Below are 141,016 nucleotides of genomic sequence, written 5' to 3'. Positions count from 1 at the left end.
TTGCCGTTTCCTCCTCCAGGGGATCTTCCTGACCCAGGGATAGAACCTGTAACTCCTGCATTACAGGCGGATTCTTTACCAACTGAACCACTAGGGAAGCCTAATAATACATATGTACATGGATGTAGATGTATGTAGTGTATTGTAAAAGTGATAATATAGCTGATACATGTTTACTGTGTATTTTGTTACTCTAAGTGCTTTGGCTAAGTGCTATGTCACTTCATTGAGTCTCTATGATTACTATTTGAAGTAGGCATGTATATTTTTTAAATTAATTTTTAATCGGAGTATAGTTGATAATATTTCGGGCATACAGCAAAATGATTCAGTAATTCCTCCATCTGTCTATCTCTACATCATATTCTTTTTCAGATTGTTTTCCTTTAAAGATTATTACAAGATATTGAATATAGCTTCCTGTGCTATATAGTAAGACCTTGTTTAGTTTATATATAGTTGCGTGTGTCTGTTAAACTCTGAATTTATCCCTCCCTCTTCCCCTTTGGTGACCGTAAGTTTGTTTTCTATGTCTGTGAGTCTATTTTTGTTTTGTAAATAAGTTCATTTGTATCATTTTTTAGACGCCACATATGATGTATGTCTTTCTCTGTCTGATTTACTTCACTTAGTATGAGAATCTCTAGGCCCATGTATGTTGCTATAAATGACATGATTCCATTCTTTTTCATAGCTGAGTAGTATTCCATCGTATGCACATGCCACATCTTCTTTATGCACTCCTCCATCAATGGATGTTTAGGTTCCTTCCAGAAGCAGACATGTTTTTCAGTAGATGAGAAAACTGAGGATCAAAGAGGGAATCACATTTTAAGGTCACATGCTAAGTGGTTGGAGCTGGAATGTGAGTGTGATGGACCGAAATGTGTTACCATCTCTGAACAAAACACGTTTGTTAAAGTCTTCAAGTCCAGGTCCTCAGAGTGTGACTGTGCTTGCAGATGGCGGTCTTCACAGAGGTGATGAAGTTAAATGAGGTCATCAGGGTGGGCTCTGATCCACGAGGACTGTGTCGTTAGGAGAAGAGGAGGTTAGAACACGGACACCTGAGCAGGGGGAGACCCCTGTGAGGACACAGGGAGAAGACGGTTGTCTACAAGATGAGCAGAGAGGCCACAGAGAGATCCAGCCCTGCTGACATCGTGACTGTGGGCAACCAGCCTCCGACCACGAGAGAACATCTCTCTGTTGCTTAAGCCACCTACGCGCGCGCGCGTGTGTGCGTGTGCGTGTGTGTGTGTGTGTGTGTGTGTGTGTGTGTGTGTGTATTTGTGCACATGCGTGCTCAATTTTGTCTGCTCTTGGTGACTCCATGTAGCCTGCCAGGCTCATCTGTCTATGGGATTCTTCAGGCAAGAACACTGGAGTGGGCTGTCGTTTCCTTCTCCTGGGGATCTTCCCAACCCAGGGATGAAGCCCAGGTCTCTTGCATCTCCTCTTTGGCAGGCAGATTCTTTACCACTAGCACCACCTGTAGTATTTGGTCATGGAAAGTCACAGCAAATGAATTCACTGATACGAGTTCTATCTGCCAGTGTATTCTAAGCTCGTGGACAGAATTATCACTTGTTTGGGCTATCTTGTTCTTTTTTGGCCATGCCGTGTGACATGTGGGATCTAGTTTCTTGATCAGGGACTGAACATTTGCCCCCTGCATTGGAAGCACAGAGTCTTAACCACTGGACCCCCAGGGAAGTCCTCAAGGGCTATCTCCTTCTGATGTTCCTCTCCTTCCAGAATCTTTGACAGTTGCAGAGGCTCAGACCTGGAGGCCCACTTTCTTCTTACACTGTTGGAGAATTGCTTCTTCAAACTCTGACCCCTGATTATCCTGTGTTTGGGGAGCAAATATGAAGACTTCTTATTTTTCTCTCACAGCTCTGTCTGTCCACATCCTCTTCTGTTGATACTTTTGGTTCTGTCCAAACAAGGTCTACTTACAGTTCCTCCAGCTGTGAGATGGAATAATCACTAGAAAACCATTCAGAGAACTAAGTTTCTGCAGATATTTTGCAGAGGGAGAGTAGGTGCGCAGCAATGCCTGCAAATACCAGCAATGCACTCAGAGAGGGATGTTCCATTAGATTACATGAGATTAATGTAGGTTCATGTAACTATGTAGGTTCATGGGTGTAACCATGCTGTAACTGTGGATGAGGCAGGACTTCCAAGGAACATTTCTTATCTGTCCGGGTGCAGTTAGGAAACACAAAATGTATTCGTGTTTGTTGTTTCATTTCAGTTTTAAAGGGAGTGTACATTTAGATTGTTTCTAAGCTTTCTAAGGTCTTTATAGTTGTGTATTTATAGTTGTGAAATAAGATCAGCTATCTACTTTAAAAAATCTTTCTTTAGCTTTGCCTGGCTTAAGTCAGGGCATTGCAAGATCTTTGAACTATGTTGCAGCATTCGGGATCTTTAATTGCAGCATGAGGGATCTAATGACTTGATCAGGGATCAAATCCTCGTACCCTGCATTGAGAGCTCAGAGTCTTAGCCACTGGATCATCAGGAAAGTCCCAAGATTAGCTATCTGTCTTGGGATAGCTTAAATGAAAAAGAGAATGCAATTCACTAGCAATCCTCTAAGCACATGTCTTCTGATCCACTTATATAATATAAAAATAATTTGGTCCCTTTATACATACTATGCAAAATCTAACAATCTTGTCCCTTCATGTGGCATGCACAATAAAATAATTAGAATGCTGGGTACTCTTCATTTTGGAGTTAATCTTAGCAATTTTACCAAGAGAGTGATTTACATACAACAAACTGTTTATTTTCACAGTATAAGATTTGATGCATTTTGACAAACTCTGATGCAATCAAGATAGAGAACATTTTCGTCATTTCTCCTAAATTTTCTTCATTCCTTTGATCATTCTTCCCTCTCTCCACTCCTGGCCCTAGGCAACCCTGGAAGATTGAACCTAATTTCCTCTGGACTTCAACCTGTTCTTCTTGTTTTTTTTTTTTTGCTTGTTTGTTTGTTGTTTTTTAATGTTTTGTTTGTTTGTTTGTTTGCTGCAACACGTGGCATTTGGATCTTAGTTACCCAATCAGGGATCAAACCCAGGCCCCCTGCCTTGGATGCGTGGAGTCTGAACCACCGCACAACATGGGAAGTCCCAGTATTTGCCTCCTGTTGCTTTGTATCTCACTGAGAGGATGGCTATATGCCAAGTTTTAAGAGTCATCCTAGGGAGTCACTGAACTGGTCATGGTTCTGGGGGGTTGTCAATAAATCAGCCCTACTTGGCGGAGTCTGAGGAGCCCAGGATAACTAGGAATCATTCAAAGAAAGCAGGGGCTCTGGTCTTTGTCAACTGTTCCCCTCTCAGAGCTCCTTTTCCTTTAGTCCAGTAGAAAGGCTATTGCTGCTCACCCCCAAATCCGTCAAATCTCTGGCCATCTTTCTGAGGTCAGGGGAGGATCAGGACATTCACTAGTTCCCCTTTTGTCTTCTTCCTCTTTTGTTTCTTCATTTTCTAGTATACAACGTCCCACGGAATCCCTTTCCAGCCCCTGTGATGCTCCCAGTCTTTGAAGGAAGCAGACTCGGTGGGTCAGACAGTGAAGAGTCTGCCTGTAATGCAGGAAACCCGGGTTTTATCCCTGGATTCGGAAGTTATCCTGAAGAAGGAAATGGCAACCCACTCCAGTATTTTTGCCTGGAGAATTCCAGGGACAGAGGAGCCTGGTGGGCTACAGTCCATGGGGTTGCAAAGAGTGAGACACGATGGAGCAACTAACACTTCACTTTTATTCTTAACAATAAGTATAGATCATGCTGAGCATTGGGATTTGGGGACGCACAGAAGTCCCTAATCTTGAAGTGAAGGGCAGGGAGGGTTTCCTGTAAGAGGTGATATTTATATGGGAAAGCTTCTTGGGGGGAGATGATAATTACACTGGGAGGCTCCCTGGTGGAGGTGATAGTTACATGGGAAGTCTCCCTGGAAGACGTGATATTTACACTAGAAAGCTCTTCTGCCCTCCCAAGAGGTGATACTTACATAGGAAATATACATAGGATATGGGACCCATGAGTATCCATGACAGACCTCAGTTCCTAAGACAGCTCAGTTCAGTTCAGTTCAGTTCCTCAGTCGTGACTCTTTACGATCCTATGGACTGCAGCATGCCAGGCGTCCCTGTCCATCACCAACTTCTGGAGCCAACTCAAACTCATGTCATTGAGTTGGTGATGCCATCCAACCATCTCATCCTCTGTTGTCCCCTTCTCCTCCTGCCTTCAATCGTTCCCAACTCTTTTCCAATGAGTCTGTTCTGCACATCAGGTGGCCAAAGTATTGGGGTTTCAGCTTCAGGATTAGTCCTTTCAATGAATATTCAGGACTGATTTCCTTTAGGATTGACTGGTTGGATCTCCTTGTTGTCTAAGGGACTCTGAAGAGTCTTCTCTAGCACCACAGTTCAAAAGCATCAGTTCTTCGGCACTCAGCTTTCTTTATAGTCAAACTTTCACATCCATACATGACTTCTAGAAAAACCATAGCGTTGACCAGATGGACCTTTATTGGCAAAGTAATGTCTCTGCTTTCTAATATGCAATCTAGGTTGGTCATAACTTTCCTTCCAAGGAGTAAGCGTCTTTTAATTTCATGGCCGCAGACACCATCATCAGTGATTTTGGAATCCCCCAAAATAAAGTCTCTCACTGTTTCCACTGTTTCCCCATCTATTTGCCACGAAGTGATGGGACCAGATGCCATGATCTTAGTTTTCTGAATGTTGAGCTTTAAGCCAACTTTTTCACTCTCCTCTTTCAATTTCATCAAGAGGCTTTTTAGTTCCTCTTCACTCTCTGCCATAAGGGTAGTGTCATCTGCATATCTGAGGTTATTGATAATTCTCCTGGCAATCTTGATTCCAGCTTGTGCTTCAACCAGCCCAGCATTTCTCATGATGTACTCTGCATATAAGTTAAATAAGCAGGGTGACAATATACAGCCTTGATGTACTCCTTTCCCAATTTAGAACCAGTTTGTTATTCCATGTCCAGTTGTAACTGTTACTTTTTGACCTGCATACGGATTTTCCAGGAGGCAGGTCAGGTGGTCTGGTATTCCCATCTCTTTAAGAATTTCCCACAGTTTGTTGTGATCCACACAAAGGCTTTGGCATAGTCAATAAAGCAGCTGTAGATGTTTTTCTGGAACTCTCTTGCTTTTTCAATATACTAATGGATGTTGGCAATTTGATCTCTGGTTCCTCTGCCTTTTCTAAATCCAGCTTGAACATCTGGAAGTTCACGGTTCCCATACTGTTGAAGCCTGGCTTGAAGAATTTTGAGCATTATTTTGCTAATGTGTGAACAATTGTGTGGTAGTTGAACATTCTTTGGCATTGCGTTTCTTTGGAATTGAAATGAAAACTGAACTTTTCCAGTCCTGTGGCCACTGATGAGTTTTCCAGATTTGCTGGCATATTGAGTGCAGCACTTTCACAACATCATCTTTTAGGATTTGAAATAGCTCAACTGGAATTTCATCACCTCCACTAGCTTTGTCCATAGTGATGCTTCCTAAGGCCCACTTGACTTCGCATTTTAGGATGTCTGGCTCTAGCTGAGTGATCACACCATTGTGGTTATCTGGGTCATGAAGATGTTTTTTGTATAGTTCTTCTGTGTTTTCTTGCTGTTTCTTCTTAATAGCTTCTGCTTTTTTTAGTTCCATACCATTTCTGTCCTTTTTGTGTCCATCTTTGCATGAAATGTTCCCTTGGTATCTCTAATTGTCTTGAAGAGATCTCTAGTCTCTCCCATTCTATTGTTATCCTTTATTTCTTTGCATTGATCACTGAGGAAGGCTTTCTTGTCTCTCCTTGCTATTCTTTGGAACTCTGCATTCAAATGGGTATATCTTTCCTTTTCTCCTTTGCCTTTAGCTTCTTTTCTTTTCTCAGCTATTTGTAATGCCTTCTCAGACAACCATTTTGCCTTTTTGCATTTCTTTTTCTTGGGGATGGTCTGGATCACTGCCTCCTGTACAGTGTCACGAACCTCTGTCCATAGTTCTTCAGGCACTCTGTCTATCAGATTTAATCCCTTGAATCTATTTGTCACCTCCCCTGTACAACCATAAGGGATTTGATTTAGGTCATACCTTGATGGTATAGTGATTTCCCATACTTTCTTCAATTTAAGTTTGAATTTGGCAATAAGGAGTTCAAGATCTGAGCCACAGTCAGCTCCCGGTCTTGTTTTTGCTGACTGTATAGAGTTTCTCCATCTTTGGCTGAAAAGAATATAATCAATCTGATTTTGGTATTGACCATGTGGTGATATTCATGTGTAGAGTCTTCTCTTGTGTTGTTGGAGACAGCTTAGTGTCTGATGGTGGGAAGGGGTTCTTAGGCTCCCCTGAAAGCTGACTGCCATGAGGATTCTTGCTTTGGGGTTGATTGATGGCGGGGATAGCAGAGGATGAGTGAGGGGAAGAAGGTTTGTGTGCAAACCCTCTAAATTGTGTCCAACTATTTGTGACCCCATGGACTGCAGCACCAGGCTTCTCTGTCCTTCACCATCTCCTGGAGTTTGCTCAAACTCATGTCCTTTGAGTCAGTGAAACCATCTAACCACCTCATCCTCTATTGCCCCCTTCTTTTGCCTTCAATCTTTCCCAGCATCAGGGTCTTTTCCAATGAGTCAACTCTTCTCATCAGGTGGCCAATATATTGGACCTTCAGCTTCAGCATCAGTCCTTCCAATGAATATTCAGGGTTGATTTCCTTTATGATTGACTGGTTTGATCTCCTTGCTGTCCAAGGGACTCTCAAGATTCTTTTTCAGTACTACAGTTTGAAAGCATCAGATCTTTGGTGCTCAGCCTTCTTTATGGTTAAACTCTCACATCAATGCATGATTACTGGAAAAACCATGGCTTTGACTATCTGAACCTTTGCCATCAAAGTGATGTTTTTGCTTTTTAATATGCTTTCTATGTTTGTCATAGTTTTCCTTCCAAGGATTAAGCATCTCTTAAATTCCATGGTTATAGTCATGGTCCTCAGTGATTTTGGAGCCCAAGAAAATAAAGTCTGTCACTGTTTCCACTTTTCCCCCATCTATTTGCCATGGAGTGATGGGACCAGATGCCATGATCTTAGTTTTTTGAATGTTGAGCTTCAAGCCAACTTTTTAACTCTCCTCTTTTATCCTCATGAAGAGGCTCTTTAGTTCTTTGCTTTCTGCCATTAGAGTGGTATCATCTGCATATCTGAGGTTGTTGATATTTCTCCCAGCAATTTTGATTCCAGGTTGTGATTCATCCAGCCCAGCATTTCAGATGATATATCCTGCATAGAAATTCAATAAGCAGGGAAGGAGGGTAAGATGGAAGAAAGAGTTGAGCAAGGAGGTGGTCCTTCCAGGAGCCTAGACTTAGCCTGACCTCATAGGGCTCCCTGGAGCCTGAATAACACCCCTGAGTTGACTTCACCTTGGGGCAAGATTTTTACCTTCACGACCATTGGTTATTGGCCATGGGTCGGGTCTGAGGGTTTGTGCAGGCATTGAACTGAAGAGAAGTTGTCTGGAGAAGGGGAAGCTGTGAGCTGTTAGCAGGGAACACCCATAGAAACCGAAACTGGGGGATGGGCGCGCCAGCAGCTAAAGGAGGCTGGACAAGGCCACCAACAGTGTCCATTACAGGAGACTTGGGTTGGTTTAGGATGACTGGAGCTTTGGAGGGATGAGGGCGCAATGAGGCCAGAGGCGGACCAGTGTAGGGCTAGTCAGGGTCTTTGTGTGTGTGTGTGTGTGTTTGCATTGTTCTTCTTTTAATTTTTAAAAATTTATTTATTTTTAATTGAAGAATAATTGCTTACAAGATTGTGTTGGTTCCTGCCATACATCAACATGAATCAGCCATAGGTAGACCTGTGTCCCCTTCCTCCCTCCCACCTCCCATCCCATCCCACCCCTCTAAGCTGTCACAGAGTCCTGGTTTGAGTTCCCTGAGTCAAACACCAAATCCCCACTGCTGTTTATTTGACATGTGTTAGCATGTGTGTTTCCATGCTCCTCTGTCCGCTCGTCACACCCTCTCCTTCCTGCCCCTGTGTCCCCAAGTCTGTTCTCTCTGTCTGCTTCTCCGCTGCTGTCCTGCAGATAGGTTCATCAGTGCCATCTTTCCAGGTTTCATATATACACACTAATATACAATATTTGTTCTTCTCTTTCTGACTTACTTCACTCTGTGTAAAAGGCTCTAGGTTCATCTATCACATCAGAACTGACTTAAATGTGTTCCTTCATACGGCTGAGTAATATTCCATTGTATATACGTACCACAGCTTCTTTATCCATTCATCTGTTGATCGACATCTACGTTGGTTCCATATTCTAGTTATCATCAATAGTGTTGCAATAAACATTGGGGTACATGTGTCTTTTTCAATTATGGTTTCCTCAAGGTATGTGCCCAGTAGTGGGATTGCTGGGTTATATGGTAGTTATATTCCTAGCTTCTTAAGGAATATGCATACTGTCTTCCATAGCAGCTGTATCCGTTTACATTCCCAGCAATAGTGCAAGAGGGTTCCCTTTTCTCCAAACCCTCTCCAGCATTTATTGTTTGTAGACTTTTTGAGGATGGCCATGCTGACAGGCATGAGATGATATCTCATTGTAGTTTTAATTTGCATTTCTCTAATAATGAGTGATGTTGAGCATCTTTTCATGTGTTTATTAGCCATTTGTGTGTCTTCTTTGTAGAAATGTCTGTTTAGATCTTCTGCCCACTTTTTGATTGGGTTGTTTGTTTTTCTGGTATTGAGTTGCGTGAGCTGCTTGCATATTTTGGAAATTGATCTTTTATCAGTTATTTCATTTGCTATTATTTTCTCCCATTCTGTAGGTTGTCTTTTTTGCCTTGTTTATGGTTTCCTTCGCTGTGCAAAAGCTTTTAAGTTTAATTATATCCCATTTGTTTGTTTTTGTTTTTATTTCTATTACTCTAGGAAAGAGGTCATAGAGGATTTATGTCATAGAGTGTTGTGCTTATGTTTTCCTCTAATAGTTTTATAGTTTCTGGTCTTACATTTAGGTCTGTAATCCATTTTGAGTTTATTTTTGCATATTATTTTTATTTTTTATTATAATTTTTATTGAAGTATTATTGATTTACAAAGTTATGTTAGTTTCTGTTGTACAGCAAAGTGAATCAGTTAAATGTATATATATCCACTCTTCAAAATTCTTTCCCCATTTGGGTCATTACAGAGTATTGAGTAGAATTCCCTGTGCTATACGGTAGGTCCTTATTAGTTATCTGTTTTATATGGAGTCGTGTGTATATGTCACGTCCAATCTTCCAGTTTATCTCCCACCCTACCTTTCTTCCAGTAACTGTAAGTTTGTTTTCTATATCTATGACTCTATTTCTGTTTTGTAAATAAGTTTATTTGTACCATTTCTTTTCAGATTCCACACGTAAGCGATACCGTATGATATTTGTTCTTCTCTGCTCACTCAGTCTGACAATCCCTAGGCCCATCCATGTTGCTGAAAATGGTATGACTTTGTTATTTTTTTATAGTGGAGTAGCGTTTCACTGTATATAAGTACCCTATCTTCTTTACCCAGGCCTCTGTCGATGAACATTCAGGTTGCTTCTACGTCTTGGCTGTTGTGAATAGCGCTGCTGTGAACACTGGGGTGCGTGCATCTTTCTGAATTATGGTTTGCTCTGGGTACATATGGGCTTCCCCGGTGGCTCAGATGGTAAAGAATCTGCCTGCAATGCAGGAGACCTGGGTTCAGTCCCGGGGTTGGGGAAGCCCCTGGAGAAGGGAATGGCTACCCACTCCAGTATTCCTACCTCGAAAATTCCATGGACAGAGGGGCCTGGTGGGCAACACAGTCCTGGGGGTCGCAAACAGTCAGACACAACCGAGTGACTGACACTTTCACTGGGTATATTAGGCAGGGTCTTGAGTGCTGTATTAATGAGCCTGCACTTCATCCTGAGGTTAATAGGGAGCCATGGGAGGATTTAGGGTATAGGAGGAACGTAGTTTAGTTCAGCAGGGCTGTCCTGGAGCCATCCCTCCCCCCACACTCTCATTAAGAGTACAGTTGAGTGACGTCTCTGGGGCCTCTCCAAACTGACTTCTTGAGTCATGAATGTTCCTTCAATTTCCCCTTTGCCAGGAAAGTCACAAAGGTTAGTCTTCCGCAAGTCACTTGAGCAGAGTTGAACATTTCCTTCCCTTTCTTCTCTCCTTACGCCCCCGCTCATCCCTAGAGGATCTCTGCCATCCAGATGTCACAGCCTTGGTCACCTCTTTAGTGTCTGAAGAATGACTGACACCTTCAATCCTCAATCACTCACCAGGACCCCAGACCCTCTCTGTGGTTGGTAGAATTATGAGCCTCCCTTCCGATCCCAACTAGGTTGACCACGTTCTAGTTCCCAGAAATGGTGAATATATGACCTTATACAGCAAAAGGGACTGTGTGGGTGCAAGGAAGTTAAGGATCTTAAGACAGGAGATTATTCTGGATTATCTGAGTAGGTCTAATGTGCTCACAAAGTCCTTTTAAGTGGGAAGGAACGAGGGTCAGAGAGAGAGGATGAAGACAGAGAAATCTATCTACCTATTGTCCATCTATCTATCGTTTATCTATCTATCATCTATTGTCTGTCTATTTATCTATTGTCTGTTAATCTGTCTGTCTATCTATCTATCCATCCAGCCATGGAGTGAATGTGTGTGATAGAGGGAGAGAGAGGCAGATTTAGAAGATACTACACTCCTGGCTTTGAAGGTGGAGGAAGGGGCTTTTTTTCCCCCCAATTATTTTTATTAGTTGGACACTAATTACTTTACAATATTGTAGTGGTTTTTGCCATACATTGACATGAATCAGCCATGGATTTACATGTGTTCCCCATCCTGAACCCCCCTCCCACCTCCCTCCCCATCCCATCCCTCTGGGTCATCCCAGTGCACCAGCCCTGAGCACTTGTCTCATGCATTCAACCTGCACTGGCGATCTGTTTCACACTTGACAATATACATGTTCCGATGCTGTTCTCTCAGTTCATCCCACCCTTGCCTTCTCCCATAGAGTCCAAAAGTCTGTTCTATACATCTGTATCTCTTTTTCTGTCTTGCATATAGGGTTATCATTACCATCTTTCTAAATTCCATGTGTATGCGTTAGTATACTGTATTGGTGTTTATCTTTCTGGCTTACTTCTCTCTGTATAATGGGCTCCAGTTTCATCCATCTCATTAGAACTGATTCAAATGTATTCTTTTTAATGGCTGAGTAATATTCTATTGTATATATGTACCACAGCTTTCTTATCCATTTGTCTGCTGATGGGCATCTAGGTTGCTTCCATGTCCTGGCTATTATAAACAGTGCTGCGATGAACATTGGGGTGCACGTGTCTCAGATCTGGTTTCCTCAGTGTGTATGCCCAGAAGTGGGATTGCTGGGTCATATGGCAGTTCTATATCCAGTTTTTAAAGGAATCTCCACACTGTTCTCCATAGTGGCAGTACTAGTTTGCATTCCCACCAACAGTGTAAGAGGGTTCCCTTTTCTCCACACCCTCTCCAGCATTTATTGCTTGTAGACTTTTGGATAGCAGCCATTCTGACTGGCGTGTAATGGTACCTCATTGAGGTTTTGATTTGCATTTCTCTGATAATGAGTGATGTTGAGCATCTTTTCATGTGTTTGTTAGCCATCTGTATGTCTTCTTTGGAGAAATGTCTGTTTAGATCTTTGACCCATTTTTTGATTGGGTCATTTATTTTTCTGGAATTGAGCTTCAGGAGTTGCTTGTATATTTTTGAGATTAATCCTTTGTCTATTTCTTCATTTGCTATTATTTTCTCCCAGTCTGAAAGCTGTCTTTTCACCTTGCTTATAGTTTCCTTTGTCGTGAAAAAACTTTTAAGTTTCATTAGGTCCCATTTGTTTATTTTTGCTTTTATTTTCAATATTCTGGGAGGTGGATCATAGAGGATCTTGCTGTGATTTATGTTGGAGAGTGTTTTGCCTATGTTCTCCTCTAGGAGTTTTATAGTTTCTGGTCTTACATTTAGATCTTTAATCCATTTTGAGTTTATTTTTGTGTATGGTATTAGAACGTGTTCTAGTTTCAGTCTTATACAAGTGATTGACTTGTTTTCCCAGCACCACTTGTTAAAGAGGTTGTCTTTTTTCCATTGTATATCCTTGCCTCCTTTGTCAAAGATAAGGTGTCCATAGGTTCGTGGATTTATCTCTGGGCTTTCTATTTAGGGGCTTTGAACCAAGGAATATGGACTACCTCCAGTAGCTGGAAAAGACAGAGAATAGATTCTTCCTTCAGTTCAGTTCAGTTCAGTTCAGTCGCTCAGTTGTGTCCGACTCTTTGCAACCCCATGAATTGCAGCACACCAGGCCTCCCTGTCCATCACCAACTCCCAGAGTTTACTCTAACTCATGCCCATCGAGTCGGTGATGCCATCCAGCCATCTCATCCTCTGTCGCCCCCTTCTCCTCCTGCCCCCAATCCCTCCCAGCATCAGGGTCTTTTCCAATGAGTCAACTCTTTGCATGAGGTGGCCAAAGTACTGGAGTTTCAGCTTCAGCATCAGTCCTTCCAATGAACACCCAGGACTGGTCTCCTTTAGGATCAACTGGTTGGATCCCCTTGCAGTCCAAGGGACTCTCAAGAGTCTTCTCCAACACCACAGTTCAAAAGCATCAATTTTTCGGAGCTCAGCTTTCTTCACAGTCCAACTCTCACATCGAACCTCTAAAAGGAACACAGCCCCCCTGACACCTTGATTTCAGGCCCTTATCCACTGGATCATCAAAAAAGCAAGAGACTTCTGGAACAACATCTATCTCTGCTTTGTCAACTACGCCAAAGCCTTTGACTGTGTGGATCACAGCAAACTGTGGAAAATTCTGAAAGAGATGGGAATACCAGACCACCTGACCTGCCTCTTGAGAAACATGTATGCAGGTAAGGAAGCAACAGTTAGAACTGGACATGGAACAACAGACTGGTTCCAAATAGGAAAAGGAGTACGTCAATGCTGTATATTGTCACCCTGCTTATTTAACTTATATGCAAAGTACATCATGAGAAATGCTGGGCTGGAAGAAGCACAAGCTGAAATCAAGATTGCCGAGAGAAATATCAATAACCTCAGATATGCAGATAACACCACCTTTATGGCAGAGAGTGAAGAGGCACTAAAAAGCCTCTTGATGAAATTGAAAGAAGACAGTGAAAAAGTTGGCTTAAAGCTCAACATTCAGAAAACTAAGATCATGGCATCTGGTCCCATCACTTCATGGCAAATAGATGGGGAAACAGTGGAAACAGTGTCAGACTTTATTTTTTTGGGTTCCAAAATCACTGCGGATGGTGACTGCAGGCATGAAATCAAGACGCTTACTCCTTGGAAGGAGAGTTATGACCAACCTAGATAGCATATTAAAAAGCAGAGACATTACTTTGCCAGCAAAGGTCCATCTGGTCAAGGCTATGGTTTTTCCAGTGTCATGTATGGATGTGAGAGTTGGACTGTGAAGAAAGCTGAGCTCTGAAAAATTGATGCTTTTGAACTGTGGTGTTGGAGAAGACTCTTGAGAGTCCCTTGGACTGCAAGGGGATCCAACCAGTTGATCCTAAAGGAGACCAGTCCTGGGTGTTTGTTGGAAGGACTGATGCTGAAGCTGAAACTCCAGTACTATGGCCACCTCATGCAAAGAGTTGACTCATTGGAAAAGACCCTGATGCTGGGAGGGATTGGGGGCAGGAGGAGAAGGGGACAACAGAGGATGAGATGGCTGGATGGCATCACCAACTCGATGGGCATGAGTTAGAGTAAACTCTGGGAGTTGGTGATGGACAGGGAGGCCTGGTGTGCTGCGATTCATGGGGTCTCAAAGAGTCAGACATGACTGAGCGACTGAACTGACTGACTGACTGAAGACTCATTTGGATTCTGACCTCCAGAAATGTAATGTAATAAATTTGTGTTGTCACAAGCCACTAAGTTTGTGGCGATTTGTTTTGGTGTAGCAGGAAACCCATACACCACCTCATCCCTCCCCCATCACCCCTGGGGAATCTAGGCTTGATTGAAAAACCTGATTCTTTAGTGCAATCTCCAAAGGTCAATTCCTCCATTGGTTCCAGACTCCCTGCACACATCCAGACATTCCCCCCATTCTGCTGTTCCTCTCCATCTCCACAGCCCTTGCCCTAGTCCAGGTCATTACCCTTTTCTTCTCCCCATCTCCCCACCCATGACCACATCCTGCCTGACACCCATGCTACACAACGTGAGTGTTGTAAGATACCAGCGTGACCGTTACTGCCTTGCTGAAATGTCTTCTATTGCCCTACAGAGAAGGTCTAAACTAGCTCACACATACTGGAAAGTCCTTCCTGAAGTGAAATTGCTGAAATTGCTGACATTACGGGTACCACACCTTTGATGAGTAACTGCTACCACTTAGAACAGTGGGATAATAATAATGTCAATAGTAACTGACAGTATTGAGCACTTTTTTTTTTGGAATCAGGAAGGATTTAGGGTTTTATCACATTAAACTTTAAACCCTGTGATGTCATGATTATCCTTTTTTTTTTTTTAACTGACAAGGACTATTGCTTCTAAGTGTATCAGTTAGCTTTTGTTATGTAGCAAGTTGCTCTCCAAATGTAACAGCATTAAAACAATACATTTTTATTTTCTTTGCAGTTTCTGAGGGTTGGGAGTCTGATGTTGGCTTAACTGGATAGAGCTGGATCAGGTCTTCTCAGGAGATCATTGTCAAGTTATTGGTTGGAATCTTAGCTCTCCCTCTTGTGGGCATCTCCACAGTGCTACTTGAGTGTCCCCACAACATGATAAACTAGCTTCCCCCCACCCCACCCACTGAATTATCTTGAAAGAAAGAGGGGAAACCACCATGACTCTTACAATCTCAGATGCACTCTTACAATCTCGGACACCACACAATGTCACATCTTTCCTTTCTCTGATCCTTAGAAGCAAGTCACTCTGTTCAGCTCATACCCAAGAAGGGAAGGATTAGGTTCCCCCTCTTGAAGGGAAGAATATAAAAGAATTTGAGTAACAGTCAAGCCTTGGAGCTTTCCCTGTATGCCAGGCTCTCTTCTAAGTATGTCACAAACAGCCACTCCTCTGATGCTCACCTCAACCCCAAGAGATAGAGCCTACTATTATCAAGCCCATTTTATAGATGGCAATGTTGAGGCAGAGAGAAATTAAATGCTGGAGAGGGTGTGGAGAAAAGGGAACCCTCCTACATTGTTGGTGGTAATGTAAATGATATAGCTACTATGGAGAACAGTAGGAGGTTTCCTTAAAAAATGAAAAAATAGAGTTAGCATATGATCCTGCAATGCCACCCCTGGGCATTTATCTGGAGAAAAACACAACTCAAAAGATACATGCACCCCTATCACAGCAGCAATTTACAGTAGCCAAGACATGGAAGTAACCTAAATGTCCATTAGCAGATGAATAAAGAAGATGTGATATGTTTATACATTGGAATATTGTGTGTGTGTGTGCTAAGTCACTTTAGTCGTGTCCAACTCTTTGCAACCCCATGGACTGTAGCCTGCCAGATTCCTCTGTCCATGGGATTCTCCAGGCAAGAATACTGGAGTGGGTTGCTGTGCCTTCCTCCAGTGGATCTTCTTGACCCAGGGACCAAATCCACATCTCCTGCATCTCCTGCATTGGCAGGTAGGTTCTTTACCACTAGCACCACCTGGGAAGCCCACCATGGAATATTACTCAGCCATAAAAAGGATGAAATGCCATGTGCAGTAACATGGATGGACCTTAGATTGTCATACTAAGTGAGATATTAATACAATAAATCAGAGAAAGACAAATGTTATATGATGTCACTCATAGGTAGAATCTAAAAGATCATACAGATGAATATATTTACAAAACAGAAACAGACTCATCAACATAAACAGCAAACTTATGGTCACCAAAGGGGAGGAGGGAAAAGGGATAAATTAGGAGTTTGGGGTCAAAATATACACACTACTATATATAAAATAGGTAACCAACAAGGACCTACTCTATAGCACAGGGAACTATACTCAATATCTTGCAATAACTATAATGGAAGAGAATATTTAAAAAGAGTATATATACATGTATACATATGTATCAGAATCATTTTACTATACACCTGAAATAACACAAATTGTAAATGAACTGTATTTCAATAAAAATAATAAAAAAAGAACTCGCCCAGGATCACACATAACCAGCAAGTGGTGCAGACAGTATCTGAGCCCCCAACAATCTGATGCCAGAGTCTTGTGTTTATCTTCTGCTGCTGCGGCTGCTAAGTCGCTTCAGTTGTGTCCGATTCTGTGCAGTCCCATAGACGGCAGCCCACCAGGCTCCTCCGTCCCTGGGATTCTCCAGGCAAGAACACTGGAGTGGGTTGCCATTTCCTTCTCCAATGCATGCATGTATGCTAAGTCGCTTCAGCCATGTCCGTCTCTTTGCGACCCTATGGCGCTTCTCTTAAACATGACATGGCTCTGCTTACCCTTCTTCTTGGTGGACCTTGCTGGCTTGTAACTGTAGCCTCAACATGTAGGGTCTCTTGATGAATGGTCAGAACCATTGATGAATCTGCTTCAGTCATCGTCACTCCAAGGCGGATATTTTGCCTTGCACAGAGCAAAAACGAGAATATAAAAACAAGCAGCGGGACTTCCTAGGTGGGCCAGCGGTGAAGACTCTGCATTTCCACACACTGTTGTATTTTAAATGGATAACCGATAAGGACTTGCTGAGCACAGGGAACTCTGCTCAATGTCACGTGGCAGCCTAGATGGGAGGGGAGCGTGGGGGCGAATGGGTACAAGGATATGTATGGCTGAGTACCTTTGCAGTTCACCTGAAACTATTACAACATAGTTTGCTAATTGGCTATGTGCTGTGCTTAATTGCTCAGTCGTGTCTGACTCTGTGACCCCATGGACTGTAGCCCGCCAGGCTCCTCTGTCCATGGGATTCTCCAGGCAAGAATACTGGAATGGGTTGCCATGCCCTCCTCCAGGGGATCTTCCCAAATCAGGGATCGAACCCAGCTATCCTGCATTGCCGGCAGATTCTTTACTGTCTGAACCACCACTCCAATACAAAATAAAAAGTTTTTAAAAAATGAGTGAAAGAAAGAAATAAACAAAATAGTAGGACAAAAAAAAAAGACTGCACTTTCAATGCAGGGCGCAGAGGTTTGATTCCTGGTGGGTAAGCTAAGATCCCATATGTCTCATGATGTTGCCAAAAAAATGAAGAAAAAAAAAAAGGCAACAAAGTAACATTTTTTGGAAACCATTGGTTATACAATTAAATCTAGGACTAAAACTGTTAAAAAAAAAAAAAAAAAGTGGAACTCTCATTCCAAAAACACAGGGGTGGTCTTTGCACCTAAGTTTGTTTTTTGGGGAGGGGTTGTTAATAGTGTTTCTTTTTTTTTTTCCATTTATTTTTATTAGTCGGAGGCTAATTACTTTACAATATTGTAGTGGTTTTTGTCATACATTGACATGAATCAGGAGGGGGAATCGGGATGGGGAATCCATGGCTGATTCATGCACCTAAGTTTTAGCGTAGAGCAGATGTTTTGGGAGCCTGCCCACACCTGTGGCCCTCAATCCTTCAAGGCATGCTAGACTAACATCTGCCAGTCACTGCATTTTGTTATCAATCGGGGTGGTATGTTATGAGCCCATTCTATCTGCTTGGAGGCCAGGTCTTGGGTTGTGTGTGTGTGTGTGCGCACATGCGCACGTGTGTGCTCATTTGCTTGGTTGTGTCTGACTCTTCGTGGCCCCATGGACTGTAGCCCACCAGGCTCCTCGCTCCATGGGATTCCCCAGGCAAGAATACTGGAGTGGAGTTGCCATTTCCTCCCCCTGGGGATCTTCCCAATCCAGGGACTGAACCGGAGTCTCCTGCATCTCATGCATTGGCAGGGGGATTCCTAACTACTCAGCCACCTGGGAAGCCCAAGTCTGGAGATGACACAGCCTTAATCAGTGACTTACAGTAGCTGGTGGATAAATACAACTCCTTTGCTCCCTGGTTGGGATAACTCTAAGAGTGTGCTCTAAGCTGCCTTCCAGAAGTCCCCAGCCGCCTTAAGTTTTAGTTTCTACTAGATAACTTGCTTGAGAACATCCACTGTGCGTTCTTTCCCTTCCCTCTCTCACTTCCCCCATCTCCAGCTGGAGTTTTCTGGGGTCACCTCTCTGATGAACTATAGTATTATGGAAAACCCCAAAAGAACCTTTTGGCCAACCCAATGCTTTCATTAGAATCCTTGTCTCAGGGTCTATACCTGGGGGACCCTAACTAAGACATTCCTAGATCACCATATTTATGAGATGGTGTGTGTGTGTGTGTGTGTGTGTGTGTGTGTGTGTGTGTGTGCTGGGTTGGGGATGGTACTAGGAATTGGGTATAAGTATCACTGTCCAGTGATCAGGTATTGTAGGGAAATGAAAACAAGTAAAATGGTGAAAACTCTAGACCTTGGAGTCAGAGGATCCTGGTTTCAAATCTTGGGTTCAGGTAATCTTGGACAAGTCATGTTTCTTCTCCAAGCCTTGGTTTCCATTTTTAAAAAGTAATTTTGTTTATTTATTTTTGGCTGTGCATCTCTGTTGCTGGGCAGGCTTTTCCCTAGTTGTGGAAGGCAGGGGCTAATCTCTAGTTGTGGTGCACAGGCTTCTCATTGTGCTGGCTTCTCTTGTTGTGGAGCAAGGGCTGTAAGGCACTTGGACTACAGTTGTTGCAGCTTCTGGACTCCAGGGCACGGGCTCAATAGTTACGGTGGACGGACTTAGTTGCTTCTCGGCACGTGGGATCTCTGGACTAGAGAAGGAACCCGTGTCTACTGTATTTCCAGGTGGATTCCTTATCACTGAGCCGCCGGGGAAGCCCTTGGTTTCCATTCTAATTGTACTTTTTTTTTTTTTTTTTGGTGAAATAGGCAGAGGTAAGAATCCCTACTATGTGACATTGAATGATGATGAAATTAAATTTTATTGGAAACATGTTTAACAGTGTCTGATGCTCGATGGCTATGATGTTGTTTGTGTGGGGCAGGTTGAGAGGGGACCCTTGAGTTTGGGGCTGGCTTCCTTGAGGTTAGGTAGTGGTAGCTTATTATTGGGTACAATAAAATAAATGGGCTTTCCTTGGTGGCTGAAGAACCTGCCTGCCAATGCAGGAGACACGAGAGATGCAGGTTCAATCCCTGGGTCAGGAAGATCCCCTGGAAGAGGGCACGGCAACCCACTCCAATATTCTTGCCTGGAGAATCCCACAGTGAGAGGAGCCTGCAGGGCTACAGTCCATGGGGTCACAAAGAGTTGGACATGACTGAAGCAACTTAGCATGCATGCAATAAAATAAGGTGATGAGAGATGGGAGATAGATCTTGGTAGGGGTAAGGAAAAAATGAGTGGGAAGAAAAGAGAGAGAGAGGGAGATAGACCCACACAATGACCCACTAACCAGATGAACTTATCTTCATTGTGGAGAAAGGAGAGACTTAGAGGCTTGTCAGAATTTCCTTTCTGAGTAGAGGCAGCTCAGCAGAAAAGGACGTGATGCTCTGGTTGCCTTGAGCAATTCGCGCTCTGCCCTCCCCTTCTCTCCACGCCCTCAGTTGTTGAAAACCCTGGGAACAGAGGAGAAGTACTCCTCTTTGAATGGCGGGACCTGCACGATGTGGAGCTTCAGTTTTCTCCTCTTTTGGGGTGAGTGTGAGGTGGAATAGGAGGCCTGGGGAAAACAGACTGTGAGGAAGAGAGAGGACCTCGACTGTCCAGCCAGGACATCATGATTCTAGGCTGGATGCTGTACAATTTCATTGGGGGAACTTTGACCAAAAAATCAGTCCAGGGAATTCATCCGTCAAGGAAGAGTTTTGTTAGGGAATTCATCCGTCAAGGAAGAGTTTTGTTACAGTCCTTCATTTATGTATTTCCTGAGCACCTACAATGTGCCAGGTGCTGTTTTAGGCACCAGGGATAGAGCCGTGAATGAAGGGACAAGGTTCCTGCCCTTGAGAAGCTGACAGGAAGGATACAGGAAGAAAGGCAACCTCTGACGGTAATAGCAACTTTCTAAGTTCCTCAAACAGACTGCATTCAACTTTCACTAAATTCCTCTGATATCAGGTCGTGAAAAATCCCATTTTACAAAGGAGAAAAATGAGGCAAAGGAGACGCAATCACTTGTCCAAGCCCAGTTAGCTAGTAATGGGTTACAGCGGGATTTAAAAGTGAGCAGCCTGGTGACTCAGATGGTAAAGAATCTGCCTGCAATGTGAGAGATGTGAGTTCGATCCCTGGACTGGGACGATCCCCTGAGAAGGGAATGGCTACCCCCTCCAGTATTCTTGCCTGGAGAATTCCTTGGGCAGAGGAGCCTGGTTGGCTACAGTCTATGGGGTCACAAAGAGTTAGACACAACCCAGCAACTAACACTAACAACCCGGTTGCGGAGTCTGCAATTTTTTTCTAAACTGTGCTGCTCCAAATAACAAGTAAACAGAAGCATTTCAGGGAGTGACAATTGCTAGGGAAGAAATTGCCATAGAGTGTGACTAGGGATTATGTAGAAGGGAGAAGTCAGGGAAGCTATTTCTGAAGAACAGTGAGATGGAGATAACCTTGCTCTTTTTCTTCAGATGTCAGCTTTTTCTAGGTTTGATTTTTTTTTTTTTTTTTACAGAAATATTTATTTATTTACTTGTCTGCGCCATTTCTCAGTTGTGGAATGTAGAATCTTTTTTGGTTTCGGCACATGGGATCTAGTTCCCTGATTGAATCTGAGTCCTCTATATTGGAAGCTTGGAGTCCTAATCACTGGATGACCAGGGTAGTCCTCTTATAACAAAATTTTTAAACCTAAGCATTTTGACCCTAGAGCTGATATGCTTAAACATGATGCTTTGTTGCCTCTAAAATAATTGAAGAGCAAGAGAATTTCAGTTAGTGATAAGGCTTCCTGATAACTCAGTTGGTAAAGAATCCACCTGCAATGCAGAAGACCTGGGTTCAATTCCTGGGTAGGGAAGATCCCCTGGAGAAGGGATAGGCTACCCGCTCCAGTATTCTTGGGCCTCCCTTGTGGTTCAACTGGTAAAGAATCTGCCTGCAGTGCAGGAGACCTGGCTTCAATTACTGGGTTGGGAAGATCCCCTGGAGAAGGGAAAGGCTACCCACTCCAGTTTTCTGGCCTGGAGAATTCCATGGACTGTATAGTCCATGGAGTCGCAAAAACTCGGACACGACTGAGTGATTCTCAAAAAAAAAAAAAAAAGAAAGGTGGGAGTTAGGTTCCTTGGGACTTGCTGACTGGAAGGCTGCATTAGAAGGAGCAGGTCACTTGTGGAACTCAAGTGCTAAGATGTAGACTTCCTTCTTTGAAGTGTCAGCATTAGTGCTGGCCATTAGCGCTCCAATCCTGCCCTTAATATGCAAAGAGTGGTGATGATGATGGTGGTGATAATGATGGTGCTGGTGGTGACAATGGTGATGCTGAAGATAATGATAATGGCAAAGATATGGTGGTAGTAGTGGTGATGATAAAGATGATGGTGATTATGATGGTGTTAGTGATGGTGATAGAGAAGAGCTTAATGCTGCAGTAGCTAAAATGCCTTTTAGACATTAAAAAAAAAAAAAAAAAAAAGAATTGTGGGCTTCCCTGGTGGTCCAGGGGTTAAGACTCTGTGCTTCCACTGCAGAGGGCCCCGGTCTGATTCCTCGTTGGAGAACTATGATTCCCCTGTGCCAAGTGGCATGGCCAAAATAAAATTAAGACTCGTCTTACCCTCTCATCCAATTTAATACTATGGATATACTATGAGTTCCCCTGGTGGCTCAAATCGTGAAGAGTCTGCCTGCATTGCAGGAGAGACCTGGATTTGATCCCTGGGTAGGGAAGATGCCCTGGAGAAGGAAATGGCTACTCATGCCAGTATTCTTCCTTGGAGAATTCCACGGACAGAGGAGCCTAGTGGGCTATAGTCCATGGGGTCACAAAGAGTCAGACATGACTGAGCGACTAACACTTAACACATGGCAACTCTATGGATATGCTATATACTTATTTATATATTATGTGCATATCTGTATGTGTTCTATACATAAAACAGCAAGATTTTTTTTTATCTCTTCCCAAGAGCCAAGGTTTGCCTTTTTAAGGGAGAGGTTATTCCCTTTGAGAATGCTTGTTTAAATGTATGTTTTAGAAAAAAACTTGAACAGATAGAGAAACCCAAGCTAAAAGTTAGTAATTGTATTTTAGTAATTACAACCACCGAAACATATGATTATAGTTTTAAAGCATTGAAATTTCTTTGCATAGAATTTGTCGAGGCTCCTTCTCCAGCATGAAATAAACTGGAAGTGTAAGGATAAATCTCCCTGAGGCAGATACAGGCTGGAACCTGAGAACTTAGAAGGTGCACTTTCATTGTGTTGGTCTGTTTTCTCTTTTGCCTTGTAACTCTGATTTCGTTGGTTCATCAACTTGTGTTTTACAGCCTGTTACTGAAAGGTGGTGAGTCCAGCCGCTCACTGCTCAAAAGCCAGTAAAAAGGCCAGGTTGGTGGAAAGTTTGCTTTATTGCAGCTGAGGAGGGAGGGTGGACATCTGTCCAAAGGCTAACTCCCCTACACTGGCAACCAGTGGGACAAGAGTTTTTATGGACAGAGGAGGAGGCCACACGCAGAAACAGCATGGTCATCTTCGACAGTCATCTTCAGATTGGTCATCAGTGGTCTAACCAGGTTGTTTTAGGTACAGTTAATCTTCAGTTCCAGGATCAGTTTATTTCCATTTCTTTGAGGTCAGTTCTCAGAATTGTGGTAGTTTATGTCGTGGTTACTGTCTGGTTATCATGCAGTTAACTTCTCCACCTGGTGGGGCTTTCAGTATAAGACAGCTCACAGGCTGTGGCTCGGAAAATTATCTGTAGCCCTTGAGAAGGAACTGAAAGTCCTTGACTATGCTTAACGACTACATTAATTATTATTTGGTCTCCTTTGTTTCTCCCTGTTCTCATTTCTCTGATTAAACTTATTCTTTAACTAAAATTTCCCGCAGATAAAAGGCAGGCAGAGGATCTGGAGGTTGGGGGGAGGCACAGGGACTGTAGGGTCTTGCTCCATTTCAAGCCCAGAAAAAAAAATGTATGTTTTTGAAAATCAGCTGGAACTCTTTGTAATTGAAAGGGAAATGAAGGTAATACAAACAAAATGAAACACAGTTTGACGAAGTGCCAAAAGCAGGAATGGTTGCTGTGAAGACTATGTAATAACTCATGCTTGTCACTCAGCTGGGGCTTTCATCTAGGCTCATCAGACCTGTTTCTAGGGACTTCCCTGGTGGTCCAGTGGCTAAGACTTTGAGCTACCAATGCAGGGGACCTAGGTTCAATCCCTGATCAGGGAACTAGAACCTGCATGGCACAACTAGAGTCTGCAAGCCACAGTGAAGATCAAAGAGCCAGTGTACTGCAGCTAAGACCTGGCATAGCCAAATAAATTAATAAATATTAAAAAAAACCTGCTTCTATGAGACCACTCCAATTTTTCAGGTTGAGTCCAAAGAAATTCGTGATGCATCATGGTGTTTTTCTTTTCTTTCTTCACAGGGTGTTGTGGTATATACTCCTGGGGAATGTTCACATCACCCTCACTGGAATCAATGACAAGGCGTAAGTTGGACAAAGAGAATCCATATGCCCAATGTGGTGGGGAGGGGATGCTTCTGTCCCAGGAGGCTGCACCACCTCTGGACACTTGTCCAGTGTCTGGACACTAGTCAGTGGCCAAGAGAGGGATAACATCCCGTCTCCTGGTTCCCACCTAAGCTCTTTCCCTTGTGCCTTAAAATTGCTGTGTGACCTCAGGCAAGTCACACAACCTCTCTGATCTTCAGTTTCCTCAGCTGCAAAATGCAGGTAATAAGGGTTCCTATCACACAGGAATGTTGTGAAGCTTAAATCCAAAGAGGTAACTTTGTCAATCATCTGGCTTCATAAATGGTGGTGCCATGGGAATGGGTATGGAGTTGAATCAAACTACAACTCAATGTGAAAAGAAATGCATTTTTGGATGTTTTGTTAAGTATTCTCATCTTTCACACAAGCTCCTGCTGGATTCAGGCAGAGAAACATTGTCAATTCTTAATGTTCTCAGTGTCTCAGTTTTCTGGTTCAGCATTGTTTGGGAAACTCAGTCTATATTGTAGGAAGAGTTAATCTTTCAAATTTTCTCACCCTACTCTTGTTCCTACCAAGATGATGTGCGGGTGTTGTCACAGGGGGAACCTGTGGGATCTTGCAACTGTGAAGTATGGACTCTGAATGAGGTGTTTTGTCCATTGGTAAAGCATGGTAATGGCACTGGAGTAAACTAATGTATATTTACCCCTGGGAACTGGCTGGAAAACTTGTTGCATTTGTTAGAGTACCCCAAGCTACTGCAACAAATACACCCCAGTCAGTGGCTTAAGAAAAAGAAATTTAATTCTTGTTTGTTTAAGAGTCCAATGAGGATATCTCTTGCTAGTGGGTGGTTTTCTTACAGGAGGTGATTCAGGAACCCAGATGCTTTCTGTTTGTGACTCAGCCACGCTAGTGCCTTGGAGTCTCTGCAGACAGTGGAGAAGGCACCTTATTAAAACTCAGGCTTAGCAGTGACACTTGTCACTTCCACTCAGGGTCACATGACCATACCTGGATACAAGGTGAGCTGGGAAATATAGTCCAGGACAGGGTAGTTGCCTTCCACAGTCAATTTTATACCATAGAAAGGAAAGTGTGGTGTTTTTGTTTGATCTTGGGCTACTGAGCTATCTCTGGCACAGTTAGAGCCCATTTTAATGGAATACTATGCAGCTGTTAGGAAAGCGTACGTTCAGTCATGTGAACTGGCTTGGCACGTTGCCCAAAACATTATTTTCTTAATTTTTTTAAATTATAGAAATAAACATTCAAAGGTGAGGAAAATAATATAACAAATTCTCATGTACGTATCGCCCAGCTTCAACACTTGGCAAATTTTTCTGCTCTTGGCTTGTAAGACTTACTGTAACATGAAAAAAAAAGTTATAAGTAGAACAGAGTGGTTGAAAAAAACTTTCAATGAGCATGTCCTAGATCTACAGTAGTCACTAGTCAGTGGAGCTCCTGAGAACTTGGAGTGTGGCTAGTGTAACTGAAGAATTAATGCTTCATTTTACTTAATTTTAATAGATTTCAGTATAAACAGCCATCTACTGTATTGGATGGTATATTGCATGATACCATTCGCATTAAGAAAATTGTGTTAATTTGTACATTTATTTATATTTAATATATTTACATGAGTGAGTTTGTGAACAGGACCTAACCTAAAGTATTCACTCTTTTTGATGGTGGTGATCTCTTGGTGTAAGAATGGAGCACAGTATATAATTTTATATACTTCTTCATTGCTTGAATTTTTTACAATAAGTAATTATTATCTCCTTAGAAAAAGATGAAAGCAAATGAAACAACAGGTACACAGCACTATATATAAAATAAATAAGCAGCAAGGTCCTACTATATGGCATGGGGAACTATATTCAGTATCTTGAAATAATATATAGTGAAAAAGAATATGTATGTATATATATGAATCATTTTGCTATATCCCAGAAGCTAATACAACATTGTAAATCAACTACAATAAAAAAGGAAGCAAAGTTCAGTTCAGTTGCTCAGTTGTGTCCGACTCTTTGTGACCCCCATGGACTGCAGCACTCCAGGCTTCCCTGTCCGTCACCATCTCCAGGAGCTTGCTCAAACTCACGTCCACTGAGTTGGTGATGCCATCCAACCATCTCATCCTCTGTCGTCCCTTTCAGGACCAGCACCTGCTTTTAGTTAGTTTCCAAAGAAGCAGAGTCAGAGATGAGGATTCTTGAATGTAACTTCCTAAGGGAGGACTCCCAGGAGACACTTGCAGGGGAGGAAGGGGAACAGAGATTGGGCAGGGGGAAGAACAAGTCATTCAGAAGGTGTTTCAGGAAAGTTTTTGTCACAGCCTGATCCTGCTAGGAGCTCTGGAGTATGAATTACACCAGAGGCTGTTACACTCCCACGTCTGTCAAGCAATGCTTCTAGGCCAGCGAGACAGTGTGAGATGGGATGCCAATTAGGTAAAGTGAAAGTGGGCAGTATCAAGAATGGCTGTTATTTCCCCCTACCTATTTTTTTAAACTTTTTTTTTTTTTTTGACTGCACTGCACAGCATGTCTGATCTTAGTTCCCTTACCAGGGATTGAACCTCTGGCTCCTGAGATGGAAGCAGAGTTTTAACCACTGGACCACCAGGAAATTCTCCCACCCCCCTTTTTAAGGGCTTCCCAGGTAGTGCTAGTGGTAAAAAAACCTGCCCGCCAATCCAGAAATGTAAGGAGACGTAAGAGACACAGATTGGATCCCTGGGTGGGGAAGATGCCCTGGAGGAGGGCATGTCAACCCACTCCAGTATTCTTACCTGGAGAACATCATGGACAGATGGACCTGCAGGGCTACAGTCCATAGGGTCGCACAGAGTTGGACATGACTAAAGTGACTTCGCACACATGTACACCTTTTTAAAAACTTTTTTATTTTTTTTCCATTTATTTTTATTAGTTGGAGGCTAATTACTTTACAATATTGTAGTGGTTTTTGCCATATATTGACATGAATCAGCCATGGATTTACATGTGTTCCCCATCCCGATCCCCCCTCCCACCTCCCTCTCCATTCCATCCCTCTGGGTCTTCCCAGTGCACCAGCCCTGAGCACTTGTCTCATATATCCAACCTGGACTGGTGACCTGTTTCACCCTTGATTTTTTTTAAATTGAAGTATAGTGAATTTACAATGTTGTGTTAGTTTCAGATATCCAGCAAAGTGATATATATATGTGTATATATATATATATATATATATATATATATATATTCTTTTTCATATTCTTTTCCATTATAGGTTATTATAAGCCATTGAATATAGTTTCCTGTGCTGTATAATAGGTCTTTGTTGTTTATTTTATATACAATGGTGTGCATATGCTAATCCCAAAGTCCTCGTTTATCCCTCCCCAACACCCTTTCCACTTTGGCAACCAGAGATTTGTTTATGTCTGTGAGTCTATTTCTGTTTTGTAAATAAGTTGTCTGTATCATATTTTTAAAGATTCCATATATAAGCCATGTCATACGATATTTGTCTTTCTCTGATTTACTTCACTTAGTATGATAATCTCTGTTGCTGTAGATGGCATTATTTTATTCTTGTTTATGACTGAGTGATATTGCATGGTATATATATATACCACATATTCATCCTTTCATCTGTGGATGGACAGGGGTTACTTCCATGTTTAGGCTATTATAAATAGTGCTGCCATGAACATTGGTATCCACCCTTTGTTACCTGGCAAGGCGTGAAGAATTCATGAGGAATTCCTTCCTCCTACCTGATGAAGGCAAATCCTCAGGAAGAGGCTGGGTTTTCCTCTTTACATCTCCGCTCACTCTTTCACAACTCACCACCATGATCACTGGTGTCCAGAGAAACAGGCAGCCTGGTTTGAGACAATGGGGCACAGCCAGCTTTCAAAGGATCTACTGACATATCTTTTCTTGCAGGTGAACGGCCACGGCGGTCACCGTCAAATCTTGGTAAGAGACTCCCCCATCTTGAAGGCAGTTAGACCTTGGGCAAGTGCCTCCCTCTCTTGGTTTTGTCACCTGATTACTAGGTATAATGTGATGTGTGTGTGCTAAATTGCTTCAGTTATGTCCGACTCTTTGTGCCCACCAGGCTCTTCTGTCCGTGGGATTCTCCAGGCAAGAATACTGGAGTGGGTTGCCCTCCTCCAGGAGATCTTCCCCACCCAGGGATTCAACCTGCATCTCTTACCTCTCCTGCACTGGCAGATCGGTTCTTTACCACTAGTACCACCAAAGTGAGGATCAACTCCATATGGAGTTGTCATGAGATGGGCTGTGGAATCACCCTTCCTGGGTTTGAATCTTGGTTCTAGGGCTCATGACTCTGACAACTGTCATGGCAGTCCGAGCGCATGTTGGAAAAGAATTTCCAGACACCAGCATTTCAGAAGGGAGTATGCTTATTAAGGGCAAGGAGCAGAGATAATAAAAGTGAAAGTGAAAGTCGCTCAGTCCTGTCTGACTCTTTGCGACCACCTGGACTGTAGCCCACCAGGCTTCTCGGTCCATGGGATTCTCCAGGCAAGGATACTGGAGTGAGTAGCCACGCTCTCCTCCACGGGATCTTCCCAAACCAGAGATTGAACCCAGGCCTCCTGCATTAGCAGGCAGATTCTTTTTCTTTTTTCTTTTTTTCATTTATTTTTATTAGTTAGAGGCTAATTGCTTTACAATATTGTAGTGGTTTTTGTCATACATTGACATGAATCAGCCATGGATTTGCATGTATTCCCCATCCCGATCCCCCCTCCCACCTCCCTCTCCATCCAATCCCTCTGGGCCTTCCCAGTGCACCAGGCCTGAGCACTTGTCTCATGCATCCCACCTGGGCTGGTGATCTGTTTCACTATAGATAATATACATGCTGTTCTCTCGAAACATCCCACCCTCGCCTTCTCCTACAGAGTCCAAAAGTCTGTTCTGTACATCTGTGTCTCTTTTTCTGTCTTGCATATAGGGTTATCATTACCATCTTTCTAAATTCCATATATGTGCATTAGTATACTGTATTGGTGTTTATCTTTCTGGCTTACTTCACTCTGTATAATGGGCTCCAGTTTCATCCATCTCATTAGAACTGATTCAAATGACTTCTTCTTAATGGCTGAGTAATATTCCATGGTGCATATGTACCACAGCTTCCTTATCCATTCATCTGCTGATGGGCGTCTAGGTTGCTTCCACGTCCTGGCTATTATAAATAGTGCTGCGATGAATATTGGAGTGCACGTGTCTCTTTCAGATCTGGTTTCCTCAGTGTGTATGCCCAGAAGTGGGATTGCTGGGTCATTTGGCAGTTCTATTTCCAGTTTTTTAAGAAATCTCCACACTGTTCTCCATAGCGGCTGTACTAGTTTGCATTCCCACCAACAGTGTAAGAGGGTTCCCTTTTCTCCACACCCTCTCCAGCATTTATTGCTTGTAGACTTTTGGATAGCAGCCATCCTCTCTGGCGTGTAATGGTACCTCATTGTGGTTTTGATTTGCATTTCTCTGATAATGAGTGATGTTGAGCATCTTTTCATGTGTTTGTTAGCCATCTGTATGTCTTCTTTGGAGAAATGTCTGTTTAGTTCTTTGGCCCATTTTTTTATTGGGTCATTTATTTTCCTGGAATTGAGCTTCAGGAGTTGCTTGTATATTTTTGAGATTAATCCTTTGTCTGTTGCTTCATTTGCTATTATTTTCTCCCATTCTGAAGGCTGTCTTTTCACCTTGCTTATAGTTTCCTTTGTTGTGCAAAAGCTTTTAAGTTTCATTAGGTCCCATTTGTTTATTTTTGCTTTTATTTTCAATATTCTGGGAGGTGGGTCATAGAGGATCCTGCTGTGATTTGTGTCAGAGAGTGTTTTGCCTATGTTCTCCTCTAGGAGTTTTATAGTTTCTGGTCTTACATTTAGATCTTTAATTCATTTTGAGTTTATTTTTATGTATGGTGTTAGAAAGTGTTCTAGTTTCATTCTTCTACAGGTGGTTGACCAGTTTTCCCAGCACCACTTGTTAAAGAGGTTGTCTTTTTTCCATTGTATATTTTTGCCTCCTTTGTCAAAGATAAGGTGTCCATAGGTTCGTGGATTTATCTCTGGGCTTTCTATTCTGTTCCATCGATCTATTTTTCTGTCTTTGTGCCAGTACCATACTGTCTTGATTGTGGCTTTGTAGTTTAGTCTGAAGTCAGGCAGGTTGATTCCTCAAGCTACATTCTTCTTTCTCAAGATTACTTTGGTTATTCGAGGTTTTTTGTGTTTCCATACAAATTGTGAAATTATTTGTTCTAGTTCTGTGAAAAATACCGTTGGTAGCTTGATAGGGATTGCATTGAATCTATAGATTGCTTTGGGTAGTATAGCCATTTTGACAATGCTGATTCTTCCAATCCATGAACAGAGTATATTTCTCCATCTGTTTGTGTCCTCTTTGATTTCTTTCATCAGTGTTTTATAGTTTTCTATGTATAGGTCTTTTGTTTCTTTAGGTAGATACACTCCTAAGTATTTTATTCTTTTTGTTGCAATGGTGAATGGTATTGTTTCCTTAATTTCTCTTTCTGTTTTCTCATTGTTAGTGTACAGGAATGCAGGGGATTTCTGTGTGTTAATTTTATATCCTGCAACTTTACTATATTCATTGATTAGCTCTAGTAATTTTCTGGTAGAGTCTTTAGGGTTTTCTATGTAGAGGATCATGTCATCTGTGAACAGCAAGAGTTTTACTTCCTCTTTTCCTATCTGGATTCCTTTTACTTCTTTTTCTGCTCTGATTGCTGTGGCCAAAACTTCCAAACTGTGTTGAATAGTAGTGGTGAGAGTGGGCAGCCTTGTCTTGTTCCTGATTTCAGGGGAAATGCTTTCAATTTTTCACCATTGAGGGTAATGCTTGCTGTGAGTTTGTCATATATAGCTTTTATTATGTTGAGGTATGTTCTTTCTATTCCTGCTTTCTGGAGAGTTTTAATCATAAATGGATGTTGAATTTTGTCAAAGGCTTTTTCTGCATCTATTGAGATAATCATATGGTTTTTATCTTTCAATTTATTAATGTGGTGTATTACATTGATTGATTTGTGGATATTAAAGAATCCTTGCATATATATTTAAGGAAGCTGCGGTACATATACACCATGGAATATTACTCAGCCATTAAAAAGAAGTCATTTGAATCAGTTCTAATGAGATGGATGAAACTGGAGCCCATTATACAGAGTGAAGTAAGCCAGAAAGATAAAGAACATTACAGCATACTAACACATATATATGGAATTTAGAAAGATGGTAATGATAACTCTATATGCAAAACAGAAAAAGAGACACAGATATACCGAACAGACTTTTGGACTCTGTGGGAGAAGGTGAAGGTGGGATGTTTCGAGAGAACAGCATGTATGTTATCTACAGTGAAACAGATCACTAGTCCAGGTGGGATGCATGAGACAAGTGCTCGGGGCTGGTGCACTGGGAAGGCCCAGAGGAATCGGGTGGAGAGGGAGGTGGGAGGGGGGATCGGGATGGGGAATACATGTAACTCCATGGCTGATTCATGTCAATGTATGACAAAACCCCCTGCAATTTTGTGAAGTAATTAGCCTCCAACTAATAAAAATAATAAAAAAGAATCCTAGTATTCCTTGAGTAAAGCCCACTTGGTCATGATGTATGATTTTTTTAATATGTTGTTGGATTCTGTTGGCTAGAATTTTGTTAAGGATTTTTGCATCTATGTTCATCAGTGATATTGACCTGTCATTTTCTTTTTTTGTGGCATCTTTGTCTGTTTTTGGAATTAGGGTGATGGTGGCCTCATAGAATGAGTTTGGAAGTTTGCCTTCTTCTGCAATTTTCTGGAAGAGTTTGAGTAAAATAGGTGTTAGCTCTTCTCTAAATTTTTGGTAGAATTCAGCTGTGAAGTCATCTGGTCCTGGGCTTTTGTTTGCTGGAAGATTTCTGATTACAGTTTCGATTTCCTTGCTTGTGATGGGTCTGTTAAGATCTATTTCTTTCTGGTTCAGTTTTGGAAAGTTAAACTTTTCTAAGAATTTGTCCATTTCTTCCAAGTTGTCCATTTTATTGGCATAGAGCTAGCAGGCAGATTCTTTACGTCTGAGCCACTTGGGAAGCCCGCATATAAATATGTGTAAAGATTTATTGTAAGGAATTGGCTCACATGATTCTGACAAGATCTGTAGACCAGAGAAAATTTGGAGAACTGAGCAAAGGTGAACGTGGCTAGTGGGACCAGGTCGAAGATGATCCAGGAAGGCTGACAGGTGCCCGGTCACACAGGACTGACAGTGTTGCTACTCTGGTTTGGGATGGATTTGAGTTATGAGAGGCAGAGCTAGAGGAAAGTAATAGGAAACTCAGAGTTGAGAGATCACAAGTGGTAATACACCGGAAATCTGCAAAAAGAAGTTTTGCCTCTGCAGATTAAAGAGGAAGCTGGAAATGAGAAGAAAGATAGAACCTGAGGCATCATGCAGGGAAGGGAAATAAACAAGGCATGTTGTAGGTGACAAAGAGTCTGGCTCTCAAGACCTTAGTAATGAAGAGCCATAATTTTCATAGTTTTTAAAATGAATTAATTTTAAATTGGCATATAATTGCTTTACAATGGTGGTTTCTGCTGTACAGTGAGGTGAATCAGCCATAAGTACACATGTATCCCCTCCCTCTTGGGGCCCCCTGGCCCCCACCCCACCCATCTAGGACATCACAGAGCATGTGCTGAGTGCCCTGTGCTAGACAGCAGTTTCCCACTGGCTGTCTATTCTACACATGATAGCATATATATGTCAGTGCTGCTGTCTCAGTTTGCGCCCCCCTCTCCTCCCCCTGCTGCGTCCACGAGTCTGTTCTCTACATCTGCGTCTCTATTCCTGCCCTGTGCATAGGTTCATCAGCACCATTTTTCTAGATTCCATACATATGTTTTAATATATGATATTGTTTTTCTCTTTCTGACTTATTCACTCTGTAAAACAGGCTTAGGTTTCATCCACTTTACTACAACAGACTCAAATTTGTTCCTTTTTATGGCTGAATTGTATTCCATCATATAAATGTACCACAACTTCTTTATCCATTCATCTGTCAGTGGGACATCCAGGTTGCTTCCCTGTCCTGGCTATAAAAAATAGTGCTGCAATGAGCATTGATATACATGTGTCTTTTTGAATTATGGTTTTCTCAGGGTATACGCTCAGTAGTGGGATTTCTGGGTCATATGGTAGTTTCATTCCAGGTTTCTTCAGACTATACTACAAAGCTCCAGTCATCAAGACAGTATGGTACTGGTACAAAGACAGCAATATAGATCAGTGGAACAGAATAGAAAGCCCAGAGATAAATCCACAAACCTATGGATATCTTATCTTTGACAAAGGAGGCAAAAATATACAATGGAAAAAAGACAATTTCTTTCACAAGTGGTGCTGGGAAAACTGGTCAACCACCTGTAGAAGAATGAAACTAGAACACTTTCTAACACCATACACAAAAATAAACTCAAAATGGGTTAAAGATCTAAATGTAAGACCAGAAACTATAAAACCCCTAGAGGAAAAGATAGGCAAAACACTCTCTGACATAAATCACAGCAGGATCCTCTTTGACCCACCTCCCAGAGTAATGGAAATAAAAGCAAAAATAAACAAATGGGACCTAATTAAACTTAAGAGCTTTTGCACAGTGAAGGAAACTACAAGCAAGATGAAAAGACAGCCTTCAGAATAGGAGGAAAAAAATAGCAAATGAAGCAACTGACAAAGAATTAATCTAAAAAATATACAAACAGCTTATGCAGCTCAATACCAGAAAAATAAATGACCCAATCAAAAAATGGGCCAAAGAACTAAACAGACATTTCTCCAAAGAAGACATACGGATGGTTAACAAACACATGAAAAGAAGCTCAACATCACTCATTATCAGAGAAACACAAATCAAAACCACAATGAGGTATCATCTCACACTGGTCAGAATGGCTGCTATCAAAAACTCTACAAACAATAAATGCTGGAGAGGGTGTGGAGAAAAGGGAACCCTCTTACACTGTTGGTAGGAATGCAAACTAATACAGCCACTATGGTGAACAGTGTGGAGATTCCTTAAAAAACTGCAAATAGAACTGCCATACAACGCAGCAATCCCACTGCTGGGCTTACACACTGAGGAAACCAGAATTGAAAGAGACTTGTGTACCCCAGTGTTCATCACAGCACTGTTTACAATAGCTGGGACATGGAAGCAATCTAGACGTCCATTGGCAGATGAATGGATAAGGAAGTGGTGGTACACATGCACAATGGAATATTACCTGGCCTTTAAAAAGAATGCATTTGAATCAGTTCTGATGAGGTGGATGAAACTGGAGCCTATTATACAGAGTGAAGTAAGTCAAAAAGAAAAATGCCAATACAGTATATTAACACATACATATGGAATTTAGAAAGATGGTAACGATAAACCTATATGCGAGACAGCAAAAGAGACATAGAGATAAAGAGCAGACTTTTGGACTCTGTGGGAGAAGGCGAGGGTGGGATGGTTTGAAAGAATAGCATTGAAACATGTATATTACCATATGTGAAATAGATCCCCAGTCCAACTTCAATGCATGAAACAGGGCACTCAAAGTTGGTGCCCTGGGATGACCCAGAGCGATGGGATGGGGGGTGGTGGTGTGGGAGCGGGGTTTGGGATGGGGGACACATGTACACCTGTGACTGATTCATATCAGTGTATGGCAAAAACCACCACAATATTGTAAAGTAATTAGCCTCCAATTAAAATAAATACATTAATTAAAAAAAAATCTCCATGCTGTTCTCTGTGTGTATGTTTGTTAGTAACTCAGCTGTGTCTGACTCTTTGTGACCCCGTGAACTGTAGCCTGCCAGGCACCTCTGTCCACGGGATTCTCCAGGCAAGAATACTGGAGTGGGTAGCCATTCCCCTCTCCAGGGGATTTTTCCAAGCCAGGGATCAAACCCAGGTCTCCTGCCTTAAGGGCAGATTCTTTTTTTTTTTTTTAATTTATTTAGAGGGCAGATTCTTTACCATCTGAGCCACCAGAGAAGCCCACTGTTCTCCACAGGGCTTCAGTTTTGACTCATCCTCTTGTTTAGAGCTCCGCTGCTCACCGTACGGTCCAAGGATCAACACTGTCAGCATCATTCAGGGACTTGTTAGAAATACAGAATCTCAGGTCCCTCCTGAGACCTGAATCAGCATCTGATTTCCCCAAGATCTCCTGGGGAATCCCAGGTGTGGCAGATGCTACTGGTTGTGGACCCCACTTGGGAGTAGCGAGTACCCAGGACAGTGGTTCTCATGCTTTTATGGCACACAGGTCACCTGAGGATCTTGCTAAAAGGCAGATTCAGATTTAGTAGCAAGGGGTGGGGCAGGGCCTGAGATTCTGGGCATCTCCATCAGACTCCCAGGCTATAGGGAAGCTGCTGGTCCATGGATCACACTAGGAGCACAAGGGTCTGGGGCTTACCAGGTCCTTCACTGAGCGTGCTTGGTGACTATTAGTTTTCGAAGGCTGCCAAAAGGACCATAAACCAAGTGGCTTAAAGCAACAGAAATTTATCCTTTCATAGTTCTGGAGGCCAGAAATCCAAAATCAAGGTGCTTTCTCTGAGGGATGTAGGCGAGAATCAGGTCCAGTCTCTCCTGGTTTCTGGTGTTGTTGGTCATTGTTGGTGGTCCTTAGCTTGTAGATGCATCCTTCTGATCTCTGCCTCCATCATCATGTGTTGTTCTCCATCTCTGCCTCATCTCTTGTTCTTAGAAGGTTGCCAATCATACCAGATTAAAGGGCCATCCTGCTGCAATATGGGGGCTTCTCAGTTGGCACTGGGAAAGTAGTAAAGAACTCACCTGCCAATTCAGGAGACGTAAAAGTCGGGAAGATCCCCTGGAGAAGGAAATAGCTACCCACTCCAATATTCTTGCCTGGAGACTCCCATGGACAGAGGAACCTTGCGAGCTACAGTCCACGGGGCTGCAAAGAGTCAGACACAACTGAGCAACTGAACACATATGCTGCTCCAGTATAACCCCATCTTAATTTATATCTTACTTACATCTGCAAAGAATCTATTTCCAAATAAGGTCACATTCTCAGAGACCTGGGTTTAGGACCTCATGATACCTTTTTAGGAGACACAATTCTACCCATACCAGTCACCTCCCTCCTCTCCCTCACAGCTCCACTCCGGGCTCTAACCCAGATTTCTTCTCCGTTGCCTAGATGCGAAGGGGTGTACAGATACCACCATGTGTCCAGCGCATGCAACCTGCACCAACACTTCAACAAGTTACTACTGCTCTTGCAAAAGAGGCTTCTTGTCCAGCAACGGATTGAAGACATTCAAGGACCCAGGAGTGGAATGCAAAGGTGAGTTCATGCCCCATCAAACACCGCCGCCCCCCCCCCACCCCCCGCCCACCCCCAGCATTTGGTAGTAAAATCAGATAGAAGCTGGTTGGGCAGCAGATGTAGGTAGGTATCCCCAAGCATTGTTTTCTTTCTTTCTTCCTTCCTTCCTCTGCCTCTCCCTCCTCCTTCCTTCCCCCATCTCTTTCTTAATTTCTTTCTAATATAAGAATAATTCCTGTTCACTAAAAACTCTAATGATTTGAGTCAGAATAAAAAAAGAGGAACTTCCTGGTGGTCCAGCTAAGATGCCATGCTCCCAATGCAGGGGACCTGGAGTTCGATCCCTGGTCAGAGAACTTGATCCCACATGCTGCAACTAAATATCCTGCATGCTTCAACTAAGACCTGGTACAGGCAAAAAAATTCTCATAAAAACAAAAAGCAAAAAACAAAATATCCAGAAATAAACACTGATTTTCTTCCTGTTACCTCTTCATGCAAATAATTTCTAATATGTATTGAGTACCAGGCCCCGTGTGAAGGTCTTTATGTGGATTTACACATAGCATAGGCACTGTGATGATCTCCATTGTACAGATGAGAAGACTGAGGCTTGGGGAGCTAAAGTGACTTGTTTATGGTCATTGAACAATTGAACTGGAATTCAGATCCAGGTTTTTTTGAGTCTAATGGCAGTCTCTCAATCACTTACCTATTTGTCACACTCCAGATGTGAGGCATTGGGGAAATGCATTTAATCTCTCTAAGCTTCAATCTTTCCATCTGTAAAATGGGTATAAAGAGTACCTACCTTAAAGGATATTTGAGAAGATTAAATGCAGTAATGTATGCAGTGTGCTAGGCACATGTACAGTCCTGAGAGCTACTATTAATATAAATAATAGAAACTAAAATAATTTCTAGAATGAGCTAAGTTTTTGGTCTATATTCCATATATTTACACCCAAACTCTTCTCTTGACAGTAAAGGTCTGACTGTGCCTCTGACATAATTTGCAAGGGTCTGCAATCTATTTCTATAAGGGGTCAGATAGTAAATATTTTAGAGACTGCAGTTTGTATGATCTCTGTCTTAAGTACTCAATACTCCAGTTGTAGTGCAAAAGCAGCCAGCAACAATACCTAAATGAATGAGTGGAGCTGTGTTCTAAAAAAACTTTATTTACACAAATAGGTGACAGTCCATATTTGATTCATGGGCTATAGTTTATTGAACTCTAAACAAGATTTCCATTTAATAAGTTATTTCCATTATTATAGTTCCCAGGGAGCTCCAAACATCATTTTCTTAAAAAAATTATTTATTGAAGTATAGTTGATTTCCAATATTATGTTAGTTTCAGGTATTCAGCAGAGTGATATATATATTCTTTTTCACTATGGTTTATTATAGGATATTGAATATCATTCCCTGTGTTATTCAGTAGGATCTTGTTTATCCATCCTATATACAATGCTTTGCTTCTGCTAATCCTAAACTCCCAATCTACCCACCCCCACCCTTGGCAACCACAAGTCTGTTCTGTATATCTGTGAGTCTATTTCTATTTTGTAAATAAATTCATTTGTGTCATATTTTAGATTCCACATATAAGTGATGTCATATGGTATCTGTCTTTTTCTGTCTGACTTACTTCACATGGTATAATAATCTCTAGGTTCATCCATGTTGCTACAAATGGTATTATTTATTCTTTTTTTATGGCTGAGTAATATTCCTTTGTATATATGTACCACACTTTCTTTATCCATTCCTTTGTCAATGAAAATTTAGGTTACTTGCATGTCTTGGCTATTGTAAATACTTCTGCTATGACTATTGGGGTATATGTATCTTTTTAAATTATAGTTTTGTCCTGGTATATGCCCAGGAGTGGAATTGCTGGATCATAAGCAATTCTGTTCTTAGTTTTTTGAGGAACTGCCATACTGTTCTCCATAGTGGTTGCACCGATTTACATTCCCATCAACAGTGTGTAAGTGTCCCCTTTCTCCACACTCTCTCCAGCATTTATTATTTGTAGAATTTTTAGTGATGGGCATTCTGACCAGTGTGAGGTGGTACCTCATTGTAGTTTTGGTTTGCATGTTTCAAATAGTTAGCAATGTTGAGTATTTTTCCATGTGTCTATTGGCCATCTGCACAAACATTTAAAAACAAATCTTTGAGCTACAGTTTATGGGTTATTCAGTAAACATAGTAGCCTTGTTGGGCTCTTGTTTTTAGATTAAGGATGGAAGCAACATTTCCCATCTAGAAAATGGTGGATACTACATAAGAATCTTATCTACTCTATGTCTTTGACCTGTGGTACCTAATACATTGTGACTATTTTATAGTTCCTTGTCAAATGAAGGAATGTGCTACCTTACTCCTTATGTCAGCTCTAGACTTACTCACCCTGCAGTTGATGGACAGTTAGGTGCTTCTAATGTTTCATTACTTAAGGCTTGAATGAACATTACTAATTGTATGACAAGTGCATAGAAAGTGTTTATTTAGGGTGATTTGGCAGAGTATGGCTAAAGGAAATTAGGGGAGGACCAGCCTTCAGATGGTAAAGAATCAGCTTGCAATGCAGGAGACCTGAGTTCAATCCCTGGGTCAGGAAGATCCCCTGGAGAAGAGAACAGCTATCCATCCCAGTAGAAGTGCCTGGAGAATTCCATGGAGAGAAGAGTCTGGCGGTCTCCAGGGGGTTGCAAAGAGTCGAACATGTCTGAATGACTTTTACTTTCCTTTTTTTTTTTCACCCCATGGTACCATGACTACACAATTCTATTGGCACTTCAATGAGTAAATTTGTATAATGGGTTTGCAAAATGTTCTGGTTTATTTCTGGGTAGCAGCAAACTTTGTGCATTAAAACACCAATGATCATTTATTTTGCTCCTTAATGAATCTTCTATTGGGCTGAGTTCGCTGACAGTGGCTTGACTTTGTTCCACACAGTGTCAGTTGAGTTGGCTCAACTGGAAACTAGAGGATTCATTTTGAAGGAGGCTCACCCACAAGGCTGGCAAGCTAGTGATGGCTGTTGGCTGGTTGCTCTGCCAGGGCCGTGGGCTGGAGGTCTTAGCTCTTCTCCATGAAAGCTATTTTTTCAAGGCTTATTGAGCTTCCTCACAGTATGGCAATTGAATCAAGCATGAGCATCTCAAGAGAAGGTGTGGAAGTGTGTGGTATTTTGATGACTTATCGTGGTATTTTAATGACTTAATGTCACCACCAACATAGTCACAAGTATGCTCAGATTTAAGTAGAGGAAATATAGACCCCACTGCTTGATAGAAGAAGTACAAAAAAAGGACATTAAATTAAGGGTATATGAAATAGAAGGCATTGTTTCAAACATCTTTGGAAAATACAAACTGTATTTGAAGAAGATGTGTAACTCTGACTCTTTTTCTCTCCAGATATAGATGAATGCTCTCAGAGGCCCACACCATGTGGCCCTAACTCAATCTGCAGAAACCTGCCTGGGAGATATAGGTGCAGCTGTAGGACTGGATTCTCTTCTCCCACTGGAAATAACTGGACCCCAGGAAAGCGAGGTCGCTTCACCTGTAGAGGTAAGGGCTCAGACTCTCCGGCATGGGTCTTTGGTGGACAGCTCCTATTGTTAGGAACATGTGTTTCTAACTTCAGACAACTAATTCTTTGCCTGCTCACTCTCCACCACTGCTCCTCAGATATTAATGAAAGGCTCTCTCGTGGAGTCTGCCCAGGGGAAAGTCTGGGTATTTGGGAACATGAGGTGGCAAACAGTTGGATGAATCTCCTCTTTTCAGTCTACTGTCCACACTTCCTCCCCTGCCTTCAACGGGGTTTTCATTTCTACTCACCAGATGTGGATGAATGTGCCATTTCCAGAAGTTGCCCAGACCATTCGACTTGCCATAACAGTGTTGGAAGCTACTCTTGTGTCTGCAACCCAGGATATGTATCCAGAAGTGGAAAGAAGAGTTTCCAGGGACCAGGGGAGACGTGTCAAGGTAGGTGCAGGGGTCTTCTGGGAATCATGTCCAATCTGTTTGGAGATCCACTTTAAAGGGGGCTCACTCACACGGAGAATCTGGTGCTGAATGAAGCTGTGGGCTGGAGGTCTTAGTTCTTCTCTACACGGGATGTTTGATCACGGCTCTTTGAGCTTCCTCACACTATGGTGGCTGAGTCCAACATGAGCATCCCAAAAGAACAAGGTGAAAGTGCATGAGATTTTTATGACTTAGAACATTCATTTTATTACCGAGTGTCAGCACTGCCTAGTCAAAAACATGCTCAGATTCCAGAAGAGGGAATATAGACCCTGCTTGATGGAAGAAGTACCCAAGAAAAGACATTGAGTTAAGGGCATATGGAATAGAAGACATTGTTTCAACCATCTCTGTCAGATCCCAGCTATAACTGAGGATCATCTGTAACTCTGACTCTCTTTCTCTCCAGATATAGATGAATGTTTTCAAAAGCCCCCACCTTGTGGTCCTAACTCAGTCTGCAGAAACCTGCCAGGAAAGTATGAGTGCAGCTGTCTGACTGGCTTCTCTTCTCCCACCGGAAATAAGTGGATCCCTGGAAAGCCGGGAAATTTCACCTGTAAAGGTAATGAGCCCAGACTCTCAGGCGTTTGTAGACTACTCGTATTGAGTTGAGTACATGCTGTGCTAAACTTAGACACCTCATCGCTGGTCTGCTCACTCTCCTCCACTGCTCCTCAGACATTAATGAATGCCTCTCCCGTGGGGTCTGCCCTGAGCATTCTGAGTGCACCAACTCTTTGGGAAGCTACCGTTGCAGCTGCAAAGTTGGATTCACCTCTAAAAACTCCATCTGTGAAGGTACAGAGAACCGGATCTCTTTTAGCTACTCAATGAAGTAAGAACTTTATTTGATGATTCTATGAATTAGAGATGTTGATCTTCATTATAGGAATAATGCAAATAAGGCCCAGAAAGGTAAAGTGACTAGCTCAAGGATGCACAGCTAAAAAGTAGAAAAATATGGATTGGAACCCTTGTTGAGGGTGTGCTATGAGTTAAGCTGTGGGTCAAGCAGTATTTGAGAGTACTGGAGGATTCAGTCCCTAGCCTGATTTATGCCCTGCTTGGGGCAGGGGTGATATTTACAATGTCTGGAGACACTTTTGTCCACACTGGTGGTGGTGGTGGGTTGGTTTGTGTAACAGTCCACTGGTGGGTAGAGACCAGAGATCTTGCTAGACATCCTCCAATGCACAGAATAACCTCCCACAAGCAAGAAGGCTCGACCCCAAATGTAAATAGTACAGAGATAGAGACGCTCTTTCCCAGGGAGCTCTCAGACCCAAACATTCAAAATTTGCCCTAAGAGGTATAAGACCTGAGAAGGATTCTTAATCCTTGCCCGCTTTCCACATTAAATGATTCATCATGTCATTGGGCAATCTACCTGGAAATGTGTCTTGAGTCTCTCCACTCTTTTCCACCCTTGTTTTAGGTTTCAACATTATTGCAGCAGTCTTATCACTCTTTCTAATGTTGCTCCCTCAAATCTATCATTTACACTGCAGCCAGTATGTAATACTCTCAACAAGAGTTAAGGGCTCCGTTTTCCTGAGTTTGCACAACACTATTATTTATTTATAGTGAGGATGGCTCCATCAAGGAAGGCATGGAGTGATCCTCTTGGATACATCACCTTGAAGTTAGAGATATTTGAAGTCATCTCTGATATTTCTGATCTATTTGTAGCAATTAGCTATTGCTCAGTAAAAACTCACCCCAAAAGTTAGTGGCTAAAACAACCACAATTGTTTATCTCTTGATTCCATGTGTTGGGACCTTAGGTTCGACCCTGCTGCTCAGTACTTCTGGTCTCCACTGGGCTTGTTCATGTGTCTGTGGTCAGCTGTGTGTCAGCTTTGTCAGTCTTGGCTGGGCTGTCTTTCCTATCTGGGACTCATCTGGGATGATCCATCTCTCCTTCACTTTGTATTTTTCTTATTAGCCTGGGGTTTGTTCAAATGGCAGAGGCAAGGGGCCTAGTGTATGAGCAGAAACAGATAGGTTTCTTGAGGTCTAAGTTTGGAAGTGACACCATATTGCCTCTGCCATTTCAATTGGACATTGCAAGGCATAGAGCCAGCTAGAGTCAAGGGCTGCTGACCCAAAGTCCACATCTTAAAGAAGGAGTGGTAAGGTCACATCGTGTTGCACAAACCTCATCCCAAGGTGCAGACACAGGGAGGAGTAAAGGATGACAACCATTTCTGCAATCTATAATCAGTATAGTTTGAAACGAATGCTAGCCTTTCGCTTGCATACAATCAGCCAGAATTGATTCTCCTGTCATGCCTAACTGCAAGGGAACTTAGAAAGAATGAGAAAGTCTGGATATTGGGCGGGCCTCTGGTGGAGCAAAGTGGGGTGAATCTCTTGTTTGCAGTGTTCTGTTCTCACTGCTTCTTCTATCTTGACCTTGGCTTTTATTTCTACTTCCCAGATGTGGATGAATGTGCCAATTCCAAAAGTTGCCCAGAGCATTCGACTTGCCATAACAGTCTTGGAAGCTACTCTTGCGTCTGCAACCCAGGATATGTATCCAGAAGTGGAAAGAAGAGTTTCCAGGGACCAGAGGAGTCATGTCAAGGTAGGTGCAGGGGTCATCTGGGAATCATGTCCAATCTGTTTGGAGAGACAGCAGTGCTGGAGGATGAGTTCTAACATGAGGTAGGTCTCAGCTGAGTTCAAAGTCTTGTCTGCAGAACTGAAGCCAATAGTCACTCATCCATTCATGCATTCATTCAACAAACACTTCTTGAGCACCTACTATATAGAAAAGCACTATTCGAGGGATGGAGGATACTGCAGTGAGTAACACAGGCAACAATGTTTGTTCTCCTGAAACTTCTCGTTGAGGGTGGGGAGAAACAGATAATAAGCAACATAGGTGATGTTGGTGAGGATGACTTGACTTTGTTCCACAACGTGTCAGTTGAGCTGGCTCACTGGGGGCTAGAAGATCCACTTTAAAGGGGGCTCACTCACACGGAGAATCTGGTGCTGAATGAAGCTGTGGGCTGGAGGTCTTCGTTCTTCTCCACACGGGCTGTTTGATCACGGCTCTTTGAGCTTCCTCACACTATGGTGGCTGAGTCAACATGAGCATCCCAAAAGAACAAGGTGAAACTGTGTGAGGTTTTTATGACTTAGCACAGTCATTCTATTCCCGATTGTCAGCATTGCCTAGTCAAAAACATGCTCAGATTCCAGAGGAGGGAATATAGACCCTGCTTGATGGAAGAAGTACCCAAGAAAAGACATTGAGTTAAGGGCATATGGAATAGAAGACATTGTTTCAACCATCTCTGTCAGATCCCAGCTATAACTGAGGATCATCTGTAACTTTGACCCTCTTTCTCTCCAGATATAGATGAATGTTCTCAAAAGCCCCCACCTTGTGGTCCTAACTCAGTCTGCAGAAACCTGCCAGGAAAGTATGAATGCAGCTGTCTGACTGGTTTCTCTTCTCCCACCGGAAATAAGTGGATCCCTGGAAAGCCGGGAAATTTCACCTGTAAAGGTAATGAGCCCAGACTCTCAGGCGTTTGTAGACTACTCGTATTGAGTTGAGTACATGCTGTGCTAAACTTAGACACCTCATCGCTGGTCTGCTCACTCTCCTCCACTGCTCCTCAGACATTAATGAATGCCTCTCCCGTGGGGTCTGCCCTGAGCATTCTGAGTGCACCAACTCTTTGGGAAGCTACCGTTGCAGCTGCAAAGTTGGATTCACCTCAAAAAACTCCATCTGTGAAGGTACAGAGAACTGGATCTTTTTTAGCTACTCAATAAATTAAGAACTTTATTTGACGATCCTATGAGCTAGAGATGTTGATCTTCATTATAGGGAAGATGCAAATAAGGCCCAGAAAGGTAAAGTGACTAGCTCAAGGATGCACAGCTAAAAAGTAGAAAAATATGGATTGGAACCCTTGTTGAGGGTGTGCTATGAGTTAAGCTGTGGGTCAAGCAGTATTTGAGAGTACTGGAGGATTCAGTCCCTAGCCTGATTTATGCCCTGCTTGGGGCGGGGGTGATATTTACAATGTCTGGAGACACTTTTGTCCAAACTGGTGGTGGTTGTGGGTTGGTTTGTGTAACAGTCCACTGGTGGGTAGAGACCAGAGATCTTGCTAGACATCCTCCAATGCACAGAATAACCTGCCCACAAGCAAGAAGGCTCGACCCCAAATGTAAATAGTACAGAGATAGAGACGCTCTTTCCCAGGGAGCCCTCAGACCCAAACATTTGAACTTTGCCCTAAGAGGTATAAGACCTGAGAGGGATTCTTGATCCTTGCCCGCTTTCCACATTAAATGATTCGTCATGTCATTGGGCAATCTACCTGCAAATGTGTCTTGAGTCTCTCCACTCTTTTCCACCCTTGTTTTAGGTTTCAACATTATTGCAGCAGTCTTATCACTCTTTCTAATGTTGCTCCCTCAAATCTATCATTTACACTGCAGCCAGTATGTAATACTCTCACCAAGAGTTAGGGCTCCATTTTCTTGAGTTTGAACAACACTATTATTTATTTACAGTGAGGATGGCTCCATCAAGGAAGGCATGGAGTGATCCTCTTGGATACATCATCTTGAAGTTAGAGATATTTGAAGTCATCTCTGATATTTCTGATCTATTTGTAGCAATTAGTTATTGCTGAGTAAAAACTCACCCCAAAAGTTAGTGGCTAAAACAACCACAATTGTTTATCTCTTGATTCCATGTGTTGGGACCTTAGGTTCGACCCTGCTGCTCAGTACTTCTGGTCTCCACTGGGCTTGTTCATGTGTCTGTGGTCAGCTGTGTGTCAGCTATGCCAATCTTGGCTGGGCTGTCTTTCCTATCTGGGACTCATCTGGGATGATCCATCTCTCCTTCACTTTGTATTTTTCTTATTAGCCTGGGGTTTGTTCAAATGGCAGAGGCAAGGGGCCTAGTGTACGAGCAGAAACAGATAGGTTTCTTGAGGTCTAAGTTTGGAAGTGACACCATATTGCCTCTGCCATTTCAATTGGACATTGCAAGGCATAGAGCCAGCTAGAGTCAAGGGCTGCTGACCCAAAGTCCACATCTTAAAGAAGGAGTGGTAAGGTCACATCGTGTTGCACAAACCTCATCCCAAGGTGCGGACACAGGGAAGAGTAAAGGATGACAACCATTTCTGCAATCTATAATCAGTATAGTTTGAAACGAATGCTAGCCTTTTGCTTGCATACAATCAGCCAGAATTGATACTCATGTCATGCCTAACTGCAAGGGAACTTAGAAAGAATGAGAATGTCTGGATACTGGGCAGGCATCTGTTGGAGCCAAGTGGGGTGAATCTCTTGTTTGCAGTGTTCTGTTCTCACTGCTTCTTCTATCTTGACCTTGGCTTTTATTTCTACTTCCCAGATGTGGATGAATGTGCCAATTCCAAAAGTTGCCCAGAGCATTCGACTTGCCATAACAGTCTTGGAAGCTACTCTTGCGTCTGCAACCCAGGATATGTATCCAGAAGTGGAAAGAAGAGTTTCCAGGGACCAGGGGAGACGTGTCAAGGTAGGTGCAGGGGTCATCTGGGAATCATGTCCAATTTGTTTGGAGAGACAGCAGTCCTGGAGGAAGAGTTCGAAGTTGAGGTAGGTCTCAGCTGAGTTCAAAGTCTTGTCTGCAGAACTGAAGCCAATAGTCACTCATCCATTCATGCATTCATTCAACAAACACTTCTTGAGCACCTACTATATAGAAAAGCACTATTCGAGGGATGGAGGATACTGCAGTGAGTAACACAGGCAACAATGTTTGTTCTCCTGAAACTTCTCGTTGAGGGTGGGGAGAAACAGATAATAAGCAACATAGGTGATGTTGGTGAGGATGACTTGACTTTGTTCCACAACGTGTCAGTTGAGCTGGCTCACTGGGGGCTAGAAGTTCCACTTTAAAGGGGGCTCACTCACACGGAGAATCTGGTGCTGAATGAAGCTGTGGGCTGAAGGTCTTCGTTCTTCTCCACACGGGCTGTTTGATCATGGCTCTTTGAGCTTCCTCACACTATGGTGGCTGAGTCAACATGAGCATTCCAAAAGAACAAGGTGAAAGTGTGTGAGGTTTTTATGACTTAGCACAGTCATTCTATTCCCGAGTGTCAGCACTGCTTAGTTCAAAAACATGCTCAGATTCCAGAGGAGGGAATATAGACCCTGCTTGATGGAAGAAGCACCCAAGAAAAGACATTGAGTTAAGGGCATATGGAATAGAAGACATTGTTTCAACCATCTCTGTCAGATCCCAGCTGTATCTGAAGAACATCTGTAACTCTGACCCTCTTTCTCTCCAGATATAGATGAATGTTCTCAAAAGCCCCCACCTTGTGGTCCTAACTCAGTCTGCAGAAACCTGCCAGGAAAGTATGAATGCAGCTGTCTGACTGGTTTCTCTTCTCCCACCGGAAATAAGTGGATCCCTGGAAAGCCGGGAAATTTCACCTGTAAAGGTAATGAGCCCAGACTCTCAGGCGTTTGTAGACTACTCGTATTGAGTTGAGTACATGCTGTGCTAAACTTAGACACCTCATCGCTGGTCTGCTCACTCTCCTCCACTGCTCCTCAGACATTAATGAATGCCTCTCCCGTGGGGTCTGCCCTGAGCATTCTGAGTGCACCAACTCTTTGGGAAGCTACCGTTGCAGCTGCAAAGTTGGATTCACCTCTAAAAACTCCATCTGTGAAGGTACAGAGAACCGGATCTTTTTTAGCTATTCAAAGAATTAAGAACTTTATTTGATGATCCTATGAGCTAGAGATGTTGATCTTCATTATAGGAATGATGCAAATAAGTTCCAGAAAGGTAAAGTGACTAGCTCAAGGATGCACAGCTAATAAGTAGGAAAACATGGATTGGAACCCTTGTTGAGGGTGTGCTATGAGTTAAGCTGTGGGTCAAGCAGTATTTGAGAGTACTGGAGGATTCAGTCCCTAGCCTGATTTATGCCCTGCTTGGGGCGGGGGTGATATTTACAATGTCTGGAGACACTTTTGTCCAAACTGGTGGTGGTTGTGGGTTGGTTTGTGTAACAGTCCACTGGTGGGTGGAGACCAGAGATCTTGCTAGACATCCTCCAATGCACAGAATAACCTGCCCACAAGCAAGAAGGCTCGACCCCAAATGTATATAGTACAGAGATAGAGACGCTCTTTCCCAGGGAGCCCTCAGACCCAAACATTTGAACTTTGCCCTAAAAGGTATAAGACCTGAGAGGGATTCTTGATCCTTGCCCCCTTTCCACATTAAATGATTCGTCATGTCGTTGGGCAATCTACCTGCAAATGTGTCTTGAGTCTCTCCACTCTTTTCCATCCTTGTTTGAGGTTTCAACATTATTGCAGCAGTCTTCTCAGTCTTTCTAATGTTGCTCCCTCAAATCTATCATTTACACTGCAGCCAGTATGTAATACTCTCACCAAGAGATAAGGTCTCCGCTTTCCAGAGTCTGCACAACACTATTATTTATTTACAGTGAGGATGGCTCCATCAAGGAAGGCATGGAGTGATCCTCTTGGATACATCATCTTGAAGTTAGAGATATTTGAAGTCATCTCTGACATTTCTGATCTATTTGTAGCAATTAGCTATTGCTCAGTAAAAAATCACCCCAAAAGTTAGTGGCTAAAACAACCACAATTGTTTATCTCTTGATTCCATGTGTTGGCACCTTAGGTTCGACCCTGCTGCTCAGTTCTTCTGGTCTCCCCTGGGCTTGTTCATGTGTTTGTGGTCAGCTGTGTGTCAGCTTTGTCAGTCTTGGCTGGGCTGTCTTTCCTATCTTGGACTCATCTGGGATGATCCATCTCTCCTTCACTTTGTATTTTTCTTATTAACCTGGAGTTTGTTCAAATGGCAGGGGAAAGCGGCCCAGTGTATGAGCAGAAACAAATAGGTTTCTTGAGGTCTAAGTTTCGAAGTGGCAGGACATTGCTTCTGCCATTTTAATTCGACAGTGCAAGTCACCGAGCCAGCTAAAGTCAAGGGCTGCTGACCCAAAGTCCACATCTTAAAGAGAGGAGTGGTAAGGTCACATCATGTAGCACAAACCTCATCCCAAGGTGCGGATACAGAAAGGAGTAAAGGGTGACAAATTTCTGCAATCTATAATCATTACAGTTTGAAAGGAATGCCAGCCTTTTGCTTGCATACAATCAGCCAGAATTGATTCTCATGTCATGCCTAACTGCAAGGGAACTTAGAAAGAATGAGAAAATCTGGATATTGGGCGGGCATCTGGTGGAGAAAGGTGGGGTGAATCTCTTGTTTGCTGTGTTCTGTTCTCACTGCTTCTTCTACCTTGACCCGGGCTTTTATTTCTACTTCCCAGATGTGGATGAATGTGCCAATTCCAAAAGTTGCCCAGAGCATTCGACTTGCCATAACAGTCTTGGAAACTACTCCTGTGTCTGCAAGCCAGGTTATCAATCCAGAAGTGGAAGGAAAAGTTTCCCGGGTCCGGGAGAGACGTGTGAAGGTATTTTCAGGGGTCTTCTGGGGAATCAAGTCGAATATGTTCAAAAGATAGAAGTGATGGGGAGAAGTTGAGGTGGATCTCAGTTGAGTTCAAAGCCCTCATATACAAAGTTGAAGCCATAGCAATTGATTCATTCATGAATTCATTCAACAAACACTTCTTAAGCACCTACTATATGACAAGCCTTATTCTAAGGATGGAGGATACAGAATTAACACAGAAAAAAAAATATTTATTCTACTGGAACTTCTTATCAATGGTGAGAGATTCAGACAACAAACAAAATGCAGTTATTTATTTAGGCTATCAGCTATTTGGGCTAAGTTTCAAGATGGTGGCTTGACATTCTTCCATTTTGTAGCAGTTGTTTTGGCTCAACTTAGGACTAGAATATCCACTTTGAAAGAGACTCACTCACAAGGTGAAGGCAGGGCTGGCTGTTGGCTGGCAGCTCTGCCAGAGTTGTAAGCTGGAGGTCTAAATTCTTCTCCACCACAGCTATTTTTTTCATGGCTAGTTGAGCTTCCTCACAATATGGCAGCCGAGTCCAACTGGGCATCTGAAGAGAACTAGGTGGAAATGTGTGATATTGTGATGACTTAGCATGGCATTTTTATGACCCAGTGTCACCACCACCATTGTCACAAGCATGCTCAGATTCAAGGGAAGAAATACAGACCTCATTGCTTGATGGAAGGAGTATTAAAGAAAGGACGTTGAACTAAGGGCATTAGGAATGCAAGACATTGTTTCAACCATCTTTGGAAAATACAAACTATTTCACAAGATAAAGAATATCTGTAACTCTGACTATCTTTCTCTCCAGATATAGATGAATGTTCTCAAAGGCCCCTACCTTGTGGTCCTAACTCAGTCTGCAGAAACCTGCCAGGAAGGTATGAGTGCAGCTGTCTGACTGGTTTCTCGTCTCCCACTGGAAATAAGTGGATCCCTGGAAAGTCAGGCCATTTTACCTGCACAGGTAATGTGCTCGGCCTCTCAGGCTTAGGTCTTTGGTAGACAACTTCTATTGAGTTGGGTATGTGGTGTTCCAAACTTAGACACCTAATCTTGGTCTGATCACTCTCCTCCACTGCTTCTCAGACATTAATGAATGCCTCTCCCATGGGGTCTGCCCTGAGCATTCTGAGTGCACCAACTCTTTGGGAAGCTACCGCTGCAGCTGCAAAGTTGGATTCACCTCTAAAAACTCCATCTGTGAAGGTATAGAGAACTTGATCTTTTTTAGCTACTCGGTTAATTAAGAACTTTATCTGATGTTCCTATGAGGTAGAGATTATATTCCTAATGATCCACTTGAGGCTCGGAGAGGTAAAGTCATTAACCCAAGGATACACAGCTATGAAGTAGAAGACGCTGAACTTAAACTCCTGTTGAGTGTCTACTATGAGTTAAGCTGTGGCTAAAACAGTCCTTGAGAATACTTCAGGGCTCAAGCTCTAGCCTGGTTTACACCTCATTGGTGGGAGATGTGACAGTATCTGTAGATAGTTTTGCTTTTCTGTTCTGGTGATGTTGGTGGGTAGTTTGTGTTAATCAACTGGTTAATCTCTGGGTAGAGACTAGAGATCCTGCTAAACATCCTCCAATGCACATTACAGCCTACCCACAACCAAGAATAATCTGGTCCCATGTATCAGTAGCACTGAGATAAACTCTGTCCTGTGGAGAGCTCAGATTCAAGATTCAGAATTTTTTCCCGAGAGGTATTTGAATAAAGATCTGAGAGTTATTCTTGATATTCCCTCTCCTTCCATATTAAATCAGTCATTGTGTTTTGGGCAATCTATCTGCTAAATATGTCTTGAATCTCTCCACCCTTTTCCATCCTTGGTTTAAGTTTCATCATTATTACAGTGGCCTCCTCACTAGTCTCTCCATTTTTCTAGTGTTGCTTTCTCAAATCTATTCTGCACACTGCAACCAGAATACTGTCACCAAGAGATGTGGGCTCCAATTCCTGAGTCTGCTGCAGCGTTATTAATTATCTGAAGTGATTCCATAAGTGATTCCATAAGTAAGGCATGGAGTGATCAAGCCCTCAAGTGATATTCCCTTGGCTCGGATTTAGAGATATTTGAAATCATCTCTGACACGTCTGATCTATTTGTAGCTGTTAGCTATTGCCGAGTAACAAATGACCCCAGAAGATAGTGGCTAAAACAACCACCATTTGTTTATTTCTTAACTCCACATGTTGGAAGTTTAGGTTGGGCTCTGCTCTGGCCAGTTTTTAGGTCTCCACTGGGCTGGTTCATGTGTTGGTGGTCAGCTGTGTGTCAGCTTTGCTAATCTTGACTGGGCTGCCTCATATATCTGCAGCTCATCTGGGATGATCTTTGTCTCTTTCACTTTGTCTTTTCCTTACTATCCTGGAGTTCATATGACAAAGGCAAGGGACTCGAAGTATGAGTAGAAATAAGTTTTTTGAGGTCTATGTTTGGAAGTGCCACCGTAATACTTCTGCTGTATTTATTGGCGAGTGCAAGTCATAGAGCCAGCTAGAGTAAAGGGCTGCGGAATAAAACCCCACACATTAGAGAGATGAGTGGCAATGTCACATTGTATAGCACAAGCCTCAAACCAAGGTTGGACACAGGGAGGAGTAAAACATGACAGTCATTTCTACAATCTATGATCATTATGGTTTGAAACTATTTGTCACCTTTTGTGTGCATACAATTGGCCAGAATGTATTCTCATGACCATGCCTAACTTAAAGTGAGGTTAGGGAGAAGGGGAAAGTCTGGATATTGGGGAGGGTCAAAGGGAGTAATGTCCCATCTTCACCACTTCTCCTTCTTTGACCTGGATTTTAATTTCTACTCACCAGATGTGGATGAATGTGCCAATCCCAGAAGCTGCCCAGAGCATTCGACTTGCCACAACAGTCTTGGAAACTACTCTTGTGTCTGCAACACAGGATATAAATCCAGAAGTGGAAAGAAGAATTTCCAGGGACCAGGAGAGACATGTGAAGGTAAGTGAAGGGCAAGTGAAGGCAAGTGAAGAATCAAGTCCAATCTGTTTGCAAAGACAGCAGTGGTGGGGGAGAAGTTGAAGTGGGTCTCAGCTGAGTCCAAAGCCCTTGTCTGTAGAGCTGAAGCCAATAGTCACTCATTCATTCACGCATTCATTCTACAAATACTTCTTGAGCACCTACTATATGCCAAGCATTATTCTAGGGATGAAGGATACAGTAGTGAGTAACACAGGTAAAAATTACTTGTTCTCCTGGAACTTATCATGAAATGTGGGGAGAGGAAGGTAACAACAAAATGCATGCAGGGAAATCTTGTGTGTCAGGGATAGTTCAAGGAAAGGTGAATAGGGTATACATGAGGGTGACATTGTAGTTTTAATAGAATTGTAGGGAGAGGTCATGCTAAGAAGTTGATTTTTGGTATAAGACCTGAGGGAGTGAGATACTGGGTATCTGGGGAAGGGTGTTCCAGGAAGAGGAAACAGTAGGTGCAGTGGTCTGGAGGCAGGATTCCAGTCAAGACACTAAGCTCTTCCAAACATGTGTTCGTTCAGTCCTCCCAACAAACTGATGGTACAATGGTATTTTATACCCATCTTACAGATGAGGAAACAGCCTCCATTGTGATGAAATCACCAAGGTCAAATAGAAAGGAAATAAGAGAGTTTAGATTCACTTCTTCCCTGTGTGACTTCATACCCCAACCACCATGCCCTGCTCCCTCTGAATCAGGTTGCAACTGCTAGCAACTCAGGGTGGGCTTGTGCAGGACAGATATCAATTTAATTCCCAAATTCCCAGTCTCTGAGACTCAAGACAGTTTGGAAAGCTGTCATGTAAAAATACCAGAGCCAGACAGAACCTGGATATAAATAGCAGTTGTGCTTTTCACAAGATATGTGATTTCACACAGTTTTGAAGCCTCAGTTTTCTCCTCTGAAAAAATGGAAATATTAGTTTGCAATTCATAGGGCTGCTGTGAGCTTTCATGAAGTGGGTGCCTATAAAAGATTTTCCTCATTGCCTGCCACAATAAAAGCACAACATGTTTGCAGTGCATTCTTTATGTTAGCTAGTGAATATGTCTATAATATTTGCTCTGTCCTAGATTCCATTCTGTGTATTTAAAGATACTTATTGTTGTTCAGTCACTAAGTCATGTCTGTCTCTTTGTGAATTGCAGCACTCCAGGCTTCCCTATTTTTCACTATGTCCCGTAGTTTGCTCAAGCTCATGTCCATTGAGTTAGTTATGCCATCCAACCATCTCGTCCTCTGTCGCCCCCTTCTTCTGCCCTCAATCTTTCCCAGCATCAGGGTCTTTTCCTAGATGGCCTTTCACATTCCTAGATGGCCTTTCACATCAGATGGCCAAAGTATTGGAGCTTCAGCTTCAGCATCAGCCCTTCCAATGAATATTGAGGGTTGATTTCCTTTAAGATTGACTGGTTTGATCTCATCATCTTATTTGATCCTCTGAACAACTCAATTGGGAGGGTTCTATTATTGCTTTCATTTCAAAGATGAGGAAACAGAGACACAGAGAGATGAATTTTCTTATCCAGTGTATTAGCTCAGACTGCCATAACAAGGTACCCTAGACTGGGGGTGGGGGCTTCACCAACAGAGATTTATTATCTCACAGTTTTGGAGGCTGGAGGTCCAAGATGAAGTATCAGTATGGTAGGGTTCTGGAGAGAGCTCGCTTCCTGCCTTATACACAGCTGCATTCTTGCTGTGTCCCCACATGGCAGAGAGAGAGCCAGCTCTTGTGTTTTGCCTCTTTTTTTCAAAAGTATAACAGGTATTTCTTTTTCACACATGGTTGCATTTATTTACTTGGCTGTGCTGTGCCTTAATTGCGGCACTCATGGTCTTCCTTGTGATTCACGGACCCTTTCGCTGTGGCACACATGCTCTGTAGTTGTGGTGTGGGGGCTTAGCTGCTCCATGGCACGTGGGATATTAACTCCCTGACCAGTCACTGGACCCGCATCCCCTGCATTGCAGGGCAGATTCTTAACCACTGGGCCATCAGGAAAGCCCCTCTTCCTCTTCTTTTTAGGGCATTCATCCCATCATAAGAGTTCCACACCCAAGATCTCCTCTAAACCTAATTGTTTTCCATATCCAAATGCCATCCCACTGGGGGAGAGGAGGGCTTCAACTTAATGAATTTTGGGGAGACATAATTCACTCAATAACATCCAGTAAGACACAGATTATAAGGGTCAGAGTCAGGCTTTGAACTCATGACATCCATGCTCTCTACCCCTCCACTTGGATATAGTGATTCCTTGGAGAGGAATTGAAATTCGTTAACAAAAGAGGGGAGTGACAGATTTGAGGCTGAGGGAACACAGTGAGAGAGAATGAGCCTCACGGACCTACAGGTAATCGATGAATTTGAATCATGAATTATGAAGGCATTAGAAGCAAAATATGAGAGATTTCCCTAGCAGTCCAGTGGCTAAGATTTCTCCTTCCAGTGCAGTGGATACAGGTCTGACCCCTGGCTGGGGAGTTAAGATCCCACTTGCCTCACAGCCAAAATCCTGAAACATGAAACAGAAGCAATATTGTAACAAATTCAGTAAAAACTTTAAAATAATGTTGTTTGGTTGCTAAGTCATGTCTTATTCTTTTGCAACCCCATGGACTGTGGACTTCTCTGTCCCTGGGATTATCCAGGCGAGAATACGGGGTTGGTTTGCCATTTCCTTCTCCAGGGGATCTTCTGGACTGAAGGATCGAACTCTTGTTTCCTGCTTTGGCAAGCAGATTCTTTACCACTGACTCACCAGGGAAGCCTTGGTCCACATAAAAAAATCTTAGAAAAAAAAAGAAAAGGAAAGATGAGCTCAGCTGGCAACAGACTCTCAGGGTCTTACATGTTTTAATGAGGAGTGTGGATTTTGTCCAGAGCTGTGGGGGATCCTCATCAGAAGATTTGCGTGGGTCACACACATGTCTCTAAATGCTTTCTTTTCATAGTGACACAAATATGTTTAAGAAGGTGAGCCTGAAGGAGTCAGGGAAACCGATTGGCTATAGTCAGTGATGGGACTATGAACTGCTACTGTACTCTCATCATTCTTCTGCATTTTGATTTTCCACTTAGATGTGGATGAATGTTCCAGGAACTCAACTCTTTGTGGTCCCAGTTCTATCTGCACCAACATCCCAGGAAAATACAGTTGCTCCTGCTTGCCGGGGTTCTTTTCACCTGGTGTGTGGAGCCCTGAAAAACCTGAGGCCTTCAAGTGTGCAGGTAACTCTTCCAGCCATTCTGGGGACTTCTCAGTTGGTGTCAAGCTACCCTGAAGCATGGTGACTTATCACAACAGTCATTTGTTCTTTTTAAAAAAGTATTTCTTTATTTGGCTGCTTTGGGTCTTGTCGTGGCATATGGGCTCTTTCGTTGGGGTGTGCAGGCTTAGTTGCTCCATGGCGTTTGAAATCTTAGTTCCCCAACCAAGGATTGAACCCCTGTCCCCTGTTTTGGAAGATGAATTCTTAACTACTGGACCACAGGGAAGTCCCCAGTCATTTGTCTTTGCCCATGATTCTGTGGGTTGACCATATGGTTTTCTGGGGACCCTAGCATGGTTGGCAGGTCCAAAATAACCTTGCTTACATGACTGGTAGTTGGCATTGGCCTCTGGCTGGGAGTTCAGCTGGCCCTTCATTTTCCTTATGGACTTTTCCTCATAGCTGCTTGGGCTTCCTCAGAGCATGGCAGCTGGCTCAGAAACCCTCAGAGGGACATTGGTTATACTGCCAGGATTCCTCAACTTTGGTACTATTGACTTTAGGGGCTGGATAGCTCTTTGCTGTATGTTGGGGATGCTGACCTGTGCATTATAGGATATTTGGCAGGGTCTTTGGTATCTACCCATTGGATCCAAGTGAGCACTAAAAATTTCTCCATACATTGCCCAAGGTCCCTCAGTTGAGAACCACTAGCTCAACACAATAGAAATTTCTTACTCTCACACCAGTTCAGTACAGATATACTTGGCTGAGGGGCAAATTTCCTCCATGGAGTGATATAGGGAGCCAGTCTCTTTGTATCTCTTGGTTCGTCTATCCCTTAAGACATTAGAATTCCTGGTTCCAGGGACTTCTCTGGTGTTCCAATGGTTAAGACTCCATGCTCCCAATGCAAGGACTTCAAGTTCCACCCTTTGTTAGGGGACTAAGGTCCTGTAGGCCAAGAGTGTGTGGCCAAAAGATTTAAAAAGAAATTCCTAGTTACAGTCAGTGGTGGGGAAAAAGAAAAAAGGTACAGCGACTTCTTAACCCCTTGGCCCAGAAGTTACATGTCATACTCCTTCATATGTCATAAATGAAAGCTAGTCATATGATCCATCTAGCTGCAGAGGATTCTGGGAAATGTAGTCCCTGGTTGGGCTGTTATGTTTTAGCAAGAACTCTTTGCTTTGAGGGGCTTCCCTGGTGGCTCAGTGGTAAAGAATCTGCCTGCAATGCAGGAGGAGGTGCAAGTGACATGGGTTCCATCCCTGGGTGGGGAAGATCCCTTGGAGGAGAACATGGCAACCCACTCAAGCCTTCTTCCCCAGAGAATCCCGTAGACAGAGGAGCCTGGTGGGCTACAGGTGGGCTCAGGGTTTGCAATCCACAGGGTTGCAAAGAGTCAAACAGGACTGAAGAATTGAGCACATGTGCTCCCTCTGCTTTGGAAGGGGAAGAGTGATTTTTGTTGGCTTGGTGACCCATCCTGCATCATGCCTGGTCTCTACCTCACAGATGTCAATGAGTGCCTTGACAGGTGCCAGTATCTCCTTACTTCTCGGCACTGCTTGATATCTTGGAGTTTTTTGCAGATATTGATGAGTGCCTTCAGGATCCCTCACGATGCGGCCCAAATTCTGTCTGTACCAACACCCCGGGCTCCTACAGCTGTGGCTGCATTGAAGGTTTTCATCCCAATCCAGAAGACTCCTGGAAACACGGCAACTTCAGCTGCCAAAGTAATAATCTCCTTACATATCTTGGCAATGGAATCTGTGTCTTGCTTTGTAGAATTCTCACTTTTTCTCATTCTCTGGATTCTCCTTTTTTTTTTTACTTTATCTACATAGTCTCTTATTTTCTGTTCACTTGTTCATTTATTAATCACTCATTTGATAAATTATTTTTGGAGCATCTGCTAGTTAATAAATTCAACAGTCCCCTGCACTAGGTCCTGAGGATTTAATCCTGGATATGATAGACATGATAGCTACCCTCATGGAGCTTATAGTCTAGGGAAGGGAGCACGTGCATAATTATTTAATAACTGCAATGAGTGTGACAGTTGAAACATTGGAGTGCACTTTGTTGTGCATTGTGTAGTAGGATATTTAATATGCTCTGTGAAGTGCCATTTAAACAGAAACTTAAAGAAAGAGTGTGGATTATGTAGATTAAGAGTAGAGTTCATGTGCTGCAAATGATAGCATGTGTAAAGGCCCTGAGGCTAATGCAAAGTGAGGAGGGCATGGGAAAATGGCATTTACTTCATCTGAGGATGTGGGCAGAGGTCAGCTTCTATAAGACTTGTGTGCTGTGTAAAGAATTTTGTAGTCTTTTTGCTGAGAACCATGGGGAACTTTGAAAGGTTTAAAATTTTTTAAGTTATGGACTATTTGTTGTGTTAAAAGTATAAATAACTTATATGGAGGCAAACGGGTATAATAATAAAATGAGTATATCTTAAGTCCTTAGCAACATGAGAACTAGAACATCATCAATGCCAATACATACCCCTGACTCCTCTGAAGAGAGGCCCACTTGGAACTTTGTTTCTAATTCCTGTACTTAAAATATTCCCCTACTAAACATTCCTTGTTTAGTATGGTTTGCTTTGGAGCTTTGTAAAAATGGTATTGTATTATGTATAGTCTTTTCTGACTTGCTTTCTTCACTTGCTATCATGCTTCTCAGAATCACTGCTGTAGTGTGTAGCTATAGTTTGTTCATTTCCACGGTTGTATTGTATAACATGGCAATGGATGGATTTCAAGCAGGGGATGATGAACGCAGACTTGCTGGGGTTAAGTTTGATTTGGTTGCTTTTGTTTTCTTCTGAGGGATTCCCTTCAAGTGTAAAGATGATGTGGTACCCAACAACAAGCAGGTCCAGTTATGCCATGTGGGAGCAGCAGTAGAGCCTAAATATGTAAGTATTTTTGAAGGTTCCTAGTTTTTGAGGTTTTTCCCAGAAGGCACTTAGGTAGGATGTTGTCCTGCAGCTTTTACAAAGACAAAAATAATTGTGGCCTAGACCAGATAGATGTTTTTTCTCTATTTGCAGCAATCTGAATGTAAGCTGCTGAGATCTGACATGATGGCTCCATAATACTCTTCCATCATCAACACAAGACTCCCTTATTGTGGTCCAATATGCTGCTGCAGCTCCTGCCATCAAATAGTCATTCCAGTTGGTGGGCAGGGGAGAAGGGCAAGTGAAAGGCACAGTCCTTCCCTTTAAGCATATGACCTAGTATCACTTTTGCTTACCTAGCTTCAAGGAAAGTTGGAAAAGAAGGACATTTGTTATCTAAAACTTGGGAATTCATTTATTCAAACAAGTAAGAATGTTGGAGTCTCACTTTTTGTGAGGTGTATTGCTGCATCTGTGTGATGTGGAATGGATGATACACAGCCTCCAAGCCAGGCAAAGAGGAATTTGGATATCTTGATTTTCTAATGAAGTCGTTCTAGTGAGTAAAGACTCCAGAAGCATTTTCAGAAATTGATGTCACTATATTGAATATGAATTTTATAAATTAGCTTTGGAATTCCCATGTACTTAAGACCACAGTTGGCTTTTTTTAATTGTGAAATACACATAAAATGTATCATTTTAAAGTGTACAATTCAGAGGCATTTAGTACACTCACAGTGGTGTGCAAACACCACTTCTATCTCCAAAGCTTTTTCATCACCACCAAAATAAACCCTATATGCCCGTTAGCAGTCTTCCCTCCTGTCCTCAATCCCCCCAAAACAGTGATCTAATTTCTATCTCTGTAGACTTGCTCATTTTGGATATTTCATATAAATGAAATCACACGCTACGTGGTCTTCTGTGTCTGGCTTCTCTCACTGAGCATCATGCTCTCAAGGCCCAACCACCTTGTAGGGAGTATCGGTGCTTCAGTCCTTTTCATAGCTGAAATATATTCCACTTGGACCACTGGTCTTTCCACACATTTTCTGTCTTTCTTTGTTCTTGTTGTTCAATCACTCAGTTGTGTCAGACTCTTTGCAACTCCATGAATTGCAGCACACAGGTTCTACATTTCCCTGTCCTTTCCTATCTCCTGGAGTTTGTTCAAACTCATGTCCACTGAGTCAATGATGACATCCAACCATCTCATCCTCTGTCACCGCCTTCTCCTCCTGCCCTCAATCTTTCCCAGCATCAGGGTCTTTTCCAATGGGTTGGCTGTTTGCATCAGGTGACCAAAATATTGGAACTTCTGTCTTTTTATCCCACTCAATAGTTTTGCTGTTGGTTGATGGTTTCTTTTTCACTCATGGGAGAGAAAGGTGCTGTGATTTCAATTCTGATTGAAGGGTGAGTTTTATTTTCCTGAGAATACTATAGCCTCTTGACACCCCAGGAATTCAAGACCACCCCATGTGGAGGGATCAGTGGCCCAGTTTGTACATTTCATGCTTGATCAATGCTCACAGATGCTCTTCCCGCTCAGATACAGGTTTCCTTTTGTGCGTTGATGAATACCACCCTCGACGTTCTGGACAATGTCTGTAAAAACAAAACCACTGTCGTCTCTGTGAAGGTAACACTGAAGTCTTTATAATCATGTTTTGAGTTTCGAACATCTTGGGGGTGTACCTTGGGTGCAGAACATCCTCTTTAACATAAAAGGGTTGTGAGTTAACGTTTAATCTACTCCAGTTGTAAGGTCTGAAAAATTAACATGCAGAAAAATTGCCTTTTTTCTGTACAGTTTTGTGGGGTTTATAACCTGAGTAGGTTTGTGTAATTACCACCACAATTAGACAATAGAACTGTTCCATCCCTCTCCCCCCACAACTTCCCTGACCTTCCTTTTTTTTTTTAACTTAAAAAATTAAAAGAATATTTTTTTGGCCGCATGGCATGTGGGATCCTAGTTCCCCAACCAAGGATCAAACCTGCAACCCTGGCAGTGGAAGTGCAGAGTCTTAACCACTGGACCACTGAAGAAGTTCCTTGGGTTTCCTCTTTACAGCCATATATTCAATCCCTTCACCGTTAACTCCTGTGAATTCCTTATCTGTTCTCTGTCATTTTAGTTTTATCTTTTCAAGAATGTTTTGTAAACAGAATCACACAATAAGTGGCCTTTAGAGTCTAGCTTCTCTCGGTAAGCACTGTTTTCAAGTTTCATCCACTTTGTAGCATGTCAGTGCTTCACTCCTTTTTGTGGCTGAGTTGTATCCCATTTTCTGGGTGGACCACAGCAGGTTTACCCACTCATCTTTGAAGGATATTTGAATTGTTTCCACTTGACCAAGATCTCTTCATTCCTCCACCCCCACCTCAAATTTTGGTGATTATCAATAGAGCCATGCTAAACATTTCTGTGTGTGTGTGTGTGTGTGTATTTGTGTGAATCTGAATTTTCATTTTTCCAGGGTAAATACATAGAAGTGGAATGACTAGATCATTATAGTTGCAAATTTTATATAGATCTTTTTATTGATATATAGTTGATTTACAATGTTGTGCTAATTTCTGTCATACAGCAAAGTGATTCAGTTACACACACATATACATTAAAAAATATTCTTTTCCATTATGGACTTATCACAGGATACTGAATATAGTTCTCTACAGTTGCAGATATTAAACATTAATTTCTACTAAGTCTTTAGGTTGCAACTAGTGGATGTTATTTCATTGATAAATTCAAATGAAAATAAGAATAACATTTTCATCTGTATTCTGGTGAATTTTAAATTAATTTGTATAACATTTATTCATGAAGTGTATATTCATTCATAGAGTTTTCAGATTAAACTTGTACAAACAATGAGCCCTTTCAACAAACATTTAAATTCCTGCAAACATTTTCCACCATGTTTACATATATTCTCATTTCTCCCCAAATTTAAAGTACTGAATGAAGATTTACAAACCTAAGGCAAGGTTACTATACTCTTACATGCCGTGTGTGCCAAGTCGCCCCAGTCATGTCCAACTCTTTGTGACCCTTTGGAGTATAGCCTGCCAGATTCCTCTGTCCATGGAATTCCCCAGGCAAGAACACTGGAATGGGTTACCATCTCCTCCTCCAGGGGATCTTCCTGATTGAACTCGTATCTCTTATGTCTTCTGCATTGGCAGGCGAGTTCTTTACCGCTTGTGCCACCTGAGAAGCCCTTACTATGTTCTTAAAGGATCTATAAATCCAATGAACCACATGTATGAATATAATAATTCAGATTTTTTAAATGGGCAATGCAGTATGTCAACCATGAAATTGTTCTCTTAAATTGTTCAGATAAAAATCACAAGTCTAATTGCTTTTTGGCGTGAAATCATCTGATTGGTTTGCTTCTCTAATACATCAAATTCTTCCAGCCATTGAGGAACAGATATCCAAATTAAGACAAAGATTAAAAGATGTCCTAAAATTAACACATGTGTTTTACCATTATGGAGTTTTAGCCTGCCTGCTATTTTTTTCTTTCCTGAAGAAATAAACTAAACTTCCTAGCTAAGATGAATAAATTTAATGTCAAAGGGAATTTTGATGAGGTTTCATCTGCTACAGAACTGAGAATCACACTTTTTTAGGATGATTCTAGTTGAGATTCTGCTGCGTCAGTGGAGAGGGACCCCAAATTCATGCCTTTCATTTGGGATATGGTTACAAAACTCAGTATATCTTGTTTTTCTCAGACAAACATCTCTCAAGTTTCAATCTGACTCCGTTTTTACTGACGTTCTTTTCATCTTCTTGTCATCAAATTTGGGTAAATAGAAATTGGTTTCCCTGCTAAGATTTCTGTTAATTTCCTTCACCATTGGACTGGATTCAATTAATTTCTTCCCTTTGTTACTTAGGTTGTGAATTATTTTCTGATTTTTTTTGTTGGGGTCACATTTTATAGTCAATTTATTGACAATAATCAACAATCAAGGAAACAGTATCAGCATTAATATTAACATAATTATTGCTATACTTTCCTTAACTCTGTTCCTTAGAACCAAATGTTAACATTTAGATGTGTATCTTTCCATATCTTTTTTTACTTTGTGAATACACAGATAACAGATCCACACCACACACACACATTGAAGCATTTATTGAGTACCTACTGAGTGGTTTATAGCAGTGATTAAGAATCCAACCTCTGATGCCAGACCCCCAAGGCTCAAATCTTGGTCCTGCTACCTACAAGATATGTACTCATGTTTTCCTATCCAAAGTGGTATTAACAGTAGCCTCTATTTCATAGTTAGCATAAAATTAAATAATGTATATATTATTTAAATAATATATAATAAATTAAATAATATATATAAGATTATATAATAATATATATAATATGTATATGTTATATATGAATAATACATATTATTCATATATAAGACTTATATATTATATATATTAAATATATATATAATATATTATATTATATATTTATTTAATATACATAATATTATATATATTATATTTATTTAATATATTTAATATATTATATATATATATTTAATATATATAAGTTAAACACAATTAATTTAATTATAAATTAAATAATGTATATAAATATATGTTTATATATAAATCTTCATATATATTATATATAATAAAAATATATAATTTATATATATTTAATATATATAATATATTAAATATATATAAATAATATATTTAAATAATATATATATTATTAAATAAATAATATATAATAAATGTGTATTTTTTATAAAATAAAAATAATATATAATATATATAATTAAATAACATATTTAATAACATATATATAACCAATACTTGGTTATTAATAAGTATTAATTATATTTATTTTAAAATCTCAATTAGTGCCAGAAACATAAATACCATAAATATGAAAGTTTAAATTAAAATGTTTGCTGTTTTAGAAACAAAATGAGATAATATAACATGTGGTTCTGTAACAGACTTATAGACTTAGAGAACTAACTTGTGGTTATGGGGGGGATGGGGGGGGAGAGAGATAGATTGGGGGTTTGGAATTGACATGTACATAATGCTATGCTTAAAATAGACAGCCAGAGTTTCTGGTTTTTCCCTGTAGAACACAGGAAACTCTGCTCAATATTCTGTAATAACCTAAATGGGAAAAGAATTTGAAGAAGAATAGATACTTGTCTATGTATCACTGAATCACTTTACTGTACGCCTGAAACCAACAGAATATTATTCATCAATGATACTCTAATATAAAATAAAAAATTTTTTAACAGGACAAATAATTGTTGACTCACAGGAAGTTGCAAAAATAGACATAGAATCCTATGCAACCTTCCAAATTTCCCCGGTGGTGATATCTCATATAATGAAGAAAATGTCAAAACCAGATAAAAAACAACAACAACAAATGTGATTCTGTACTTTGTTTTACTTAAAAATAGCTCATGAACCTTTCTGCTTGTTAATGTATATAGATATACTATATCATTCTTTTATTAGCAACTGCATGTGGGGCTTCCCCTGTATACGGAGGATCCCCTGGAGAAAGGCATGGCTATCCACTCCAGTATTCTTGCCTGGAGAATCCCAAGGAAAGAGAAGCCTGGCGGGCTACAGTCCATGGGGTCACAAAGAATCAGATACGACTGAGTGACTAACACTTTCACACTATCCCATGATTTGATTTTAGCATGTTTTATTTAACCAATTGCTTGGACATTCAGACTTTCCAGATTTTTGCTATCAAAAACCATGCTGAGATGAACATCATTACACAAGATCCTTGCACAATTTTAAAGTATTTCTTGAAGGAGGGAATTCCTGGAAGGGAAATTGCTGAGTCAAAAGGGTACGTGTAATTTACAAGGCAACAAGTGCTGACTTACTGCAAACCAAGTTGCATCCCCAGTAGGGCTTCCTGAATCAGGAAAAAGAGGCTGAGGAAATGTCTTTTTTTTTTTTTTTTCTTTTAGGATTTTTTAAAAAGTCTTTATTGAATGTGTTACAATATTGCTTATTTTGTGTTTTGGGTTTTTTTGGCAAAAAAAAAAAAAAAATGTAGGATGATGTATGGGATCTTAGCTCCCCAACCAGGGATGGAACCCACACCACCTGCATTGTATGGAGGAGTCTTAACCACTGGACCACCAGGGAAGTCCCTAGTGAATGGCCTTTTACATTTTTTATCATCCCAGACTGTCAACCCATTCTCATGGTGAGAGACAGGGGACAGCTGCTGTTTCATTGATGAGAGAGAGAGCAAACACACCTTTCCTTGCAGAGTACGGCTAAGAGATTTGCCTCTGTGATTGAAAACACATCCAAGTGGTCCAACTTCACCAAAGAAGAGACCTCTACACTGGCCACAGTCTTGCTGGAGAGCGTGAAAAGCACCACGTTGGCAGCTTTTCTGAAACCCTCAGCGAATGTCAGTCAGACTATTCAGACGGAACACTTAGGTAAGATATATCTTTGGTGTCAAGGTCACACCTGGGGGCTGACTTAGGCGGGTGACTTTGACTTTGTGATTCCCCATGGCTTTCTCATATACCACATTCAACTTGTGTCTTCTGCGTTGGCAGGTGGATTCTTTACCACTGAACCACCTGGGAAGCCCTAAAGTGAAGTGGAGGACAGTAAAATCTGTAGGAGAAGGGATCAGAAAAGAGAGAGGCAGATTTTGTAGACAAATGCTGGCTTCCCTGATGTCTTAGTGGTAAGGAATCTGTTTGCAATGCAGGAGATGCAGGACACCTAGGTTCAATCCCCGAGTCAGGAAGAACCCCTGGAAGAGGAAATGGCAATCCACTCCAGTATTCTTCCCTGGGAAATCCCATGGATGGAGGAGCCTGGCAGGCTACAGTCCAAGGGGTCCCAAAGAGTTGGAGGTGACTGAACACACAGCAGGGAATCACAATTTGACTTTAGGTAATGGGAGGGAGTGGGATTGAAAAGTTTGAGAATAAACATAGTCTCATCTAGCTCATATTTTAAAAGGACACCTCTGGTTCCATTACCTATCTTGTTTTTATCATAAGTCCTGTAATTATTGCCATGTTACAGGTAAGAAATCTGAGGCTCAGAGAGGTTAAGTCATTGGTCAAGTTTAGACAGCAGGTGAGTGGTAGAGCTGGGCCTCCTAGTTTGTGCAGAACCTGAGCCCTTTTCCACAATGCTGGACTTGCTCCAGACCCTCTCGATTTCCTTTGGTTTTGAAAAACCAGTCTAACTTTGGAATAGTCAGAGGCTCATGACTGTGTCATCTTCCATCCTTGTTCACTTCAAGTTCATTTTTCCCTGAGGCATCTCCTAAGATGTGAACCCTTACTCCTAGAGTTCCAACTGGGTTTCGAATTTGTCTGGTGCCTCTATCTGCCTGTCATTAATCAAGGGCCTCAAGATCTTTCCCATGACCCATTGTTCTTTCTGTTCTTTCCCTCGCTTAAAATTAGAGATGCATTCCTTTCTTTGACAGAAACCAAATTCAGATCCCACTTTCTGGGTGACCTCCTGCCACTTCTCCCTTTCTCCCTTTTAGATATCGAGAGCAAAGTGATCGACAAAGAATGCACTAAGGAGAACGAGACATTTAAGTTGAAAGCAAAAGGGGATGAAATGAAGATTTGGTGTTCCACGATTGAGGAATCTGAATCCACAGGTACAAACCCATTCCTGAGAAAAAAAGGGGAGGGTTATGGTGCATTCAAGTGGCAGATATTCATGGATTGATTGCATTTTTAAAAAATTTAATTTTTAATGTTCTTTGATTGGAGTGTACTTGCTTTACAACGTTGTGTTCATTTCTGCCGTACAACAAAGTTGAATCAGCTATGTGTGTGCGCAGTTGCTTAGTCATGTCTGACTCTCGGCAACCCCCGACTCTTTGCCACCCCACGGACTATAGCCCACCGGCTTCCTTTGTCCATGGGATTTCCCAGGAAAGAATACTGGAGTGGATTGCCATTTCCTTCTCCAGAATCAGCTATATGTATTCATATATCCCCTCCCTCCCACCCTACCCACAGATTGACTGCTTTTTAGACCTTTTTTTAAAATTAAACAAAATTTTTATAGTAAGCCCTTTTTGGTTGGGCTTCCCAGGTAGCACGAGTGGTAAAGACTCTGCCTGCTAGTGCAGGAGATGCAAGAGATGTGGGTTCAATCCCTGGGTCGGGAAGATCCTCTGGGAGAGGAAGTGGTGATCCACTCCAGTATTCTTGCCTGGGAAATCCCATGGACAGAGGAGCCTGGTGGGCTATAGTCCATGGGGTAGCAAAGAGTCGGACTTGACTGAGTACAACAAAAACAATATTTTGTTGGTTATCTGTTTCAAATAGAGCAGTGTGATCCTATCAATCCCAAACTCCCCCTATGTATCCTTTCCCCAGACTCTCCCCACCCCGATCCCCTCAGTTACCATAAATTCATTCTCTATGTCTGCAAGTCTGTTTCAGTTTTGTAAGTAAATTCATTTGGATCATTTTTAAAAATTCTGCATTTAAGTGACCTCCTATGGTTTATTTCCTCTGTCTTACTTACTTCACTTTGTATGATAATCTCCAGCTCCATCCATGTTTATGCAAATGGCATTATTTCATTCTTTTTTATGGCTGAGTAGTATTCCATTGTTGATATGTACCATATCTTATTTATCCATTCACCTGTCCATGGATATTTAGATTGCTTCCATGCCACACACTGAGGAAACCAGAACTGAAAGAGACACATGTACCCAGATGTTCATCGCAGCACTGTTTATAATAGCCAGGACATGGAAGCAACCTAGATGCCCATCAGCAGATGAATGGATAAGAAAGCTGTGGTACATATACAACACAATGGAATATTACTCAGCCATTAAAAAGAATTCATTTGAATCAGTTCTAATGAGGTGGATAAAACTGGAGCCCATTATACAGAGTGAAGTAAGCCAAAAAGAAAAACACCAATACAGTATACTAATGCATATATATGGAATTTAGAAAGATGGTAATGATAATCCTATATGCAAGACAGCAAAAGAGACACAGATGTATAGAACAGTCTTTTGGACTCTGTGGGAGAAGGCGAGGGTGGGATGATTTGAGAGAATAGCACTGAAACATGTATATTATCATATGTGAAACAGATCATCACTCCAGGATGCATGCATGAGACAGGGTGCTCAGGGCTGGTGCACTGGGATGACCCTGAGGGATGGGATGGGGAAGGAGGTGGGAGGGGGTTCAGGATGGGGAACACATGTAAATTCTGGCTGATTCATGTCAACGCATGGCAAAAACCACTACAATTAAAGTAATTAGTAAAGTAATTAGCCTCCAATTAAAATAAATAAATTTTTTTAAAAAGTAAAAAAAAAAACCCAAACAAACAAACGAAAAAAAAGATTGCTTCCATGCCTTGACTATTGTAAACATTGCTGCAATGAACATTGAGGTACATCTATTTTTTAATTTTAATTTTTTATTATTTTGAGCAAATATTTATTGAAAATAAAATAATGATAGAGGCAGAAATAGCCCATGCCCTCAGGGAGTTTCCCGTCTTCTAGGGAAATCAGACATTAAATAATCTCTGGGAGTAGAGTCTAGAAGAATGTGGATATTTGTATATGTATGGCAGGTCTATGAAAAAGACCCTGATGCTGGGAAAGACTGAGGGCAGGAGGAGAAGAGGGTGACAAAGGATGAGATGGTTGGATGGCCTCAGCGACTCAATGGACATGAGTTTGAGCAAACCCTGGGAGACAGTGAAGGACCCAGAAACCTGGAGTGCTGTAGTCCATGGGGTCATAAAGAGTCAGACACGGCTTAGAGACTGAACAACAACGGCTGGTTTACTTTGGTATACAGCAGAAACTAAGACAGCACTGTAAATCAAGTATATCTCAGCAAAAAATTAATTTAAAAATAATCTTATAATATGGGAATGTCAAGATGTTTCCTGTCTAGTCCAGCAGCCATTGGTCACATTTTGTTACTGAGAGCTTTAAGTGTGGTTAGACTGTGAGTGTAATATGCATACTGGATTTCAATGTCTTGGTGCCAGAGATGAAGGAATTAAAATATCTTATGAATAATTTTTAGAATGACTACATGTTGAAATGAAAATATTTTGCAGGTAGTGAGTTAATATAGAATTTAAACAATCCTTTATTTATTTATTTATTTTTACTGTTCTGAAACATGGATACTGGAAAATTTAAAATTACACATGTGACTCATACTATATTTCTAACATACAGTGCTAATCAGTATCAGGGATTAGCAAACACTTCCTGTAAACCGCGGTTGGTAAATGTTTAAGGCGCTGAGCGAGATAGGATCTGTTGCAATTATTTCAACTCTGTCGTCAGGGTGTGCAAAAGCATTCCTAGGCAGTATGTAAATTAATGGGTGAGACTGTGTTGCAATGAGATTTTTGTTCACACACACACACAAAACAGGCAATGAGGACTACCCTTAAGGTTCATTGGTTAAGAATCCACCTATTGACGCAGGAGACGTGGGTTTGATCCCAGATCAGAGAAGATCGTACATGCTGCAGAGAAATGAAGCCTGTGTGCCCCCACTACTGAGCCCATTTACTGGAGCTACTGCAGGCTGCATGCCCTAGAGCCCATGCTCTACAACAAGAGAAGCCACTACAACAAGAAGCCCATGCCTTGCAAAACGAGAGTAGCCCCTACTCACTGCAGCTTGATAAAGCCTGCTTGCAGCCACGAAGACCAGCACAGCCTAAAAAAATTTTTTTAAATTAAAAACAAAAAGCAGAGATGGCCAGATTGGCTTGTAGGTCATTGTTCATCACTCCCCTGATCTATATGCTGTCTGGATGGCCCAGGAACAGGCTAGGACACAGACCACCAACATTGAAAGGGGAAGCCCACCCAAAAGATTGAACAAGAATAACCATAAATGTGAGAAGGGAAACTTATTTCCCACTGCTGAGTTGAATCATCCCTTAAAAACACAAATTCAAATTAATTTTTAAATGTAGCCAAGATTTTTTTTTTTTTAGGTAATACCACCTCAGGAATTTTTTTTCAAGTTAATTTATTTATTTGGCTGTGTTGAGGCTCTGTTGTGGCATGTGGTCTCTCTACTTCTGGTGCTTGGACTCAATTGCCCTGCAGCATGTGGGATCTTAGTTCCCTGACCAGGGATCGAAACTGAGTCCCCTATGTTGTGATGTAGATTCTTAACCATTGGACCACCAGGGAAGTCTCAGATTGTTTTTAAAGTTTCTGATGAGGGTTAACCATCTGGAAGTCCACTAGTGTTTCAGTCCTCAGAGGAGGCCAGTGAAGGTGCAGAAATACGTGAGATATTAAAGTGTATGTGTGTGTATGGATGAGTTGGGTCATCTGTAATAACTACTAAGCAAATGATTGGCTTTTTCTTTTTTTAATTTGGGGGAAATTTCAGGGATCAACGGGGTGGCTTTCGTTTCCTTTGCGGGTATGGAGTCTATTTTGGATGAGCGCTTCTTGCAAGATCTTCAGAACCCCTGGGCCAACTCCAAGAAGAAGCTGAAGATAAATTCTCGTGTTGTTGGGGGCATCATAACAGGAGGGAAGAAAGACGGGTTCTCTAAACCAGTCATCTATACTCTGGAGAACATCAAGGTTGGTGACGAGGTTTTCACTGGGCCCCCAGCTATCTACTGGGAACTCCACGTCCTCTGTTGGCTTAACAGTTTTTGATAGGACCCATTAAGCAGAGGTTCCCTGGTGGCTCAGTGATAAGGAATCTACCTGCTAATGCAGGAGATGTGGGTTTGATCCCTGGGTTGGAACATTCCCCTGGAGAAGGAAATGGCAACCCACTCCAGTATTCTTTCCTGGAAAATCCTATGGACAGAGGAGCCTGGTGGGCTACAGTCCATGGATTCGCAAAGAGTCGGACACGACTTAGTGACAACATTAAGCAGCAAGTGTCCACAATTTCTGATAACTCAACGACTTCCCAAAATCCACTGCTAGAAAAATGAGCTCTTCTATTTCAATGTGGCGTTTTCCCATTCATCAGTGGGCAAGGTTGAGGTTAGATTAAGTAATGTTGATGCAGGAACATTTATATGAACTTTATTTATAGTAATTATAACCAAGTTGGTAATGGATACAGGTCTGGCACCTGAGACATTTCTTTTCATCACTGCACATTGAAATATCAGCATTTTTCTCCATTCTGTACAGAATATGCCCACATTTTCTTGAGGTTGGTCAGGTTGAATCCATTCAAGATGGATTCTCAGGTAACTAAAGTTTCTGAATTTTCAGCCAAAGCAGGATTTTGAGAGTGCTATCTGCGTTGCCTGGAGACCAGATGTGGAGGGAGGCAGATGGACAACCTCAGGCTGTGTGCTCCTTGAAGCTTCCAAGACGCATACTGTCTGCGGCTGTAATCGAATGGTGAACTTGGCCGTCATCATGGCTTCTGGGGAGCTCACGGTCAGTAATGATGCTCTGTAGTCTGGGTCCTCAAATCCAATGGGAAAATACTGATTAGCATCCATTGTGTGCCTCTCATGGAATTGGGCATTGTGGGAGGGAGTCAAGGGGACAGAAGGGGTGTGTGCCATATCTCTGCCCTTAGAGAATTCAGGGTCTGGTTGTATATGAAATGAGAACTGACTCTAAACAGGTGCAGGCATGATAATAACCACAAACCCCACTTATAGAGCACCTGGGCTTCCCAGGTGGTGCTAGTGGTAAAGAACCCACCTACCAAAGCAGGAGATGGAAAGTGATGTGGGTTTGATCCCTGGGTCAGGAAGCTCCTCTGGAGAAGGACATGGTAACTCACTCCAGTATTCTTGCCTGGAGAACCCCATGGATAGAGGAGCCTGGCAGGATATAGTCCATGGGGTTGAAAAGAGTCAGACACGACTGAAGCGCCATAACATACACTATGTGCTTGACTCTTTAGCTGTTTTTAGATGCCCTTTTCAGGACAGGAGGCTGGATCTCAGTAGCCTGTTTAGTCATGAAGCCAGTAATTAGTAGAGATGGGATTCAAACCCAGGATGGTCTGAGTCCAGAGGTCTCTTTCTACAAAATCATCTATAGGCATACTTTATTTTATTGCACTTTGCAGATATCACTTTTTTTAAAAAAGAGAAAACAAATTGAAGGTTTGTGGCGACCCTGTGTGCATTGAGCAAGTCTGTTGGCACTGTTTTCCCAACAGCATTTGCTCACTCCATATCTCTGTGTCACATTTTGGTCATTCTTGAAACATCTCAAACCTTCCACCAGCAAAAAGATCCTAACTCACTGAAGGCTCAGATGATGGCAGCATCTTTTAGCAATAAAGTATTTTTTAATAAAGGCATCTACATTTTCCAGACATGTGCTATTATACACTTTAAACATGTATGGTGAGTATGGTGGCATGTAAACATAACTTTTATATGCACTGGGAGATAAAAATTCATGTGACTCATTTTATTGCCAATATTTGCTTTATTGCGGTGGTCTGAAATTGCACCTGCACTGTCTCTGAGGTCTGCCTGTAAATGGTGCAAGAATTTGTGTTACAGAAACTGAGAGTTGTGTCACTGAGAAGTGGGGTTAGGTCAGGGAGGTGGTGGAACATGAAATAAGCCTCAGTGAGAAGCTAGGCTTAGTAGCGAGGAAAGACATGCTCATCAGCGCTGTGATGGGTATCCTTGTCTATCGCAGGATCCCCAGTTCAGTTCTCTGCCAAGCAGGTCCTAAATTGCTACTTAGAGGAATGTAAGGCTTAAGACAAGAAAATTCGATCCAGAGCAAGTCCAGCCTAGTTTCAAGTCCCATCTCAATCACTTTGTAGCTGTGTTTCCATTGGTATATCACTCAGCCTCTCTGAGCTGGGCCAAATGTTTTCATCTTAAAAATGAGAACCAGAGAAAAATGATGACTCAGGAGTTCCCTGGCAGTCCAGTGATCAGGACTCAGCACTTTCACTTCCATGTCCTGGGTTCAATCCCAGGTCTGAGAACTAAGATACCACAAAGTGTGGCCCAAAGACAAAAACAAAAAATAAAAAGCATCAGCATTTAATTAGGGAAAAAGAGAAAAAATGATGATGAAAATGAACATTTATGCATGTATTCTGCACTGTTGTAAGTACTTTAAGCATTTTCATTGAATCCTCTTAGAACTGTTCCACATGATAGTTACTGTTAGTATCCTCATTTTAACAGAGGAGGAAATGGGCATGGAGCAGTTAACTATCTTGCCCAAGCTTAAACAGCCAGAAACTGGCAGAATTGTAGTCTTAACCACTACATCACAACATCATAGAGAAGCTGGTGTCTGGCATATCTTTAACACACAGAAAGCACCCCAATAAAATTAATTACAAATAATGGCATAGGGAAGGACTCAACTTGTCACCTCCACTCCTGGAAGTTGGAGCATCTCGGAACACCTATTATCAATCCTGGTTCAGTGCAGGTAACAGGAACCTCTCAAGGTATGTCAAGCAGGAAAGTATTTAATACAGGGGCTTGGATGATCACAGAATTCTTGGAAGGGATGGAGGACTTGAAGTCAGGGGTTTCTGCCACTTGAATTTGGCTTCAAGATCACCCCTCTGCAGCTGAAATCCAGGGGTCATAAATTACCTTTGGCATTTCACCCCACATCCATGAAATTAAAGATCAGATAACTCAGAATGTGGAGTCCAAACACAGCTCACTCCTGTCTGCAGAAAACTGGTATCTGCCTCCATCCTGCCTTTTAAAACCTTCATGTGTGCATCTCACTGGAGAACCTAAATGATGTTCAGGACCTTAGCCCCAAGAGATTATGGGAAATGTAGTTTGTAGATGTCTTACCCTGTAGGAATAGGGCATAGATCAGGGATGAGAATGGGTGCTATGGATGCCGAAGCGTGATGATGAACAATGTCTAGTTCACACCGAGCACCCAAGGGAGAAAAAGTTTCCAAGCTCTATATACCTGAGTCAAGAGTCTGGATAGTTCTTTTTCCTGCCTGGGGGTTATACTGGTCTTTCTCTGAGGCCAACAGTGTATCTCTTTTCTGACAGATGGAGTTCACCCTGTACCTCATCAGTCACGTGGGCACGATCATCTCACTGGTGTGTCTTGCCATGGCCATCATCACCTTCCTTGTGTGTCACACCATCCGAAATCAGAACACCTACATCCACCTGCACCTCTGCATATGCCTCTTCTTGGCCAAGACACTGTTTCTCACTGGTGCGGACAAGACCGACAACCAGGTCTCGTATCCCTCAGGCTGTGTCCCCATCCATCCCCACCATCTCCCCATCTGCTTCTGCTCCTCCTCACCTAACTCCCTCAATGCTAGGTTCCACCTCAGGACCTTCGCACATGCTTTTCCCTCTTTCCATACTCATCTGCCAGCTTCTAGTTGATGCCTTCTTGTGATAGGTCTCAGTTTAGAATGATTTTCCTGATCATGTTATGTATGGGGGTGGCCTCTCTTCCTACTCTTTAAGCCTTTGGTTCTTACCTGGGATGATTCCGTGCCCTCAGGGGACACTTGGCAATATCTGGATATGTTGTTAGTTGTCATCTTTGGGAGGGGATGCTGCTAAACATCTTATAATGCACAGGACAGTCTCCCCCATCTTCCCACAGCAGAAAATAATAAGGCAATATTGTTACAAATGTCTTCCCTCATGGCCTAGCTGGTAAAGAATCCGCCTGCAATGCAGGAGACCCGGGTTCAGTCCCTGGGTCAGGAAGATCCCCTGGAGAAGGAAATGGCAACCCAATCCAGTATTCTTGCCTGGAAAATCCCATGGATGGAGGAGGTTACAGTCCATGGGGTTGCAAAGAGTCAATGTTACAAATAGGGACTTCCCAGGTGGCTCAGTTAGTAAAGAATCCCCCGGCCAGTACAGGAGTCACAGGAGACCCGGGTTCAATCCCTGGATCAGGAAGATCCCTGGAGGAAGAAATGGTTACCCACTCCATTCCTGCCTGGGGAATCCCATGGACTGAAGACCCTGGTGGGCTCATCTGGGGTTACAAAGAATCAGACATGACTGAACACAGCACAGCAGTAGCAGTGTTATAAATATTAGTAATTCTACAGTTGAGAAATTCTTTGTTTAAAAACTGAAATATAGTTGATTTACAGTGTTGTGGCAATCTCTGCTATACAAAAAATTGACTCATTTATATACATATGTACATTCTTTTTTAATATTCTTTTCCATTATGGTTTATCACTGGATATTCAACATAGTTCTCTGTGCTATACAGTAGGACCTTGTGTCTATCCATTCTAAATTTAATAATTTGCATCTAACCACCCCAAACTCCCAGTCCCTCCCTCTCCCTCCCCCCACCTTGGTGACGATGAGCCTGCTCTCTCTGTCTGTGAGCCTGTTTCTGTTTTGTAGATAGGTTCATTTGTATCATAGTTTAGATTCCACATATAAATGATATCATACGGTAATTGTTTTCTCTTTCTGACTTACTTCACTTAGTGGGATCATCTCTAGTTGCATCCATAGGTGAGAAATTCTACTTTTTACCACTCTCTTTTGCATCTTTTCCCAGCACCTATTAATATTTGAAACCATATTGATTTTTGTTGTTGTTGTTTTACTTATTGTGTATCTACCTCTTCCACAAGATTGTGTGCCCCATGAGAACAGAACTTTTGACCAATTAAGCTCCAATAACTGTGTCAGAAACAGTAGGTTCTTGGGGTATTTCCAAAGGAAGCACTAGCGACATTTCAGGTGGGATGATCATTCTTAAAGCAGAACTACCCTCTCACTATGGGATGTTTCACTTCCTAGACCCCTTGGGAGCCAAAGGTTAGTAGCACTCCCCACCTCTTATCATGGGACCTAGGGTGAACAAAATTTTCCTGTAAAGAAGCAGATAAAAGTATCTTTAATTTTGCAGATGCTGTGGTCTCCATTGGCAACTACTCAACTCTGCCATTTTAGCATGAAAACAGCCATGTTGTTGTTTAGTCACTCAGTCGTGTCTGACTCTTTGCAACCCTATGGACTGTACCCTGTCAGGCTCCTCTATCCATGGGGCAAGAATACTGGAATGGGTTGCCATTTCCTTCTCCAGGGGATCTTTCTGACCCAGAGACTGAACCTCCCCCCACCCATCTCCTGGCATTGGCACACGGGTTCTTTACCCACTGAGACACCAGGGAAGCCTGAAAGCGGCCATAGAGAATACATAAATGGGGAAGGCTGTGTGTCAATGAAATGTTAATTACAAAACCTGCAACCAGTCCATGACTGTAGTTTGTGGATCCCTTCTCCTCCCCCCACCTCTGTATCTTCAAACATTCCCTAAAGTAGGGTGATCATCTATCTGTTTTTCTCTCAGACTCTCCCAGTTTTAGCACTGGAAGTTGTATATCCTGAGGAAACTCATTTCTAGGGAAACCAGAATGATTGGTGTCCCTACTAAAGGGATGGAACTACCTGTAGTGAAGAATATATCTGTAAATATTTGTGGAATGAATGAAGAGGCCATGTTTGGGGAAGTCCAGTCAAAGTAGCCCCTTTATGGTTTTTTTTTTTTTAATTTTATCAGAAGATAATTGCTTTAAAATTCTGTGCTGGCTTCTGCCATACATCAACATGAATCAGAGAAGGAGGCAGGACACAACCCTGAAAGAATGACATAGCTGTTGAGGATACAATATAAACTGATTAGACCCAACTAGGTCCAAGATGGCAGAAGATTCAACTTGCAGTAGACTTTGAGCTTCATTATACACTACTGTAATCCATAGGATGCTAAATGACCACCCACAGGCACCCAGGTCCACCACCAAAGACTAAACAGTGGGCAGTGGCCCACTTCCTGGAAATCCCTGCTTCTTCCCCCAAATATATAGTTGAAATAATCCTCCTACTTGTTAGCCTATGAAATTACCCAGCCCATAAAATCTAACCACCCTGTGTTCACAGCTGCTTTCTTCTTTTGAGACGGGTGTGTGTGTGTGTGTGTGTGTGTGTGTGTGTGTGTGTGTGTGTGGTGTGTGGTGTGTGGTATGCATGCTCAGTCATGTCTGACTTATTGTGACCACATGGACTGTAGCCCACCAGGGATTCTGTAGTCCATGGGATTCTCAAGGCAAGAATACAGGAGTGGGTTGCCATGCCCTCCTCCAGGAGATCTTCCCAACCCAGGGATCGAACCCATGTGTCTTGCATCTTCATTCTTTACCACTGAGCCACTTGGGAAGCTATATGGAATGTATAGATATAGATTCTTCATAAATAATGCACACTCTAAATAAATCCACTTCTTACCTATCAAAAGCAACAAAAACAGCAACAGAGGAACTGCTTCTCCGCCCTCTCTCTCTGAACATACTCCCTGGAGTAAGGGAGACTGAAGGTGCCTGATTCTCCTCCGCAGATGGGCTGCGCCCTCATCGCAGGCTTTCTGCACTACCTTTTCCTTGCCTGCTTCTTCTGGATGCTGGTGGAGGCTGTGATGCTCTTCCTTATGGTCAGGAACCTGAAAGTGGTGAATTACTTCAGTTCTCGGAACATCAAGATGCTGTATCTCTGCACCTTTGGCTATGGGCTCCCGGGGATAGTGGTGGCTGTCTCTGCTGGCTTACAACCACAGGGTTATGGGATGTATAATCGGTAAGTGACATTCTTCTCTTTCCCTGAAAATTATTGTTATTATTAATTATTCCATGGTGATAATTAAATGAACACACAAAAGAACAACAACAGGAGCAGTAATCATGGCTACCATTTACTGAGCTCTTACTTTATGAGTTGTAGGTCTCAGGGCTGCCATGGGCAGTAGCACAGGTTGTGCACCGCAGAAATCCGGAAGCCATTGTTTGCACTATAGTATCGGTGGGTAGTGGCAATGTAAACAGTAAACTTGACTGCAAAGTTTTCAGTTCATGGCCTCTAGAGCCAACTTGCTTGGGTCTGGATCCTGGCTACACCACTGTCTAGCTATGCTGCCTTGGGCAAGTTACTTAAACTCTGTATGCTCTCATCTTCTCATCTATTATATGCAAGCTGATTACAATGCCTATATTATAGTGTTATTGTGAGTGTTGAATGAGTTAGTATCTGCAAAATATTTAGACAGTGTCTGGCACAATGTAAAGCATTATACATGTTATTATTGCACCATTCTTTTGCCATGGTCTCTTTTTTTTCATTTAGTTTTTAATTGGAGGAAAATTGTTTTACAATGTTGTGTTGGTTTCTGCCATCCAACAACGTGAATCAATCATAAGTATGTATTTGTCCCCTCCCTCATCAGCCTCCCTCCCCTCTACCACCCCACTCTCTCTAGGTTGTCACAGAGCACCAAGCTGGGTAACAACCCCACGGACAATAGGAGCCTGGCAGGCTACAGTCCATAGGGTTGCAAAGAGTCAGACACGAGTGAAGCAACTGAGCATGCTTGCACTGGCTATCTATTTTACGCATGAGTGTGTGTATATGTCAATGCCACTTTCTCAATTCGTCCCACCCTCTCCTTCCTCCACTGTGTTCACAAATCTGTTCTCTACATCTGCATCTTCATTCCTTCTCTGCAAATACGTTCATCAGTACCATTTTTCTAGATTCCATGTATATGAATTAATATACAGTATTTGTTTTTCTCTTTCTGACTTACTTTGCTTTGTATAATAGGCTCTAGGTACATCCACCTCACTACAACTGACCCAAATTCGTCCCTTTTTATGGCTTAGAAATATTCTGCATGGTCTGTTTTAAAGTGAGATAGATTTATCAAAGGTCCTATGTGAGAAGATAGTAGTTACAGTTGTTCAGTCTCTCAGTCGTGTCCAACTTTTTGTGACCCATGAACTGCAGCATACCAAATATCCCTGTCCTTCACTATTTCTGGAATTTACTCAAACTCATGTCCATTGAGTCAGTGATGCCAGCCAACCATCTCCTCTGTCACCCCCTTCTCCTGCCCTCAATCTTTCCCAGCATCAGGGTCTTTTCCAATGAGTTAGCTCTTCTTATCAGGTGGCCAAAGTATTGGAGCTTCAACTTCAACATCAATCCTTCCAATGAATATTCAGGGTTGATTTCCTTTAGGATTGACTGGTTTAATCTCCTTGCTGTCCAAGGGACTTTCAAGAGTCTTCTCCAACACCACAGTACAAAAGCATTAATTCTTCAGCGCTCAGCCTTCTTTATGGTCCAACTTTTGGACCATACATGACTACTGGAAAAACCATAACTTTGACTATATGGACCTTTGTCAACAAAGTCTGGGCTCACTAAAATCATTCTTTTCATTTGCATCCCAGCTATCTGGAGCCAATATCCTGGTTTTTCACATTCCCACCCCTAGGTCTTCAGTGCTCACCAAGGGGAGTGGTTTATGGCTGCCCGATAGCAGGTATTGTTTTTCCTGATCACCCTCCAGGCTCAGAAATTCACTTTTGGAGGACTGGAATCGCTGATGGCTGTGACATCCTTGTTTACTGATATGTCAGGAAACACTCCGTTTCTCACTTCATTTCTATTAACAAATAATTACAGAATGCCTCATCCATGCCAGGCTTTGCACTGAGTGATGGGTATTCAGAGATAAACAAAACATTCAAAGTCCAAATTCTCCTGCAGCTCATAGTCTAGTAGGGAAAGATAGACAATGTAAACAAACAACTGAGCAAGATAATTTATGATACTGATAGATGTTATGGGAAAAAAGCAGCAAATTCTGCTAGGAAAGGACCAGACACAGTGTGACTTTTGAGAGGAGGTGATATTTGAGCTGAATGACAAAGTGTACCGTGGAGAGTTCTGGAGAGAGAGAGTACAAAGGTTATGAACTGAGAAATGATCTCTATCCCAGGCATTAAGAGAACATTTCAGGAACGTTCACTAAGGAAGAAGGTCTGAAAGAAAATTTTCACTTCAACCTCAACCTCCAATACTCTTCCATAAGCATATCTGGCAGGGCCTGAGTCATTTGAGGGTTGGGACTTGGATACAATGACTGACTTCTGTTTTTCTTCATAGCTGCTGGCTGAATACAGAAACAGGGTTCATCTGGAGCTTCCTGGGGCCAGTGTGCACAATTATAGCGGTAAGCTGATTGCTTGGTTTGTTGTGTTTTGGAGGAGGATCAAAGAGACCCAGGGCTTCCCAGATGCGCTTTGTGGTAAAGAACCCGCCTGCCAATGCAGGAGATGTAAGAAAAGTGGGTTCAATCCCTGGGTCGGGAAGATCCCCTGGAGGAGGGCATGGCAACCCACTCCAGGATTCTTGCCTGGAGAATCCTATGGACAGAGAAGCCAGGCGGGCTACAGTCCATGGGGTTGCAAAGAGTCGGACACGACTGAGCACTAATACACGTGGTAAGGGACTCAGCCACTTTCATTTGTCAAATCACTTGCTTTTGTCAGAGACTCAGAAACAGGCAGATGAGTGGGAAAGTTTTATAGAGAAAAAAGGGAAGGCTTCAGGTATGCCCTGCTCAGAGGCTGTTGACACAAGGACTCTACAGGTAGGCTGACTAAATGCAGGACATCCTAGGTAATCGGTAAGGGTTACATACTGGCTTTCTCCTTTTGGTCCTATGTTGGAAGCAGAGGCAGAAATGAGGGAGGCTGTCAATTATCAGTCAAGTCCTAATCCTCTGCGGTTGGTTGCTGAAGGAGTTATTGCTTGGGCTTCCTGGAGTGGTTACTGCAGACTATAGATCAAAGTTCTCTTCATAAATGGTCTGGCCATCATCCATTTGTATATCCAGACTTTCCATCCCTTCTGCTTGGCTCTGTAGGTCAACTCCATCCTCCTGACTTGGACACTATGTACCCTGAGGCAGAAGCTTTCTAGTGTCAGTGCGGAAGTCTCCACACTCAAAGACACCAGGTACAGTCCAGCCTCCCTTTCCCCTCATCTTCTTGTCTCCTTTCCTTCTTTCCCCAAATATTCACTGAGTACCTTTTGTAAGCCTGGTCCCGCACTCCAAATGGAATATAGCCCAGTGTCTAGATCAGGAAGGCATGTGAAGCATGCCTTAGCACCATTGCTAGAAGGAACGAGTTATTCCAATACTAAAATCTGTTGACAGTACCTTTTTTAAGATATAGTGTTTCAGTGTAAGGATGGAACACAGTTTATTTAAATGATCTGGTGGCTCAGATGGTAAAGAATCCACCTGCAATGTGGAAGACCTGAGTTTGATCCCTGGGTTGGGAAGATCCCCCGGAGAAGAGCACTCTAGTATTCTTGCCTGGAGAATTCCATAGACAGAGGAGCCTGGCAGGCTACAGCCCATGGGGTCACAAAGAGTCAGGCCCCACTGAGTGACTGAACACACACACCAACTCCAAACTCTCAGTTCACCCCTCCCCCACACCCTCTCCTCCTTGGTAACCACAAGTCTGTTCTCTGTGTCTGTGAGTCTGTTTGTTTTGTAGATAGCTTCATTTGTGCCATATTTCAAATTCCCCATACAAGTGATATCATATGGTATTTGTCTCTCTCTGTCTGACCTACTTCACTTAGTATGATCATCTCTAGGTCCATCCATGTTGCTGCAAATAGCATGATTTCATCCTTTTTCAGGGCCGTGTAATATTCCATTGTCTATATGTACCATATCTTCTTTATGCATCTGTCTGCTGATTACCATTTAGGTTGCTTCCATGGCTTGGCTACTTTATGTCTAGCCTTTTATTACCATAGACAATATTGCATTAAATACATGTGTCCATACATCTTTGTGACCATGTGTATCTGTAGGCCAATTGCCTTTTCAATGGCTGTAGGATATGACTTCCCTACCTCTAAGCTTGGAAACCTGCGTTCCACATTTATTCTTACCCAGGTGATGGGTCACATGGTGGCAACCTCAGACTATACCTGGGAACATGGTGGCCCATGAGGATGACAGCCAGAACTACATCCTCGGTAAATCTTCCCCTCCAGGTTACTGACCTTCAAAGCCTTTGCCCAGATCTTCATCTTGGGGTGCTCCTGGGTGTTGGGCATTTTCCAGATTGGACCCGTGGCCAATATCATGGCTTATCTGTTCACCATCATCAACAGCTTGCAGGGGGCCTTCATCTTCCTCATTCATTGTCTGCTCAACCGCCAGGTATGTACCTGCTACCCTCCCAGCCCCACTCCTTCCCAGGGAGCTTGCCCCTGCCACACACACTCCCCCTGTATCTAAGAGTGATTCATCTCCCCGTGGTGTGTATCCACCTTCAGGTACGGGAAGAATACAGAAGATGCCTGACCAGGAAGACTAAACCCAGCTCTGAGACCCAGACCTCAGGGATCTTACTGTCATCCGTTCCCTCCACTTCCAAGACGGTGAGAGATTGTGTGTTGTCTGCATGTTCTGGTCAGACCAAGTGTTATGTGTTGAGTACCTGCTGTAAGCTAAGCATTTGTTGTTATTCAGTCACTCATTTGTGTCCAACTCTTTGTGATCCCGTGGACTTCAGCACAACAGGCTTTCCTGTCCTTCACTATCTCTCAGAGTTTGCTCAAACTTATGTCCATTGAGTTGGTGATAACCATCCAACCATCTCATCTTATGTTGTCCCCTTCTCCTACTGCCCTCAATCTTTCCTAGCATCAGGGTATTTTGCAGTGAGTTGACTCCTCCCATCAGGTGGCCAAAGTACTGGAGCTTCAGCTTCAGCATCAGTCCTTGCAATGAATAGTCAGGGTTGGTTTCCTTTAGGATTGACTGGTTTGATCTCCTCGCTGTCCAAGGGACTCTTAAGAGTTTTCTCTAGTGCTACAGTTCAAAAGCAGAGAAGGAAATGGCAACCCACTCCAGTGTTCTTGCCTCGAGGATTCCATGGACAGGGGAGTCTGGTGGGCTGCAGTCCATGGGGTCGCAAGAATCAGACATGACTGAGCGACTAAACCACCACCCCCACAATCCAAAAGCATCAATTTTTTGGTGCTCAGCCTTCTTTATGGTCCAACTCTTGTATCCGTATATGGCTACTGGAAAAACCATAGCTTTGACATTCATGTGTATTAACTCATTTGATGAACTGTGGTATTTCAAAGTGGGGGTTGGGGAACTAGGCTACCTGGGTTTAAATCTCAGCTCTGTGCTTCAGTAGCTGTGCAAACTAAAAAAGATAAAATCATGACTCGTGGATATGAAATAAGCATATGTTAAGGATTTTATTCTGCTTACTAATCATTGAAGGAATGAAGAGACGTTGTAACTGGCTCACAAGAGAATGCAAAGAACAGACATGTCTGTGTATTACATCACACATATAATATATACAATGTATACATAATGCATAGCACTCATATAATGTATACAATGTTCACAATGTATACAGAATACATAATATTACTCTGCTTTTAATTTATATATATGCATGCTCTTTGTGTTGTCTTTTGAACCAGTTATAACATCTGCCTGGTTTCCTCGTTGGTAAATAAATATAATATATATAATATAACATATCTATATATCATATAATTATATATACATAATTGTAAATAAACATATTACATCTAATTATTCATATCATAATATATAAATTTTATATTTGTTATTGTTGCTTAGTTGCTAAGACATGTCCCACTCTTTGTGACTCCATGGACTATAGTCTGCTATAAGTATATACAAGTATAATATATAATATATATTAATATATACAAGTATAATATATAAGTGTATATAAGTACAATATATTAACATATACTAATATATTATATTATTATAATTATATATATTTAGTATATATTTATTTGATATTTATATATTTATATTTATATATTTATATTTATTTATTTATGTTTATATAAATATATTTATATATTTATATTTATTTAAAATATATTTCTGCATATTTCAAATATATTTTTATATTTTTGAAATATATTTATATAAATATTTATATTTATAATATATTATATATTTAATATATTATATATTATTAATATATATTGATATATATTCATAAATATAAATATATATAAGTATAAATATATATAAGTATACAAATACATGTAAGTACAAATATATATAAGTATAATATATAATACATATATAAAAATTTTATATGTAATATATAAATTATACATATAATTGTATATACAGACTTTGTATATGTAATTATTCATATTGTATAATATATGTATTTCAAATTATGTACTATATAAATATAAATTTATATTATATATAAATTGTACATAAGAATTTAAATATATAGACATTATATATAATTATTCATATTATTTAATATATATAATGTACATATAATGTAAATATTCAGAAGTTATATAGAATCACTTATATTACATAACACATAAAATTCATAAATGTGTTTATTTATGTATTAATATATTAATTATGATACATATATAATCTCAATAATATCAAAATGAACACACAATTAGAGGCAAAACTATTTTTTCCATGAACTTATTTCCCATCACTGTCAGTTGTTTAAAACTGATAAAATTGTGAAGTGGTTCCACTACAGATCAGAGCCAGATAACCCGGAGCGGGGCAGGCATCCCCTGACAACACATCATTTTCCATCAAAATGCACACTGTCTTCTACACAGTGGATCTCATCCAGTCTCTTGGCTATACCACCACCTATTAGCAATGACTCCCCAAATTTAAATAATGTGTTGTCCAGCCTTGTCTCCTGATTATATACTCGTATAACCTATCACCTACCAAATGCCTACTTAGATATCTAATAGATATTTCAGAGGTAGCCTGTCCCAAATGAGCTTCTCATTTGGAATATGTCACATCATCAGATTCCCCCACCTCTCATTTCCACAGAGGGTCCTCTATTTTTCTATTGTTCAAGAGTGAAGTTGTGAAATTAACGTTGACTCTGCTTGACTCTGCTTTTCCTCTCCCCTTCCCTCATCTCTGCTCCCTCAGCAAATCCTGCTGACTCTTCCTCAAAATAGATCTAGAATCTGGTTGCTTCTTTTTCCCTTCATTCCTTCTACTGTGGTCCAAGTCCTATTGTCTCTATCCACAAGGATGGAAATAAGCTCAAAAGAAATCTACCTTGCTGCCTCTCTAATCGTATCCCTGCCTTATCTTGCTCGGTTCTCCTTGTAGCAACCGGAGGGTGCTCGTGCACACCCAAGTCAGATATCTTCCCTTCTCTACCTACAACACTCCATGGCTCCCACCTTATTCTGAGTCAAAGCCAACGTCCTCCTTGTGGCCCACAGGACCTTGTCTGATCTAACTCTCTTTTCCTTCCTGTCCTGTCATCTACTAATAGACCCCTCATTTCACTCTGCTCCACCCACACTGGGCTACTCAAGATTCTTTAGACATGCCAGGCTCACTTCCCCCTTTGGAGTCTTGAACTGAATGTTCTTGAATGCCTTGCATGTTTTTGTCCTGACACCCACATAGACAACTCCCTCACTTCCTTCAAATCTCTGTTCCAGTCATTTCTTTTCAATAGAATTTCCTCTGATAACTCCATTTTGTGCAGCTTCCTATTCACCCACCCAGGTATTCATGCTTGTCCCACACCCTTATCTTGATTTTCTTTTCAGGACTTTCTACTTTCTAACACTACAATTTCCTTATTTATTTGCATTTATCTTTTGTGGTCCTACATCTCCTACCAGAATGTCTTATTATTTTTCCCCTCTGATGTATTCCAAGAACAAGTAACTAAGATCCAGTGGCTTAAAAAGTGAAAGATTTATACGATCTGAAGAGAAACCAGGGTATGATCCAGTGGCTTAAATAAATAGGAAATTATTTTTATTGCAAGAATAGAAGCTCAGAGTTAGGCGTTTCTGGTATTGGTTCTGTTGCTTAGCAAGTTTGCTAAGGATCTAAACTCTTCCTAGTTTTCCATCTGACCAATAACACGCTGACTTTTCATCAATTATTTTCATGGTTACAAGGTGGCTACCATAACTCCAGTCATCATGACCATGTTAGGGCAGGAAGATGAATGATGGGACAGAGTGGCAAACTCACCTTTCAACCCTCTCTCTTCAACGAGAAACAAAAGCTTTTCCAGAAGCCCCTTAGTGGATTTCCCTTTCACCTAATTGGTCAGAACTGTATCACATGAACACTCATAGTTACAGAGAAATTTGACAAAACAAGTATTTCTAGCTTCTAGAATGGGAACATCAATAGTCAAGAGGCTGAGAATAGCTTTTGAGTTTGTCAACAGTGCTGCCACACTGGGGGTAATCATTGTTAACATTTTAATGTTTATCCTTCTAGTTTTTGTTGCCATATTTATCTCTGCTTGTATTTGTAAGACCTGTGCCCACATACATATGATCCCTGAGTTCAAATTGTGCTAATTCTGCCATTGATTCTGACTCTGATTTCTCTCACAGGGTTGAAGTCCCTTCTTGCTTCCAAACACACAATGGAACAACATCTCAGGAAAGCAGGTGCCATCTCTTATCAGCTTAGTGTGGAAATGCAGCATCTCGCCAGCCCTCGAACTCTCTGGGCAATTTGGATTATGGATGATTGGGTGGGGTGGTCTTCCCATGGCTTCCTGCCCTGGTGAGAAAAGAAGAGCTTCTGTTCCAGCTTACCATTTTATCTTCCGTTTTCTGCAACTCTGACTTTTCAGAGTTTTGTGGAGATAACAGATCGCAGTGCAATGGCAGGACCAAGGACTTCTGGCTACCACTTTGATTTGCTCTAAGTCCATTGATGTGTGGCTTTAAGCATGCCTCTCCAGCTTCTATCACATGCTTCACACACAGAGTAGCCCTCAATAAATGATTTGTTTTCTGACTGGCTGGCTTGCTTTTCAACGAAGAACCCTCCAGCTCTTTTTAAAACTACCCCCCCCCCACCCCGGTACTGGGGTATAGCCGATTAACAAACAGTGTTGTGATAGTTTCAGGTGAACATCAAAGGGACTCAGCCACTCACACACATGTATCCATTCTCCCTCAAACTCCCCTCCCATCCAGGCTGCCACGTAACCCTGAGCAGAGTTCTCTTTGCTATACCATAGGTCCTTGTTGGTTACCCATTTTAAATACAGCAGTGTAACATGTCCATCACATACTCCCCCCTGGTAGCCATAAGTTCATTCTCTAAGTCTGTGAGTCTCTTTCTGTTTTGAACAGAAGTTAATTTGTATCATTTCTTGTTAGATTCCATATATACGGGGTGTCATATGATATTTCTCCTTCTCTGTCTGACTTACTTCACTTAGTATAGCAAGGTTCATCTGTTTTGCAGCAAATGGCATTATTTCACTCTTTTTAGTGGCTAAGTAATATTCCATTGTATATGCTTACCACATCTTCTTTATCCATTTCTCTGTCCATGGACATTTAATTTATTTCCATGTCTTGGCTATTTTGTAAACAGTGCTGCTATGAACATTAGGGTGCATGTACCTTTTCAAATTAGACTTTTCATCTTTCACTGATATATGTCTGGGAGTAGGATTGCTGGATCATATGATCACTCTGTTTCTAGGTTTTTTTTTTTTTTTTTTTTTTTTTGAGGAAGCTCCACACTGTTTCCACTGAACTCTACTATTTCTAAAATAACAACAGGTGACTTAAGTCAGGTTCCCTAAAAGCAGAACATGGGAGGGGTGATCTTGGTACTCATGATTTATTGACAGAATGCTCTGAAAAGAGAGAAAAAGTGAAGGAAACAAGATGAATAGAAGGAGTCAGGCAAGTTTACATTCTTGACTGGAACTTACTTCCATGAGCTGTATCTCACTCTCATCCCATTTTGACACAAGGGAAGCAGCCGTTTTATAAATATCTCTGTCAGTCAATTACTGGCTGCGTGCTTCCCCCACTGTGATGGGAAGATGTTTAACGGCTCCTGCTTCATGGAGACCAGTTTCCAGCAGAGCATTGTAGGGCTGGTGGCTGAGACAGTAAAGAATCCTGTAGCTAGAATGGGAATGCCTGCAATGCTGGAGACACAGGTTTGATCCCTGGTTGGGAAATCCCCTGGAGAAGGGAATGGCAACCCACTCCAGTATCCTTGCCTGGAGAATCCCACGGACAGAGGAGCCTGGCAGGCTACAGTTCATGGGATCTCAAAGAGTCGGACATGACTGAGCATTTTCAGGAGAAGAGGGCAGACAACGGACCCACGGAGACACACCAACAATAATAACGACTGCTCATCCTCATGACCAGCAAACACAACAGAAGAACTTGTATTCGCATTTAGATATGTGTTTGGAGCTCATTCTAATGAGATTCTGAACTGCACTAAGAAGATGTTTATTTCAAATGATGTTCCAAGCTTCTGAGACATTCTGGTGAAGCCTTTCCCTTTCTGAAAGATCTTAGAGATTGCTTACCATACCATTTGACTTTTTAAATGATTTTTTAAATTTATTTTTAACTGGAGTCTAACTTCTTTACAACGTTGTGTTGATTTCTGCTGTACAACCTTAGAAATCAGCTCTATGTGTATTGCTTCCCTTTGAGCCACCCTCCCACCTCCCCCCATCCCACACCCTCCTAGGTCATCACAGAGTTCCGAGCTGGGCTCCCTGTGCTTACAGCAGCTTCCCACTAGCTAGCTGTTTTACACAGGAGAGTGTATATCTGTCAGTGTCACTCTCTCAGTTCATCTCACCCTCTCCTTCCTGCCCTGCATCCACAAGTCTGTTCTCTACGAGGGCGTCTTCATTCCTGCCCTGCAAACAGGTTCATCGGCCTCATTTTCCATTGGGCTTTATCAAGACTAGAATGCAATGTGGTTTTGTTTTTCAAGTATAGTTGATTTAAAATGTGTCACATGGAGCTCTGCTCAGTGTTATGTGGCCGCCTAGAGGGGAGGTCAGTTTGGGGGAGAATGTATACTTGTATACGTATGGTTGAGTCCCTTCACTATTCACCTGACACTATCAGAGCATTGTGAATTGGCTATATCCCAATACAAAATTAAAAGTTTTTAAAATGTGCCAATTTCAGGTATACATCACATCAATTCATATATATATTTTTTCAGATTATTTTCCATTGTAGGTTATTTTGTTGTTATTCAGTTGCTCCGTCGTGTCTGACTCTGCAACCCCATGGACTCGGCACTCCAGGCTTCCCCGTCCTTCACTATTTCCCAGAGTTTGCTCAAACTCATGTCCATTGAGCCAATGATGCTGTCTGACCACCTCATCCTCCATTGCCTCCTTCTCCTCCTGCCCTCGATTTTTCCCCACATCAGGGTCCTGCCCAATGAGATGGCTGGCCAGTCTTGGAGCTGTAGCTTCAGCATCAGTCCTTCCAATGAATATTCAATGTTGATTTCCCTTAGGATTGACTGGATTGATTTCCTTGTGTACAAGGGGCTCTAGAGGGTCTTCTCCAGCACCATAGTTCAAAAGCATCACTTCTTTGGTGCTCAGTCTTCTTTATGGTCCAACTCTCACATCCACCCATGACTACTGGAAAAACAGTAAAGAATCCACCTGCCAAGGCAGGAGGCATAGATTTGATTCCTGGGTTGGGAAGATCCTCTGGAGAAGGGAATGACTACCCACTCCAGTGTTCTTACCTGGAGAATTCCATGGACAGAGGAGCCTGGCGGGCTATACTCCATGGGGTCTCAAAGAGTTGGACACGCAAAGATTCAGACACAACTGAGCAACTACCACTTTAAAGGTTGCTACAAGATATTAAATATGTGATTAGACTGCATGGCTCTTATACTTCCAAATACATTTTTGATAAAGTGTTTCCATCTTTTAGAAAGTAGGAAAAGCAGTAGAAGGAGACATTATTAATGCTTTTCTTGGGATGGAGCACGTCTTCTCTTTTGTAGTTCTGTAAGGTACAGCATCCAATGCTATTTGCTATTTTTACCCCCAGGCGGCGCTAGTGGTAAGGAAACTACCTGCCAACGCAGGAGACAGGAGATGTGAGCTCCATCCCTGGGTCAGGAAGATCTCCTGGAAGAGGGAACGGAAACCCAGTCCAGTATTCTTGTCTGGAGAATCCCATGGACAGAAGAGCCTGGCGAGCTACAGTCCATAAGGTCACAAAGAGTTGGACACGACTGAAGTGACTTAGCACACAAGCATCTCACTTTTTTATAATCAATATTCCATCTTCTGAAATCTTACCCAACATCGCCCAACATTGATAAAAAATCACCCAGTTTTCATGTAATTTTGAAACTCTCAAGCTTCATCTGCGTTGGCTACAAATATGGGTTGGCTCAGCTTCCATATCTAGGTTTGAACCACAGGATCTCAGATTGTCTTCCTTCCTCTTTCTTAGTTCTCAAAAAAATTCCCCCTCAGGAGTTTGTGGGTGTTGCTGAAGTATTATTTGATATCTGCTCAGGGTGTGTTTCTCCCATTCTTTTCTCTGCTTTGAGCTTGAAAGTCCTTAATATGCCTCTCCAGGGTATCTTTCCCTGCTCAGCACAGCAATCTCTACCCACGGCCAGGTCAAGTCTACAGAATGCTGAGATGCAGCTTGACCTGGGCTATAAGAAGCAGTTCCGCACCCATTGTGGGCTGCCATTGTCTCCTGGGCTCCAGAGCTGCTGCACTTGGGCACAGAGTTACGTACACTCATGAACACTGCAGCACCATCTCCCAGCCTATCCTTAACTTAAGGGGCCTTCACGTAGCCACATAGGTCTTTTCAGTTCAGTTCTGTTGTGTCCGAGGTCTTCTGGACACACTGATTCTCTCCACCCTTCTGACTTCTCTCTTGTCCTTTCAGTGACAACTTCTCAAAACCTCCATATCTATCAGCTCGCTCACGTAGGTGTTTTGGAAGCTTTATAAGGGTGTATCTTAATCATTATACAGGAGTATGGAAATTCCATTTCTCGTTCAGTCCATATGCCGAGAAAAAAGGCAAGAAAATCTTTTAGGTAGCTGGAAAAACCCAGGAGGCTCGGAGATGTTAAAAAAAATTCATACTTTGCTGTATATCTGAAACTAATGTGTGTGCATGCTAAGTCCCTTCAGTTGTGTCTGACTCCTTGTGACCCTATGGACTGTAGCCCATCAGGCTCCTCTGTACATGGGGCTCTCCAGGCAAGAATACTGGAGTGGGTTGCCATGCCCTCCTCCAGGGGATCTTCCCATCCAGGGATCAAACCTGGGTCTCCTGCATTGCAGGCAGATTCTTAACCATCTCAGCCACCAGGGAAGCCCTCTGAAACTAAGGAATCACTGTAAATCAACTATTCAACTATATTTTATTGTTCTAATTGGAGGATAATTGTTTTACAGTGTTGTGTGGTCTCTGCCTTACATCAATGCAAATAAGTCATAATTGTATATATATACCCCCTGTCTCTTGAGCCTCCCCGCCCCCCCGCCATTCCACCCCTCTAGGTCATCACAGAGTGCAAGCGAGGCTGGGCTCCCTGTGTTGTACAACTGCTTCCCACTAGTGATCTATTTTACACGTGATAGTGTATATGTGTCAGTGTTACTATCTCAATTTCTCCTAGCCTCTCCTTCCCCTGCTGTGTCCGTAAGTCCGTCCTCTATGTCTGCATTTCCATTTCTTTGTAAATGGGTTCATCAATACTTTCTTCCAGATTCTGTATATATACATTCATATATGATACACTTTTTTTACTTCCTGACTTACTTCACTCTGTATAATAGTCTTTAGGTTCATCCACCTCATTAAAACCGACTGAAATGCATTCCTTTTTATGGTTGAGTGATATTCCATTGTATATATGTATCACAACTTCTTTATCCACTCATCTTTCAATGGACATCTAGGTTGATGGACATATATAGTTCAGTTTAAAAAAAAAAAAAGAAACTTCCCTGGTGGTCTAGTGATTATGACTCCAAGCTTCCATTGCAGGGGGTGAGGTTGGATCCCTGGTAGGGGAACTAAGATCTCACCCATGCAGTGCAGTGTACCCCCACTCCCAAAAATTAAGATTTTAGAAATTTGCACAGTCATTTATTCATCTGTAAATATTTATTAAGTATCTACTCTCTAGATATGATAATAAGCAAGAAGTACATTGCCTTTTTTTCCATAGAACATATTTTCTAATGGCGAAGGAAACCCAATAAATATGTGAATGAATATCTAAATGGGCTGGATGTTGTCTGCTGACCCCTCTAAAGCCATTCAGTGGTCTTCCTGGAATGACAACACATCTGGAGTATAACTGTGGACTTTCTTGGCCTCTGGCTTTCAGTTGGTTTTGGCCAATGGGAAACACCAACAGAATGTCATAAAAATGGAGGAGAGTGAGGTCAGGCTATTTGTTTTCTTAGCTTCTTCCCTACAGATCACCGTGCAAGGATTTCTGTCCCTTGAATGGAGATCAGAGCTCCATGATATGGTATACCAAGTCTTTTCAATTACAGTTTCTTACTCCTTGTCTGTTCTGATGTTTTCTCAGTAGCTTGACATGCAATTTCTAAATGTCTTTAAAAAGAAAATGTAGACAGGAATTGCTTGGTGGTGCAGAAGTTAGGACTCAGCGCTTCCACTGCCATGGACCTGGGTTTAATCCCTGGAGAGGGAACTAAGACCCCACAAGCCATGAGGTGCAGTCAAAAAGATGTAGAAATCTTCAGTTATGCAATTTTTGGAATTAATATTCACATTTTTAAGGGCACAAACTACAATACATTTGTTCTCCCCACCAGGATTTTGCATGTTGTAATAACTACACAAAGAAAGTGAAAGTTGTTTAGTCATGTCCGGCACTTTGCAACCCCATGGACTATACAGTCCATGGAATGCTCCAGAGCAGAATACCGGAGTGAGTAGCCTTTCCCTTCTCCAGGGGATCTTCCCAACCCAGGGATCAAACCCAGGTCTCCCATATTGTAGGCGGATTCCTTCATCATATTTTCAACCAATTCCCACAGCAAAACCCACCATTTCAAAGTGTTTGGTGAGAAACACTTGTTTGTAGATGATGGGCAATGAATTTGTGCTTTAGGTTCATGTGTTTGTCAAAGGAGAACGTTTCTTTCTTTTCTTTAAATGTAGCTTCCTCTTACATGACAGTGGGTAAGAAGGGTTTAGCTTCAGGACTTCCCTGGTCGTCTAGTGGCTAAGAATCTGCCTGCCAATGCAGGGGGACTCAGGTTCGATCCCACATGCCATGGGAAATGTAAGCCCGTGTGCCACAACTACTGTGCCCAGGTTCCAGGGCCCACACTCCACAACAAGAGAAGCTGCCACGATGAGAAGCCTAGGTACTGCAACTGGAGAATAGCCCCTACTTGCCACAACTAGAGAAAGTCAGCAACGCAGACCCAGCACAATCCAAAATAAATACATAAGATTTTAAAAAGACTATCTTTTAAAAAAGAGAAAAGTTTAGCTTCTTGGTAGAATGGTAGACATGCTAGAGTGCCAGGGTGTGTATTAGTTAGTGACCTGGTGAGAAGCAGCTGAACCAGTCAAGTGGATTAAACAGAGAGGGCTTAATGAAGAGACTTCACAGTGTGGGCAGATAAAAGCAGTTCTGAACCTAGTTCCGATGTGTGTGGTTTTCACAAAACCATTCTCTGACACCAGCTGGGAGTCCAACAATTCAACTCAATTGTGATACTGTCTACCCAGAGGTAGCATTATAAGCTCAGGGCTTGGTCCCACAAGACTGCCCCGCCCCCAACTTCCAGTTTCAGATGCCAACACAAGTCCAGGTTATGACCCGTGCTTCTGTCCAAATGACTACAAATCAGAGGTTCCCACTACCTCCTCCATGAGTTCCATGAGTTTGTTAGAATGGCTCACAAAATTCAGAGAACATTTTACTTACTAGATTACTGGTTTATTATCAAAGGTATAGCTCAAGATTTGTCAAATGGAAGAGATGCATAGGACAAGGAACTAGGAAAGCACACATTATTTCTGTTCCCTCTTCCCAAATCTTCATGTGTTCACCAACCCAGAAGCTCTCTGAATCCCAACCTTTTGAGTTTTTATAGAGGCTCATTACACAGCATTCCCTGATGGCTCAGTGGGTGAAGAACCTGCCTGAAATGCAAGAGACACAGGAGACACGGGTTCAGTCCCTAGGTCAAGAAGATCTCCTGGAGGAGGAAATGGCAACTCACTCCAGTATTCTTGCCTGGGAAATTCCAAGCACAGAGGAGCCTGTTGGACCACAGTCCAATGGAGTGGCAAAGGGTCAGACATGACTGAGCATGAGCAAGGGACATAACATAGGAATGACTGATTAAATTGTTGCCATTGGTGACTGATTTGACCTCGAGCCCCTTTCCCCTCCCTGGAAATCAGGAGGATGGGACTGAAAGTTCCTACCTTTCATCATGTGGTTGGCTCCACTGGCAACCAGCCCCAACCATTAGGTACTTTCCCAAAGTACATAAACATAATGTATTATGTAATATACATTAATATATTGTATATAATGTTACATATAATATAATTATACAATATATAATATTAATATATTGTAATATAATGTAATTCATTAACATAAATGCAGTTGTGGTGGAAAGGGGCTTGTTATGAATAATTCATATTCACCTCTAGACAGCATATTAAAAGGCAGAGACATTACTTTGCCAACAAAGGTCCATCTAGTCAAAGCTATGGTTTTTCCAGTAGTCATGTATGGATGTGAGAGTTGGACCGTAAAGAAAGCAGAGCACTGAAGAACTGATGCTTTTGACCTGTGGTGTAGGAGAAGACTCTTGAGAGCCCCTTGAACAGCAAGGAGATCAAAGCAGTCAATCCCAAAGTAAACCAACCCTAAATATTCATTGGAAAGACTGATGCTGAAGCTGGAGCTCCAATACTTTGGCCACCTGATGTGAAGAGTCAACTCATTGGGAAAGACCCTGATGCTGTGAAAGATTGAAGGCAGGAGGAGGAGGGGGTGACAGAGGATGAGATGGTTAGATGGCATCACCGACTCAATGGACATGAGTTTGTGCAAACTCCAGGAGATAGTGAAGGATAGGGAAGCTTGGTGTGCCACAGTCCATGGGGTCGCAAAGAGCCAGACACAACTGAGTGACTGAACAACAACAATAATATTCACCTCTATCGCTCTAAAGTGGTTTCAGGAACCAAAGACAAGATATTGTAATAAAAGATGTTCCCATTGCTCTCATCACTCAGGAAGTTCCAAGGCTTTTAGAAGCTCTGTGCCAGAAATAGGATGAAGACCAAATACCTGTTTCTTATTTTAAAACACAATATCAGACTTCCTTGCTGGTCCAGTAGTTAAGAATCCTTCTGCCAATGCAGGGGACACAGGTTTTATCCCTGGTCTGGGAAGATTTCACATGCCACGGGGCAATTAACCCCATGCACCACACTACTAAGCCTGTGCTCTAGAGCCTGGGCTCTGCAATAAGAGAAGCCACCTCAATGAGAAGCCTGCACACTGCAACTAGAGAAAGCTTGTGCATAGCAACAAGGATCAAGTGCCGCCAAAAAGAGGAAATAAATTAATTAATTAAATGCTTTTTAAAAAACCCACAACAGGTTTAAAGAAACAAAGGAGGGTGGGGCACCTGGAAGTATAATAGCAGTGGGGGAGGTGGGGTTCTTATAACTTCTTGGCTTAAGGGAGCATCTGAATGGAGCAAGTATAGGAAACTGGAAAGGGCTTTAGCCTGTGAGAGAAGAGTCCAACCTCTGTCCAGATGTGCAGTCCCTGCCGGACAGAAGGAGCTGGGAAAATAAATATCCCCATCTCTCTTTTTTAAATCCTTCTTCCCTCCTTCAAGTGGCCTTGTTGTTGTTCAGTCACTCAGCTGTGTCCAACTCTTTGTGATCCCATGGCCTGCAGCACATCAAGCTTCCCTAGCCTTCACTATCTCCTGGAGTTTGCTCAAACTCACGTCCATTGAGTCGGTGATGCCATCTAACCATCTCATCCTCTGTCACCCCCTCCTCCTCCTGCCTTCAATCTTTCACAGCATCAGGGTCTTTCCCAATGAGTTGACTCTTCACATCAGGTGGCCAAAGTACTGGAGCTCCAGCTTCAGCATCAGTCCTGCCAATGAATATTCAGAGTTGATTTCCTTTAGGATTGACTGGTTTGATCTTGCTGTCCCAGGGACTTCAAGAGTGTTTTCCAGTACCGCAATTAGAAAGCATCAATTCTTTGGCACCTAGCCTTCTTTAGGGTCCAACTCTCATATCTGTACATGACTACTGGAAAAACCATAGCGTTCACTATATGACCCTTTGTCAGAGATTGGTCAAGTGGCTACCACTGACATTTGCCTTGTTCTTTCTCTTCCAAACCCAACTGGAAGAGACAGCACAAGAAGAGCCTGATTATATGATCCATACAGGACAACTCCAAGTACACAGAGCAGCATCTAAAAGGATGCTAGGATGGAGAGCAGATTCTTTCACAGTCATTCAAACTGAACGGTCTCACGTTTATTAAAGTTTGAGAGGTTGGCCATACCCTATTGAACTGTTCCTTAGATGGAACATTTGCTCCCTTGGTTGGTGAAGGAAAGAACTGGAATCCTGTGATGTGTGACAGGCTACTGCCTGACCAAGGAAGGATGAGATAGCTGAAGGAGAGATTAAATAAGGAGGTCATCAGCAGATTCTCCTGTCTGATGACCTCTGCTTTTGTTGTTTTGCAGTTTGTTCATTGGTTCATGGGACACTGCATTGTCTGCCTGGATCCCTCTCTAGGGGGCTTTAGGTTCAAACTCTTCAAGAGAGACACAACTTGGATGGGTTGATCAATCAACATCCAATAGAGAGAACTGCTCTAAGACAGACTTCTCTGCTTGGGATACATCATAGGTTATTGGTACCCATAGACCAAACCATGGTCCAATCCTAAAGGATGGGAGGTGAAGTCACATGGTATGATGCCTGGCAACATGTGTGGAAAGAACTCCTTCCGGTCCACTTTGTGAAATGTATCAGTTAGACTTGGCTGTGCAGCAAACAGTCCCCAAATTTCATTTGCTTAAAATAACAATTGTATTCTGTTCATGATTTTGTGGGTTGGCAAGTGATTTCTTCTGGTCTAGTCTACCTGGCTGGTCTGGACTGGTTCTTTCATGCATTTTCGGTCAGTTGGTGGGTCAGCTGTTTGCTGGATGATTAAACAGCCCACTGCTAGATCTGGCAGGTAGGCGATCAGGGTGAGGAATTATTGACTAGACAGCCCCTTTTCTCTTCCACATGGCCTCCCATTCTCTAGCAAGCTAACTGGGGCTCATTTACATGGTGATCTTAGGGTTTCAAGTGCATCAGGAGAGGGAAAGCCCCGGTGCGTGAGCATTTTTCAAATCTCTGCTTGTATCCTGTTAACTTGCTATTCCACTGGCCAAAGTCAGTTACCTGGCCAAGTGTAGAGCCAGCATGGGTGGACTACACACAAAGATGGGTAATTCTTGCATTTGTTCATGCAAATAATCTCTCACTTGCAGACTGATCTTTGAGCACACAGAATACGCAGAATTTCATAGCCTTCTCTTGGATTCAGGCATTTCAGTTTAATATTTAGACAATTTTCACTTCACCTCAACTGACAAAGATAGATCTAAACCTTTCAGTTGCCATGCAAAATAAACCTTTTTCCATGTTTTAATAACTGTAATTTTTAAAAAATTTTATTGAAGTATGGTTGATTTACAAGGTTGTATTATATCAAAAGAAACATTTTTTGAGTATCACATGAAGCAAATATTTTTAATACTACCAGAGGGGTTGACTGCCAGCCTACCTATACAGCCATATCTTGGTATTATTTGAATATTTTACCGCATTGACTCTAATTAATTTATAACAAGAAACAGGAAACTGAAAGACACTCATCGCAAGGATGTGAAACTGAATAAAGGAAACCTTATTTTAAATGGAGTTGGAAAGGCCAGAAAGGGGAGCTGTCATGCCTTACCATTCACTGCCACCTGCAGACCTCAAACAGAAAGAGAGGTACTTGGCATTTTCAACAGGAAAACTACTGCTTTAATAGCCAGTGGGAGGAAGGAAGGTTTTCTTCTTGCTTGGGGACAGTCCAGTCAATGAAAAGCCACTACACTTTCAACTCCCAGATTCTTTGCTTACAATAACCCTTTCCAACTGCTTTCCCCTCTGAAACAGCAGTTCCTCTTCTTTGCATCTCTGGACTTGCATATAGTTTTTGCTATAGCACGCTTGTCCCATATTGCAATTCTCTGGTATTTCCAAATAAACTAATTTTTCTGGTAAAATAACTGGCAGTTTTATTTTTTCTTTATTTTTAAAAAATTTTTATTGAAGCATTTACAATGTTACATTAATTGGACTGCTTTATTTTTAAGGTCAACAGGGATATGTTTCACAACTGTTTTAAAACCAAGGCAAGACATCAATCACTAAATGTATATTTGAACTTGTCAAACTAGGAGATGTTTGCAATATTTGTGGTGGATCATTACCAAGACTGTTTTCATATGAATGAGAAGACAATTTCAGGACACCATATTAATGGAATCAGTCATGAATTTTACCAGCCAAGTGGTTGAGTTTAATTACATGGGGTGTCCCCAGTGGCTCAATAGTAGAAGAATCAGCCTGCGATGCAGGACATGCAGCAGGAACTGTAGGTTTGATTCCTGGGTCAAGAAGATGCGCTGGAGGAGGAAATGGCAACTCACTCCAGTATTCTTGCCTGGAGAATCCTATGGACAGAGGAGCCTGGTGGGCTACAGTCCATGGTGTCACAAAAGAGTTGGACACGATCTAGTGACTAAACAACAACAATAACATATTGGGTGGCCCTGTCTCTAAGACCAGAGTTATGGGTAGTCACGTTGCAGAAGTGGTAAACTGAGAAATGAAAGGATAACAGGGAACTGGGTAACATAAAGTTTATCACACTCTTCCACACTCTGGACTTCCACCCTCTCATTAAAGGAGCCTTCTCAACATTGGATCCATTTTCTCGGCATCGATGGAGATTGGGACCACTCGCCATTACCTGGTTTTCCCCCTTGGCCACCATCATCATTTCCAAATTCATTTTCTGAAGTATGGTCCATCCTGGTAATGTACTATTTAAATTACTTGGATGAAAAGAAAACTAATGGACCCATTATGCAAGTGCTCCTACTGAAAGGTTGTTACACAGCTGTGAAAAACGCTGGGATTCTTGGCCTCCAGAGGAGAGGAATTCAATCCAGGGCCAGTGACAAGGCTTGATCACTTGGAGCTTCTGTGTAATAAAGTTTTATTAAAGTATAAAAGAGTTAGAGAAAGCTTCTGACATAGACATCAGAACGGGGCAGAATGAGTGCCCCCCTGCTAGTCTTTAGCAGGAAGCTATATACATACTAGCAGACAACTAATTAGAGAAAGGAAATGTCTCATAACTCAGAGAGTGGCACCAGGCCCCTCACCCACAACATGCATTTTGAGATAACATTGGCACAAGGCGAGTCATCTCGGGCAATAAAATGATTGACATGAATCTTGAAGAAAGCCAGATTTCCAAGCAAATACATAGTCTCATTAATATAGCTTAAGAGAATATTAGCATGAATAAAAATACTGGTTTGTTGAGTAAAACATACTGATTTGTCAAGTCGGTTCTGAGTCTTGGGCAGAACTGACTTGAAGAAAGACAGAGTCTAAGGTAAATACGTAGTTCATTAACATAGCTTAAGAAAAGCATTTCCATAAGAAATATGAATTGGTTAGCTCAAGGTTTGAGAAAAGATAAGCTTAGGTGTAACCAGGTGATGTCATGGCAACACAGAATTTTATTTTATTTTATTTATTTATTATTCATTTATTTTTATTTGTTGGAGGCTAATTACTTTACAATATTGAAGTGGGTTTTGTCATACATTGACATGAATCAGCCATGGAGTTACATGTATTCCCCATCCCAATTTCCCTCCCACCTCCCTCTCCATCCGATTCCTCTGGGTCTTCCCAGTGCACCAGGCCCGAGCACTTGTCTCACGCATCCCACCTGGGCTGGTGATCTGTTTCACTATAGATAATATACATGCTGTTCTCTCGAAACATCCCACCCTCGCCTTCTCCCACAGAGTCCAATAGTCTGTTCTGTACATCTGTGTCTCTTTCTCTGTCTTGCATATAGGGTTATCATTACCATCTTTCTAAATTCCATGTATATATGTGTTAATATGCTGTAATGTTCTTTAACTTTCTGGCTTACTTCACTCTGTATAATGGGCTCCAGTTTCATCCATCTCATTAGAACTGATTCAAATGAATTCTTTTTAACGACTGAGTAATATTCCATAGTGTATATGTACCACAGCTTCCTTATCCATTTGCCTGCTGATGGGCATCTAGGTTGCTTCCATGTCCTGGTTATTATAAACAGTGCTGCAATGAACATTGGGGTGCATGTGTCTCTTTCAAATCTGGTTTCCTCAGTGTGTATGCCCAGAAGTGGGATTGCTGGGTCATATGGCAGTTCTATTTCCAGTTTTTAAAGAAATCTCCACACTGTTCTCCATAGTGGCTGTACTAGTTTGCATTCCCACCAACAGTGTAAGAGGGTTCCCTTTTCTCCACACCCTCTCCAGCATTTATTGCTTGTAGACTTTTGGATAGCAGCCATCCTCTCTGGCGTGTAATGGTACCTCATTGTGGTTTTGATTTGCATTTCTCTGATAATGAGTGATGTTGAGCATCTTTTCATGTGTTTGTTAGCCATCTGTATGTCTTCTTTGGAGAACTGTCTGTTTAGTTCTTTGGCCCATTTTTTGATTGGGTCATTTATTTTTCTGGTATTGAGCTTCAGGAGTTGCTTGTATATTTTTGAGATTAATCCTTTGTCTGTTGCTTCATTTGCTATTGTTTTCTCCCATTCTGAAGGCTGTCTTTTCACCTTACTTATAGTTTCCTTTGTTGTGCAAAAGCTTTTAAGTTTCATTAGGTCCCATTTGTTTATTTTTGCTTTTATTTCCAATATTCTGGGAGGTGGGTCATAGATGATCCTGCTGTGATTTATGTCGGAGAGTGTTTTGCGTATGTTCTCCTCTAGGAGTTTTATAGTTTCTGGTCTTACATTTAGATCTTTAACCCATTTTGAGTTTATTTTTGTGTATGGTGTTAGAAAGTGTTCTAGTTTCATTCTTTTACAAGTAGTTGACCAGTTTTCCCAGCACCACTTGTTAAAGAGGTTGTCTTTTTTCCATTGTATATCCTTGCCTCCTTTGTCGAAGATAAGGTGTCCATAGGTTCATGGATTTATCTCTGCGCTTTCTATTCTGTTCCATTGATCTATATTTCTGTCTTTGTGCCAGTACCATACTGTCTTGATGATTGTGGCTTTGTAGTAGAGTCTGAAGTCAGGCAGGTTGATTCCTCAAGTTACATTCTTCTTTCTCAAGATTACTTTGGCTATTCGAGGTTTTTTGTGTTTCCATACAAATTGTGAAATTATTTGTTCTAGTTCTGTGAAAAATACTGTTGGTAGCTTGATAAGGATTGCATTGAATCTATAGACTGCTTTGGGTAGTATAGTCATTTTGACAATATTGATTCTTCCAATTCATGAACACGGTATGTTTCTCCATCTGTTTGTGTCCTCTTTGACTTCTTTCATCAGTGTTTTATAGTTTTCTATGTATAGGTCTTTTGTTTCTTTAGGTAGATATACTCCTAAGTATTTTATTCTTTTTGTTGCAATGGTGAATGGTATTGTTTCTTAATTTCTCTTTCTGTTTTCTCATTGTTAGTGTATAGGAATGCAAGGGATTTCTGTGTGTTAATTTTATATCCTGCAACTTTACTATATTCATTGATTAGCTCTAGTAATTTTCTGGTAGAGTCTTTAGGGTTTTCTATGTAGAGGATCATGTCATCTGCTAACAGCGAGAGTTTCACTTCTTCTTTTCCTATCTGGATTCCTTTTACTTCTTTTTCTGCTCTGATCGCTGTGGCCAAAACTTCTAAAACTATGTTGAATAGTAGTGGTGAGAGTGGGCACCCTTGTTTTGTTCCTTATTTCAGGGGAAAAGCTTTCAATTTTTCACCATTGAGGGTTACGCTTGCTGTGGGTTTGTCATATATAGCTGTTATTATGTTGAGGTATGTTCCTTCTATTCCTGCTTTCTGGAGAATTTTAATCATAAATGAGTGTTGAATTTTGTCAAAGACTTTCTCTGCATTTATTGAAATAATCATATTGTTTTTATCTTTCAATTTGTTAATGTGGTGTATTACATTGATTTGCGGATATTAAAGAATCCTTGCATTCCTGGGATAAAGCCCACTTGGTCATGATGTATGATTTTTTTAGTATATTGTTGGATTCTGTTTGCTAGAATTTTGTTAAGGATTTTTGCATCTATGTTCATCAGTGATATTGGCCTGTAGTTTTCTTTTTTTGTGGCATCTTTGTCTGGTTTTGGAATTAGGGTGATGGTGGCTCATAGAATGAGTTTGGAAGTTTAACTTCTTCTGCAATTTTCCGGAAGAGTTTGAGTAAGATATGTGTTAGCTCTTCTCGAAATTATTGGTAGAATTCAGCTGTGAAGCCATCTGGTCCTGGGCTTTTGTTTGCTGGAAGATTTCTGATTACAGTTTCGATTTCCTTGCTTGTGATGGTTCTGTTAAGATCTTCTATTTCTTCGTGGTTCAGTTTTGGAAAGTTATACTTTTCTAAGGATTTGTCCATTTCTTCCAAGTTGTCCATTTTATTGGCATAGAGCTGCTGGTAGTAGTCTCTTATGATCCTTTGTATTTCAGGCAACACAGAATTTTAAAAGAAACCTCCTTTTAATTTTGTGTAGAAAAGGGGAAAAAATCTGACTCTTGTCCTCCTGCCACTTAGTTAAATTCAGTTCAGTAACTCAGTCGTGTCTGATTCTTTGAGACCCAATAGACTGCAACATGCCAGGCTTCCCTGTCCATCACCAACTCCTGGAGCTTGCTCAGACTCATGTCCATCAAATCAGTGTTGTCATCCAACTGTCTCATCCTCTGTTGTCCCCTTCTCCTCTGCCTTCAATCTTTCCCAGCATCAGGGTCTTTTCCAAGGAGTCAGTTCAGTCAGGTGGCCAAAGTATTGGAGTTTCAGCATCAGTCCTTCCAGTGAATATTCAGGACTGATTTCCTTTAGGATGGACTGGTTGGATCTCCTTGCAGTCCAAGGGACTCTCAAGAGTTTTGTCCAACACCACAGTTCAAAAGCATAAATTCTTCAGTGCTCAGCTTTCTTTATAGTCCAACTCTCATATCCATACATGACTACTGGAAAAACCATAGCTTTGACTAGATGGACCTTTGTCAGCAAAGTAATGTCTCTGCTTTTTAACATGCTGTCTAGGTCTGTCATAGCTTTTATTCCAAGGAGCAGGTGTCTTTTAATTTCATGGCTGCAGTCACTGTCTGCAGTGATTTTGGAGACCAAGAAAATAAAGTCTGTCACTGTTTCCATTGTTTTGCCATCTATTTGCCATGAAGTGATGGGACAAGATGCCATGATCTTTGTTTTTTGAATGCTGAGTTTTAAACCAGCTTTTTCACTCTCTTCTCACTTTGATCGATAGACTCTCTAGTTCTTCTTAGTTTTCTGCCATCAGGGTGGTGTCATCTGCATATCTCAGGTTACTGGTATATCTCCTGGCAATCTTGATTACAGCTTGTGCTTCATACAACCTAGCATTTGGCTTGATGTACTCTACATAGAAGTTAAATAAGCAGGGTCACAATATACAGGCTTGACGTACTCCTTTTCCAATTTGGATTCAGTCTGTTATTCCATGTCTAGTTCTAACTGTTGCTTCTTGACCTGCATTCAGATTTCTCAAGAGGCAGGTTAGGTGGTCTGGTATTCCCATCTCTTTCATAATTTTCCACAATTTGTTGTGATCTACACAGTCAAAGGCTTTGGCGTAATCAACAAAGCAGAAGTAGATGTTTTTCTGGTATTCTCTTGCTTTTTGATGATCCAACAGATGTTGGCAATTTGATCTCTGGTTCCTCTGCCTTTTTTAAATCCAGCTTGAACATCTGGGAATTCATGGCTCACGTACTATTGAAGTCTGGCTTGAAGAATTTTGAGCATTACTTTGCTAGCGTGTGAGATGAATGCAATTGTGAGGTAGTTTGAACATTCTTTGGCATTGCCTTTCTCTGGGATTGGAATGAAAACTGACTTTTTCCAGTCCTGTGGCCACTGATGAGTTTTCCAAATTTGTAGGCATATTGAATGCAGCACTTTCACAGCATCATCTTTTAGGATTTGAAATAGCTCAACTGGAATTCCATCATCCCCACTAGCTTTGTCCATAGTGATGCTTCCTAAGGCCCACTTGACCTGGCATTTTAGGATGTCTGGCTCTAGGTGAGTGACCACACCATTGTGGTTATCTGGGTCATGAAGATCTTTTCTGTATCATTCTTCTGTGTGTTATTGCCACCTCCTCTTAATATCTTCTGCTTCTGTTAGGTCCATGCTATTTCTGTCCTTTATTGTGCTCATATTTGCATGAAATTTTCCCTTGGTATCTCTAATTTTCTTGAGGAGATCTCTAATCTTTCCCATTCTATTGTTTTTCTCTCTTTCTTTGCACTGATCACTGAGGAAGGTTTTCTTATCTCTCCTTGCTATTCTTTGGAACTTTGCATCCAAATGGGCATATCTTTCCTTGTCTCCTTTGCATTTAGTTTCTCTTCTTTTCTCAGCTATTTGTAAGGCCTCCTCAGACAACCTTTTTGCATTTCTGCCGCTTAAGAGAAAGATAAAAAATGTCTGGCTCCTGCAGCCTATTTCCTCCATTTGCGGGGCCTTGGCCTTCCTGCATGTTACCACCTCACTACCAATGGCCGCAGTCATCTCATCCAGCCACAAGACTCCTTGAGAAACTAAAGCTCGAGATAAGAAGAGATGTACTTCCTGTTTTGGTTGCTGTTAGCTCGGAGAAGCTACCAGACTGGGTTACCAGCGAGGACTTTCGTCTTGTGGGTAAGGAGGAACTGGTTTTGCGTTTTTTCCACGGAAAATAGAATGTGCTTTGCTTGTGATCTTGGGTCTTAAAATAATACACTGGCTCTGGAAAGATTTTAAAGGATAGCTCATTAGGTGTCTTGTTGCTTTATTTTTAAACTTAAATTTATTTTAAAATTTATTTTTAATTGGAAAATAATTGCTTTACAATATTGTACTGGTTTCTGCCATGCTTTATCTCTTGAAAGGTGCTCTAGGGACATTGTTTCATATTTATTTCCCCATTTCAGTTTAGTATGTATAGAACATAGTAAAATGTCTTCAAATACGCAAAAGAAATCATGAATTGTGTGTTGAGGGGCTTAAGAAGAACTAGAATAAGAAAGTTTCAATGAATAGAGTCTGAAGCAAATACTGCTTTGTGAAACTTGGTTCATTTTTCTCTCTATCTTTGTGAAGTAAAATGTATTTTTTATAATAAGTCTTTAAAAAAAAAAACCTCTCTAAATCAATGTTGCTAGATATGTGAAATAAACAGACCCAAAAAACAAATACGATATGGTCTCACTTAGATGTAGAAACTACGGTAGTCAAATGCTTAGAAGCAGAGACTAGAATGATGTTTTCCAGGGGAGGGAGGGAGATGGGAGGGGAAGGTCATAGGGTATAAAGTTTTAATTACACAAGATGAAAAACTCCAGTGACAGCTTAGTGTCTATAGCTAATGGTATTGTATTGTATACTTAAAATTTTCTAAGAGGGTAGATCTTATGTTAAGTGTTATTCACACACACACACACACACTCAAATCATAAAGAGGGCAGGAGGATAATTTCAGATATGATGGATATGTTTATGTCCTTGATGGTAGTGATAGTTTCATATGTGTATATTTATTTCTAAACTTGTCAAGTTATATACATAAAATATGTACTCTCGCATGCTTTTTACATGATGACCATCCCTCAGTAAAGTGGTTAAAAAAAAGAAATCAATATCACTAGAGGTCTCAGCTCTTCCGAAAAATATTATCACCCTTTTCACATACGATATTCACTTCAGTTAAACTGGTTTTGAAAGAGTCTTTAAAAAAAAAGAATAACCATTAACTAGACTGGGTTTCTCTACATTGAGAGTTTCTATAGTTTATCTTAGGGTAGGCTTTTGGAAGGGAAGTATAGTCAAAAAGGAAAATGAATGTTGAGAGAAGGGAAAGGATCAGGAAGTAACAAAGTGTAACTCCTGGCACATGCCAACATACAGAATGTCTTGAGGTAAAGTCCATGGTCTCCAGATCTCCAGAGTTCTAATTATTCCCTCCAGATCCCCAAATGGCCTCATTTATTTATATTCCAAGTTTAGACCTAGGCGACAAGGGGGTTTGGGCTTCCCAAGTGGCATTAGTGATAAAGAACCTCCCTGCTAGTGCAAGAGATTTAAGAAATGCGGGTTTGACCCCTGGGTTGGGAAGATCTCCTGAAGGCATGGCAACCCACTCCAGTGTTCTTGCCTGGAGAATCCTATGGACAGAGGAGCCTGGAGGGCTACAGTCCAAAGGGTGGCAAAGAGTCGAATAGGACTGAGTGACGACGACTACTACTACTAACCTTGCTTCTAGAAGCCATTATGCTATAATCATCCTTGTAGAACCTTGCTTACTTCCCAGAATTGGAGTTGTTGAGTCAAAAGACAGGTAGAAATGAAAGGGTTTTGATAAACAATGAACCACCTGCCTGCTAAATTTTGTGACCATCCAAAATAAATCCTCATGGGGCTTATTTATCCCAGGAACCCTTGCCACATCCTGCTTGGGAGTGCTTCTAAGGTTGTCGTTCCGGGAACCTCGACTGCTATGGGAAGCAGGTGCCTGTTGCTACTCTCTGGTGAGTAGAACAAAGAATTCTCTCCACCCTCCATTACCCTGGATACCCCAGCTTTGGTTGCTTTCCAGAATTTGGCACTTTCTCCAGAAATTCCTGTGTGTGTGTGTCCTACTCCAAAGTCTGATACCAAGTCTCTTAGTTGCTCTCCTCCAAAGCAGAACTGAGACAAAAACTTAGGTTTAATTAATTTAGGCTTCCCAGATGGTGCTAGTAGTAAAGAACATGCCTGCTAATGAAGGAGACATAAGAGATGTCGGTTCGAGCGCTTGGTGGGGAAGATCCCCTGGAGAAGGGCATGGCAACCCACTCCAATATTCTTGCCTGGAGAATCTCATGGACAGAGGATCCTGGTGGGCTACAGTCCGTAGAGTCCCAAAGAATCAGACACAACTGAAGTGACTGAGCACAAACACACGTTTGGGAAGGAATCCCAGAAGGTTTTAGGGCCCTTTGGGACGGAAAGCCAAAGAGGGAAGAGAGAAGAGTGACGGTGAGGAGTTAGCACTGTGGGTAACTGGTACTCCAGTCCTTCTGGGTATCCTTTCAGCGTGTAATGTGCCTTAGAAGGGCAAAGAATCTGGGCTGTGTATCTTCCAGTCCTCCTCCTGTGCTTCTTGATGCCCTTCACGGGCTGCAAAAAAACACCCTTTTACAGAAAGATACAGGAAGCTTCCCTGGTGGCTCAGACGGTAAAGCGTCTGCCTGCAGTGCGGGAGACCTAGGTTCGATCCCTGGGTTGGGGAGATCCCCTGTAGAAGGCAATGGCAACCCACTCCAGTACTCTTGCCTGGAAAATTCCATGGACCGAGGAGCCTGGTGGGCTACAGCCCATGGTGTCGCAGAGTCGGACACGACTCAGCAACTTCACTTTCACTTTCACCATAAGTTATCTGCTTACTGTGCAACCCCTTTCTAGGTAGTCTTAGGGGACATGGCAAGCATCTAACATGCTGACTGACCACTATGTGGGTCCAAACTTGGAGGACCATCGCTTAGTATACTATAGTAACTGGAACCTACCCACCTGTCTGCTCTGGGCTTTAGAGACTTCAAGATAATAAAAAATACCACTGGAGGAATCAAACACAGTTTAAGCCTAGGCCGTTTGTAAGCAGTTCTTAGAGGCAAGCACGTGATGGCCATTAGTTTATGACAGAAGTGAACTAATTTTTTCTTTCTGTAAAGATTCAGGTAATCACTATTCTCAGCTTTGTGGGCCATTTTGATCTCTGTCTTAATGCCTCAACTCTGCTTGTTGCTTTATAAAAGCAGCCACAGAGTGGGACAGATCTTTTGGAATTTTTCTAGTGGGGTTTTCACAAAACTGCATTGGAAACCCCCCACAAAAAAGTAAATAAATAAATAAATAAATAAAAGCAGCCACCGACCTTTCCTGAACGGATAGGCACTGCCGTGTTCCAATAAAGCTTGATTTATAGACATAGGAATGGAATTTCAGGTAATTTCCACATTCCATGCATGCACTATATTCTCTTTGATTAAAAAATATATATATTTAAAAACCACTAAAAACAATTCTTAGCTCATGGGCTGCACAAAAACCAGGTAGGGGTCTGCATTTGGCCCAAGGCCATAGTTTGCTGACCCCCACCCTATGGTCATATTTCTTCTTTATGTGTCAGAAAAGCACTCACAAGGAAAATGCAGAGGCTTGAGGGTTTAGTTGTTTTTTTGTTGTTGTTGTTTGTTTGTTTGTTTTTCAGCTGTGCTGGATCTTCGTCACTGCTTGCAGACTACTCTCTGGTTGTGGTGCACAGGCTTCTCATTGTGGGGGCTTCTCTTGTTGTGGAGTGCTGGCTCTAGGGTGCACGGGCTTCAGTAGTTGCAGCACACTGGCTTGGTTGCCCCATGGCATGTGGGATCTTCCCCGACCAGAGATCGACCCTCCGTCCCGTGCATTGGCAGGTAGATTCTTGACCACTGAACCACCAGGGATGCCCAGTGAAGTGTCTACAAAAGCCCCAAAATGATGGGATTCTGAGAGCTTCTGGGTTGGCAAACACATGGAGATTTGAGGAAAGTAGTGGCTGGAAGGGGCACGGAATCCCCACCCCCTTCCTCATACCTTGCCCAGTGTGTGTCTTCCATTGGCTCTTTCTGAGATATATTCTTCTATGTATGCGTGCCAAGTCATTTCAGTCATGTCCGACTGTGACCCGATGGACTGTAGCCCGCCAGACTGTTCTGTCCACGGAATTCTCCAGGCAAGAATACTGGAGTGGGTTTCCATGCTGTCCTGGGAATCTTTCCAACCCAGGGAAACCCGCGTCTCATGTCCCCTGCATTGGCAGGCAGGTTCTTTACCACCAGTGCCACCTGGGAAGCCCAATATCCTCCTACAATAAACTGGTAATCCAGTAAGTAAATGGCTTCTCTGAGTTCTGTGAACTGCTCTAGCAAATTAATTGAACCCAAAGAGGGAGTCATTGGAATATCCAATCCATAGCCAGTTGGTCAGAAGCCCAGGGGACAACTTGGAATTGTGATGGGCATCTGAAGTCTTTGGGACTGAGCCCTTACCCTGGGATATCTGATGCTCTTCCTGGGGAGTTAGTGTCAGAACTGAGTTGAGAGAGACAGATTCGGAGGTTGGGATTGACACATACACACTACTCTATATAAAATAGATAGAGGAATTCCCTATCCCAGTGGTTAGGGCTCTGCGCTTCTGCTGCAGGGAGCACAGGTCTGATCTTTGGTTGGAGAACTTCAGATCCCACGTGCCATGCTGCATTAGAAAAATAAAAAATAGATAACTAATAAGGATCTATTTTAGGCTTCCCAGGTAGCATTAGAGGCAAAGAATCCACCTGCCAATGCAGGAGACATAAGAGACGTGGGTTTGATCCCTGGGTGGGGAAGATCCCCTGGAGGAGGGCATGGCAACTCACTCCAGTATTCTTGCCTGGAGAATCCCATGGGCTGAGGAGCCTGGTGGGTCCACAAGGTCGCAAAGAGTTGGACACGACTGAAGCAATTTAGCATAGCACAAGGATCTATTTTATAGCACAGGAAACTCTTCTCAGTACTCTGTAATGATCTATATGAGAAAAAAATCTAAAAAAGAGTGGGAGGGAAAAAGAGAAAAAAAGAACTGAGTTTAATTATAGGATACCCAGAGAAATGTAAATCAAAACCTCAATGAGGTACCATTACATGCCAGTCAGAATGGCTGCTATCCAAAAGTCTACAAGCAATAAATGTTGGAGAAGATGTGGAGAAAAGGGAACCCTCTTACACTGTTGGTGGGAATGCAAACTAGTACAGCCACTATGGAGAACAGTGTGGACATTCCTTAAAAAACTGGAAATAGAACTGCCATATGACCCAGCAATCCCACTTCTGGGCATACACACCTAGGAAACCAGATCTGAAAGAGACACATGCACCCCAATGTTGATTGCAGCACTGTTTATAATAACCAGGACATGGAAGCAACCTATATGCCCATCAGCAGACGAATGGATAAGAAAACTGTGGTACATATACACAATGGAATATTACTCAGCCATTAAAATGAATTCATTTGAATCAGTTCTAGTGAGGTGGGTGAAACTGGAGCCCATTATACAGAGTGAAGTAAGCCAAAAAGAAAAACACCAATACAGTATACTAACACATATATATGGAATTTAGAAAGATGGTAACGATAACCCTATATGCAAGACAGAAAAAGAGACTCAGATGTATAGAACAGACTTTTGGACTCTATGGGAGGAGATGAGGGTGGGATGATCTGAGAGAACAGCATCGAAACATGTATATTATCAGGTGTGAAATAGATCGCCAGTCCAGGCTGGATGCATGAGACAAGTGCTCAGGGCTGGTGCACTGGGAAGACCCAGAGGGATGGGACGGGGAGGGAGGTGGGAGGGGGTTCAGGATGGGAAACACATGTAAATCCATGGCTGATTCATGTCAATGTATGGCAAAAACCACTACAATATTGTAAAGTAATTAGCGTCCAACTAATAAAAACAATTGGGGAAAAAATAATTATAGGATACCCAGCTGGTGTCAGAGGATTGCTTATTGCTGAGGGAGCTCCCGTTGTCCCACACACATTGGATTTGGGTATAGAGTCTCTGATAGCTGTAATCAGTAGTGTATGATGCCCTTCTGTGACATTAGTGTTTATAGCCAGTCTAGAAGAATCTACAGTGAAGCTAGCACACATATGACTTGACAAGAGGAGACAAAGTCCCCCAACTCACTGAGGCCTCAGTCAGGTGGAGCCTCAGGGCATCTCCCATCTGCTTTATCTCTGTCCTCATTCTTCTAGGTCTCAGTGTCCTCCTGGCTCTGTCAGGATTGGAAGCAAAGAAGGCTGGAGGTGAGTATGTTGTTATTGATCAGTTTCTCAGTCATATTCTACTCTGCAATCCCATGGACCACAGCATACCAGGCTTCTTTGTCCTTCACTATCATTGCAAACACTTCATACTTCAATGAGAAAAAAAGACACCTTGGTTTGTTTTTGTAGTTGCATACATGAACCTCACTTTTCTACACTATTCGTTTGTTGGTTATCCTCCTCGTGTTTCCTGTTTTCCAGCCCTCCATTGTTGTTTTTCCATCACTAAATCATGTCTGACTCTTTGCAACCCCATGGACTGCAGCACACCAGGCTTTCCTGTCCTTCACCATCTCCCAGAAGTTGCTCAAACTCATGTGCATTGAGTCAGTGATGCCATAAAACCATCTCATCCTCTCTCAACACCTTCTCCTCCTGCCCTCAATCTTTCCCAGCATCAGGGTCTTTTCTAATGACTCAACTTTTCACATCAGGTGGCCAACGGATTGGAGCTTCAGCTTCAGCGTTAGTTCTTCCAGTTAAAATTCAGAGTTGATTTCCTTTAGGATTGACTGGTTTGGTCTCCTTGCTGTCCCAGGGACTCTCAAGAGTCTTCTCTGGCACCACCAGCCCCCAATACATGTAGCAAAAAACAGCTTTATTGTTGCAGTTTTTGTTGTTAATTATTCTGGTTAGCTGATTCATATCTAGAATGAGAAGCTGGTTTATTTTTAATCCACTGACTCAGTCAGTCCATCACTGTTTGAGGAAACTACTCCCTGGGGAAGAAGACCTTGAGAACCAGCATGTGGTGCTCAAAAAGGATGCTAGTGGCCAGAGGAAGCCCTCAGTAAGGAAACACAGGTGCTGAAATCTGGAAGCTCTACTGACAAGCAAAAGTGGTATTGGTGGCAGAGGTGGGGAATGGGTGGGGCATGGTGAGAATCTATGTTCAGCAGTAGGATGAATTCCAAAAGGATGCCAATAAGCTATTCCCAGGAGGAGGTTCTTGCGACTGCAGCATCTGGTACATCATAGGTGCTCAATGAGTATTTCTTGAATGAAATGAACAAACAAATGAATGAATGAATTCTGTGTTCCTTGCAGTTTCCTGTCCTCCATGCCAAGAAAATGCTAACTGCCTCAAAAATGGCACCTGCGTTTGCAAAGATGGATTTCAGTCTCAGGGGTCCTCTCAGAAATGTGAAGGTAAAGAAGAAGTCTGCATTCATCTTGGCATTTGAAAGGGACCAGGGGCAACCTTCTTAGTCTCAAATACTGTGTCACCTAGTGGTGCTGGTACTACAATGGTACAATGATATTACAAAGTGGAAAGTATCAGGACTGCCTCCACATCCCTATAGAAGCCCCCAGCCCTTGCCTTCTTCTCATGTGCATCCTAATGCTGGCTTAGTGAGCCCTGATATTGGCTTGGGTTTTCTTCAGAGAAAAGTGGAGTTCTCAGGACCCTGGACTCTTAAAGTCTCAAGCACTGGTGATTGGTTTTTTTTTGCAGGGGTTCTAAGGATTCCACAAGGGCAGGGAGAATCTCTTTTGTTTATCACTCAATGCATAGGAAAAATAACAATATCACATGGCAGATGCCCAACAAATAAGTGTTCCCCAAAGGAACAAATGAATAAACTCTCTCATCACTCAGCATCTTCTGTGATGTGGTCCCAACTTAGCTTTTCAGTTTCACTTTTCACTACTCTCATCAGCTCTGGCCAAATCTCTTTAATTTCTACAAATTCTAAAGGTCAATCTAAATGCCAAGGGCAATACCACTCCTGAATCCTAATTGCTGGGACTGGTTAACTGTTTGGTGGTGGTGTTGTGTCAATTCATTAGGTAAAACAGAAAATAGTAGACTATTTAAGATGCATTTATTCCGTTTAAACTTCATTTTACTGTGGCAAAATGTATAAATTACAATTTATCATGTCGCTCAGTCGTGTCCAACTCTTTGAGACCCCATGGACTGTAGCCCATCAGGCTCTTCTGTCCATGGGATTTCCCAGGCAAGAATATTGGAGTGTGTTGCCATTTCCTCCTCCAGGGGATCTTCCCGATCCAGGGATTAAACCCACGTCTCCTGTCTCCTGCGTAGGCAGGCAGATTCTTCACCACTGAGCCACTTGGGAAGCCAGGTGTATCTTTCAGTGGTGTTTAATACACTCACATTATTGTGCAACCAACGCTACCATCCAACCACAGAACTTTCTCATCATCTCAAATGGGAGACTTGTACCCATTAAATGCTAAATTCCCATTCCTACTCCTTCCCCAGCCCTTGGCAACCACCATCATTTCTATCTCTGTTAATTTGACTCCTTTAGGGCCCTCCTATAAGTGGAATCATATGATAATGTATTTATTTATTTAAATTGTTTTTTTCAATTGTAGTAAAATACGTATAATGCAATTCAACATTTTAATCATTGTTATTGTTATTCACTGTTATTCATTGACTACTTTGTTATTGTACTTCACTGTTATTTAGTACATTCACACTGTTGTACAACCATTGCTGCCGTTCATCTACAGAACATTTTTCATCTTGCAGAACTGAAACTCTTTCCCCGTTAAACACTAACTTCCCTCTTCTCTCCCCCTAGTCCCTGGCACCCACCATTCTACTTTCTATCTTGGAGTCATATAATATTGGATGTATTTTTTTAGATGTTGTATTTTGAAACAGTTTGAGACTTAAAGAAAAACTGCAAAACAGTGCAATGAATTCTGTAGAGCTTTTCCTCAGTTCTCTAAGGTCAGCCAATGATATGACAACCTTCATACAGTGAGCAAAATCAGAGGATGAATATTGGTACAATAATATCAACTGGACTAGAGACTTTATGCAGATTTTGCCAGTTCTCCCCCTAAAATCCATCCCCGTTTTTTCCTGTTCTAAGAGCCATTTCAGAGTATCACATTGCATTTCGTCATCTCAGTCCTGCCTCATCTAATCTGTGAGAGATTCTTAATCCTTCCTTGTCTTCTGTGATCTTGATCCTTTTGATAGGATATCAGAGAAGGCCTTCTGAACTTTATTTCACTCAACAGTGTATCCTAGAAATTACTCTGGCTTTATAAGGTAACTTCAGGAGAATTGTCATCTCTATATTGAATCATCTTAACCAAGGACAGATGTTCTAGGTACATTTCATAAGTGATGTTGGGTAGTAGAGATTTCATGGGCAAAGGAAAGCAATATGGTTTTTTGAGAATAAAAAGTGATATTTTCTAATGCTATTTTCTCTTGATTCGCAGATATTGATGAGTGTGCGACTGGGCGGGCAAGGTGCAAGCGGAAAGCATACTGCAGAAATGGAATTGGAAATTACTACTGCAGCTGCATCCCACATTATCCTGTCTTCAACTGGGTGGCCAGTATCATCACATTGAATCATGCAGAATGTTATGGTAAGAATCTCCAAATACTCCAGTAATCAAATACTCCACCATGAAAAAGGAGGCAGGAGATGATCCCTTGAGAGTTTCACCAATTTCAGGCTAGGATAACAGGGTAGAGATCTGTCCTGGTCCTCACTCTTCAGTCCATTATTGTCCTTGGTAACCATTTCCTGGGAGATTTCTCTCAAGCCCATGGCAACAGTCACCACCTCCAAGTAGATGCCTTTGTTGTTGTTGTTCAGTCACGTCCGATTCTTTGCGACACCATGTACTGCAGCACACCAGACTTCCCTGTCCTTCACTATATCCCTGAGTTTGCTCAAACTTATGTCCATTGAGTCGATGATGCCATCCAACCATCTCCTCTTCTGTCATCCCCTTCTCCTCCTGCCTTCCATCTTTCCCAGCATAAGGGTCTTTTCCAATGAGTCAGTATTTCGCATCAGGTGGCCAGTGTCACTTAAAATATGATGCTAGGGAAAAAAAATACGATACTAGGTAGACAACAGCTGATTGTTATTATCTCAATTAACACCGGTTTCTTTGGGAAGGGTTTTCCACACCCCAAACATGGCCTTTTTCTGTATACTGCCAAGTCATCTCATCCTATATATTAATATGATGGACTCTTATAATCACTCAATTATTTGCTTGGCAACTTTGCCATAGGCTGCAGACTCCGCAAGGGAACATATTATGTCTCTCTTTTTAAAAAACTGGAGTATAGTTGCTTTACAATGCTGTGTTAGTATCTGCTGCACAATGAAGTGAATCAGCCCTGTGTATACACATACCTCCTTCCTCCCATCCCCTCCATCCCACCATCCGGGTTATCACAGAGCACTGGGCTGAGCTCCCTGCACTGTCCTGCAGGTTCCCACTAGCTATCAGGTTTACACATGGTAGTGTATCTAGGTCAGTCCCAGTCTCCCAGTTCATTTCATTCCCTCTACCCCTTCCGTGTTCACATGTCTGTTCTCTATTTCCGCCCTGCAAACAGACTCATCCACAAGTTTTTCTAGATTCCACATAAATGTGTTAATATACAGTATTTGTTTTTCTCTTTCTGACTTACTTTCCTCTGTATGACAGACTTTAGATCCACCCATGTCTCTACAAATAACCCAATTTCATTCCTTTTGTTTGTTTGTTTCTTCTACTTATTTATTACTATTTAATATTTAAACTTTATGTTTTATCTGAAAATGTATTTTATCTTAATTCTTAGTTATTTTTGTTCACTTTAAAGAAATCATTGTTTTCTAGATTCCGTTGTTTCTGATGAGATGTTAGCTATCAGCCTAATTGGTTTTCATTTGAATATAATCTTTTTTTCTCTTTGTCTTTGATTTTCAGCATATTTTTTTGAAGTTTTTTGCTTGTTTTTTAAAAATGTATTTTGTTTTAATTGAAGGATAATTGCTTTACAGAATTGTGTTGTTTTCTGTCAAATCTCAACATGAATCAGCCATAGGTATACATGTATCCCCTCCCTTTTGAACCTCCCTCCCATCTCCCTCCCCATCCCACCCCTCTAGGTTGATACAGAGACCCAGTTTGAGTTCCCTGAGCCATATAGCAAATTCCCATTGCCTATCTATTTTATATATGGTGATGTAAGTTTCCATGTTACTCTTCCCATACATCTCACCCTCTCCTCCCCATTCCCCATGTCTCTTCTCTATGTCTGATTCTCCATCATTGCCCTGTAAATAAATTCTTCAGTACCATTTTTCTAGATTCCATATATATGCATTAGAATATGATACTATCTTTCTCTTTCTGACTTACTTCACTCTGTATAATTGGCTTTAGGTTCATCCACCTCATTGGAACTGAGTCAAATGTGTTCTTTTTATGGCTGAGTAATATTCCATTGTGTATATGTACCACAACTTTTTTATCCATTCATCTGTCGATGGACATCTAGGTTGCTTCCATGTTCTAGCTATTATAAATACAGCTGCAGTGAACATTGGGGTACTTGTGTCTTTTTGAATTATGGTTTTCCTAGGATCTGTGCTCAAGGATGGGATTGCTGGGTCATGTGGTAGTTCTATTTTTAGCTTGTTAAAGAACCTCCCATACTGTTCCCCATAGTGGCTATATCAATTCACATTCACATCAACAATGAAAGATCATGGTATCTGTCTCTTTATTCACCTATGTTTATAAGATTTAGCCTCCCTCTTAGTAGGTGCTCCATAAACCCTACTGACTGAATTTTTGAATGAGAAACCCCATCCTAATTCCCTTTGAAAATTCTACTGTAGAAGAGATTTGGGAACTCTTAGAATGAAATTAGGATGGTATTTGGGTACAGAAAGAAACACTCAACTTGAATGTGATTGGAAGAAAGATCTATGTTAGAGTGTGTTATTTCCCACATTTCATTTGACTGTTACTTTTCTTTCTCAGAGGATGCCAGAAATGAGACACAGGTACCAGGGGACATTTGGGTAAGTAAGGTGTAGCCTAGGTTTGAAAAACAATCAGTCTTACCATGCCTTTCTCCTGCTCAAATACCATGGCTCTCTATGACTTCTTGTTGTTATTGTTCATTCGCCAAGTCGTGTCTGACTCTTTGCAGCCCCATGGACTGCAGCATGCCGGGCTCTCCTGTCCTTCAATAACTCCTGTAGTTTGCTCAAATTCATGTTTGTTGAGTCAGTGATGTTATCTAACCATCTCATCCTCTGTCACCCCTTCTCCTTTTGCCCTCAACCTTTCCCAGCATCAGAGGCTTTTCCAATGAATTGGCTCTTTGCATCAGGTGGTCTTCCAATGAACATTCAGGGTTGACTTCCTTTAAGATTGACTGGTTTGATCTCCTTGCTGTCCAAAAGACTCTCAAGAATCTTCTCCAGTAACACAGTTCGAAAGTATCAGCTCTTTGGTGCTTTGCCTTCTTTATGGTCCAGCTTTCACATCTGTGCATGACTACTGGAAAGACGATGCATAGTCTTGACTATATGGACATTTGTCAGCAAAGTGATGTCTTTGCTTTTTAACATACTGCCTAGGTTTGTCATAGCTTTCCTGCCAAGATGCAAATGTCTTCTAATTTCATGGCTGCAGTGACCATCAGCAGTGGTTTTATAGCACAAGAAAAGGAATCTGTCACTTGCGCTTCTGTTTGCCATGAAGTGATGGGACCGGAGGACATGATCTTAGTTTTTTTTTAATATTGAGTTTTAAGCCAGCTTTTCCACTCTCCTCCTTCACTCTCATCAAGAGGCTGGCTCACTCAACCACACTTATGTATATTCCTGCTTTTCAGAGTTTCAGTAACCATCTACCTAATTAGTTTTTATTTCTTTGAAAGGAAACGCTGAGGAACAATGGAAGCAAAAAGTACATTGCACAACAGGCGACCCAACTACTTCAACGTGTAGAATTGACCATATGGAACAAGAGTTTTGTTTCTCCAGGAAAGCATGAAGATCCTGTACTTGACATAGGTAAGAAACACTAAGCATTAGTTTTAAGACCAGAAAATTTTATGAAAGTTATCTTTCATCAGACCTGTGTTAATATGTTCACATATCATGAACAGAGTTCACTTAAGTGATTTTTCCCAAATGCAGAAGGTCACTCCCAGGGGACTATTCCTTTGGAAAATTTTTATTTTTTCTTGCTAAATTTTTAAAAATTGAATTATAGTTGATTTATATTATTGTGTTAGTCTCAGGTATATAGTAGGTCTTCCCAGGTGGCACTAGTGGAAAAGAACCCATCTGCCAATGCGGGAGACATGACAGATGTGGGTTCAACTGCTGAGTTGGGAGGAGTCCCTCGAGGAGGGCATGGCAACCCACTCCAGTGTTCTTGCCTGGAGAATCCCATGAACAGAGGAGCCTGACTTCAGTCCATGGGGTTGCAAAGAGTCAGACATGACTGAACTGACTTAGCAAGCACACATGCATATATAGCATAGTGATTCAGTACTTTTGCAGATTACATTCCATTGCAGATTATTATGAGATATTGGGTATAATTTTGTGTGCTATTCAGTAAATCTCTGTTGCTTATTTATTTTATATATTGTAGTCTGTACCTGTTAATCCCATAATCCCAGTTTATCCCTCCCCACTACCTCTCCCCTTTGGTAACCATAAATTTGTTTTCTATGTCTGTGAATCTGTTTCTATTCTGTACATACACTCATTTGTATTATTTTTTAGATTCCACGTGTAAGTGTTACCTATAGTATTTGTCCTTCTATGACATTTTATTAAGTATTATATTCTCTAGGTCCATCCACGTTGCTGCAAATGGCAATATTTCATTCTTTTTAATGGCCGAGTAATATTCCAATATGTACCACGTTTTCCTAAGTCAATCATCTGTTGATGGGCACTTAGACTGCTACCATATCTTGGCTATCATGCAGAGTCCTACTGTGAACACTGGGGTGAATGGATCTTTTTAAATTAGAGTGTCTGTTTTTTCTGGATCTATGCCCAGGAGTAGAATTCCTGGATCATATGGTAGCTCTGTTTCTAGTTTTTCTTTTTTTTTTTTTTTAATGAAAACTCTGTTTCTTGGAAAACTTTTAAATGCTTAGCTTCCCTTGCTTAAAAAAAATGAGTTCTCCTTTCCCCAGGTGCCCCATTACACATTGTTTAAAGAAAACTTTTCCCTTTAAACATTCTATGGTAAAGGCTGAGCCTGCCTGTTTTAGTTCCAGCTCTGGGAAGCACGATAGTCCTCTCTCTTCCCCTGAGTTGTGTGACCCATATGTGTTGCCTATACTTTCGGCGTTTCATCTCCACCAGTCAGAACTGTCAGGGGAGGACCAAACGGTCTACTTTGCATGGAGTAAATAAAATGACTAGTAATGGATCTGTCAAAGAAGGGAGTTATTAGCAAGTCTTTTAGGCATGAGAACTGAGCAAAGCAGGACTCACTTTCCTAATATTTCCAGTTTATGAAACCAAGAAGTGCAATGAGACAAGTGAGAAGACTGTTCTAGAAGCTGGAAACAACACAATGGATATCGATTGCCCAAAAGCTTTCAAAGGAATCACAAGAGGTACTGTGTCTAAGATGACTTATACCCTTGACCTATAACTTCTAGGCACTCTTGTCTCATTTCTAGGTGATGGAGCCAAACTTTCAAAGCATTCAAGGTACGAAGACTCTTCTGGCAGAATTGAAAGATCTGCCTTGACCACTAACCAGGCAATTTTGAGGACACAGTTTGTATGGACTTTGTGATACACACGGAGGTTCAAACAGGGATTTCTTGACTTATCTCCTTAAAAGGGATGGGCTGGTGCGTGCTCAGTTTCATGTGCTGATCCAAAAAGCTTACCCTTTTTTAAAAACTTTATTTTTTTAAGTGACATCCCTGGTGGCTCAGCTGTAAAGAATCCACGTGCAATGTAGGAGACCTGGGTTCGATCCCTGGGTTGGGAAGATCCCCTGGAGAAGGGAAAGGCTATCTGCTCCAGTATTCTGGCCTGGAGAATTCCATGGGCTCTACAGTCCATGGGGTAGCAAAGAGTCGGACACAACTGAGTGACTTTCACTTTCATAGTTGACGTACAATGTCATGCCAGTCTCTGCTATAAAGCGAAGTGACTCAGTTAATACACATTATTTTTTTTTTTAATATTCTTTTCCATTATGGGTTATCACAGGATATAGAATATAATTCACTGTGTTATAACAGTAGAACATTGTTGCTTACCCATTCTATATGTAATAGTTTATATCTACTTGTTCATCCCACACTCCCAGTCCTTCTCTCCTCCATCCCCCTCCCCTTTGGCAACCTCGTCTGTTCTCTGTGTCTGTGAGTCTGTTTCTGTTTTGTAGATACGTTCGTTTGTGCCATATTTTAGATTCCATATATAAGTGATATCATAGGCATATTTGTGTCTCTTTCTCACTTACTTCACTTAGTATGATTATCTCTAGGACCATCTGAGTAACTGCAAATGGCATTATTTCATTCTTTTTTTGGCTGAGTAATATTCCATTGTATACACATACCACATCTTCTTTACCTATCCCTCTGTTGATAGACATTTAAGCTGTTTCTGTGCTTTGATTATTGTGAACACTGCTGCCATGAACATAAGGGGTACATGTACCTTTTTGAATTATAGCTTTATCAGGAAATATGCCCAAGAGTGGGATTGTTGGATCATATATTGGTTTTTTGAGGAACCGTCACACCATTTTCCATAGTGGCTGCACCAACTTACATTCCCACCAAATGTAGAGTAGAAGTGTTTCCTCAGAGAAGCTCACTCTTGATGATGGCACATGAGTTGCCTCAAACACTGTCTCCCTTGAGAAGCATTTTATATAATCTCTCTACTTAAAACAGTCACCCAGTCTTCTGCTAGCCTATAAGTTGGCAAACTTTTTCTGTAAGAACACAAGAGGATAAATATTTCTGATTTGGGGGGCCAGATGATTTTTGTTTTATCTACTAAACTCTTGACACTGTAGTGTGAAAGCAGCCATGGGTGATATGTAAATGAAGGGACATGGCTGTGTGCCAATAAAACTCTATTTACAAAAACAGGTGGTAGGCTGAATTTGACCCCAGGCCATAATTTGACACCCCTGCTTTATTCTATCATTTTATTTAAGTCTCTGCATCACATCGACACCATGCAATCCTTTCCGGTTTATTTATTTGTTTGTCATCTATCTCTCCCAGGACGTCGTCTCCCTGATGACCGGGACTCTGCCCATTCTGTTCCCTGTTGTGTTGCAATGCCTGGACCACTGTCCAGTACACAGTAGATACTCAGCAAACATGTGACAAATGAACGAATGAATGCATGCATGAAAAGTATGTCAAAGAGAAAGACCAGTTACCTTGAGAGAGTGAAGTACTTTTCCTATGATTCCTCCAGAAAATTCCTGGCTACTGGTTAATCTTCGCTGTTTACTGTGAGCTGTAGAAGAGAGGAGGGAGAGGGAAAGACATCTAAAAATGAGCTGATTTTTATGATTCTTTCAGCCATTCACTGCTTTTTAAAATCTATTTCTTAATTTATTTTTGGTCGTGCTGGGTCTTTGTTCCTGCTTGCGGGCTTTCTCCAGTTGCAGTGCCGTGTTTCTCATTGTGGTGGTTTCTCCTGTTGTGGAGCACAGGCTTCACAGGATGCATGGGCTTCTGGTTGTGATTCACAGGCTCCAGAGCACAGGCTCAGTGGTTGTGGCTTAGTTGCTCTGCGGCATGTGGAATCTTCCAGGACCAGGGATTAAACCCATTTCCTCTGCATTGTCAGGGGATTCTTATCCACTGGACCACCAGGGAAGTCCAGTTGATTTTTTAGATCGAATAAATAGTGATGCAGGTGGTTAAGTGGTTTGGGGTAAAACTGGGATGGTAACACATGAAAGATTGCAGTTTAGGAAACTGTATCATACGTGCATTTAACTTCTATGACTTAAGTTCTTCTAGCATGAAAAGGGGAAGGGAAGAGGGTGGGAGGGAGACAGAGCGAGAGAAAGAGAAAAAGAGAGAGAGGCTGACAAAGAGAGGTAGGAGGAGGGAGTGAGGGAAGGATGAGAGAATAAATTAAATAGAATGGGCCATCCTGCATACTTTTCCATTAAATTAGATACCCAAAAGTCAGCTTGAGATGGAAGATGGGAATTATTTGGAATATTTTTTAAATTAATTTTTATTGGAGTATAGTTGCTTTATAATGTTGTGTTAGTTTCCGCTATACAGCAGAGTGGCTTAGTCATGTGTATACACAGATCCCCTCTTTTTTTGGATTTCCTCCCCATTTAGGTCAGCACAGAGCATTGAGCAGAGTTCCCTAGCTATACAGTAGGTTCTCATTAGTTATTCATTTTGTACATAATATTGATAGTGGATGGAGCTTCCCAGGTGCTGCAGTGGTTAAGAATTCACCCGCCACTGCAGGAGATGCAAGAGGTGTGGTCCAGTCCCTGGGTTGGGACGATATCCTGGATTAGGAAATGGCAACCCACTCAAGTGTTCTTGCCGGGAAAATTCCATGGACAGAGGAGCCTGGCGGGCTACAGTTCATAGGGCCGCGAGTTGGACAAGCCTGAGCAACTGAGCACGCACACATCAACAGTGATATATGTTGATCCCAATCTCCCTGTGCATCCAGCGCCCCACTTCCCCCCTGTGTCCATACATTTGTTGTCTTTTGTGTCTTTGTCTCTTTTGCAAACAGGATCATCTGTACCAGAGTCCACATGTGTGTGTTAATATACAATATTTGCTTTCCTCCTTCTGGCTCACTTCCCTCTGTATGACAGTCTCTAGGTCCATCCATGCCCAACTTTATTTCATCTTATAGTTGAGTAGTATTCCACTGGACATACACACCACATCTTCTCCATCCACTCCTTTGTTGATGGACCTCTAAGTTGCCTCCGTCCCTTGGCCATCATAAACAGTGTGCAGGAATGCATATGAGGGAGTCATCATCTATTCAGAAACATTTGACTTCCTCATCCCACATGAGTTTCAGCCTTCCCAGGTGGTGCTAGTGGTAAAGAACCTGCCTGCCAATGCAGGAGATGTAAGAGATGGGGGTTTGATCCCTGGGTCAGAAAGATCCCCTGGAGAAGGAAATGGTAACTCACTCCAGTATTCTTGCCTGGAGAATCCCATGGACAGAGGAGCCTGGTGGGTTACAGTCCATGGGGTCGCAGAGAACTGGACGTGACTGAACACGCACGTGCATATGTGCATGCACACACACACACACACGCACACCTGAGTTTCACCTTCTGGAGATAAACATCTTGCCTTATGAGTCTCCTTTTGATGTCTAATGTTCATATATAAATATTTTACAACACATTGATAGAATATTTTGCACGTATATCCTTTATAATGTGAGATACATTAGACTATATATTACATATACAGAATAATAATCCCTAAGTCACATGTAATGTATTGATTGGGCAATGGAAAAGATTTCCAAGTGCAATTTTGACTTTATATAAAATTTGCCTTACAACCCTCACACAGAACACTAATGTACCAATTCCCCAACCTCTAGACACCCTAGAAAATTTGACTTTTCTTCCATTTTCTCAGATAGGAGTGCAGTGGCGCTTATCACTTATCGATCTCTTGGGGATGTTCTCAATGGATCCTTTTTCAGTGATAGAAGAGGGATAAAGGAAGTCAGCCTGAACTCTCAAGTGATAAGTGGCTCCATTGGTGTGGAGGGAAAAGTTGATCTATCTAAACCTGTGCTCCTGACCTTCCAACATACTCAGGTGAGCAAAATCTAGGCTTTACCTCCAACAGGTGGATTATCAGAGTCCTGGCAGGAAACTGCATTCAACTCTGATCACTCAGCGTTAAAGGGACTAACAAATGTTGAGGCACTCAGAGATGGCAAATGTGGGACAGCTATTATCACATTTAAGCATAAAAAGGCAATGGTGGGGGAAGCAGTGGGGGGGGTGGTGAGCATTGTCCAATGAAGGCTGCAGGTATACAGGAAGATTGCCCATTGGAGATGGCGGCAATTTGCAGCAGAAAAGCAGTACAGAAGAAATACCAGAGCTGCCTCTTCTCCCTCTCATCTGCTTCTCTCATTGGTCTTATCAATGGCAAACAACCTCGGCAAAGCAATGCATAACAGTCAGTCCCGGAGATAATCAGAGAAGGGCAGAATAAATGAAGAACAAACCCCACAGTGAAAGTGGGGTATGCAACACTTCCCCACAAGGGTTTCAGAATTTTTCCAATCCAGTTTCCAACCCAGTGCACCTCAATTAACCTATAAAGTTGAAATGATAAAAACCAGAAGGAGATCCACTTTTCATGCTCTTCTCTTTCCAGCCAGGTGGTGGGAGGAGAAAATATTTCTGTGTCTACTGGGAAGGATCAAAGGATGGGGGCAGCTGGTCGACGGAGGGCTGTGCTCACTTGGGCAGCAACGATTCTCACACCCAATGCAAGTGCTCCCACCTTTCCAGCTTTGCTGTCCTCATGGCTCTTGTTCCCAAGGTACAACAATTTATGATCCCTTACAGTGAACTTGATCGTGTCCGGGAAGTCTCTCTGAGTCTCAGTGGGGAAAAAAAGCAACTCTGAGATAAGGAGTCAAGCAGAAGTAGATTACTTGAGAGTTAATTCCAGGAAGCATCAGTAAAGAAGTGGGAAATGAAATGGGAAAGAGATAGAAGCCAATCAGAGAAGCCGGATATCAGGTACCACTATGAGTAACTGGGCTTACTTCTCTCTGGGAGATTTTTGGAGTGAGTGTAGAAGACACACCTCAGAGTCATCCTAACTGAATGGAGAGAAAGCTGGGTTATTTATACACCACCTCCCTTCAGTCATTTGTTGAAACTACATCACCGACTCAATGGATATGAATTTGAGCAAATTCTGGGAGATAGCAGAGGACACAGGAGACTGGTGTGCTGCAGTCTATGGGGTTGCAAAGAGTCAGACAAGAACTACCAACTGAATAATAACAACATCCAGGGGGTATTCATTCTCTTGACATGTCCATGGGCATGGGCAGAGTGTGCTCAAGCTAGCAGAGAAAGCCCTCAGTCATTGAAAAGTCGGTTGTCAGCCCCTATGGTGGAAAGGCCCATGGAGACCTGTTACTCTGCGAGAAATAGAGCTAACCCCCATCGCCAGAACAAAGGCAACTGGCCATCACCCGTGTAAAAGCATAGCCTCCTAAACTTCCGAGGTGCCAACCATATCTCAGATAACTCAGATTTAAAAAAATTGACCTAACTTGTTTCCCCATTTATTTTAAACTCCCATTTATTGAGCATTGACTGGAAGATAACACCATATTTCTTATGTAAATACATAACCTCATTTTGTTCATTTAACAGTTTTGTATATAAGTGCCTTTGTTGTTCAGTTACTAAGTGTGTCTGACTCTTTGAGACCCCACACACTATAGTGCATCAGGCTCCTCTGTCCTCCTGGAGTTTGCTCAAATTCATGTCCATTCATAGTGATGCTATCTAACCAACTCAATGGGCATGAATTTGAGTAAACTACTATACACCTGATGCCATTCCAGACATTGTGGATACTACAGAGAATAAGACAGCCTTCATGAGATTTTTTTTGATTGCTGTCTTGTCCAATAGGATCGCCACTCGTGGTTATTGAACACTTAAAATGTGACTAGTATGACTGAAGAAACAAATTCTATTCCATTTGAATGCATTTAAATTAAGAAATAGTATAAAATATTCTTCCATTAAATACAACTTTGTTGTTTGGTAGGACCATGCTTTACTTTCACTCTTTAAAATATAGTATTTGATTGAGATGCTTGGTAAGTGTAAAGTACACACTGGATTTCAAAGACTGAATATGGAGGGGAAAGTACCAACTATTTCATTAATAACTTTTACACCGAGAGTAATTTGAACTGATTATATTTTGTTATATCATTATAATAATTATATGACATTCAACACATTGAACTGGTAGTATTTTGAACATGTGTACATGAGGGCTAAATTGCTTCAGTCGTGTCCGATTCTTTGTGAGTGTAGCCTGTGGACTATAGCCCACCAGGCTCCTCTGACTATGGGATTCTCCAGGCAAGAATACTTGAGTGGGTTACCATGTCTGTCTCCAGGGGATCTTCCTGACCCAGCAATCAAACCTGCTTATTACATCTCCTGAATTGGCAGGCAGATTCTTTACCACTTGCACCACCTGGGAAGCCCAGAATTTTGAACATGTACTATTAAATCAATGTGACTTGTTTCTTTTGACATTTTCAAAAACACGGCTACTAGAAAATTTAAAATTGTGCACATGGCTCATCTGTTTCTATTTGTCAGTGCCGGTCTAGCTCTGTGTGATAAGTGCTATAACTGCCCGTATTTTGAAGAGGGAATCTCTTCAAAAGTCTCAGAGAGATTAAGTCATTTCTTTGGGAGCTGAACTGAAAAACCCATCTGATGCTCCATCAGGAACATACCTATAGAGCTAGAATAATAGATTCCTCCTTTGGTGTCTCCTAGGAGGACCCCGTGCTGACCATGATCACCTATGTGGGGCTGAGCCTCTCTCTGCTCTGCCTCCTCCTGGCGGCCCTCACCTTCCTCCTGTGTCGATCCATCCGGAACACCAGCACTACCCTCCACCTGCAACTCTCCATCTGCCTCTTCCTGGCCCACCTCCTCTTCCTCGTGGGGATTGATCAAACTGAACCTGAGGTAGGTCAATTAACATATTATTTATTTCATCGTCCTAATCCAATCTAGCCACTTAGTAGGAAAGATGGGATGAATGATGATAAACACCAATGATCGTGTAGGGTAAAAAGCAAGAGTTCTCATTTCATCTCTCTGTATAATTTTGAACATGACCCATAATTTCTTTTTAAAAATTTTGTTTTTCTTATTGAAGTATAGTTGACTTACAGTGTTATACCAATGACTATAATTTCTGAGGGGTTATTTAGCAAAATGTTTGAGTGTCAGACTGATGGTATTAGTTAGGGTTACAATAGCTACTGCAACAAATAAACTATAAAATATCAGTGGTTTTTCACAAGAGTAGTTCATTTTTCCCTGGGTCAGTAGAGGGTGAGTGAACAGGTGTAAAGTGTATCTCTCCTCCAACCTCAGGCCATGGGAGGCACTCTCAACTTCCATACACAGCTTCCAAGGTCATCCTGCGATTCTTTCCATTTTGACCAAGTGGAAAGAGAAGGAGCATGGTGGAGTCATAGGAGAGGGGTTTATTTGGACCTCTCAAATCCCACTGGCTAGAATCCAGTCACATGGTCAAACTAACTGCAAGGAGTGCTGGGAAATGTAGTCTCTGCTTGGTAAGTCGAGTCCTAGTGATAAACTGAGGGTGGATGGATGCTTGGCATATTGGTGGATGTGACTTTGCTGGTTTCTGCCATATACATTTCATAAATAAAATTTATTGGAACCATGATCTTTGATGTCTGAGAGCTAGAGAAGATGGATGTCCCAGTTCAAGCAGAGGGAGCAAATTCTTCCTTTCTCCAACTTTCTGTTCTATTCAGGCCCTTGACAAATTGGATGATGCCAATCCTCATTGGTGAGGGCCATCTTTGTTACTCAGTCTATTGATTCTGATGCTAATATCTTCCAGACATATCCGCACAGACATGCCCAGAAATCATGCATTATCAGTTATCTGGACATACCCTAGCCCAGTCAAGCTGAAACATAAAATTAACCATCACATTCCCCCAAAGGGCAAGGTCAATGGAGTACTGATTTGCTAACTCTTGTCTATTATGAATTTGATGCTGCTTCCACAGTGGCTCAGATTGTAAAGAATCAGCCTGCAATACAGCAGACCCAGGTTCAATCCTTGGGTTGGAAAGATCTTCTGGAGAAGAGCATGGCTACCAATCCAGTATTCTTGCCTGGAGAATTCCATGGACTGAGGAGCCTTGCAGGCTACAATTGATGAGGTCACAAAGAGCCAGACCTGACTGAATGACTAACACTTTCACTTTTCACCCATGGCATTCATTTCTTGGCACTTCTGACTTGCCCCATGCACGAGAGAGGCAGATTTCAATGGCTGGTGAAAGTCCCTGGAAGATGTGTTACCCCTAAGCAAAATGGCACAGGTGTAAGAATTGAAATTCCAGGCTAGCGTGCAGGAAATAATAAGTGCTAAGGATATAATTTGACTTCCCAGGTGGTGCTAGTGTTAAGAACCTGCCTGCCAATGCAAGAGACATAAGAGGTGCAGGTTTGATCCCTGGGTGGGGAAGAGCCCCTGGAGGAGGGCATGGCAACCCACTCCAGTATTCTTGCCTGGAGAATCCCATGGACAGAGGAGCCTGGTGGGCTACAGTCCATGAGGTCGCAAAGAGTTGGACACGGCTGAAGCGACTTGGCATGCATGCAGGCAAGGATATACTCAGGTACAGCCCACATCAGCTCCATGTTCCTAACTCTACTCTCCCCTCCAGGCGCTGTGCAAGGTCATCGCAGGTGTACTGCATTACCTCTACCTGGCCGCCTTCACCTGGATGTTCCTCGAAGGGCTACACCTCTTCCTCACGGTCAGGAACCTCAAGGTGGCCAACTACACCAGCACAGGCAGATTTAAGAAGAGGTTCATGTACCCTGTAGGCTACGGGGTCCCGGCAGTGATTGTGGCTGTGTTGGCAACAGTAGGACACAAGAATTATGGAACGTATACTCAGTAAGCATGATGAGTGCATTCATGGTGGAAGTGGTGTCCATTACCAGTACAAAATCTGAAACACTGAGGTAGAGAGGGGCTGGCAAACTTTCTATAAAAAAAAAAAAAAGAAAAACAACAGATGGTAACTGCTATTGTTTTGCAAGCCATATGGTCTTTTTGGAAATTACTCAACATTGCCCCTGTAGTGTTTATAGACAATTTGTAAACTAATGGATGTGATTGTGTTAATTTTATTTTTTTATTAATATATTTATTTTTATTGCTGGACTGTTAGTTCTTTGCAGGCAGCTCTTAAGTCATATACTATATATCTCCATCACTTAGCACAAACCTAACACTGCACACTACCTTTGCCAATTTGGTCGTGCACAACTCTTAAATTCTTTTCAGTAAGTAATTATAGCCATCAAAATACTTGAGATGAATAAGAATGAGCTATTTCCCTACAACCTTTCTTCCTCATTATGGTGAAAGTAAACTCATATAAAATTTTACCACATATGAATATATTTATTAAATAAGCTTTTAAGTGCATGGAATAATTCATTCATTCTGCAGGCTTGGGGAAGGCTCATCTTAGATACTAGAATATCACCTTCCTGGAAAGGTTCACTTGAGGCAGATAAGACAGTAATCCAAATCAGGATCCATTTTCCTCACAATAGGCATCAGACAGCTAGAAATCTGCTTCAAAGGCAAGACACAGGATCATTTAGGCTCAAGACTTTGGACCATATCCCTTCAGGGTCTTCCTGGATTCTTTTTTATTTATTTATTTATTTATTTTCATTTATTTTTGTTAGTTGGAGGCTAATTACAATATTGTAGTGGTTTTTGCCATACATTGACATGAATCAGCCATGGATTTACATGTGTTCCCCATCCCAATCCCCCCTCCTGTGATTGTGTTTAAATAAAACTTTATTTACAAAAACAAAGAGTGGACCAGATTTGGCCTGTGGGCCATAGATTGTAACCCTTGGAATAGAATCAAGTATGGGAGATTTTCTGCCTACTGAGCATTGGTAATTGCTTACTTTTGCCAGTTTCATATTGTCGTGTCCTCTTTCAGAATAAATTATATTGATAAATTATACTATCTTTGCAAATATAAGCTATGAAAGAATACAAAGTATTGGGCATTAGAGTGCTTGGTACATGAAATATGCTTGATTATTAGTGTTGATAGTTTTTTTAGCTGAAAATTTTTATTTTACTCTCTTATTTTAGCAATCATTATTATCAGAATCCACATTCAATGTGGGAGACCTGGGTTCAATCCCTGGGTTGGGAAGATCCCCTGGAGGAGGGCATGGCAACCCACTCCAGTATTCTTGCTTGGAGAATTTCATGGACAGAGGAGCCTGGTGGGCTACAGTCCATGGGGTTGCAAAGAGTCAGTCATGACTGAGCAACAAAGCACAGCACATTATTACAATATATTTATTGAGATTCCCTGGTAGCTCAGCTGGTAAAGAATTCATCTGCAATGCAGGAGACTCTGGTTCGATTCTTGAGTCAGGAAGATTCCCTGGACAAGGGAATGGCTACCCACTCCAGTATTCTGGCCTGAAGAATTCCATGGACTCTATAGTCCATGGGGTTGCAAAGATTCAGACAAGACTTTCACTTTTCACTTTCACATGGTATTAGAATACATTATTAGCTACATTCATTGATCTTTAATTCTGTCAGGAAATGTATTAAAAAGTATGCACATTATCTCATTTAATCTTTACTATGAGATCTATATGGCGAAAACTTTGATAAAAGAAATCAAAGTAAATTCAAATAAATGAAGTGATAGTCCATATTCATGGACAGGAAGACTCAATATCGTCAAGAAGTCAGTTTTTTCCTACTTGATCTATAGAGTGAATGTATTCCCAACCAAAATCCAGAAAATTATTTTGTGGATATTGACAATCCAGTTCTGATGTTTATAGGGAGTGGCAAATGACCCAGAATAGCTAACACAATATTGAAGGAGAAAAGCAAAGTCAGAGGACTGATAATACTATCTGACTTCAAGACTTGGTATATAGTCACAGTAATTATTTAATCTTTTCAACACTTTGGTTGGCACCACTTTACACTCGGGAAACTGAGGTTCAAAGCATGCAGCTTGCAAGAGATGAGGACCCATGTTTAATTCCACCTAAGATTCAGATCTGAACTAAACAGGTATGGACACTGCTCAGATATTGCTACAGTGGCCTGAATTCAAGTCCTTTGCTTTCTCCTAAGAAATCAGCTAATGCTTATCTTTCTCTCAACAGCTGCTGGCTCAAACTTGATAAAGGGTTCATCTGGAGCTTCATAGGGCCAGTAGCACTCATTATCTTGGTAGGTGACCAACCAGTGATATTTACTGGCCAAACACAGAGTGTATTTCTTATCTGTTAAAGTGGAAATGAGATGTGATAAGGAAATACAGCCTAATGTGATCAACCCTTCTTGCTAGAAATATTGTCTTCGCTTGTCTTTCCTCGGCTTCCCCCATTTCCCTGGTTCCTCTGATATAACATAACCCTCTGCTGGGAATTCTTTTAAAAATCCAGTATTTGTTCATTTGACAAACCTTTAGAAAATATTCACTCTGCATAGAACATTTTTCTGTTTGCCAAGAAATTCCTGATTACATCCGTCATCCTGGTATAGATATGAATAGCATTCTTTCACTTTTAAAGTGTCCTGGCTTGAATGATAAATTATATAGTCAAGCTAATCAACCATCAGATGCTATGGGTTCTATAGTCTGTGTTGTATAAAAGACCTGAACCTATATGCATAAAACCTGTATCTTTTGGGAAAAGATTCTTAGGTCTATCTCAAGTTGAGTTGCATGACATAGCTTCAAAAGACAGTTCCAAGTCAATTTTCCATTCTGTTTCCACAGATAAATTTGGTGTTCTACTTCCAAGTTCTGTGGATTTTGAGAAGCAAACTTTCCTCCCTTAATAAAGAAGTTTCCACCATTCAGAACACCAGGTAAGAATGCATACCAGAATTAGTGGTACCCATAGATTTTTTTCCTATAGGACCACATTTTCTGGGACCACCCAGAATATACAAAATAGTGTATAAAATAGTGTATAAAACTTCATACAAAATAAAAATATACAAAATAGTATATAAAACTTCCAGGTAAAAATAGTGTATAAAATACACTATTACAAAAATAGTGTATAAGACTTCCAGGTAAAAGATTTTGCAGAGGAATAATTTTCAAGAGTGAGAAAAAACATTATTCTCAGAGGTCATAAACATAGGTTTTCCATTGCTGCTGTACAAAAAGGCACCTTCTTCTTAGATTGCATGTATGCATCATCAGTACCATCTTCTTAGATTGCATGTATGCATTAATATGAGATATTTGTTTTTGTCTTTCTGACTTACTTCACTCTGTATAAAAGGGTCTAGGTTCATGGAGACGCAGACACAGAGAACAGACTTGTGGACACAGCAGGGGAAGGAGAGAGCAGGATGAATAGAGAACGTAGCATTGAAACAGATACATTACCAAATGCAAAATAGAGAGCCAGTGGGAATTTGCTATACGATGGAAGGAGCTCAGATCTGGTACCCTGTGACAACCTAGAGGGGTGGGATGAGGTGGGAGGTCTGAGGGAGGGGGCATACCTATGGCGGATTCGCATTGATGTATGGCAGAAACCAACACAATATTTTAAAGCAATTATCCTCCAATCAAAAATAAATTTTAAAGAACTTTTAATTTCAAAAGAAAAAACAAATTGGGTTCTGCCTTCTTCGAGTTGCAGGACTTCAAGCAAGACACGTTGCCACGTGAGCTGTTCATGAGGTTTAACTAAGGAAATGCCTGAGAGGGCTTCCTGGGTGGCCCTGGTGGTAAAGAACCTGCTTAAAGCCTTTAGTGCAGTGCACACTATGTAGTGATAAACGAGAGGTATTACCCTTTTTACTTTTCCAGAGTCATGACATTTAAAGCCATCTCTCAGCTGTTTATCCTGGGATGTTCTTGGGGTCTTGGATTTTTCTTGGTTGAAGAAGTTGGGAAGACCATCGGATCGATCATTGCCTACATGTTCACCATCATCAATGTCCTACAGGGGACGTTGCTTTTTGTGGTACACTGTCTTCTTAATCACCAGGTAAGGCAAATCATTTTGTGTCTCACCAGCTTAATCTGAAAGTCTTATTGAATTGTTCATGTCCCCGCCCTTCTCTGACCTTTGAAAGTCGCTTAGTCATGTCTGACTCTGCAACCCCATGGATGTAGTTCATGGGATTCTCCAGGCCAGAATACTGGAGCGGGTAGCCATTCCCTTCTCCAGGGGATCTTCCTGCCCAGGGATCAAACTCCCACATTGCAGGCGGATTCTTTACCATCTGAGCCACCAGGGAAGCCCTGGAGTGGGTAGCCGTTTCCTTCTCCAGGGGATCTTCTCTCTGACCTTGTATATTTATATTTTTGGAGTTGCCTTGATTCTAGGAAGAGGGTTTAGGTGTTTCTTGGGTAAACCATGTGCTCTGAGTATCATCCATTCATCATTCCAATCTGGATCTTCCATATGGGAAAAAAAAGATTGTTAGTCTAGTTATTAATAACTTCTTTTTAAGTAAACTTTTTATTTTGGAATAATCTTAGAAGTATAAGAAAGTTGCATGCATTTGTCTGCTGGTGACTGCCATAAAAAATACCATAGACAGAGTGATCTGGTCAATAGAAATTTATCTTCACAATTTGGGAGACCAGATGCCTAATATCAGGGTGCCAGTTTGTTGGGTTCTGAAGAGGACTCTCTTCTTAGTAGATGGTCACTTTCTGAAAGTGTCTTCCCATGGGAGTGAGAATGAGAGCTTTCAGGACTGAACAGGGACTCAGTGCTTATGACCTCATGCATGCTAAGTTGGTTCAGTCGTGTCCGACTCTCCACAACCTTATGGACTGGGCCCACCAGGCTCCTCTGTTCATGGAATTCTCCAGGCAAAAATACTGGAGTGGGTTGCCATGCCCCCCTCCAGGGGATCTTCCTGACCCAGGGACTGAACCTGTATCTCTTGTGTCTCCTGCATTGGCAGGCAGGTTCTATACTGCTAGCACCACCTGGGAGCTTATGACCGCATTTAACGTTAATCACTTCCATCATGGTCATACCTCCAGATACAGTCACATTGGGAAAGTTAGAGCTTTCATATATGAATTTTGGGGGGACACAATTTAATTCATAGCAGAACACATATCAGTCTGGATAAGGGCATTTCTGCTGTAATAACAGTTAGCTCGTCCCCCTCTGATTTCAGTGGCTTACAATGACAAAGACTTATTTCTTGCTCCTGCTACATAGCTCTGGTATGATATGTATTGTCTTCACTCTGATGGAGGCTGAAGGGGCAGCCTTTACTTATTAGTAGAACATTGGTGTGTTCATGACAAAGGGAAAGGAGATTATGGCGAAGCACAGTTCAGCTCCCTTCCACTGGCCAAAGCAGACCCCATGGCCGTACCTGAATTTGTCAGAGAGGATGAATAATCCTCCTAGTCAGGTGCACTGTATGGAAAAGTGCTGGTTTATTGGCATAATTTTATATTACCACAAACCCAGAAAGACCAGCTCTAATCCTGGTATTCCCACTAACTAGGTTGCTGTGTGACTCTGGGTAAGCTGCTTGCTCTCTCTGAACCTTGGTTTTTCTCACCTGCAAATATGGCAATACCTGCCTCACCGGATTGAGAATTAAACGAGATAACATAAAACAAATGTCTTAGTAATTTGTGGCACACATGTTCTCAGTGAGGGTCATTATAATTTCACTCTTTACAGGGTAAAGATTGAAAATAACTTTCCTGGCTCTTTTCCCTCTGCTGTTGAGTAGAACTACCAGCAGTTAAGATGCTGGCGGTGAAAAGACCATCTTAACACTAACTCTTTCATCTTTTAGTGCATTAATAGTTGGTACTCCTCACACACAGAAGAAGTAAAATAGAACTTAATGTGAGTTAATGTTGAGTATTAAGAATTTAGATGTCTTTTTAAAAATGTGATAATGTGGTTAAAGGAAGGCAGTTCATGGAATCACAGTGGGTGGTCTAGTGTCAGGGCTCTGAGTAAGTATGACAAGGTTTTGCATGCTGGCTATGTGATCTTAGGCAAGTCTACTTCCAAGAGTCTCAATTTCTTCACATTTCATTGGGGGTAAGAGAAGTATCTTTCTTCTGTTGTTTCTTCTGAATGTTACATTGCATTGGTTAAGATATTAACTGATACGTTGTCTATAAAGTACATTAAACATTGCTCAGTTCAGTTCATTTCAGTCACTCAGTTGTGTCCGACTCTTTGCAACCCCATGAATCGCAGCATGCCAGGCCTCCCTGTCCATCACCAACTCCTGGAATCTACTCAAGCTCATGTCCATTGAGTAGGTGATGCCATCCAGCCATCTCATCTTCTGTCGTCCCCTTCTCCTCCTGCCCCCAATCCCTCCCAGCATCAGGGTCTTTTCCAATGAGTCAACTCTTCTTATGAGGTGGCCGAAGTACTGGAGTTCCAGCTTCAGCACCAGTCCTTCCAATGTACACCCAGGACTGATCTCCAGTTAACGTTCAATAAATAATGGCCTTCATCATCGTAATCATCACACCACCATTACCTTCTTTGTCATCATCACCATCATGACCATAATCCTTTTCATCATTATTACTATCATATCATCACCACCACCACCACCACCTTCATTATGGTCACCATCCTACCAACATCATCATCATTTTCACCATCACCCTCACCACCATCAACATCATCATTATTATAATCCTATATAGAATCTTTATGGTGCCTTTCATTTAGTAAATGCCTCTTTAACAACCAAGCAAATCCAATCTAAATTAAATGAATCAGCATGAACATGGCAATATTACACCAAGAATCAGGATAAGGGTGGCAGAGAATATGCATTGGCATCTATATCTTTAATTTCCTATTTTAGGGTCTTTTCTCCCAAACCAAGCTTTGGATGTAACACAAGCCTCTATATTCCTTAGGTGCAGATGGAATTCAAGAAATGGTTTAGTGGGGTGCGGAAAGGGGTTGAAACTGAAAGCTCTGAGGTATTTCGCTCTACTACTCAAGTCAAAATGGTAAGATGGGCTCTTCTGCATTGCCGTGTACTTGTCTGAACTCAGTGTCTCCTGCTACTAGGAACTTCCTGGTTGCTTATCTGAAAAACAAAGGGAAATTACATTAGATTCCTGTATTAAGCTGTGGAAGTTTCTGGGTTTTGAGACCAAACCCAGAAAATCTCTTCTTTCCCTTTTTCTTCTGCTCTCTCTTCCTTCTTTTCTTTCTTTCTTCCTCTTCAGTGCATTAACAAATACCCAATGATATTTAACAGAAATATTACATTTATTCAACAACATTCTTTTAACAAAAATTAGCTGAGTTCCTAGTTTGTGCCAGCCACTGTTTTAGATATTGGGGGAAGATCCTCACCTTCACAGAGTTGATATTCTAATAGGGAGTAGACAGACAGTAAACCACCAAAAGTAGATTATACAGTGTGCTACAAAATGATATATGCTATAGAAAAAATATAGAGCAATGGACTCACAGATATAGAGGACAAACTCAGGGCTGGACTTGAGGAGAGGCATTGTATAGGGGTGGGGACATGGGAGGTATGAACAGTTGGGTACAAGATGGGCTCAGAGGTCTATTTTACAACACAGGAATATAGCCAATATTTTGTAATAACTTCAAATGGAAATTAATCTTTTAAATTATATTAAAATTTTAAAAATAAAATAAAAAGGAGAAAAATTTAGAAAGCAGCCAGGAATGCACCAGGCTGAAAGAGTTTTGTTGTTCTTCAGTGGCTCCGTTGTGTCCAACTCTTTGTGACCCAATGGACTATATAGCATGCCAGGCTCCTCCATCCATGGAATTTTTCAGACAAGAATACTGGAGTGGGTTGCCATGTCCTCCTTCAGGGGATCTTCCCAATACAGCAATTAAACCAGCATCTCCTATACTGCACCTAGATTCTTTACCACTGAACCACCAGGGAAGCTCTGGGAAGAGTTTATTTTAAATAATGTGACCAAAATGAACCTCCCTTCCCAGGTGGCCCTAGTGGTAAAGAACCTGCCTGCCAGTACAGAGACACAAGAGATGCAGGTTCCATCCCTGGGTCAGGAAGATCTCCTGTAGGAGGACATGGCAACCCACTCCAGTATTCTTGCCTAGAGAACCCCACGGATGGAGGAGCCTGGTGGGCTACACTTCATAGAGTCACACAAAGTCAGATACAACTGAAGTGACTCAGCACACAGCACAATGAACCTCCCTAAGACTCTGGCACTTGAGTCTTCAGTCATGTCTAACTCTTTGTGAGCCCATGGACTGCAGCCCAGCAAGCTCCTCTGTCCCTGGAATTCTCCAGGGAAGAATACTGGAGTGCGTTACCATTTCCTTCTCCAGGGAATCTTCCAGACCCAGGGATCAACCTGGGTCTCCCTCATTGCAGATTCTTTACTGTCTGAGCCACTAGGGAAGCCAAAGCCTTGATGAATATATCTAATTTTTAAAAAATGACCCCTGGGGGAATCCTCTGGTGGTCCAGGGATTAGGGCTCTATGCTTTCACTGCTGAGGGCATGAAGTCAGTCTCTGATGAGGGAATTAAGATTCCCTAATGCTAAGACCCTAATGCCGGGAAAGACTGAAGGCAGGAGGAGAAGGGGGCAGCAGAAGATGAGATGGTTAGATGGTATCACCGACTCAATGGACATGAGTTTGAGCAAACTCTGGGAGATAGTGAAGGACAGGGGAGCCTGGCATGCTGCAATCCATGGGATCGCAAAGAGTCAGACATGATTTAGCAGCTGAACAACAGCAACAAAACAAGAAATTAAGACTCTCAAATACAGTAAGCAATTTCCACTGGCCAGGCATTGCCCTAGGGAGAAGGAGAACAATAGTGACCAAAACAAGGAAATTTATAGAGAGTAGAGATTGACCAAAACACCTTTAGGGGCAAGACAAATATCATACAATGAGACAGAGTATGCAGAGAATTAAAATAGAATACAGTAATAGGTAGTGAGGGAAAGACTGTTATGGAATGAATGGTTAGGGAAAGATTGAGGAGGTGACATTTCAACTAACTGTATAGAAGAGTCCAGAATAATAATCATAATCCCTTATTTTTTTTAATGTAGATTATTTTTAAAGTCCACATTCTTGCCTGGGAAATCCCATGGATAGAGGAGGCTGACATGCTACAGTCCATGGAGTCTCAAAGAGTCAGATGCAACTTAGCGACTAAACAACAACAACATTTTTAAAGTCTTTACTGAATGTGTTACAATATTGCTTGTTTTATGTTTTGGTTTTTGGCCCCTGAAGCATATGGGATCTTAACTCCCCAGCCAAGGATGGAACCCACACCCTCTTCATTGAAAGGCAAAGTCTTAACCACTGGACCCCCAGGAAAGTCTCATAATCCTTGTCTTTGGACAACATGTTACATTCTAAAAAGCACATAATCAGAGACTTTCCTGGTTGTCCAGTGGTTAGGGCTGTGTGCTTCCACTGCAGGGGGCATGGATTAGATACCTGGTCCGGAACTAAGATCCTGCATGCTGTGTGGTGGAGCCGACAATAAATAAATAAGGAGCACATGATCAGCCTAACTAAGCTTGCAACCTCCATTAATCCTCTGTAGCGTTTAATTGATCCATCACTATTGGGTTTGCATACAGCCCAAGTGTCTGGCTTCAGATCCCAGATTCTACCATCTCCAGGCTGGGTGACCTTGCACAAGCCACTTAATATCTCTGAACCTCAGTTTCTTCATCTGTAAAATGGGAATGATAATAATATCTGTCTGATCGTGAGAATTAAATAATATCTTATAGGTTAAGTGCTTCAAATGCCACCTGGCACACAGTGTGTGTTAGTTGTTCAGTCACGTCTGACTCCTTGTGACCCCGTGGACTGTAGCCCACCAGGCTCCTTTGTCCATGGAATTCTCCAGGCAAGAATACCTGAATGGTTTCCAGTCTCTTCTCCAGCGGAACTTCCTGCCCAGGGGCTAAACCCAGGTTTCCTGCATTACAGGCAGATTCTTTACCTCTGAGCCCCATGCACTTAATGTTTGTGAAGAGATTAAATTTTTAAACCCCATCATAGATGATGTTATGGGGTGTTGAGTGAAAAAAAAAACAAAAAACGCACAACCTAAAAGTTGAGAATTATGTTTTATTTGTCAGACTTTCCGAGGACTTCAAGAAGAGCTCTGAGGGACTGCTCTAAGGAAGCAAAGGAGGAGTCAGGTTATATAAGAGTTTTTACAACAAAGATCAGGTAGTCAGAACAGCAAAAGATTGCTGTTCATTAAGGGAAATTAACTTGAGAGACATCTGAAGTTAAGGAATTTAGTGCTTTTCTATGTACAGGAAAATGCGAGTCTGTGTGTGTGCTGTAAGGCGCTTCAGTCATGTCCCATTTTATGCGACCCTATGGACTGAGCCCTCCAGGCAAGACTGTTGGAGTGGGTTGCCATGCCCTCCTGGATCTTCCCGACCCAGGAATAGAGGATCTTCCCGACCCAGAGATGGAACTCAAGTCTCTTAAGTCTCCTGCTTTGCAGATGGGTTCTTTCCCACTAGCTGCTGCTAAGTCGCTTCAGTCGTGTCCGACTCTGTGTGATCTCATAGATGGCAGCCCACCAGGCTCCCCTGTCCCTGGGATTCTCCAGGCAAGAACACTAAAGTGGGTTGCCATTTCCTTCTCCAATGCATGCAAGTGAAAAGTGAAAGTGAAGTCGCTCAGTCGTGTCCGACTCCTAGCGACCCCATGGACTGCAGCCCACCAGGCTCCTCCATCCGTGGGACTGTCCAGGCGAGAGTACTGGAGTGGGGTGCCATTGCCTTCTCCTTTCCCACTAGCACCCCCTGGGAAACCCACAAGAGCCTAGGCTCATTGAAATAATTGCTTTGATAAGCACCTTAGCTATTTACCTTGGTATCCCATTCTTTCTCATCCTGAGTCCCCTCAGGGTGCAACTTTGTGGGTGGCTGTCCCATCCTTTGTTTACTGATACATCAGGCAACATTTTTCAGATATTAGCTTTGGATTTACTGAGCTTTGAACCATAGGGCAGTTATAGCTTGTCACTTCCAAGCATGCTTAGAAGTTTTAGTTAATTTCTGAGGTGTTCATTTCCCTTCAGCTTTTTCTCCACATTGTTTCCCCCAAATAGGAGAAACTGGAGAAGTCACCGGAATACTTTTGCAAAAAAGACTCTGCATCTATCCAGCCACCGCCTGGGCCTCACCTTATTAGTGTCTCTTGGCTCAAAACAGACAACTGAGCTGCATGTGGACTGCGCCCCTCACACATGTGGATGGGACCAACGCCACTGTCGACCTTTCCTGTGAAAAGGAGTCCTGACTGATTTCCTCATCTTGGTTTCTCTCTCCATAGAAAGAAAGGGACACCTGGGAGAATTCTTAGATCCAGAATCCAGTATGGTGTGTCAGGGGCAATCAAATGGTTAAGAAATCCTTTTTAATGATGAGATAAATAAGTGGATTTTACTCTGCTAGACATTACCAACTTGCCTATGACTGACTAACATCTGGATTCAGCTTACAGATTTTCCTCTGGCTTCTCCGTTGCATTTTATGCTCCCCAAGATTTTGCATCTCTGGACACCTGCATAACTCAATAATTCTCACATGAAGTAATATGAAAAGAGGGTTGCATGCTTGGCAATGCAAAAATGGGACACCACCAGTCCCACTTAGGGGTGAATTGCCTCCGGGAAGAATTTTGTGATCAGAACACCAGCACTTTCCCCGTTTTCTTTGCCTGAAGACTTTTCTGAACCTACCTTATTCTCTGATTAAGTATAATTTTGCTTTCTTAGTTTCATCTCTGAAGGAAAGTTACAGGGCTCAAAATAACCTGGAGTTAAAATTCCCCTCCAGATCCTCCCCACCATTCTATGCAAAACAAAGAACTCTCTCACTCGAAGAAAAAATGGATAGGGGTTGATTATACCCAGCTCCCAGCTGGTCCAGCCTCTGGCCGATCTCCAAAATTCCTTGCCCAAGCCGTTTAAGAGACAACTACTTCGAACAACCTTGGAGAAGAACAGGCCCCCTTAAGACAGTAGCTTTCCACATACATGCCTATATATACTTACTCTTTTCTTGGGTAAGTGCAGGAGCTCACTAATCTGACTGCTGCCCCTTCTTGACTCATTAAAGGTGCTCTGTTCCTGTAAAGTGCCGGTCTCGTTCTTTTTCTGAGCCTCACCTTCTCTAACTCCCTTACCCTACCTTCTCCATGTCCTGGTATAAATGCTCCCAAACTGAAACAATGTGGCATATCACATCAGTAGTTTGATCTGATTTATTTTGTTCTACTGTTTCTAAATTTGTTTCCAAACATATTGGGTTTTAGGTGTGTATTTTCAGCATTAGAATTATTAAGTGCATGGATAACTTTGTGACCAGACAATGTTTCCAAAGCAATTTTAAATTGTAATGACAGCACAATTATAATTCATTAACAAAGAAAATGTAGAACATACTGTAAAGTTAAGCATATAGTCAAATTCAGAATACTACAATACTGTATTTATTACAGGCTTCCCAGGGGGCACTAGTGGTAAAGACCCTGCCTGCCAATGCAAGAGAAGTAAGAAACACAGGTTCGATCCCTGGGTTGGGAAGATCCCCTGGAGGAGGAAATGGCAACTGACTCCAGTATTCTTGCCTGGGAAATCCCATGGACAGAGGAACCTGGTGGGCTATAGTCCATGGGGTCACAGAGTCAGACAAGACTGAACACACACACATACATAATACTATAATATGGTGGTGTGTTAACAACTTAGTCTAGTGTAAAGGTTAAGGGATGAGATATTAAAAATAACTGTAGCTACCTTAATTTGTTAACAAATACAAAATATAAAAGATTGTAATTGTGATAGCAAAGACAAAAAAGGAAAGAAGGGTGGAGCTTTTATGTGTGATTGGGGTTGGTGAAAATGAATGTCACTCATTCATGTCCTACACTTTGTGACCCCATGGACTATATGGTCCATAGAATTCTCCAAGCCAGAATACTGGAATGGGTAGCCTATCCCTTCTCCAGGGGATCTTCCCAACCCAGGAATCAAACCAGGGTCTTCTGCATTGCAGGTGGATTCTTTACCAACTGAGTATCAGGGAAGCCCTGGGGTTAAGTTGCTGTCAACTTAAAATGGATGATTGTAGCTGTTAGATGTTTTGTGGAAGCCTTGGGGTAACCGCAAAGGCAAAAATGTTTAGTAGATTCACACACACAAGAAATGGAACCATTATATACCACCTTGGAAAATCATCAGT

The 141,016-nt window shown here is 41.8% G+C and overlaps 2 protein-coding genes and 1 non-coding gene across 7 annotated transcripts; all 3 read left to right on the top strand.

Annotated features, from left to right (window-relative positions):
* Nucleotides 1-19,787: 19,787 nt before the first annotated feature.
* Nucleotides 19,788-85,758, top strand: ADGRE1 (adhesion G protein-coupled receptor E1). 5 transcript variants are annotated; one of them, XM_065933323.1, is made up of 33 exons: nt 19,788-19,859; nt 23,770-23,832; nt 27,789-27,821; nt 36,129-36,275; nt 39,695-39,850; nt 40,127-40,273; nt 40,725-40,880; nt 40,997-41,116; nt 42,759-42,905; nt 43,683-43,838; nt 43,955-44,074; nt 45,717-45,863; nt 46,642-46,797; nt 46,914-47,033; nt 48,676-48,822; nt 49,649-49,804; nt 49,927-50,046; nt 51,677-51,823; nt 54,947-55,096; nt 56,673-56,819; nt 57,921-58,009; nt 59,550-59,639; nt 64,309-64,486; nt 65,566-65,685; nt 69,455-69,654; nt 70,309-70,479; nt 73,065-73,259; nt 76,414-76,649; nt 79,020-79,086; nt 79,783-79,874; nt 80,937-81,105; nt 81,222-81,326; nt 85,347-85,758. In XM_065933323.1, the coding sequence occupies exons 1-33, from the start codon at nt 19,829-19,831 to the stop codon at nt 85,350-85,352; spliced, it is 4,284 nt and encodes a 1,427-aa protein (XP_065789395.1). In that variant the 5' UTR covers nt 19,788-19,828; the 3' UTR covers nt 85,353-85,758. The 5 variants fall into 5 exon arrangements, with proteins under 5 accessions (XP_065789395.1, XP_065789406.1, XP_065789415.1 ...); XM_065933334.1 differs by lacking the exon at nt 46,914-47,033; XM_065933343.1 differs by lacking the exon at nt 73,065-73,259.
* Nucleotides 85,759-103,819: 18,061 nt separating this feature from the next.
* Nucleotides 103,820-139,899, top strand: LOC136166713 (putative adhesion G protein-coupled receptor E4P). Its single transcript, XM_065933374.1, has 17 exons — nt 103,820-103,863; nt 105,634-105,728; nt 110,032-110,082; nt 111,151-111,252; nt 113,317-113,469; nt 115,879-115,919; nt 116,786-116,921; nt 118,388-118,495; nt 122,522-122,706; nt 123,278-123,445; nt 125,452-125,646; nt 127,398-127,633; nt 129,916-129,982; nt 130,536-130,627; nt 131,589-131,769; nt 134,661-134,756; nt 138,880-139,899. Exons 2-17 carry the CDS (start codon nt 105,698-105,700, stop codon nt 138,988-138,990), a joined length of 1,953 nt encoding a protein of 650 aa, XP_065789446.1. The 5' UTR covers nt 103,820-103,863; nt 105,634-105,697; the 3' UTR covers nt 138,991-139,899.
* LOC136156809 (U7 small nuclear RNA) lies at nt 107,006-107,070 on the top strand. The gene has a single exon (XR_010661272.1). It is a non-coding gene; the product is annotated as a U7 small nuclear RNA (small nuclear RNA).
* Nucleotides 139,900-141,016: the final 1,117 nt, after the last annotated feature.

The sequence above is a fragment of the Muntiacus reevesi genome, chromosome 1, assembly GCF_963930625.1.
Source record: "Muntiacus reevesi chromosome 1, mMunRee1.1, whole genome shotgun sequence".
NCBI classification, from domain to species: domain Eukaryota; kingdom Metazoa; phylum Chordata; class Mammalia; order Artiodactyla; family Cervidae; genus Muntiacus; species Muntiacus reevesi.
The sequence above is the reverse complement of the archived record's forward strand: the minus strand, read 5'-3'. Positions and strand labels throughout refer to the sequence as shown.

Bases quoted from the DNA above. Each gene is read 5' to 3' on its own strand.
- ADGRE1 (XM_065933323.1), top strand. From the start codon at position 19,829: ATGTGGAGCTTCAGTTTTCTCCTCTTTTGGG. The intron at 51,824-54,946 runs GTAAGTGAAGGG...TTTTCCACTTAG, and splicing joins ACCAGGAGAGACATGTGAAG to ATGTGGATGAATGTTCCAGG. The intron at 58,010-59,549 runs GTAAGTATTTTT...CTTCCCGCTCAG, and splicing joins CAGCAGTAGAGCCTAAATAT to ATACAGGTTTCCTTTTGTGC.
- LOC136166713 (XM_065933374.1), top strand. From the start codon at position 105,698: ATGGGAAGCAGGTGCCTGTTGCTACTCTCTG. The intron at 123,446-125,451 runs GTACAACAATTT...GGTGTCTCCTAG, and splicing joins TCATGGCTCTTGTTCCCAAG to GAGGACCCCGTGCTGACCAT. The intron at 127,634-129,915 runs GTAAGCATGATG...TTCTCTCAACAG, and splicing joins AATTATGGAACGTATACTCA to CTGCTGGCTCAAACTTGATA.